General features: G+C 38.7%; 3 protein-coding genes and 1 long non-coding RNA gene across 5 annotated transcripts; 3 read left to right on the top strand and 1 right to left on the bottom strand.

Annotated features, from left to right (window-relative positions):
• Window positions 1–50,532: 50,532 nt before the first annotated feature.
• On the bottom strand, window positions 50,533–132,724 carry LOC123615867 (uncharacterized). Of its 2 annotated transcripts, none has more exons than XR_012503153.1 (4): window positions 132,552–132,724; window positions 132,110–132,201; window positions 124,958–125,058; window positions 50,533–50,783 (listed from the first exon to the last, which is right to left on the bottom strand). It is a non-coding gene; the product is annotated as an uncharacterized LOC123615867 (long non-coding RNA). The 2 variants fall into 2 exon arrangements; XR_006723667.2 differs by lacking the exon at window positions 50,533–50,783 and adding an exon at window positions 103,599–105,455.
• LOC105066427 (fatty acid-binding protein, adipocyte) lies at window positions 64,381–68,608 on the top strand. The gene is made up of 4 exons (XM_010951756.3): window positions 64,381–64,538; window positions 67,019–67,191; window positions 67,814–67,915; window positions 68,383–68,608. Exons 1-4 carry the CDS (start codon window positions 64,466–64,468, stop codon window positions 68,431–68,433), a joined length of 399 nt encoding a protein of 132 aa, XP_010950058.1. The 5' UTR covers window positions 64,381–64,465; the 3' UTR covers window positions 68,434–68,608.
• LOC105066418 (fatty acid-binding protein 9) lies at window positions 72,096–75,946 on the top strand. The gene is made up of 4 exons (XM_010951745.3): window positions 72,096–72,284; window positions 74,750–74,922; window positions 75,375–75,476; window positions 75,643–75,946. The coding sequence occupies exons 1-4, from the start codon at window positions 72,212–72,214 to the stop codon at window positions 75,691–75,693; spliced, it is 399 nt and encodes a 132-aa protein (XP_010950047.1). The 5' UTR covers window positions 72,096–72,211; the 3' UTR covers window positions 75,694–75,946.
• Window positions 80,341–106,084, top strand: PMP2 (peripheral myelin protein 2). Its single transcript, XM_045514204.2, has 6 exons — window positions 80,341–83,058; window positions 84,935–85,179; window positions 87,581–87,753; window positions 87,970–88,071; window positions 89,133–96,442; window positions 105,913–106,084. Exons 2-5 carry the CDS (start codon window positions 85,107–85,109, stop codon window positions 89,181–89,183), a joined length of 399 nt encoding a protein of 132 aa, XP_045370160.1. The 5' UTR covers window positions 80,341–83,058; window positions 84,935–85,106; the 3' UTR covers window positions 89,184–96,442; window positions 105,913–106,084.
• Window positions 132,725–134,292: the final 1,568 nt, after the last annotated feature.

Genomic DNA, 134,292 nt, shown 5'->3' with positions numbered 1-134,292 from the left:
CGTATAAAATATGCACACTTGTACACTCTTCCCCCGTTTTTAAGCAAAAAAATGAGCTCACTCTATTATATACTTATTTGTGAAGCATTCTTTGGCTTTGATTTGAGTTATTAGCTGTTCCCCAAAATGGTTTACAATGTCTAGCTCAGTAGTTTGCCTGTGAAATATATCATTTTGAGTCAATTGTCCTTAATTTCAAGATCTAATCTAGAGCTAAGATACCATAAAGAAAGAAAAAAAAAATCATTTCAAACTGTTTCCATTTGCTTCATTTCATAACCCTCTATCTTTACCCCGCCTCATTTAGAAAAATATTTTTATCTAATTAATATATGCACATAGTTCAAAATTTTAAATAATATACAGAGTTCAGAAAGAAAAGCAGCATTTTCCGATCCCATTCCCACCCTTTCCCTGAGGCCACCTCCCCAAACTCTTTAAATAGTTTCTTCTATTTACTTCCATCTTTAAAGAAAACATATTCTGTTACATCTTTATTAACTTTATTCATTACTGATCATGCTCCTATTACGGAAGATGAGGATTCTGTACTCTTGACTCACCCCATGACTTACTTTTACCTCCTCCTTTCCATCCATCGAGTACGGTGGCATCTATTTTTGTTGTTGTAAAATTTATGTTCAGTTTTTGACTTAGGACTTTTATTCACTGTTTAGCTAACTAGTAGTTGCTATGACTACATTTTCTTTCCTGTGCAATGTATCAGTACTTTTTTCTTTTCCCCCTGAAGACGCATCTTTGGGGGCCCTGTGCCCTTCCTTTCAGTCTGATCGGTTACTGGCTGGATATGCTGCATGGTCGTCCTGGGGCTTCTCTTTGCTTCTAGAAGATCATAGGGAAGAGTATCTTCCTGACCTTGGTAGACAAGGAATTGGTAAATAGGACACGCATAAAAAGAACTACACATAAAGGAAGACTGATCAATTGGGCCACATTAATATTAGGGACTTCTATCATCAAAATACAGCAGAGAGTCAGAGGGCAGCCCACAAAGTTTGTAATACATACGTCTGATAAATATATCCAGAGTAAGTAAATAAATCCTACGTGTCAGTTTCAGCAAACCCCTGATGATACCAAGGGTTCATAAGGATAGAGGTCTGGCCGCCTCTATCACTCCAAAGGTTCTGCCCTTTTTGAAGTCACCTGATGTCCTAATTTACAGAAGCCAGATCTTTTCTGCTGTTAAGTTACTTGACCTCTCTGCAGTTCTTTCCCCTTGCCTGTTCTCTGTGTTTTTAAGATCACACTTGTCAGATTCTCCCATCTGTGCGCTTCTTGTCAGTCTCCTTTGCCGACCTTTCTCCCTCTGGCGCTGATGCTGCGCTACAGAGTGCCGTCCTTGGTCCCCATTCTAGCAAGTCACTCAGGAAGCTCATTCCCGTCCATGACTTCAACTATTGCATCCATCTTACTGACTCCCAAATCTTGACTTAGGGGCCATGTTTCCTTGTGAGTTCTTACCCTGATTCGTCTCCATCTCCTTGCTGGACGGCCCCTCCTCAATGCCCTCTACTTTTGTCAGCTCAACGTGTCTCAAACCAAGCTAATGAATTTTCTGCTCAGAATATGCTGCTACTGCCCCATATGCATTCCCTCCCTACCCCACCCTCTCAAATTAGACTCTGTTCTGTTTACTGTTTCCTTCCCCCTAGTCTCCCACGTCTAATTTGTCAAAACCAAGTTTTTCATAATATGGCCTCACCTGAGATTCCCATCAAATACTTCAGTCAAATGCTCTTTTCTGGACTCCTCTGGGACTTTTTAGATGATATTCTTTCTGCTCAGTGTTATCAGAGTAATAATACTGATCACTTTCTGTGACTGTAAAGACACCTTGAATTTACAGGGCTTCTCCTTCCACTGGAAACTGCTCCCAACACCCCGGGCTGTGCCTACCACTGTAACTGTCTGTAGGTGACATGGTTCTGCCCCCTTGATTAGCTCATGAGATGACATCTGACCCAAGCAGAACAAATGAAAGTTCTAGGGAATTGGGCACTTTGAACCCAATTAGGAATGGGAATAGGACAGAAATGACTGAGAAAGTTTATGTCATGAAGTTATGAGATCAGCGTTGAACAAGAAGTCACGTGCTTCTCAGCGAGTGGCTGGCCCTCAGGCTGAGCTGGGTGTCTGCATGAAATCCCACAAGTCTTCCAGTTTAAGAGGAATAGAAATAGGCCACAGGTAACATGTTCTCATTTCTAGTATTCCATATGTTATATGTTCATATCCCTTAGGCTGTTTATTCCTGTAAATAACTCAACAAAATTTTTTCCTTATAAATATTATTAATATTTAGCATTTGTTGAGCACAATGTACCACCAGTTATGCTTTTCTTCTATTTTATTACCACTTTTCATTCATGATCATATTTAATTCTCAAAATAACCCCAGGAGAAATTATTACTCTCATCTTACTGAGGCACAGAGATGTCATTTAATTAGTCCAATTTCCCTGCTCAAGATGATACAACTGAATGGTAAAACTTACATAAAGATATGGCTGAGTCTGTTGTCTGAGCCCACCACCCAGTGGTCCTCACCCTGGCTGCACATCAGAATCACCTGAGACTTGAGTCTCACCTGAGCGAATCTGTTTTACTAGATCTGGAGAGTGGCCTGGCCATCTGTATTTAAAAAAATGTCCCAAGTGATTCTTGGGGTAGCCAGAATTGTGAGCCATTTGCTACACTGTACTGCTTCTCAGAAGTAACCCATTTCTTAGAAGTAACCGACTCACCCACCCACACGCTCCCTCAGCTCCACAAACCTCAGAGGGTTTCATGGTGTAATTTGATGTCTTAAAATTGAAATGTCACTTTGGGGGTTGGGGGGGGCATCCTTTTGCCACCAGGTGAATCTGATTTGAAAATTACTGTACCAGTCTTTTTTATTTCCACAAATTAACACTAGATGGCAAACTACACATAGGAAATGGAGAGTAACCTTCAGAAATCGTATAAAAATTTAAAAATTTTTTAAAAAGAATAATAATAATACTTAGTTAATAGGGTTATTATAAGGAGGAGGGAAGGGTACAGGGCATAACCATTAAAAGAATGACATAGCAATTGAGGATAGGATACAAACTGGGTTAAAATTTGACGACCCAAAATGGCAGAAAAGTCAACTCCTAGTAGACCTTGAGGCCCAAGATAGTGGGAGATTTGACTTCCAGTAGACCTTGATCTTCATTTTACACTCATTGTAATATATTAGCATGGACAGTGGCACTCCCACAGGCACCATGACAGTTCTGAGGGTGACCATAAAAGGTGAAAAAGTGGGCAGTGGCCCAGTTCCTGGGACTCTCCACCCCTTCCCCAAAGCAGTTGGAAGAATCCTCCCACTTATTAGCATATGGAATTACCAAGCCCCTAAAAATTAACAACCCCTCACCTCGTGGTCACATTCTCTTTCCTTCTGGGATGGTCCTCACTCTGCCTGTGGAGTGGGCATCTCTGAATGAATCTGCCTTCACTCTACTACTGCTCGCTCTTGAATTCTTTCCTGCATGAAGCCAGGGACCCTCACTTGACGGGGCACAACCCAGGATCTTGCCTGAGACCTCGGACAGGGCCCTGCTCATGCTCCCCATTTTCCTGCAACAGAAACACCCCCATGATTTTCATAAAGTTTGGATGACAGCCTAGGTCCCTTGATTTATGCTAGTCAGGATTCCCCTGTGTTCATTTTGTTGTTGTTGAATAACTGTCAGCCTGTAATCACCTCTCTTCATTTTTTTCCTTTTGGTCTGTTTCACTCTAACTTATATAATAGGAGCAGACGCTGGCAATTCTTCTTTAAAATACAAACAGAAAGGGGAGGCTAAGAGAGCTACCCTGCAATCTGCTTCTGCACCTACCCATTTTTCTTGCTGGCTCCAGCCCCGAAAGCACTCCAGCTTTGTTACTGAGTAATTACCTGGGCAGTGCTGCACCCCGAGCAAACGTGTATTCACGCCAGAAGCACTTCGAATGGCAGGAGTGTCCCTTCAATATTTACCATTCTGCCCTGGGCAGCTTGGGCCAGAAGGCTGCTAATGACTTTCAAACACACAAGGGTTAGTAGATTTGAATGACATCTAATCAGACTCTTAAGGCACTTGGTGAGTGGCCAATACTGGTATAGGGCGTATAATGATGGAAGAAATAACTAGCATAAATTAAAAAAAATAACACCATGTAAATCCACCCCTTTACACAGGCATCAGGTCCCACTCACACACAGCAGGTTCAGAGCACATGTCATCCTCTCTCCACTCCCAAAGCATTCACGGCTCTTTAAGGAAATCCATTCAGCCCAGCGTGAATGTTGCATTGGCTTATTCCTGTCTCCTCTAGGTGTAAAACTTCGGAGATGGTGGCAAGTGAGAATCTGTTTCAAGATTTTAACTCTTCTAAAGAATGGGATCTTGTTCATTTTTAGACTTGGTTTCCTTCGCTTGCTCTTTAAGAAAATGGAAAAGACAGATAACTCAAAATAATTCAACTGAGCCAACCAGTAAGGGGTTACTTCCCTTTTCTTTTTGGATGCTCGCGGGGGTTGGAGAGTATGTTGGTGAGAAATGCTTTGAAGTTGATTAGTCCTTGAGTCTATCTAATATTGGCTTGTTGATTTCATTATCATTAAGCATTTAACCAAGTTATTCTGGAGAACCAACTGCGGCAGGCTATAGGTGCTGGGTTGGGGCTGGGCAAACAGGCATAGCTCAGGGAGCAAGCACACATGTCAGTTGGAGAGGACAGGCAATTAAAAAAAAATGCCATGATGAAAAGCAAAACAGAGCCACGAGGTTCAGAGTTCCTGCATGGTCTGGTCAGGGACGCTCTCTGAGATGCGGAGTCCCTCTCTCTATCTGTGTGATCTTGGCAAACTTCTTAGCTCCTCAGTTTCCTCCTAGAGTTTTGGAGAGGATTCGGTTAAAGAATAATTGCAAAATCACTAAGTATGTAGTCTGGCACGTAGGAAAACACATCATCAATGAACATTATCTAATATTATTTTAAGCTCCTCAATGACAGAATTTTGAATCATTTTTTTCATTCACTACTCTATCCCCAGTACCTAGAGTTGCATTTGACACATATATATTGTTGGCTGAATGACTTTAATGATGAAGAGAATCATAATGGGGAAAAAATGACAACAGCGGAGATAAAATTAACTACAAAAAGGATCCATTGACTGCTTGATGGAGCCTTAATAAATTGAACATAACGAAACATTGCTTCTTAGGGAGAAGCTAAGCCAAAAAGCAGAGTTATTGCTCAGAAATTGGAATAGTAACTAATCCTCAAATGAAGAAATCAAATACTCTTCTTCTCTCTTTGTCCACTGGAGGGAGTAGATTACTTCCCGCAAGTCAGCCTTTCCCCAAGCACATCTGACCCTGACACCCTTTAAAATGATAAGTTAATGGAACAATTAGAGCTGATGCCACAGTCGGTTGTTTTAATTCAGGTAGATAGTCAAATCATTTGGTAGCTAAAAAGAAATGATCAAAATCAGACGAAAAAAATTAAAGGAAATCATTTTTTATTTCATTAAATGCAAAGAGAACAAAATATTTTATAACAGGATACATATCTGCCCATTTTTTAATCCTTAGGCACCCAAATTTTGATGCTCTAAAAATCATTATGGAAATGTCATTACTTGATGGTCTTATAAATCAAAGTTTGCCAATGTTCTCTCTTTTTCTTTCTTTTTTTTTTCTTGTACCTTCTCTTGCATGCTTGATGCAGATACTTTGTGAATCACAATATTTTGCTTTTTGTTAAAACTTCTCTCTCATATTCACGGATGGAGTCTGTAAACTAGGAAATAGTCACTGTGAAATCAGTGTTGAACATCTGTTGAGATGGTGAGACAAGAGGCATACATAGAGCAGTAATCCTCTGACGGAGCCTGGTAATCCTCCAACCCCGGGGGGCTCGTGGTGAGTGCTGCCTGCGCACAAGGTGCAGGTCAAAGTCCCAGGGTCCCTCCTCCGGTGACTGTGCTCTGACTTTCTGGAACTCTCAGATATGACACTGTTAAACAAAGATTATTGTATTATACTAAGATTATTTTATTGCAGAAGATTATTTTATTATACTAAGAACAATTTTAGAAATGCCTTTGGTATTTTATGATATATGTTTAAATAGAATGTTGCCTGGAATTTTTTGTGTTGTTTAAAATTTCAGTAACTCAAAGTTATAAACAAAAGTCATTCTATGATTCATCCCGAAATTCTAAGTAGAGAGACTTCATTGGAGTTGTCTCTCTCATCAAGGGGTTTGAGGACTGCAGAGAGAGCAGAAGGCAGCCTGTCTTACAAAGCTTGTAGTTTGAAGAGAGAATGGAATGTTTTGCTTCCCCAAACCCAAAGAGGTGGAGGTGCCAAGAGAATCCTCATAAGGCTTGGTGCTGCCTGAGAAATAGAGAATGGATGTGTTTCCCCTTAATTAGATGTCTGCTTAGGGGCTTATTGAGCTGTCCCAGTCTCCTTAAGCAGGAGAAATTTTATTGGAATGACCTGGCATCCCAGGGACTGCCTGGTAAGGTGGGGAGTCAGGGCTGTTTGGGGTTTCTGGGAGATAAGGATGGTGGATTCCATGTGTCCTTGCCTGGAGACTGCTGCAGAGGGGAGATGAGATTCGCAGCTATAGGGTTGCCTGGAAACCAAGCAAGGGAAGCAAAGAGGCACAGGCAAAGGAAGGCCACAGGAATGTGCTAGCTGGAGGCTATCAGCAGACATGACCCAACTTAAGAGCCAACTATCAATGTCAAGGAAAGCTTCAAAGTCTTGAGTCCAGGTTGCGCAAGGCAGAATGGAGCCATTGTTCATCCCAAATGACAACGATCCAAGTCAGCAGCTGTAACTGACCAGGGAGACACTGGCAACCTCTTCGTTAAGTAAGGAGATGTTTACTCTTCTCAAGACACTGGAGGAACTAGCAACTAGAAGAGTGAAAAGGGAAAGTTTCATAAAGAGCAAACCACGCCCCCTCTCCCAAAGGAAAACTTCAGAACTGTACAGTCAGATCTTGCCAACGCTGGGATCATGGGGGAAAACTTTGAATTAAATTTGTGATTTAATTTTTTTTAAATCGACAAGAATGAATCTTGGAAAAGAAACAAGACTTCTGTGATAACCAAAATTAACTGGAGGTTATAAAATGTGGCCAGTAATCACGAAGGGTCTCAATACCCACTAAGAAAGGAGAGTTTCAACAACGTCCAGAGGCAGTTACTAGAAAAAACCAGTATCACTTCACGTTCAAACTCTAGCAATTGTCTTCTTAAGAAATATCAGCCACGTATAGTCTAAACAAATTGTAGGGAAAAAAAAAAATAAAAGGAGATGGAGTTACTCCAGTGCAGTAGGACCCTGAGGCCGGCGAGCCGTGAAGACACATGGTGTCTCGTGCACCACTCGCAGGGTCACACTATTCTATTCTCAGCTATGGTTTATCTTTCTTTCTGAATCTTGAGTATGTATGTGGGGCTTTGTGTGTGTAGATAAATACATTTGTATTAGATAATAATCTGTACTAGTTTTCTGTGGCCATTGAAGCAAATTATCACCAACTGCGGGACTTAAAACATTAGGATTTGTTTTCTCACAGTTCTGGTGGCCAGAAGTCTGAATCCACGTCACTGGACCCAAAAAAATTTTTAAGAGGCATGTCATCCCTTGGGAGGCTCTTGGGGGGAACCTGTTCCTGGCCTCTTCCAGTTTCTAGGGGAATCCTGGTACTTCTGCTGGTGTTCCTCAGCTTGGGGCCACATCACTCTAATCTCTGCCTCTGTCTTCATGTCACCTTCTCCTCTGTGTGATGAAAATCTCCCTCTGCCTCTCTCTTACAAGGACACTTGTGATGACATTTAGCACCCACTCGGATAAGCCAGGAGAGTCTCCCCATCTCTACATCCTAAATCATGTCGGCAGAGACCTTTTTTCCTGAATCCTGAGTGTGTGTGTGTGTGTGTGTGTGTGTGTGTGTGTGTGTGTGTGTGTAGGTAAATGTTATCTACTCTTCAGTTAGTGTTCAGCTGACCGAGTCTTCTTGAGGATGGAGACCCCCATCTCAGAAGTGGAGAAGGATGGCCCTCCACTGTCACACTGTTGCTGATGACCTCTAACCGCCCATGTCCCTCTATGTCCATCGCCCTGTGGTGGTGCTGATACAGAAAAAATGGAGCATGAGAAGATGGCCATGTCCCAGGTCCCAGGCGAGTCCCTGGGATGTGCCCCATCGAGTGAGTGTCCTTGGCTTTGCAGAGGAAAGAATACAAGAGTGAGTCATAGTTGAGTGAAAGTCGACTTATTCAAAGAGAGGCATGCCCTATAGACCGAGTGCGGCCATCTCAGAAGGCGAGGGAGTGAGAGGCCACGAGGTGTGGGGTTGTCAGTTTTTGTGGGCTCTGTAACTTCATATGCTAACAAGTGGGAGGATTAATCCAATTATTTTGAGGAAGGGGTGGGGATTCCCAGGAATTGGGCCACCGCCCACTTTTTGACCTTTTATAGTCAGCCTCAGAACTGTCGTGGCGCCTGTGGGGGTGACATTTAGCATGCCAATTCATTACAATGAACGTATAATGAAGCTCAAGGTCTACTGGAAGGCAAATCCCCCCATCTTGGGCCTCAAGGTCTCCTGGGAGTTGAATTTTCCACCATCTTGCTGCTAATCATTGTGTCATTCCTTTAATGGCTGTGCCCTGCTCCCTTCCCTCCTGTCTCACTATCACTTGTGCGGTGACCTTGAAGTCACAACTCACTGCTTACTCTCGAATCAGCAACCAAGTTTCTTCAATTCTCAGTTGTGGGAACCCCAAAGTACACAGCAGCACAGAGCCCAGTCCCGCGGGTCCCTTAATGGTGTGAGTGCTGTCTCTGGGTGCTGGACCCTTGACCCCTGAGGCGTGCTGGTGCCAGAAAGTCTGCTGTGATGGGACTTCAGGAGCCCCCGCCCCTGAAGCTAACACGCTTCTCTGGTAAACAATCCTTCTTATCTCAGACACAGGGATGGTTGCTATCAGGCAGCTGGTTCACTGGCCCCAACCAGGAGAACAGCTGCTCATCTGTCAGGCCCTGGGAAAATGACTGAACTGGTTAAGACTGCAAAATCAATAGTCAGGCCCTCCGTAGCTTGCCCTTGGAATTATTACAGTGGCTGAAGACTCAGCCCCCCGTGGTAGGTAACTGTGGAGGGAGTTCAATCATAAACATTCTAGGCGTTAAGGAAGAAAAGGGCCGGCCCACACCAACACTTTTCTCTGGTGAGCTTGGGCACACCCTGCTTCTGAAGCTCCCGGGTGAGAGTGGATCTGACTAAAACTTTGACACTGAATTCACAGACTGCTGCTGAAGGTCTTCATTCCTTCACCCCCTTTCCTTGTGGGCTCACATTCCAGCAAAGTTTCACTATCCTTGTAGACATGAAATCTGTTACTGAACAGTTCCAGTCTGGCTGCTCACCGCTCAACACATCAACACTCCGGAGAGGTACGTGTTGGCAGAAGGGAAAGTTGCTTTTAAGCAGAACGCTGGCAGTCTGGGAAGCGGGTGGACTCAGATTCCCCCCAAAACCGTCTCCGAAGATTCTGCTCAGCCATGAAGGTTTTAAAGGGAAAAGGGGAAGTAATCTCAGAACAGGAAGTCAGAGCTGTTGCCAACCATCCTCCCCCTCCCCCCCGCTGCGTGCAATCTTGTCCTGCAGGTTTGTCAACTTGTGATTTTTACTTAGATACTATCTTGTTCACATAGTTAGTTCGTGAGAGTACTAAGGGGGAAGCTAAGGAAGAAATCTGGTCATCTGTTAATTACTTTTTTTTCACATTAATTATTAATTCTCCATTTCTACTTTGATCTAGGAAAGAACCAACCAGTTAGACATAGTATCATGTGATCTAAAGATCTGAAAGGTGTGCTTGGGCCAGAGATGCCTGAGTTAAGTGTAGTTACAATATAGTTTTGCTAAAGTGAGAAGACAAAAGGGGTTTCCTGCAAAGAGCTGCTTGCAACAGTATGATGTAATGTGCAATTGTGACAAAGATGAAGAAATATACATTTTATAATGAAAAAAACTACAAAGTGGCCATTTTGGATATGAGTAATCCTTGGGTGACGTATTTCTTAGGGAGGATTTGGGGCCAGTACACTGATGTTTTTGCTGACTTGTTTACACGGTTCCTAGTTTATTCCATTAGCCCAACCCAACCTCATTTACTTTGCGACTTGGTGTGGTTAGGGAGATGGGCCTTGCCTGGAAGTGAAGTTACATGCCCTGGTCCAACCTGCTGTAGACAGTAATCTCTAACTCTAGAAATGTCACCAACTCTTTTTTGTTTAGTCCCCCTGGGAATATATATGATACAGTGAATTGAAGACAAGGATCTCCTGAAAAGGGAAACAATCATGGCTACAGGAAGGGCTTAGAATCCCTTGAGAGAAAAGAGTAAAATGAATGTATGATTGCTTTAATTTTACATAGACGTCATAGTAATTGTAGGCATAAAGGTTGAGTAATGAAATTATTGTGAGACAAAACAGGAAACGATCGATGACATGGTGATGCATGGGTTGGTAAAAGAACTTACCAGAGATGAAGTATGGGAATAGAGAAAGAGTTTATTGGGGTACACTGTCACAGACAACAGTGGGACACACAGACCAGAGGTGCCTGTGTGAGCACCGAGGGCCGATTGTGGGGGTCTTTTATAAGACTGGGTCACAAGGTGTCTGATTGGCTTGTGCACAAGGCTCTGATTGGTTGCAGGTGAGGTAAGAGGTTTAGGGTCCATGGAGGGCGGTGGGGTTTATTACTCTGATAAGGTGGGCTGAAACAAGCCAGCCTGCGCTATTGTGAGATTAGGCACTACCTAGGGCTATTAGTTTGTTAGGGGAAATGCGCCCAGTAAAGAATGTACTTTATCCGGTGAGGGACCCCAGGCAGACATCTGAGAGCCTGGGAGTGGGGTCTGAAGCATGTCAGTTGGCTCCACAGAAATCATAATATGTATTTTTTTAAATATTAAAAATTAACATTAAAATATCAATTAATAAAATTAATATTAATTAATAAAATTAATATTAAAATGTTTATTATATTTTTAAAATAATAAAAACATTACACTTTCACTGCAAAGGTAAGAATAATATATATGAGGAAAAACACATGGAAAATTTTTGATGTCTCAAATTAATATTCAGAAACCCAGATGAATTGAGTCTCATTCTACTTACCTTATAAACAAATAATAAATGTATAATACTGTTAAGAGATTTTTTTTTTTTTTTAATATTCTACTCTGGAGACATCTGGTTGAAACCCCAGAGCAGCCGGAGCAGGTGAGGCAGGGCATGCGTGGTGACAATGGATTTGCTGCATAACACTTGGGTCTAAGAAATGCCACATTCTCTTATCTGTTCAAAATCAAATCAAATCTGGTTGTAAGCTTTATATCCCCAACTCAGTCAGATGTGGGGGAATTCCTTCCATTTTCTGAGGGTGAAGAAGGGAGTGTTTCCACAGCTAATGACGTTAGGGGATGGACACTTCTGACCACAGTTTCAGTCCTTGTCCGAGCCCTGCGGGGGCAGCCGTGGCCCCTCCACGCTGAGCGGAGGTGGAAGAGCCCGGCAGAGTCCGCTCTGCCTCCAAGCCTGCTCTCCTCTCCAGCCTTCGTGCCCTTGTGGGCACCCCCATGAGAGGTCAGCCTTTCTACTCAGCAGGAGGCTCTGGGCTTCCGCTACCCCTAAGAGCCAGTGCCTTCTCCATCTCTCTCCACCCATCAACCTCCTCCTGCCCTGCTTTTAGAGGTTCACTCTAGGGCATCTTCCAGGCCAGGCTGTTAAGCACAAGGTGCTCTTGCAAATATATTCTCCCTTCCAGTAGGTTGCCTTTTTGTCTTATTGATGGTTTCCTTCACTGCATTTGACTGCTGCATACCTGAAGCTAACACAATATTGTAAGTCAACTCTATTTCATTAAAATAAACAAAGACATCGGGGAGGATGTATCTCAAGTGGTAGAGTATATGCTTATCATGCACAAAGTCCTGGGTTCAATCTCCAGTACCCCTTCTAAAAATAAATCAATAAACCTAATTACCTCTCCCCCAGCAAAAGAAAGACATCTTATTTCTCCCCAACAACAGAAGCCTCCAAGATGAAACTGCTTGGATAAAATGTTAAAGAAGAGAGAGAGAGAAAAAAATCTCACTCTGTCCTGAGTCTTAACACAATAGGAAGAATAAGATAGAATTTGACATCTCTGTTAACTATTTTCTGATATATTTGACTAAAGCCCTTTGCCTCACTATATAGCTTTTCTTCAAGCCAGACTCAGAAATGTAGGCAGAAAGTCCTGTTTCGAGGAGCCAGATGGGCAGGATAAGCACCATGAGCTGGACTTGTGCCCAGGGTGCATCTGAATGGACTTGAGAGAACCTTGCTTTCTCGGGACAATGAAACCCTCCAGGGGTCTAGACTGGGACCGGGATCTGGATTCTCACTGGCAAAGTATGTGCCCCTATGGAATGTGCCCTAAAGCAACCAAGGAAGTTTCGATTCTGGTCCCTCCTACCTTTGTGGTGTTAAGTCTACATTTTAGCCAACATTACATGTATGTCTACTCTGTATAGAAAACAATGAGGGAGTCCTTGAGTAGACCACTGTCCTCTGAACTGGTTTATTTAACAGACTCATTTTGTTGATAACATTTTCAAAGCAAAGATTTTAAGTTTGAGTCAAAAGTCATCCATATTAGTTAATGCTCAGAAATCACTATGAATTTAAAAAGTAAGCTAGAGATAATCTAAGGATATGTAATTGTGTTAGTTTCCATTTCAAGCATTAATACATTGAACTAAACTGGTAGCACCAAATTCCGGTTCTTAAATTTTCCTTAAAAAATTAAACATATTTGTAATTAGAATTTGAAAATTTGCAAATATATTAATTCTGAGAATTAGGACTTAATTCTCAGACTAACTTGAGGATCACTGGGAATTTGGGCCAATAAAACTACGCTTGGGTATGTTTATTTAAAAAAATTGTTTTTTCAAGATATGAAAAAATTTCTTATTTTTTCTTTTCTTCCCTTTAAAAAATTAAGATATAATCGACATATAACATTGTAAGTTTAAGATGTACAACGAGTTGACTTGATACACTTATATATTGCAATATAATTGCCATTGTAGCATTAGCTAAGGCGTCTATCACATCAAATGATTATTTCCTTTTTGTGGTGAGAACATTAGAGATTCTAGTCTCCTAGCAACTCCCAAGTATGTAATACCGTATTGTTGACTATAATCATTACAGCGCATTAGATCTCCAGAACCTACTCATCTTATAACTGGGAGTTTGTAACCTTTGACCAACATCTCCCCAGTTCCCCCATCTCCCAGCCTGGTAACCACCCTTCTACTCTCTGTTTCTAGGAGTTTAGGTTTTGTAGATTTCACATATAAGTGAGATCATACAATATTTGTCTTTCTCTGTCTGATTTATCTCACTTAGCATAACACACACTGGGCACCAGTCCATGTTGTCACAAATGACAGGATTTCCTTCCTTCTCAAGGCTGCACAGGACAGCCCCCTCTGCTCCCCAACAAAGAGTTATCCAGTCCAAATGTCCATAGTTCTGCTGTCGACAACCCTTGGTGTTTACCAATCCAGACAAGATGATTTCCTTGACTTTAAGACAGCAGTTGCTGGGACAGAGCAGCTGTGTGGCTGTGGCGACTCCAGTAAGGGGTGAAGTCAGCAGGTGCCAAGAGAATCCTCTCTCTGGCCAGAAGGCTGACCTTTGTGCCATGATTTGAGGATATGGGAGGGACTGTGGTTAAAGGAATGAAAATTTGAGATGGTCATAGCCTTTTGAAGCACCTATAAAGCAAGCTGAGAAATTTCTGAATTAGATAATAGTAGGAGGCTTGTATTATTTTTTTTAAAATAGATTTTAAACCAGTTTGTTTTTGTCTCAGCCTTATCTCAGAAGAGCCCTCAGTTTTATTTTGTGAAATAACCTCCAGGAAACAACTGTTAGTTCAGGGTTTTTTCCCAGTGTATTAAAGAGAAGAGAATACATAGCAACCAAACAGACATTTCTATCTTTTTCTTGAATGGAAGCCCCTCTTCAGACTATTGTTGAAAAAATACATTCAGACCTCTTATTTCATACAAGCAAATAACATCTCAAGAAATTCCACTTCTAAACATTCATTTGTCAAAATCATTTTGTTTTTTAATCCTAATTCAATATAATTCAATCAAAATATATTTATGAACATGGTCATTAATAATATTAATGTGTTTAAAGACAAGTGGTAACATGCCAGCAACAGATCATTTTCCATCTTAAAGAAGCTTAATAGGTGCGAGACAAGGGATAATGAAGAGTTAACTGCATGTGCTCCTAAAGGGGTTCCAAGATTTTCTCGGGGCTTATTTGTCAGTCTAAACATTGTGTGACATGGCTGAGAAAATTAGGAACCAAACAAATTAAAAATGCATATTTTTGATTTGAAAATTCTTCCTAGAGTTTGTTTCTTTTTTCTTGTTTTGGAAATGAGTCTTCAGTCATATAAACTATAAGACATCTTCTCCTCAGTTACACACTTATTTTATTCACTGCTGGAAGAGGAATTTGGAAACAGTAAAATGAAAGTCATGGATCTACTGATTTAACATTTGTTTCCTTTCAACTGAAAGAAACAAATTAGAGTGGAGGAAAAGAGTTTTTCTCCTGTGCTAAGTGTTTTACTTTCTCACAAATGAAATGGAGATTTGGACCCCAAAAAGAACACTTAAACTGAATAAAAGTATCATACTGTACTGAGAAGGAAAAAGAAAATTTGTCTCAGGAAACTATTTACATTATATGTAAATTGAAAACATTTATTGTAGATATTGTGTAGTTTATTTCCCAAAAGCCTGCAGTCTTCTTAAAACAAAGACTTTAACCTACTTTTAGTAATTATAGACTGATGAACATAAGGCTTGCCTATAATTCATGCTGAATAATTACTTGTTGAATTGCACATTTAACATGATAAGCCAATATTTTCCTGAATATGTTCTGTTGAGAATTAGGCTCTCCAAATAGATGCTCATGAAATTTGAGCATCTATTTGGATGCTCCATGGTCCAAGAAATTTGCAAAACTACCTGGTATATTGTGTTGGAAATTTCGAATTTATTCACTCAAATTACACTGTGAAAAGTCACGTGGTTAGAATGTTAGCTTAGTTTAACCTGGTATATCTTAAGTTAATTTGAAAATAGAGTAATATTCTAATATAACACAAATTAATATTTCAAAGAACCAACAGAAAATCTGGTAAAAATAAGTTATTGGGAGAGTTCGTCTCCTAGTCCCAGCCCCGAGTGTAACTTTTAGGACTGTGATTCAGACTCAATTGAAAATGTGAGATAATTTATGAAGCCTGCCCCAGCGATCCCTCCACCCCAACTCCAGATCCTCCTGCTACAGCCCTGTTCCTGCTAAGGCAGAGGCCGCCACTGCCAACACGCCTGAGCACACATCAGCGAAGGAGCAGAGCCAGCTCAGAAGTAAGGTTCCAATTCCTCAGGCCCAGGCCATGCTCCCAACCAGGGCAGAGACAGCCTTAATGCTGGGGAGAAGCCCAGTTCCCTCAGGCCTCCTGCTCCAGCCCCCGGGGCCCCGGCTCCACCTCCAAAAGGGTGGCGCCTGCCATTGAGCCTAGGAGAAGACCTGGCTCACACCTGACCCCTTCCAACACCAGCCCTCCTGGCTGCCAGCAAATGCTAGGGGGAGATGCAGCCCACGCTCACTTCAGATCAAGCTCTCGCACCAAAGCGACCAGGCACAGGCAGACGGCACAGGGATGCTCCCACACAAGGACATGCCATCAAGACCAGGATAAGTAACTGTTTCATCTGATTTCATAGGGACAAATAGAGAAAGTCAAACAAAATGAGAAGCTAGGACTATGTTTCAAAGAACGCGAGAAAACCCCAGAAAACACCCTAATGAAACAGAGATAAATAATTTACCTGCTAAAGAGTTCAAAGCACTAGTAACAAAAATGCTAACCGAACACGGGAAAAGAATAGATGAACACAATGAGAACTTCCACAGAGAACTAGAAAACATAAAAAATGAACCAGTCAGAGCTGAAGAACACATAAAAAATGAACCAGTCAGAGCTGAAGAACACAATAACTGAGACGAAAAATACACGGGAGGGAATTAACAACAGATTAGGTGATGCAGAAGAACGGATAAGTGACTTGAAAGATAAAATAGTGGAATCACTCAATCAAAAAAGCATAACAATGAGGTATGATATCATTTCTATGTGGAATCTAAAACATGACACAAATGAATTTATAAAACACAGACATACAAAACAAATTTATGGTTACCAGGGGGAAATGGGCTGGGGAAGGATAAATTGGGAGTTTGGGATTCGCAAATACTAACTACTATATATAAAATAGATAAACAACAAGGTTCTACTGTATAGCACAGGGAACTATATTCAATGTCTTGTAATAGCCTATAGTGAAAAAGAATCTGAAAAAAATATATATATGTATAACTGAATTATTACGCTGTACACCAGAAACTAACACAACACTGTAAATTGACTATACTTCAATTTAAGCAAAAGATACAGTCTAAAAATAAAGTTAAATTGAACCCACTTGGCACTATCAAACCGAGCACTCAAGCACGTCTCAGCCCCTTAGGCAGAGGCTTACCTATTCATTTGGGGGGCAGGGGAGTATTCATTTAGAAAACAGAATGTGTCCCCTCCTGGTTTTTACCCACCTCTTAGTCTAAGGGCTGAATGCTTCACACCTAGGATTCTTCAGGTGTCTTCAATGAAGAAAACAACAAGCATGTTCAAAGGTCTTTCTAGGTAGAGCTTGGGTTTGGATCAGGCCAGGTATCTAGGTCTGTGGTTGCCTGTCCTGGGGCGGGCGGGGAGTGGGGGAGGTCCCCGGAAGAGCAGGGGCAGGTCTGAACTTGTGTGTGTTGAGAAGACAGTGACTGCAGTGGCGCCCCCTGCCTGCCGTGGCGAGAAGTTCATGCTCTTGATTCTCTCATTAAACAGTTCCCCGTGGATTCCGCTCCTTGTGGGTTGTGTGCAGATTTATGGGACAAGGTACAATTGGCCAGTGTGTCTATCATTTCTTATCAAATATTCCTCGCTCTGTTTCCTCTGTTTGACCTGGTTTTTTGTTTTTTTTTGTTTTTTTTTTTTTTCACCTCTTCTCAGACTATCTAGTACAGATAATTCTAAGATGTCGTTAGGGTCACCTAATGTTTCACAAATATTATCCTAAGCATCTTCAAGCTTAAAACATGGTACAATTTGAATTACTAGCAAAAAAGTAATTACTCATATCTGGAATTTGGGGCTTCCTACGTGGATTCTGGTGCCCTCATCTGGACACCTGAGCAAATCAGATCAGACATCAACCCAACACATTCCATGGCCCACCCCTCCCACTCCCAACCCCACACCACTCCCAGCCCAAGCAAAAATGGCCCTGGCCTTAAAAACCTGATGCTCTGGGTTAAGAGACAGCACATACACGGGTAAGTTTCGGCATTTTAAAAGACAATGTTAGAGTCGCATAGAATTTTTTGCAAAGCAGTAACCGTGAACAGATTTCTGGAAGTGTGTTATGAAGGTTCAATAATTGTTGGAGGACAACAAGAAATACACCTTCAAATTGGGTTTATCCTGTAAAATCTGGAATAAATGGCTTCTGAAAATTAACCATATTGTGTCTCGTTTGTTAGTCATTTCTCTGAACGCAAAGCCGTGGCTTTAAATGACCCCAGTATTTTGCTGATAAATTTTAAAAGGACTGGACTGTGCAAAAACATTTATGACATTTTGTAAAAGAAGGTCTGGGTTCAAGTTTGGCTTCTCCCAGTTACTGCCTAGGTGCCTTAGTCTCTCTGAAATTTAGTTTTGTTCATCTCTAAAAAAAATATATCCTTCTTCACATAAGAGGATATTTCGAAAGCACTTTGTGACAGTAAGAAAATGCTAGTTCGCGCCCACAGGGAATTTTTCAATGTCTAGGGCCGACTTTTACTTTTTAATCATGACTTAAAGAAACATATTTCATTCTAAAACTTCTTGAGTAAGTTGGGCTTTGTGAGTGAGCTGTCACGGCTTAGAACTGCTCACTCAGACTTGCAGTTAGCACTTCCCTGGGTCTGCCGTCTCTGGCATGGTCTCCTTAATCTGATGGAGACGTAGTTTAAAGAAGGCAGAATCTGTAAGAGGTACAAACGATCAGGTATAAAAATAAGCTACAAGGATGTACTGTACAACATGGGGAATGTAGCCAATATTTTATAATAACTATAAACAGAGTAGAACCTTCAAAGACGGTGAATACTATATTGTATACCTGTAACACAAAAGTGTACATCAACTATACTTCAATTAAAAATATGATAGTGTAAAATAAATACATAAATAAATTAAAATTGTTAAAAATTAAAAAAAAAGAAGGCAGAAGTCAAGGGGAGGGTGTAGCTCAGTGGTAGAGTGTGTGCTTAGCGTGCACAAGGTCCTGGGTTCAATCCCTAGTACCTCCCATAAAAATATATATATATGTAAACCTAATTACCTCCCCTCCAAAGAACAACAAAAAGCTAAGAAAAAAAAAAGAAAAAAGCTAAACAAAGAAGGAGGAACTCTAGCCTTTGTGCCCTTTTGGTGCTAAGTCCGTACTAGAGAAGAAATGGAGACAAAGCTGATGTCACCCGCTCCCTTCAGAACATCACCGAATCAGACTGCTTCTTGTTCTAGATGTCAGCTCCTGCGGCCCCAGGGTTTAACGCTGTGCGCCTCCCTTTGGCCTCGTCAATGTTTAATCTGGCCGCAGTCCAGAACCACACAACAAACCACGACGGCTAAAACCTGTCTGACAACCATCTTGGTTTCAACCCAAAGCCTCTTATGTTCAATCAAAATTTTAAACACCGGTAAGTTTTAGAATCTTAGCTACAATATTAGTAGAGGAAACAAATTACTTAATGCAATTCCATTTTTTTTACCAGTAAGTATATGGTAACTAACATATTGACCCAACTTTTGGAACTTAATTGTAGACCTGTATGTCATGTAGAATATTTTCCCATTTCTGAAGGACTTGCATATACACTATCATGGTTTGATTCTTTCAGGAAGTGTAGGAGATGATTACTCCATTTTAGAGATTTGCAACTGAGAACAATTGAGTTGCTTACGCTCTCACAGCCACTAAAGGTAGACTGACACTAAAACAAACCCAAATTCTGCCACATTGCCATCAAACTTCAAGGGGCGTCGAAATGAGAATAAAAGGTTCTCAGAGAAGACATATGATCCACTTATGAAGTGGGATTAAATGACTCGTGCTGGGGAGGGTGGCCAGGACACCCCCTTCCCCTGCCACTTGGATCTTCCGGGTCACAGTAAAACCCTAAATACATGCAGCCTAGTGTCAGTTTGCCAAGGAGGATTACTTTATTGCCTTTTTTGTTTTTTGGGGAGGGAGGTAATTATATCTATTTACTTATTTAAATGGAGGTACCGGGGATTGAACCCCGGACCCCATGTGCGCTAAGCACACGCTCTACCACTGAGCTATCCCCTCCCGTCTCCATCGAGGAGGATTAGCACTGCTTTCTTCAGGAAGAAGCACAACAGACGGTTAAGAGGATGGGCTTTAATGTCACGGTGCTCTTGTCCTGGCTCTGCCACCTGCTAGCTCGTGCGCTCGAGGAAAAGCCACCTAAACCCTCGAAGTCTGTGTTTCTGAAAAACACTAAGAAGATCAAATGGGATAATGATCTTAATTAAACCTGACCCAAGGTCGGCTGTAGAGCGCTTGAGGGACACGGGCGAACTGGAAGATGGGGTAGAAGAAATCTAGTCGGGCAGGGATCGCTGATGGTCTGGGTTTGCAATGTCGTATCCCTCCGTCTGAACACAAGCCTCGATGCGTTTTGTTTGGCTGATGGAGAGATGGCCCACCTAGTATCTACCAGGTAAACCAACTTTTCTGAGGCCAATAAAATAAAGCCAGGAATTCCTTGACTCTGATTGCAAGGTGATGTGCATTTAAATTTTTTTTTCAATTTGCTAGTTTAGGACTTCATTCCAGCATCTTCTCATAAGTTTGGAGGGATGGTGGGTCTCAGCACAGGTAAAGTATAAGAGAGAGAAAGAATAGGAGAAGACGGTGGGGTAATTATCGCCAAATTAGTTGCTTCTTCATTTCTTGCATTTGGTCTTCTTTGTTGGAAGTCTTCGTGTCATTGTACCAGGAGACATGGTTGTAGCCGCACATAAATACAGCTGAGGGCGTGGCAAGAAAAGATTTTGCTGGGAAAATATTTTTTATGATTTTTTTTTCTTTTCAAAATGAATTCATGGAAAAAGATTGTGACTTGGCTGGGAATGAGCATGGAGGGAAGGAAAGCATAAATATATAAACAGAGGGCATCATTTTTCCACATAGTGATGCCTGAAGCTTACATTCCTACAAAGAATTGTTTGTGCTACACAAGGAGTCCTTTCCACTTGGGAATGATGGTTCAGTAGTTCAGAAATTAAACTGCTTCCTCCTGGACCAGACTGTAGAGATATATCACCTCATGCCACAGACAAATTATAACCCTTTAAAAGACCCTGTGACCTGACCGTCTCCTCGGGGCAGGTATGGGTGGTGTTGCAATACTCACCCAGGCTTTTCTTTAATGCTCAGGAACAGAGCATCAGATGCTGGAGATTTTCTACAAAGAGTATGTCCTATATTATCAGGCAAGACTTATCTTTTGGGGGCCTGAGGAAAGGGTAGGTCAAAGACCCCCATCTTTCTTTTATTATAGTGTAGAAAGCAAGCTGGTTGGTAAGAGAGAGAAGCCACCTGGCAAAGTAGGTGAGGAAAGAGCTCCTTCTCATTCCATCACCGCTGGCCCGGTTGGAACCAGATCTCTTACCATCCTGGCCGAGGAGAAGGAAGTTGCGTCCTAGATCCACAGATGAGAAGGAGAGGACACGAGGTCTGCTCTGGCTCATCCCATAGCTGGGTCAGTGGAGTTCCCAAGACACCACTCTACAGGGGGCATAAAACATCACTGGGAACATTGTGGGATGGAGACCATTTCATCACTGGAATCCCTTCCAGGGAAAGAGTTGTTAAGGGTTGAGGGGGATACTTTGGTAAGCTGCTTGGAATGGGGGGTGGTGTGGGTGGGTGGGGGGAAAGACTCCAAGGGGAAATGCTCAAGGAACAAGATACGGTTGCCAACCTGCCTTCTATGGAGAAGTGACTCGCTGAGTAGGGCACACAAGTTTGGAGCTGGAGTAAAATTGTAAGGACATTAGAGATGGGTTAGGATTAGTGTTAGGGTTAGGGTTAGGGTTAGGAGGCTCCATATGACAGCAAAGGTCCTCTTCCTCTGTCTTCCCCAGTAAGCATTCACTTAGCCTCTATCCGCTTAAATGCCAAGGATCCCTTGGCCGTGTGACCCCTGGGGGCAAGTGAGTCTCGGGTGGCCATGGCTGCCATGGCTGGGACAGGCTCACAGCATCACAGTGAGCTGGGCAGCATGCTCAGTGTGCTGCAGGGAAGGTGAAGGAAGGGACCTCCAGCAACTGCGGACCTGGTCTTCCCAACATCCACTGTTACCCTTCTTAGAGCTGCAAGTAGCTCAAAACCCAAGCTTCAGGATAAATTGGCAGAACCCTTCTTCCAGCCACTGTTCACCCTCTCAGGTACGGGCGGGAAAGGCTCCCTCCCCTCTCCCCCTTACTCCATCCATCCCCATGTGTGAGGAGGGCTGAGAGGGGCGCACCCTCAGTGTCCTTACTGCTGGGCTGGCCGGTCCTTCTCTCTCTCCTCTCTGGGGGAGGAATCTAGCATCCCGCCCCCCCCCTTTCAGAACATGGGGTAGAGTAGCAGACGCAGGTCGCAGAAACCAGTTCTCTATCTGCCAATAGTGCTGGTCATGCAACGCTGCTGTCCATCTGGCCTAGAGGGAACTCGGGTAATCGTGTTCTGGGTGCTCCAGTGGCCTCTCACCCACCTGGCTTCTCAGACTCCCCCGGCTGAGTGGCCCGTGCTGACTCCCCAGGCCTCCTGCCAGGCAGATCCTCAGCTGTGGGTACCGGGGTGTGGCTTTCAGGGCTCAGGACTGCGAGCAGAGAACAAAGAATGTTTATCTGATTAGGCCAGGATGAGATTTAAAAACCAAATATAAAAGATGTTAGCATAAACCATTTTTCTTATAATAAATGTCTTTTTATCCTTTGGCTAATAAAAGCCTTGCTGTAGAAAACCAAATGGAAAATATAATCCTATTTTTGGGGGAAAAAAAAAAACCCAACTTAACGTTTTTAACCCAGAGGTCAGCTAAGACCTCCCTGTAGTTTGAGAAAACACAGATTTTAATTGATTCCAGACTAAAGTAAACTAACTGCTACTTCTATAGCTTTCTTTCAGACAGCTAATCTAATCTTACAATAATGTATAACGGGGCTCAGATCAATTTCCATCTATGCAGACATGTTGAATTCGGGACACCACACTTTAAGAAAATCTTTGAAAATTTGAGGCATATTCAGAGATGATAAAAATGTCACAGGATAGGAAACCATGTTAAAGAAGGTTCAGGAATGAGTTACCTTCTTCCTAAAAAAATAACAGACCTCAAGAAGTATTAGCCGTCTTAAAATATTTGGACGGCAACTAGATTTTTTTTGTCCATATTGGAAAATCATAATTCTTTTTTTAAAAATGGCTTTGGGCTTGTTTTGTTTTGTTTTTCAGGGGGGAGGTAACTAGGTTTATTTATTTATTACTGTTTTTTAATTCAACTGGAGGTACTGGGGATCGAACCCATGACCTCGTGTGTGCTAGGCATGCACTCTACCACTGAGCTGTACCCTCACCCCAGGAAAGCATAATTCTATCTAATAAACAGGGAGTTATAGAAAAATTAATTTGACTTAGTGTAAGGAAGACCATTCCAGCAATTGGTATCCTCTAGAAATGAAATGCAGTGACTAAATAAGGAGCGAATTCCCTTTCCTTAAAATCTTTCAATCAACCAACAAGTATTTTTTGAGTAACTAAGTTCCAAGCATTGTTTTAAATACTGAGATATAGCCATGAATAAATTCAAGAAAAGGCTGATAGCCACATTCTAGGATGTTATAGGAGTTTTTGTATCTGAAGAGGAAAATTAAATTATATTATTTCTGTGGAATTTTTTTCCCTACTCTAAAATTTTGTACTTTTATTCAAACAACAATAACAAAATCCTATTTATCATTTTCCCTTAGGATTAATCTTTTGACTAATGCTTATTGTCTTATTATTTTTCTTCAGTGCTGCACATTGTATAAAAATAGGTGCTTAATTAGTTCTGGATTCTGGTCCCAGCAAACCCAAGAGAAAGGTAGCGACAGTAATGAACTTTCTATCACAGTAGCCCGAAAGGTCTGCCTTTTACGATTGTTCCAGTCAATCAAAATGTTTTTAATCTAACCTTTCTTTTCAAACACATTAGCTTTTACCCCAAACTTTGTGCATTGGTGGTATTTTTGATCACATGCCTTCCATTTCTTCATTCAAATTGCTGATAGAAATGTCAAAGAAAACAGGAGTAGATACGAAGTGTTCCTACTAGCTTTTGCTCAAACCACTAATCTATGTTACTGTGCAACCAGGAATGAAACTAACTATGGTATTACATACACAATTTTTAAAAAATCCCATTAACACAAATATTGTGAAAGATTTTGAGAAATGACTTAAGAGTACCAAGGCACTGTGTTTTAGCATGTTTTATTCTGCTCGTTAAAAACTATGATTTGTTATTAAGATACCATGATCTCCTAAAGATCATCATCTCATTTCCTACACACTCACAAACTATATTCAAGAATCTGTTTTAGCAATTTTCCACAACCCAAATTTACTTTTTTTTTTTAATAGAACATCTAAAATCTTTGGTCACTCAGACTAACTTTCTATTCAAGTGTTTTCAGGGGTGAAACTATTTTCCTGAATACTTTTAATTTTGCTTCATGTCCTCTTATTAAAAGTTTCTATTAATACTGTATGTTAAAATTTAATCCAAGCTAGAATTTAACAGAATGGCTATATTTTAACTATAGTGTAGAATGTTGGTTTAATTGAATTGACACTAAATAATAAAGAATACTTAAAGACATAAAAATAAAATTTGATAAATCCCCTAAACATATGAAAGACTTTTAAAAAAATCCTTAAAAGATGGAGAACTAGCCTGTGCCGCTATATTCTTCCCATCATTCCCATGGAAGTTTTTTGTCACTGAATAAATTTTCACTTTAAAACCAGATTTCCATTTTCAAGTATTTTACTGTTAATTAAAAAAAAAGAAAGGCAAAGGAAAGTTGGAATCACTTGTCTGGCATTAGAACTTTGCATTTTAAAAACTTTCCAAAATTGTTAAAACTAGGGTTTCCAAATTCTGCGATGATTGTCCAACTTTTGTGTTTACTGCCTCGTTCCCCACCCAATAGAATGTCAGCTTTCTGAGGGGATGAGGCTGTGTCTGACTTCTCCTGTGCAGCCAGGGTCTAGGACAATATCTCACACAGCATAGGAAACAAATAAATATATTTTGACTCCCAAGGAACATGTGACTCCCTCTTTAGCCCACAATATTCCCTTGGTCAGAATTGAGCCTGAAGCCCAAGTTTTTCCTCATTACTTTTTCTTTTTTCCTCTTTTTCTTCTAATGGAGGTACTGAAGATTGAACCCAGGACCTTGTGCTTGCTAAGCATGTGCTCTACCACTGAGCTAAACCCACCTCTCCCTCCACTACTTTTTTTAATATTTTGAGAGTGGAAATTGTCATTGAAGAAGTCATTCATAGAAAGAAGAATACAAATGTGTTTGCCATGACCTCATTCCTCCTCAGACTCTGGGAGGAAATTCAGGCTGTTGTCCAGGACCACCTGTTCTGAGATGGTGGCTCCAGACCAGTTCTTCCTCTCAGCCCCAGGGACTTGGGCTGGCTTCGTGCTGGAGGACAATAAACGGTGAAGGAGGCAGGGCATGTTGGTTACTTTACCAGCCCCTGAATGAGGAAAAAGTGGCCCCCTGGAAAAAATTTGACGGAGGACACGATTCAGTCCATAACATCACCCCAATTCCAAATGTAATTTTTCCTTTCATAAGGAAAAAAGAACTTCACAGCGAATTCCTTGTGAAGCCCTTTACTTTTAATATGTACCACACAATTTCAAATTTCCCAATGCATTGCCTCAAAATTGCTTTCCAAATGTGTTATATTCATATGCACTTCTGTCTAACTTCCGTGCAGCGTAAGTCTTTTGAGGGTGGTGGCTTTGTATTCAGCATAGTCTAACAAATGAAAAGATTCTCTCTCTCGGAGGTATTTTAGAATCACTTGATGAAATTTAAAAATTCCTTAAGCTCAGGCTTCACTGCCAGAGATTCTGACTTAATTACCAGGAGCAGAAATCGACACTGATGTGTTTTAGAACTCTACAGGTGATTCCAGCGTGTTCTCTAACAGGGCTAAGGGCTACTGTTACAGTGGAAAGACATGTATGATGGTGTATCCCAGGGCAATGCCAGATGCTTGGTAAGTAGTAAATAAATATTTGATGGAAGAAACCTATCTGGTTTTCACCATTTTTTAACTGTCTAAACTCTGTAGAAGCTCTTTCATTTCTAAATCTGTTTCCCATCTTTATGAAGTGGGATTAACAATAATGATATGAAGGAGTAGTTTTGGAGAATAAATTAGATGACAATGTAAGTTATGTGGCCCAGAGTAGATGTTTTTCAACTATTAACTTCCTTCCCTTCAAAAGTGTGTGTTCTCACCTTCTGACAGTGGCAGAAATGCCGTAAGCGCAAGAAGAAAGTGCATGTGAAATGCGTATGGGGTGAATGACTGACCTCTGAAAAACTAAATAATAGATACAAAATTAAGTGATGTAAACTGGGACTAGAAAGTCACAATGTCCCATTTCAATTGTTGGCTTCCTGGATTTCACTGCTCCGCTTTGGGGGAGAGATCAGACAGTAAGTGTTAATCTCAGGATGTGTTGCAACTATTTACACTGTAATATTTCTGCTCGTACCTGCTGAATGAAAAAGTAGAGCAGTTAGTTATAATTTATGTGCATTCTTGCTTATTAAAATTAATGCATAGTAATTAAGAAACTAGACTGTGATCAGATGAACTCATCTGGCCACAAACCTTTCTTGCAATAACACGTTTGATTTTTGTTGAATCCCAGCAACCTTCAAGGTAATCGTGTAGTGTGAAGACTGATGGGGGAGGGGAGAAAGGAGCTAAGGGAGAGAGAAACACAATTTTTTTCCCTAATGATATGGATTCTTTTTACTTGAGTTATGCCTGACTTACACATTTATGTAAGTTTCAGGTATACAACACAGTGATTCACGATTTTTTTTATTTTAGCATAGTTGATGTACAATCTTGTGCTAGTTTCTGGTGTAAGCATAGTGATTCAGATATACATATATATTTGTTTTCATATTCTTTTTCAATATAGGTTATTACAAGCTATTGCATGTAGTTCCCTATGCTATACAGTAGGACCTTATTGTTTATCTATTTTGTATACAATAATTTGATTTGCAATTTTTAAAGGTTATACTCCATTTATAGTTATTACAAAATATTGGCTACATTTCCCGGTGCTGCACAATATATCCTTGTAGCTTATTTATTTTATACATAGTAGTTTGCACTTTTAAAAAAATATGTATTTTTATTGAAGTATAGTCAGTTTATACAATGTGTAAATTTCTGGTGCACATCACAATACTTCAGTCATATAGGAACATACATATATTCGTTTTCATATTCTTTTTAACCATAAGTTACTACAAGATATTGAATATAGTTCCCTGTGTTATACAGTATAAACTTGTTGTTTATCTATTTTATATATAGTAGTTAGTATTTGCAAATCTCAAACTCCCAATTTATCCCTTCCCTCCCCCTTCCCCACCTCCAAATCACCATAAGTTTGTTTTCTATGTCTGTGAGTCTGTTTCTGTTTTGTAATTAAGTTTGTTTGTCATTTTGTTTTTTCGGATTCCACATATGAGTAATATCATATGGTATTTTTCTTTCTCTTTCTGGCTTACTTCTCTTCGAATGACATTCTCCAGGTCCATCCATGTTGCTGCAAATGGCATTACTTTATTATTTTTTATGGCTGAGTAGTATTCCATTGTATAAATATACCACAACTTCTTTATGCAGTCATCTGCTGATGGACATAGTTTGCACTTCTTAAGTTGTCCCTTCAGTTGTCTATGGTATGTGTGTGTGTGTACATGTGTGTGTATGTGTGTACATGCTTTTCCGTATTTACCAAGTTAAATTCAACCTGGTCCAGGTGTCAGGACTCTGTGAGCCGGCAAAGGCAACTTGTAGTTCTAAATTGTTGCTCACTGTTCAACTTCCACTTTTCTTCTCTCTAAAGCCTGGGAATGCTGACTTTTTTTCTTTCCTCCTCACATTTCTCAGAAAATAAATGTAAAGGGAACAAGTGCGTTTTTACAAATAACTCTTGTCAATCTGTTTGACCAAGTTAAAATAGCCTCCAGAAAACTGCTGTATTTCGAGGGCCTGGCTTCAAAAGAAACCCAAGTGTTCTGAGTCAAGGAGGGCGTGTGAAGACAGGCAGCTGTTCGTGTTAGACTCATCTGGTTCAGTGATAGTTTTGAAGTGGAAACGTAAAACACAGATAACGAAATATGTGGCATGGACTTGTTAACTTTTCATCTGTATGTGGTGCCACTATACACATTAGACGTTAAATTTTTGCCCGACTGTGCAATTTGTTTCAATATGATAAAGATAATTAAGAACACTTCTACGGGGAGGATTGTTTTTTCCTGGCTTATTCTCACATTTTATTTAAAATTCCCACTACAGAGAAATCATCACAGTTTGCTGGAAAATGTTTTTTTCCCCCAACACCTGTAGTCTGTGGATGCCTTCTCTCGACAGGAGAGTGAATTGATTTGGACCTCCTCAAATGCAGCTTCCACACTGGACTCATTATAGGTGCAAAATTGCTTATCCAGGACCCTAGGTCTTGAAATCAGAAATATCTGGTTCAGATGTTTATTGGGTCCATGAAAGGTAACATGGGGCAAGTACCGTATATTGTGGGTGCAACCCCCCATAATCAAAGACAGTAGTTCTTCACCAAACTGTGCTTTTTCATCCTAAAGCAGGTATGTGGAGATTACAAACGGCCTCCTGTTAACTCAGGTCAGGCTCACCACCAAGTAAGCTGCCCCAAACTTATATTTTTTAATGTTAGCTTTTCAGGGCTGTTGAGATGTGGCATCTTGGATAAGGGGCTGTGAACTCTGTTTCCCCATGTCCCTTCTCAGCCATCACCTCCTCTCAGCTGTGTCCCTCTTGGTCCGTTTTCCCCAGCTGACAAGCCCAGAGATCATCTTGGCTTCTTGCCTCTGCGGGAGCCCCCTTCCTGTATCCCACGTGGTGTTCATTCCCACGGCTACCCTGCTCTTAACGACTTCCCCCGTGACTTACTGCAACAGCATCCTTCCAATGCCTCCGCCTGTTCTAGCCTCCACCTGTGGCAAAGTAGGCTTCCTTCCCATATCACTGGAGAGCCTGTGTTCACAGTTTATCAGCCTAAACCCACAGAGCCCCAATGACTCCTTAAATTCTATGGTAACTGGCAATCTTCTTTCTTTCCCCATATATGGACTCCCTTTAATGTTCCAGATCTTGATTTGAATGGAATATGATAAAGTAAAGATAAAGATCTTCTGCACACAGCCCCAAGCTGTTACTGCAACCTCTTGTTCACTTCTGCCCTAAATCTTACCCTCCGGAGTCACCCAACCCCTCCCCTTGTCCCTGAACACTCCATAAGCACTTCTTGGCCTCTAAACCACTGATCATGAAAACTCTTTCCTGGCATTCATCCCCCTCTCCACTTTTTGTGTGTGTGTGTGGCTTGTTTCCACTTAGTAGACTCTTCTTTGATTCTGCAGAAAATTCCCTTTCATTGGGCCTCCAACATACTTTGAACATTTTTCTATTGTGGCAGGTACACAGTACATTGCAATTATTTTGATTAGATGCTTCTCTCCCACTGGACTTCACAAAGGCTGGGACCTAATTGTATTTACATTAGGAGAAGAGCGTGCCAAATGCATTCAGTGAAAGATACGTTACACAAAACTAAGCAGGTCTTTTTTTTTTTTTTTTAATTGTAGGCTTTCTCATTGCCTAACCCATACAGAGAGACCCTTTTCCATAGTTCCTGACCTTATCTCTATAGTGGGTTGAATGGTGGCATCCCCCAAAATATGTCCACATCTTAATCCCTGGAACCTAGGAATGTGGTATTATGTGGAAAAAGGGTTTTTGCAGATGTAGTTAGGGATTTTGAGACCAGATCATCCTAGATGGTCAAAGTGGGCTGTAAATTGAATAACAAATTTCTTTTTTTGTTTTAATTGAAATGTAGTCAGTTACAATGTGTCAATTTCTGGTGTACAGCACAATGTCCCAGCCATGCATGTATATACATATATTCATTTTCATTAAAGATTATTACAAGATATTGAATATATTTATAAGATATGGAAGAAGAAAAGACAGACAGACAGAGAAAAAGGCCATGTGAAAACCAAGGCAAAGATTGGAGTGACGCAGCCACAAGCCCAGGAACGCACAGAGACACCGGAAGTTTGGGGAAGCGAGAAAGGGTGCTCTGCTAGAGCCTTTGTAGGGAGCACGTTCCAGCTGATACCCTGATTTCAGATTCCAGGGCTCCAGACGGTGAGGGAACACATTTCTGCTGTTACAAGCTGCCCAGCGTCTGATGATTTGTTACAGGGCCCCTGGGAAACGAACATACCCCCTCTTTCTCAGTCACCCCACTGGTGGTTTTCACATGTTTGTTTTTGTACAGCTCTGCACCTGCTGCTCTTATTTTCCGCTCCCATCTACAGTGACCACATCCACTACAGATCACTATGTCTCTGTTTTTTTTTCTGATCCAGATCTTTATTTCTTGGGCCCCAGATCTGCATATCCAACTTCCTGTTGCACACGTTAGACTGGCTGTCCTACAGACCCTGCCTGTTTAAGTGGAACACCTATCTCCTGTCTTTCTACAAAACTGCTTCCCTCCCTGTATGTCCCGTTTCCTGCACAGTACCAGCATTCGGAGGGCACTGAAGACTAATTTCTGACCTCATCTCCCACATCTTGTCAGTGACACAAGTCCTTGTTGAATATACTTTATTTTAAAATGCTTATATATTTATTATTGTGCTTTTACATATCGTCCTGTAGCGTATGGTTATTTACACCTGACATTAAATCGACCATCGTGACCATTGTTAAGTGCACAGGTCAGTGATGTTCAGTCTACTCACATTGTTGTGCATGGACCTCTAAATCTTTCCATATTTTCATCTTGTGACACTGGAACTTCCTCCCCTCCCCCCAGCCCTGGGCAGCCACCTTTCTACTCCCTGTTTCTATGCTCTGACTGCTTCAGATACTTCATGTAAGTAGCATCGTGTAGTATTTGCTCTTCTGTGCTTCATTTTTTTAAACAGAATTTATTCTTTCAATTAGAGAACAATTCCAGGTAAACCGAAATTATTGAGAAGTGGGGAAAAAAGAAAACTTTTACTTGCCCATTGTCCTATCTGATGCACTCGCTGTTAATTAGTGCATTTAATTCTAGTCACTGCATTATGCGTTTTTCCATTTTTTTGATCAGAATGGAAATAATTTTCTCCACCCATAGATGAATGAAAAATCTCTTGGCTTTGCAAAATTATTGGTGTTTGTTTTTAGATGTCCCTGAAACATAATTCCTCATCCATTACCACTAATCCCCTCAATTCATTTCAAAAGAGTATTTGCTTTTTTTTTCTTCACTATGACTTCAAACACAGCCCAGACACTAAACTCGTTTTTGCCCTTGTGTTCCTCCCCAGTGGAGCTATCATCATTAAAACAGCTTGAGATGTTGTGTTGCCTTGTGACAGCTCCTCCACATTGCCCGAACCTGCTGAAGAACGATCATATGCAATTGTTCCTGGAATGTCGTCATTCACTTTAGATTTCACAGTTGATATGAATATGAGAAGAATAAATGACTCACGTACCGCCTAGCCTACAGCTAATTAGTTCCCTCACGTACACTTAGAATCACAAAGTGTCAATGCTTTTAAACAGAATTTAAAGGCCCAAGATGTCAATGCTTTGCCTTCCACGACAAAGTTGTATTTTATGGATGGATATTTCATTGCAATTTTTAGACTCTAAAGTGTCAAAAATTTTAAACTTGAATATCTTATTTGGAGATAATGTTGATTATTCCATAAGCCTTGGATAAGAGAGTGGACTTTCTTCCTAGCATTGACACCGAAGTCCACCCTGTTCACCTTAGGGTGAATTTCCACCTAGGGTTAGCTTCTCCACCACAGCAAAGGGTCGCTGCCCCAGGCAGCCCTCCCTTCCCCCCATTTCTACAATTTGTGCAATTGCTGTAGTCACCGATGTTGTGAAAGATGGTCATCTCCTGTCCAGCTTGATCAAAACGTGTGACGATCTCTTCTCCTCTTTATTCTTCAGCAATAAGATTAGGGTTTTTCAAAAGTGGAAACTAAAAGAAATAATACAAAAAGGTTAGGAATTGGTGCGTTTGTGGAGTGTGGTGTGTTGGCGCAAATACGGGTTTCCGGGTTACTGCAGCTTGAGCACGCTCAGCACCCCCAGCGAGTTGCATGTTGGTTATCCATGCCCTGCCTCCCACCTGCAGACCTGTGGACACATTCAGCCCCACCCAGAGCTCTTCCGAGGCTCAGAGAGGTGTGGAATCCCATCGGCTTCTCCCCACGCCCCGCTCATCAGGTTGGTTCTCACCTTCAGGTCATTGCAGGGTTGCCCCAGCTGCTCTTGAATCGTTTGGGTGCTGTTGCTCCCCTTCCCTAAAAAACCCACCATGCGATGGTCCAATTCACAGTGTCTCCCAAGAATGAGCCTTGCCAAGACGCCCCAAGGTGTGCGCCCAGTGTTTCCCTACAAAAACAAGAAGCCTGCTCCCCTAATGGCAGCCTGGGCCAGGCATGCTTCCAAGAGTAATTTCTCTTGACTTTTAACCTCCAGCAATTCACTGCCATCCTTTCCCCCAAGAGAAGACCATTAATGCCAACACGTCCAGGGTGAGGGTCCATGCTCACCTCTCCAACTGGATTTTATAACACCCTCATCAGCAGACTGTCTTTATGGAATCATCTGGTTCCTGCTTCTGAGACATCAATGCCCCAAAAGTAAAAAGTTTGGGCAAAAAGGAAATTGTTGACCTCTCTAGTGTTATCCCTAGGCCTCTAGTGGCCCTAGCCACTACCTCCAGTCCCAGATCCTGCTGAACTCCACCTTTTTGGGGGTAAACAGTGGGGCCTCTGGAAGCCCTGCTCTTTTTGTTGAGGGCTTTGGGGAAGCACATTTTCTACAGGCCATCCTATTTCTAGGTATTTTCAGGCATGGTTAAGTGTGGCAAACAGAGTCCAACATCTGAGTTTCTAGTTACAGTCAGTGGAAATCCCAGCACTGATCAGCATGGGAAGTGCATGGGACAGTGGGACAGGAGGCTTCCAGGAGGCAGCACTTAAAATTCCAGGCAAGGGGCCTGTGGCAGGTAGCAGGTCCCAGGCAGACTTAGGGATCAAAGGTAAGACTCTTGTCTTCAAAGGAAAAAAATGTCTTACAAACAAAAGATAGGGTCTGAGCTTTTGAGGGAGTGTTAACATGTAAGGACTGAGCCCCAAGGAGTGGCTTAGGAGCTTAGCCACATCAATTAGCTTGAAAAGCGAGCTCGGGTCTTAAAAAGTAGGCAGCAACTCAATAATCAAAACTGGTGCATGTTTCAGGCCTGCACAAGGTTGAGCTGATGCTAAATCCCAGGCTTACAGTAAAGAGCACGGCTTTTCAAATGTTGTTGTACATTAAATGATCAACCTGAGGATCTTTGGGGGGAAAAAGTGCAGATTCTGATTCTGTAGATCTGGAATGGGCTCTGAGCATCCTCATTACTAATGAGCTCTCAGGTGATGCACCGATTGTGGCTCTGTGGATCACACTTTTTTTTTGGTCTAATTTTTCATTTTCGTGGATGTTTTAAAATCTAGGGTGTGTTTTTAGGTTTACAGAGAATTTGCGAAGATAGGACGGAGTGTCCGCATATCCTGTTCACCATCCCTCTTCCCTAAAGTCCGCGTCCTGCATTGTGGTGTGTGTGTGTCAAAACCAAGAAATCAGCGCTGGTGCCACACTGCTAACTCTGCTAGCGACTTTATCCAGCTCTCTCCAGTTTTTCCCTTAATGTCCTTTTCTGTTCCAGGATCCAGTTCAGGGTCCCACACTGCATTCTGTTGTCACATCCCCTTAGTTTCTTCCAGCCTGTGACAGTTTCTCAGTTTTTCTTTGCTATTCAAGTCTTGATAGTCTTTTTTTTTTTCCTCTTTTACTTATTTTTTTAGTTACATCAGTTTGGATTCATGGATTCATATTCAATAGGTTAAAATCCTTTATTTATCATTCTTTATTTGTCCAATAATTTTTTTTTAATTGAAGTATAGTCAGCTTACAATGTTGTGTCAATTTCTGGTGTACAGCATAATGTCTCAGCTATCCATACACATACATATATTCCTTTTCATATTCTTTTTCATTATAGGTCACTACAAGATACTGAATATGGTTCCCTATGCTATACAGAAGAAACTTGTTTACCTGTTTTATATATAATAGTATCTGCAAATCTCAAACTCCCAATTTAACACTTCCTATCCCTTTTCCCCGCTGGTAACCATAAGTTTGTTTTCAATGTCTGTGAGTCTGTTTCTGTTTTGTAAATAAGTTCATTGTATCCTTTTTTTTTTTTTTAAGATTCCACATATGAGTGATATCATATGGTATTTTTCTTTCTCTTTCTTGCTTACTCCACTTAGTATGATGATCTCCAGGTTCATCCATGGTGTTGCAAATGGCATTTTTTTCTTTTTTATGGCTGAGTGGTATTCCTTTGTATAAATATATCACAACTTCTTTACCCAGAAGACCTTGACAGTCTTGGAGATTATTTTGTTGAATGTCCCTCGGTTTTCCTTCATGCCTGGTGCTTTCTCATGATGAGATTTGGGTTATGGGTGTCTAGGAAGAAGACAGACCACAGAGGTGAAGTGCATCATATCAGGGGACATGTGACATCTGCAATATTTAACACAGAGGATGTTAAACTTGATCGCATGTTTAAAGTGATGCTCACCAGGTTTCTAAAGTTACTATGTTCCCCTTTCCAGACTCTGTTCATTGGAAGTGAGTCTAAGTGTGGGCAGTGGTTCTCAAACTTGAGCACGCTTAAGAATCACCTGGAGAACTTGTTAAAACACAGATGACCGGGCCCCTTCCCCAGAGTCTCTGATTCAGCAAGCCTGGGGTGGGGCCCAAGAATTTGCATTTCTAACACGTTCCCAGTTGTTGGCGATGCTACTGATCCAGGGACCCCACATGGAGAACCACTGGTTTAGCACATTTGTCCTTGAGTGCAGAGCCTTATACTTGAGTAGAATCACCTGGGAGAAATTCTAAAAACTCATATTACCAGGTCTGGTCCCTGGCAACTTAGATTAAGAAAATCTAGGGTGGCACACACAGGTCGGAGTTTTTCACAAAAGCAAGTCAAGCTTGGGAACCACGGGGATTAATGCTGCTTTACAATAATCTGGTGGATGAGTAACTATTACCTCAGGACAAGGCAGCAGGTGGGGTTCAAACAGCTCCATCTCTGGGAAGCCAAGGGCAGGAGAGCCTGGGAACGCAGCAGGGTCTGAATCATAGGCCTTGAGCCTGCCTGGCCCTGACCTTCTGGTCTCTATTCATCCCCCTAGGAAGCCTTTCTGTTATTTTGATTTGTCCAGATCACATGATTGCTGGGAAGACCAGCCTAAAGTTAGCAATCTGCTGAAGTTCTGAAACGGAATAAAGCACATCATACAGTTTACCAGCATCAAGTAATTTATTTGTCTCAATCTTAAATCCTTGAATATTCACCCCAAAGAAATTGCATGAGTCTGAATACTTCAAAAGGAAACAAGGGGTGAGGGGTATAGCTCAGTGGAAGAGCACGTGTTTAGCACGCATGAGGTCCTGGGTTCAGTCCCCAGTACCTCCATTTAACAACAACAACAACAACAACAATTAAACAAGAAAAACTGGCAGGAGATCAGGGAAGGATAAAAAAGCAAAAGACAAAAACAAAACAAAACTACAGAAATAAAGAAGATGTTTTTCTTATACAAGCTTCAGAAAAAAATGTTAATTTATGTAATTTTATTGTGTAATCATGCTATCATTTACTCTGAGTATTTAGTCTTTTATTCTATTATCATAATTATTTACTATTGTTATTATCTATATAAAGTTACCTCTGTCTCTAGTACACATGATAACTTTTAATGGACAAAAAAATCCAATAAAATAAAGACAATTCCTAATAAGTTTAAACGTCATTTTATATAATTAAACTCCTTATTTTAAACACAAAGTGACCTAAGATTTTGAAAAATTAATTTCTCTCCTTATTAGTTTTCTAGGGCTGCCATGACAAATTGGCACAAACGGATGACTTAAAATGACTGAAATTTATTGTCTTACAGTTTTGAAGGCCAGAAGCATGAAACTAAGGTGTTGACCTGCTGGGGACTCTGTGGAAGAATCCACACTGGCTTCCTTCCCGGCTCTCAGGGCTGCTGGTGGTACTTGATATTTCTTGATTTATGGCCACCCTCTAATTACTGCCTTCACGTGGTGTTTTCCTCTGTCTCTGGGTCTCAAGTCTCTCTCTCGTCTTATAAGGACATGTGTATTGGATTTAGGGCACACCCTAAATCCAGGATGATCTCATCCTGAAGTCCTTAGTTGAATTACATTCTGCTTTTGAACTGGAACCAGTTCTCCATGTTTGTACTATACAGATATGTCTCTATATGGAAACATTCGGGAACTGAGCATAATTTCAAATTCTCTTTTATAACGTTGGAAACATTTTAGATCTCTCTTTCATTCACCATTATACGTCCAGCTCCAATGCACTTCAAATCGCGTGGTTGAACTAACTCAAGTTCAGTATGCCAAAATGCTGGAAACTCTTGTATGGTGGGGCTCTCCTCTCTCCTTCTCTGCAGGAAAATGATCAGATCTGTACATCTGTTATGAATCAATATAGTTACAACACCTCTCTGTATAAAGAGAACCTATATGTACAGCTTTATCTGTATCTGTATTAAATCTGTCAGTCAACCAGTTGACTCATTGATATTGGGATGATGAGACTCTGAAGCAATAGGACCAGTTGGCAGAAGCCAGCGTTGGGGGTGGGGGTTGCAGCTAAAAGGGCTTGACCTGGGGGGAGCTGTGATGATGGTTCACAGAACATGGCGCCCATAGAGGCAGAACAGATGAATAGCCCATGAGGGCTTAACATAATCAAAAGAAAGCAAGAATGATAGAGGAGCAGACTGAGGGTGATCACTCCAAGAGAAATTCTTGATCCTTTGCCCAGATCCTAGACCACAGGTAGTTTTCAGACCCAGAAACCACTGGCTGAAGAGGTAGACAAGTCCATAGAAGGAAAAAAATCTTGAAGTACTGTGATAAAAATACAGTATGTTACCTTTCCCCATTTTCCTGAAAAATGACCTATGGTAGGTTAGTTGAGAAGATATACACTGGGGAAAGAGGAATATCCAGAAATTTGAGGGTACTGGATAGAATTAACATTGATTCATGGAGTTCTAAAGCATCACATTAGAGAGGAGGCACAGAGGGGTCGGGTACTAAACAAGATCTGATCAGAGTCTGGCTCTCCGTGGGTCCAGTAGGTCTGTGGACCCATCCAGTGGTCACCTCCCCAACCCCTGAATGTATAATTGGGTTGACGTACCTGGCTGTGGAGTAACGCCCATCTCGAATTCTTCTCATTCAAACCAGATGAGGGCTATCATCATGAGAAAAGTGAAGCAGAAACTTCTGAAATTGCACCTCTCCACTCGCATTCTCTCTACCTCCACCCCCTTGTCAGTCCTGGCTAAGATAGTGACTCAAGAAATATTGCATTTGGAGGTGGTGATGGAGAGGAATGGCTGAAATTAATGCTACTCTAAAGGATATTAAGAATACAGAGGGTCGTGGTCCATATCATAGCTCCGTTTAGTTCTCCAGTCTGACCACGGCAGAACAAATCAACCTTGGAGCATAACTGTAGGCCACCGTTGTGGCTAGTTGTGGCTACCGTGCTACATGTGTTATCTTGGCTAAAGCAGATTAATGTGGCCTCAGGTACATCGTATTGCACACAGTGATTTGGCATTTTTTTTTCTATCCTTATCAGTAAAGATCAGAAACTGTTTGCAGTTACAGGGAACAGATAACAGCACACATTGGCAGGTTTGTCTGGGGCTACATTACTTTCTCCTCCCTGTCGTGATCTAATCAGATGGAATCTGGGCTGTCTGGACATCCGACACAGTATCGTGTCGATCAGGAGGGTGAACAAGAAGTGGCTAGCATACTGGGAACGTTGGTGAGACACAGGCATTACACAGTAAGGCGTTGAAGTTGACAATTGAGGGAACGTCTGCTGTTGTAAGTGTTTAGAGATCCAGCTGGGTCAAAGGCAAGTGAAGACATCGCTTTCAAAAGACAAATGGCTGCAACTTGTCTTTCTACCAGAAAGAAGGAAAAATCCCTGCTAGGATTATTCGGCTTATGGCAGCAACATCTTCTACATCTAGGAATGTGTTCCAGCCCATGTACTGGGGGACACGAAAGCTCCCTGCTTTGAGAGGGGCCTGGAGCATGAATTCTGTGGTCCCTGAGAGAAGGGAAACAAATAAGATGGACTCATTCATTGCCTCTGTCCCTTCAGATACGAACACCAGCACGGCAACAGATCCTCTAACAGAAGTCCACATCCCGGCTCCACGAGATGCCTCCTCCAAGCTTTTAAACTGTAAAGCCCCACCCCTCTTCCTTTGCTCCTGCAGCCCTTAGGGTGGTAGCTGTGTCCTGATGTTTACTATCCCCATGTGACTTTTTAGTTCACTAATTCCTGCTTCAACCATCCCTAATGTTAAAATCTCTCTGCTGTGTGGTTTCTATTTGTTCTGACTGGTATGGTGTGCCTACTATGTGTCAAGCAGTGTATCGGGTCATTTATACTTAAACCTCAGAGAAGTTAAATAATTTCCCCCAAGGTTTTGGAGATGCTAATGGCACATCTAGGATCCAAGTCTATCTCATTATAAAGGCTCTGCTCTCAATCACCGAGTGACACTGCAGATGGATAAAAGGCTTTGAAAGAAAACTAAGGCTTTTAGCATTACTTCTGAGATTATGGCTAAAGCCAGGATTATTTCTATTTCTGTGTTACTTTTTCCTTTAAAAGGTATTGAAGATTATAGAGGGGATGGTAGAATAATTTAATCTCATGTATTTTATAACTGTTATTTCCATGCATGTAACAAAGTGTTGGGACTTTCTGCTTGGTTTTTTTTTTTTTGTTTTTTTTTTTTTTTTTGGTGGTGGTGACTTTTGAATACCAAACATGAGTTTATCAAATGTGGAATGTAGGAGCTCTTACATGCAATATGTAAGGTCTTGTGCTTGGCAATCTTTATAGTGTTTATTCCCTCGAGGAGAGTCTAAAATGTGTTTCAAAACAGTAACATCTTCCTAGACCCCCAACATGCAAACACTTGTTGACTGAAAACAGCTCAGGTTGGCATAATTTTCAGACTCGATCTCAGCTCCTTTCTTCCCGTGCAGTACTACCCTCCATCTTTTGTTTGTTTTTTAGTGTCCTAGAGAGTCGCCATTTCCTATACAAATGTTGGAGCACAGAGAGGCAGCACGATGCACTGATGGTTATCAACGTCTCTTCTCAAGTCTCTATTCCCAGCACCCACCTCCATTCCCACTACTTAAGGACTGGCAAAGAGAAAAAGCTATGCACTTCCTTACGTTAGCACCTCAAATACATGTTTTTAAAGAACAATGTCATAAAAATGGAGATACGCATTACTGAATTGGGCTTATATTCACACTATACCATGTGTACAGATGAGCTAAAAATAAACTTTGAGAGTTTTTTACAGCCGTGATGCAGTGACAAGGATTTGGACTTGCCCTTGCTCCATAAATGGCTAGAACCTTGGATGAAGTACATGGAGCAGCTATTTTCAGATACTGAATTTACAGGAAATACAGGGCCATGGTGTTTTAGAAAAGGGAAACACATGAGGAAAAACCTCGCCATTGTCCCATTTTTCTCCCTGGGGACACTCCTCCAACAGGAGTGCGTGACGGGAGGGTCCCAAAAAGAGTTCAGTGGCCTCGCTGAGTTGAGAAGACAAAGATTGGAAGGTGGGGAGTTTGAGCTAGCTGGAACACGTTGGGCAGGGTTCTGGAGAGGAAAGATATACCGAAAAAAGAGCTCTTAAATCTGTATTTAAAATATTCTTCATTCTTGACAAAATCCTTAGTTGCTTGCATGGAGTGAAATTCAGAGGCCAGACAAGGAATAAGCAGAGGGCTGTAAACTGAACAATTCACAAAGCTCACCCAAAGGGTAGAGAGTTGGTTAAGCCAGTCAGAGTGGAGACTTCTCGTATTCAATTACGGCATTCAGAGAGACCCCAGAAGGGTCTTCCTAAAATAAAGGTGAGGTTAGATCCACCTTAACAAAGGTTAAAAAAAAAAAAAAAAAAAAAAAAAAAGCCCTGGAAGGATTAAGATGATCTCCAGTAACTAAAATGACAAAATTCAGATACTCAGCCATGTTACATTCACTACGTTTATGCATCCAACCCAAAATGATTAAACATGACAAGAAAAAGGGATGGAAAATAAGATCTATAGTGGGAAAAAAAAGCTGCCACTAGTAACACACCTAGAAATGAGAGAGATGCTAGAACTAGCAGACACAGGCTTCAATATTGCTTTAAAATATATAAATACAGGCATACCTTGGATATAATGTGGGTTTGGTTCCAGATCACCACAATTAAGTAAATACCACAATAAAGCACGTCACACAATGTTTGCAATAGCATTATGTAAAAAAAATTAAAAATTAAATTAAAATATAATATGATGGTAATTAAAAAATAATATCATTTGAAAAAAGGCTCTGATAGACTTGCTCAATGAATGCCATAAAACTTCAATTTTTAAAAAAATGCACTGTCTGCAAAGTGCAATAAAGCACAATAAAGTGAGGTATGCCTGTATGCTGAAATGCTCATGAAATTTAATGAAAACCTGAGCATAATGAGGAGATAAGTGGAAAATGAAACATCTGGAAATTAAAAGTACAATATCTAAAATTAACATTTTCTGGATGTTAGAAATTTCAATTTCAATCTTTTCTTCTTCAGTTTCAAATTAGAAACTGAAGAAGAAAAGATTAGTGAACCTGAAGACACAGCAATGGAATCTATTCAGATGGAAGCACAGAGAGGAATGAAGACTGTTTGATATAAGGGTACAATCATTCCAGGATGGGGTCATAGCTGTGAGTCTTCAGAAGCCTATACCCCTGCAGCTGGGGTGAAAGTGTGCCCCAGTCCTAAAAAAGGTATAAGGCATACCTTTTATTTTAAATGACTTTAGAATTGACTATGGAGTGGTACACCCTCCCCCCACCCTCCCAAAGTCTACTGATTTACACAAAGCCCGTCTGTGAAAAATCACTTAAAAAGAAAAATACACAATTTAGGTTTATTTTCCACTCAAAATCTTCCTCTTAATTCTTAAAATATTTTTTTAAAGTTTGTAAAATGAATTTACATATGACCATAAATTATTTAAAAACAAAGTTGCTTTTCTTGATAAATAAGATCTAAGAGGGTAGAGATTTTTTGTTGTTGTTGTTGTTATTTTTATTTTTGGTTTATTGCTGAACCCAAGGTATCTGGAATGGTGGTGGGTATACTCTGAAGTGATAAATAAATGCTGAATGAAGGCTGAATAAACCAGTGAATGAATTGGGCTCTATTACACATGAAATAGCATTTCCCATGGCTTTCCTGAAGGTGGTGCTGTGTACAGTATAAAATCTCACTTGAGCAATAGCATTTTTTTTCTAATATTACCTTGTTATCCGATCAATTTCCTTTAAAATATATGTTCTTTCCTTTTTTAAATTTCCCATCTTTCCAAATTCCCAATCTTTTATTTTTTCCTTTCCTTTTTTTTTTTTACATTTTTTATTGAGTTAGTCATTTTACAATGTTATGTCAAATTCTAGTGTACAGCACAATTTTTCAATTATACATGACCATACATATATTCATTGTCATTTTTTTTTCACTGTGAGCTACCACAAGATCTTCCAAATTCCCAATCTTTTAGATTTATTTTCTTTAGTGGAAGAGGCTTTATAAGATTGTCAGGACTGTTGGCTTTCTTGTCCTTTCCATCCACCATTTATCTCTATCTACTGTACAAGCAAAGCTCCCTTTGAACATTTCTTGAAAGATATTACATATACTGCTTTATTTCTACCAACTGTATCTATCATTTATCATAGAGAGATTCATCTGAAAGACTTTGATACATTCAAAGTTTTCCATTTCTGTCTCTTGTTTTTTCTAGCTGTTTATTGTTCGGTATTTTTTCTTGTTCAATTTTAAACTATATTCTTTTTTAAAGTAATAGTTTTTCGAGATATAACTGACTGAGAATAACTGCACATATTAAATTATATAATTTGATGTGTTTTAAAATATGCACCCCCCCGTGAAACCGTCACCACAATCAAGATAATGCTACATATCTTACTGTCAAGTTTCCTTGTTTCCTTTAGTAATCCCGCCCCACTCCTCCCTCCCACCCATCCTACCATCAGAAGGCCACCACTGATCTGCTTTCTGTCACTATAGGTTAGATTTTGTTCCCTAGAATTTTAAGTAAATGGAATTATACACTATTTACCTTTTTATTCTGGTTTCTTTCACTCATCATAAATATCTGTATCAATCATTCATTTCTTTTTATTACTGTGTAGTATTTCATTATATACAGATATGCCACGGTTTGTTTATTCATTCATTTTTGATGCACTCTGGGGTTCTTTTGAGTTTTGGTTATCACAAATAGCCTTTGACTTTTGCATGAATGCTTTCATTTCTCTTGAGTGAATATCGAAGAGTGGAATCACTGGCTCATATGTTAAACAAATGTTTAACTTTTAAAGAAACTGTCCAACTATATTCCAATGTGGATGTACTATTTAATATTCTTACTAGCAGTGCAGGAGAGCTTCAGTGACTTCACATCCTTGTCAACACTTGGTATAGTCAGTTCTTAAAATTTAGCTATTCTACTATGTGTACAATGGTGACTGATCACTTTTTAACATCAATTTCTTATGTTTAGATAGATTTTCAGTTTTTTTTATAGATTCCATAAAATATTATATATACTGACATTAATCATTAGACATAACGGAGAAAATGCATGAATGAAGAAAAATATGTCTTTTGAGACATGGAAGGAGTATGGTTAGTTATTCTTAAAAAGATTGACTCTAGACATGATAGGAACCATGGGTCATTAGCTTGAAGATAGAAGGGACTCGGATAGGTCTAGGAAGAATAACTTGAGAGATATCATGAAACCCTTTCTTCATTCTCCCTCTGCTGCTTTGATATTTCCTTCTATCAGGAGTCCTCAGATGATACCATTTATTCCCTTGGCTCTTCAAAGTTCTTCTGTCTTCAAGAGCCCCCTTTTAAAACAAAGTACAATGAATTCCTTCAACACAGATCTTTGTTAATCAAGACGCAGATAGACTAGAACTCTGGTAAAATGGAAACATTAATAAATCTTCTATTATCTAGATCAATGTTTCTCAACTCCAGGGTGTCTATTAGAAATCAGAACCTCTGCATTGGGTGGGGGCATAGATGGGGACCCAGAAGCTGCATTTTCAAAAGACTTTGCAGTATAGAGATATGTGTCAGCACAGTGTTGAACGAAATAATTTTTACTCTTTAGGATTGTGAAGTTTTGTGGCTTTCACAGAATTTAAGCATTGGAAGAGGCCCTGGGGATTCGCTAGTACTTCCCTCTCTCTCTCTCTCTTTAATCTAGAGAAGGCGTCTGAATTTCCCCAATTCTCATAGTGTAAAGGACAAAGGGAGGCTGGGGCTTCTTGATTTCCAGCTCTCTGTGCAATATGTCGTGCTTCCCACGCCACTTGCTTTCCCAGCTCCCTTTTTGTGTCTTAGTCCCCACCCTTTCCTGCTTCCCTTTCTGATAGAGCACACTCTAGAACACTCAAACAAGATCAGGGAGAGAGTTAATTAAACCTATTATGGGATCAAATGATAATAACTTGAAGTTGCAGATTTCATTAATAGTCAACCATTCAGGCAATTATAGAAAAAGGTAAAGTTAAGTTAGCGGTACTCCTCTTGAAAAAGGAACATAGCCGCGTGCTGTGAACTGCTGGAGAGACACCAGGACTCTTTCTGAAAACGCTGGTGCTCAAATACTGGCTCCCTGATGACATCACTCATCTCCCATGGATTCCTCTGTGCAATTGCATATTCAGGAGATTAAGTTTCTCTTTCTAACTTCAAATCTGAATGTCACAAAATTCAAAAGTTTGAGTTCAAAATAAAAATGTTCTTATTCTTATTCTTATTTTAAACAGATAATTTAAAAAAATCCAGAAACCTTAAAGCTGACAATTAGATAATAAGTAAGTATTATCTTGTACCAATGTTAAGACTAGGGGCTAATTGTTTTCTACAATCCTGTGTTAAGAGAACTTCTGAGTAGGGGCTTTGGGTATCATTTAGCAGACAGCCCTGGGTTTAAAACAGGTGCTATTTTGTGGGGAAGTTGATTACCGACCATTTCAGTGTCAAAAATACAGCTTACTGTGTTCCCATCCATTTAGGGGGCACCCTGGGAGGAGCTGACTTGCTGATTACAGCCCTCTTTACATGCTTCACATAATCTTTTTAGCATACTTATTTCCCTCATAAGCCATAAACTGGTTATTTCAACTTAACATTTTTTTTTGTAGTTTAATTAAAATGTCTTTGTTTTTAAGAAATACTTTATGCTCTTTCTGAGTTGAAGAGTCTAGAGAACTAGGCACTGGAGAATTAATGACATTTAGCTAACAAAAGCCAAACTCCTATGAGTTCAAATCTATTAGAGACTCAGCTTGAAGTCTGCGCATAGCTGATTTTTCAGAGGACCTATTTCATGATGATTGAACACGCATATTAAAGAGATTATAAAACTGTTTCATGTTTTCAGTTCATTACAAACTGAAATGATAGCTAAATAGTGTCAGGTCAACATCATGGACATTAACAAAGATAGTTCTTACCCTCAAGGTCAAAGTCATAGCACAGACTTAAGGAAGGTTGTCACCACAGGGCAATGGCTTTCAGAGGCCAAATCAGTTCTGGGACCACAAATGCTTTAAGAGTTCAGAGAAGAGAGGGGAGTCAGCTCAGGGTGGGAGCATTTGGGAAGAGTTTCACTAACAGGATGGATTGTACATGAGGGGACGGCTTGGAAAGGGAATCTGGGGACAGGCAGTGGTGTAAGCAAGAATGAATCATCAGTAATTATTGCTGAGGAAAATACATAATTGAATGGCAAGTTTTACAAATAGGAGGGGCAGGAAGAAATAATCAGACCTGGCCTCCTAGTTTTAGGGAGGTAAGGTCTAATTATCCCATTTTGCAGATCAAACAACTGAGGCCAAAATATCTGGAGAGGTTAAATGTTATGACTAAGTCTTTAATCCAGTGATTTTTTTCTTCAAACTTTCAAAAGGGATGTTTAAACATGTAGATTTTGGGGCTCAAATCTTAGAGGGTCTGCCTCAGTAGATAGGGGTGGGACCTGAGAGCTTCATTTTTGCAAGATCTTCAGATGGTCCCCAAATGTAGAAACCTCATTTGGGAAATGGTGCTTTGATATAATAGGTAACCAGGCCACATCCTGTGCTATACTCTTGACTTAAGACTAGTCAGCACTGGGTAGATGGATTTGGTTAGTTCATCACTACAGTTCTTTTCCCATTTTCCCTGTTTCCAAAAATTCCTTCACAGGCAGAAAGTAGAAATGTGTCATCACTGCCCCAAATTTGAAACTGTCTCCATATATCTGGTTCCAGGCTCCTCAATACAACTCTCATAATAAGAATCCCGTGGAAGACCTAGGGATGTTGGAGAGAGGGTACTGAGTCTCAAACCCTGAGTTTGTGTGCAGGCTTGCCACTTACTGCCTATTGGTACTTGGCTGAGTTATTTTAACCCACATTTTAAATGGTATCTATATAATGGAACTAGTGAGGCTTCCACTGATTATGTTACAAGGTGATGGAAAAGACATGAGGAGATGGTGTGGAAATTCTCTGAAACTATGAAGACCAGCACAAATTAAAAAAAAAAATTAATGAGGATTCAATTCAACACACTTTAATTACTATTAAATACCCATGAGAAGTAAGCCACTGTAGCAGTTACAGTATCGTAGGGGCCTCAGCCCTGCTCTAAAAAGACGAAAATCCCATCCTCACTCCTGTCATTATTTGGTCCCTGACATTGCTCAGAGAATGAGGCCACCAAAACCCAGTGACCTGACTGTCCCCTCCACCAAGTCTAAAGCATGAAACAATTAATGGGAGGGTTGAAAGGAACTGTAAAGGTTTTATTCCTTTTGCTAGCTCTTTTTTCCTCTTCCTCTGTAGGCTGAAGAAGTTTGGGCCTTCTTGGGAAGTACTACATTCTAGGAAAGTTTAAAAAAGTCCACAATGGGGGCCTGAGGAAGGAAATACGGAGTTGCCAGCATATCTCATTTGGGATCAGGCTCTTCTAGAAAAGTAAAGGGTCTTTTCGAAGTTTCTTCATTTCATAGTCAATCTCATTAGGACAGAAGTCATGGTGATGGTGGTGAATGGGAAGAATGTCTGTTTGGCTCCACTTACATACTTGTTTGGATCCCAACAGACTCTTAGCAGCTACATTCAAAGCTAGATTGAAAGCAGAGGGGAAAATCCTATTTCAAACAAGTTTACAAATGATGCAAGTCAGGAAATGATGAGCGCAACATTTTTTTCAGGGAAGGGAGACTGATCAGCCACATGGGAGGAGGAGATAAGAGGACATAGTTTGGAAAAAACAAATGACAGCAAATGGTGATATCACAGGGATGAGAGTGGAGTATGAGCAGCCACAGGACCACAGATCGAAAAAGCCTCTCGGTGTGACCCTAGTCAAATGGCTTTAACTTCTGGTGCCCCGCTACTTCCCATCCTAATGACCCTTCTTTTTTTTTTTTTTTTTTTTTTGAAGATCACCCACTTGTTAGCTGAGTCCCACTTAGGGAATTTTACTTACCGCCCTGTGTCTCTATTTCCTCACCAAAATGTAAAGTAGGTGTTAATGCAGAACATAGGTCAGAGGGCTGGCGTGACCACACGATGTGCTTTTCACGTTAATTGTTGATCACGATGGCTGGAAAAAGTTTGTTCTAATATAGCTTTAGTAGAAGTAGCAGTTGTAGTAAAGACGATTGTAAATATTTGTTTTGATTATCCGTCACCACCAGGGATGTGAGGGAAGGATATTAACATGTAAAACGGGAAGGATAGATCAGGTATATTTCACCAGGGAGGAGATTTTTCTTTTAGACTCTTGCCTGAGCCTTCTAATTGGTCTTTAGTCACAATTGCCAGTCACTCCTTAAACTAAGCCGCTCCGCACCTGGAATTGCCTCGTGAAGACTTGGATCTGATTGCCCAGCTAACTCCCCAAGCGGGAAGACTTGATGACTCTCCTGCTGCTGACAAATGCCTTCGCCTGACCTGCAGCCCTAGATCCACCCCCTTATGTGGCTGGTCCCCAGACAGACACCCTATGCTCTTATCTTCCCCTCCCACACAACTTTTGGCACTAAGACATGTCCTTTTTTTTTTTCTTTTAACTGCCACATTTCTATGTCTGTTCACACTTCTAGAATGCCCTTCCCTCCCTCTCTCTCTGGCAGACTTGTATTATCTGCAATTCTCAGCTCAAGTGACACTTTTTCAGTGACATTTTTCTTGTCTCTCCTGATGAATTGGTTCCTTACCTAATAATAATGAACGATTATTTCTAGATTGCTGGCGAGATTTTTCTTTTGAAGACTTTTCTGGAATTTCCAGGCCAAATCAGTGAGTGGCCCTATGATTGGTAAGACTCAGCTTCAAAATAAACTACCTTCTTGGTCTCCGTGGTGGTAGAGAGGATCGTCCATGTGTGTGCCTGGGTTATTCTTTTTATGTGAATGTTTAAACAACAGAAATCATGAGAAGGCTCACGTTTTACCTTAGGCAAAAGCTCACCCTCTTTTAATACCTTGCAAGTTATGAAAAGGTCTCTTGCCAGAAGTCTGCCTAAATAGACTTTAATTCAACCATGGTAAATTCAAGCAAAAATTTTGAGCTGTGACCATTACTCCCTTGAAAAATCTTCCAAGAGCATCTTTTCCTCATTTGGAAACTGTTAAAATCTCCCTCCATGTATTCACAGAGTTTGTCCTGGAGCTTCAGTACTCAGTCCCACGCAGAATTCATGAAGCCAAGAAGAAAACTAAGTAATGGAGCTGGGTCCACTTTGAGTGGTAACTAATGGCCAAATGTTCTGTTTCTGTAGGACCTCCTCTCCCCTTCGACTCTTTAATCTTACTTTAAGTTACATGAACTCCTGCCGTCATTGGACTTGGGTTCTGATATGGTGACCAAGACCCAGGAAGGTGGGGTTTTTTTTTCCATTGCTGTCTTTTTATTTACAGCTGTGAATGACCACTTAGCCCATCCAAAGTTCTTATGCTGCCCTAATTCTTCTCCTACCCCCAAAAGGCCCATTATTGGATTAGATCATTTTCAGATCCTAAAATCCTCACACACCGTGGCAGGTGAGCAAGTGGAAAACTGATGACCCTTGCTTTCTGAACTGGAAACACAGGTATTACCCAGTTAAAGGGAGTTGCCCCAAGATTTCTGAGACAAATGAGGGAGGAGCCAGAGAAGGGCTCTGATACAAGAGATAAGATCAAAGGCAACTCTTTGTCCCATGTCAGGTGGTTTTCTGCCTAATGTGCACCTTGTAAGGCCTAAATTAAGAAGTGCTGTGGTCACCAGGAGCCATGCCTTCTCAAGGCCCTCTCTTAGCAGCAGTAAGCTGTGAGAAGGATGCTCCTCTTTCATCTCAGCCTCTTTGTTTTTTAAGATCTTCCTCTGGCAATTTCAATTCAACGAAATGGCAACTCAGCCATCCCTTTGTAATCACACAAGGGAAGGTTTGTGACTAATCGGTTCGTTTATTCAAGCAGGAGAAAGATCGTCTACCAGGAAAGCAATAGTAGGCGATGGTTCTTAAACCTGATACGCCTCCAGCTTCCAGGAGGGCTCCTGCTAAGTCAGGATTCCCCACTCAACCCGAAGCCTTCAGATTTCTGGACAGATGGGGCCTCCAAGGCTACTTTTATGAAGTTCCCCAAGCCAGTGAGATGGTTAGCCAAGTTTAAGAAGCACTTATCTGGTGGTCTCTTGCAGGGCTTCTCAAAGTCATTCTCCCCAGGGGAGACTGTGAAAAGTACAGATTTGATGTTCAACTGTAAGAGGATTCTGATTGCCAGGAAGAGTCTAGAAATAGGCATTTATAATAAGCCTTCAAGGTGACCAGTGTTCCTTACCTTAAGAAACAGTTCTCCATTCAAGGTTTAGCAAAAAGGAAACAGAAAGACAAAGATGTGAGAGGCTTCATGGCTGCTGTCCAGGGTCAGTTCCAAAGATGTTTCAAAGGCCATATCACCAGTGTCAGAGAGAGAGTGAGGCTGGAGAGGAGGACTGTTGGGCACAGGGTGGGGATTCTTGTGTATCTTGCTCAGGATTAAGATGGGAGAATCCCAGTTAAAAAACACAGGTTAAATAGATGCACATCCCCTCCCTGCCGATCTGTTGTAACAACCCTTCACTAGCCTTCTCGTCTTTGGGGTCCCCTTGGCTTTCCTGTCTTCCTTTTGCCAGTGTGAGTCCAGTCCCAGCTCCCACAGTGCTGCTAGAATGAATTTTATAAAAGGTAAATTGTCTTCCTCCATGGATTAAAAATCTTCACATCTCTGCAGCTTAAAAATCTTCTCAATGGTTTATCCACACAAATCCAGACTCTTCTGCAAAGGAGCCAGTGCTCTTGGTCACGTACCCCTCTGTACCTTTCCACCCTCACCTTCCACCTTGACTCATACGGGATGAAGAAACACCTCTGCCTGCAATATCTTCTATGACTGTCTGTTGGACTCTTCAGCTTTTAACCTTAAGCTAAAATGTGACTCGACCTGTCAAGGCTTCTGTGACCACTCCAAGGAGAATTATTATTCCCTCTGAAGCTTGTGCATGCCTGTACTAAAGCACTTCTTACTCTATATTACCTTTATTTATTTTAAAGTCCGGTCTCCCCAATAGACTTAACCATGTTTCAATGTTATTATCACTAATATTAATAAAAAGAAAAGTAATCATCATAGCTGGCAGAAGACAGACATTAAAATAAAATACATTACACAGGAAAAAATGACCTTAAAAGCCCAGTCAGGGGAGGGAGGGTGGGAACTGGGCATGGTTATTTTGACCTGTTTAGGCCCTGGTCGCTCATTTGTCTCCCTGAGGTTGAGATCACTTCTTCCTTTCCTGGAATCTCAGCTTTGCTGTTCGCAGGAAGCACAAGCTACATCTGGGTCCTCACTTGGAGACAGCGTTGTCACACCCTCCGATCACCCAGCCCAGCCTCCAGAACATCCATGTCTGGATTCTGGTACTTGGGTTTCCTTCTTGTTTCGGGGACCCCGAGTCTACTTGGTAGACAACTTTGATGAACTTGCTGCCTTACTCCAGTGGCTGGGCCTTATTACGGTTAATCAGCCTCCCGGTCGAGTCCCAAGTAGTGCCTTCGTGATCCTGCTACCTTTGGGGAGCCCCACCTGACAGCACCTGCTCACCTAGATCTCTGGATGTGCTTGTCTGATGCAGTTAAAACGCCACAGCTAGTATGTCAGCTCTGGTTGGGATAACAAACATCTGGTTAAACTTATGGTAGACGTCATCAACGTCTATGATCCATCTAGTTTTTACAGGGGGATAGACAGTTAGGTAAGCTGAATAGAGACATGATGGGGACTCCAGTCCTTCATCCTTAAAGTCTTTGATGCCAGCACTAATGTCTGAAATCTTTCTAGGAACACAGTGCTGTTTATGATATACTGTCTTAGAGGCTGGGGCAGAGGATCCAAGAGACAACACTCCACCAAGAAAACGTAAGATGCTTGAATGTTTTCAATATTATAACTTTTAGCAAGATGAGCTTTGCACTCTAATTTAGGGGAAATAGAATAATACTGGGAAGACAAAATTTCAATATGGAAGAGAGCATACCTATAAAGCCAAAAGAACTCTGTTTTGATGTTCGTCGAGCAGATATCTGCATGAATTCGGACAAGCCATATGACATACTGGGGATCGATTTTCTTATCTGTAAAACAGAGAAAATTCACTAGAGTTCAGTGACGGCAGCATAACTCTTTCTTTTCTAATTATTTCCTTAGTGTTGTTGTCAAATTGCAGTAATGAGAGGAATCTAGTTGGAAAATTAAGAACAGTAAAAATTTTAAGAATAGTATTTCCTACATTCCATAAAGGATAAAGGCACATTGTTAGTAAAAATTAACTTAAAATCAGCAAAGATTAGAGCCCACATATTACATGTAAAGTTATCTTATGCCTTCTTTTATATTTTTAGGTTTTTTTCATTTGTAGTTCCAAATTATGCTATTAGGCATATATCCAACAGTTAGAAGGAATAATGTACTTTTAGAAGATCTGTTCCCTAAGGTTTTATGTTCCAGATATTTTTGCAGCTATGAGATGGTTGGGCTCCACTTTGGACTACTTTTCTGTGATTTTTAAAAATAGAATGTTATTTTTTAATAAAGACAATACATGTACCAGACTTTTAAAGAAAAACATGACTATGGAAACTGAGAATGTGTCATTGACTTGATTTAAAATAGGCCATGTTCTGTAGCCCTGAGGAACTCAGAAGTATGTCAAAGGGCAAGGGGAAAAAAGCCATCCAGAAAAAAGTGAGGACAATGTCCCTGGGTGTGATTTGGGAGGAAGCAAGAATGACATTTGCAGAATTTGGCAAGATAACCAGGGGAAAGAGCGGAAGCTGGAATAGCTGCTCCCAAGTTTTAGGGGAGTCAGGAATCAAAACCCTGAAGAAATCTGGATGAAAGGAAATTCCACTTTGGCATCCCTGGGAACGCTTAAGTGTGTAGTCTTGCCTGTTAACATTATTGAAAGGACACTGATCCCTTCCTTTGGCTAAACCAGGAAAGAGAAGGAAACACATTTTATGAAACTCAGATGCATTATGCAAAGCAAATTTTTTTAAACAGTACTTTACATTAGATGTTTTCCCTAAGCCAGAACTCCTTTCTTTGGGGACTTAAGAAATAATTAGAAACATTCTAAGGAACATAAGTATATTCCAGGGCATCTCTTGGAGCAACAACACACACTTTAAAAATATAAGCTTCGAAGGTTGTTTGAAAAAGCACAGGATTCAACGCGTATGTGAAATTAACAACCTCCCCAAACGTTTTACCAAAACATTAAGTGATTTCTCCAGGGCAGGGAAAGGAGGTAAGAGAAATCCTTCGGAAAAAAGAAAATCAACTCGTGTCAGAGTAATTCACGATTCTTCACACATGTACATGATGGTTAATCCACTCAGAAATAATCCAGGGACTGACTTTATTTGCATTAGAAACTGTTGCTACTTAGTTTTTCATTTACCAATATCTGACAGTAGTAGCAATTTTTAATAGGGTTGTTCAAAGTTTTTCTGCATTTGTATTCATTGATGTGTCTTTGAAGAATGACTGGTGCCTTTATGTAGGCAAACAATTACTCTTGGTAGAATGCTTGCTCTGTGCAGTACTAATGATCAGGAGGCAGTTTCGTGCTGTGCAATCATGGGAGGGTAAAGAAAGGGCACATGGTCCCAGCGGTGCACCCTGAGGTGTGGGGATCACAATGTTAGGGAACACAATCTACAGTTTCCTGAATTTTAAATCAGATTTTATGCTAGACTTTTCTCTCTGTCTATTTCCACCTTAAAAGAACTCCTACACTATTTAAAAACATCTTTGATTATTCTTATATCTTTATTGCAATTTTGCACTTTGTTTGAGGTAACTAGTTCCCTGACTGATAAACCCACTTATGCAACATGGTCTTTAATCTGTGAATGGCAATCTTTAATATTTTTACACTAAAGGGAATAAGCATTTCAAAAGAATTAAATTCACTGTAAGTCCTTTTTATTCCAGAAAAATATGACATTTCAAACCTGCTTCCTATACTTACTAATAAAGAAAATTACCTCCACTGGGAACTGTAAGGGCAAATTCTCAATCACCGGAAGGCACAAAGGGGAAAACCATACTTTGTAAGGTCTTGATTGGTCTTGAGAGAATAGGTATGACCAAAGTATAGTCATTGTAATTTTCCTGCCTCATTATTTGAAAAGCTGATGAAAATACACGATAAAAGGATGGGTATTTCATGTCTTTCTTACTGGAGCTTGAAAAGATCAAACCATCAAGAGAAGTTTCTTCAACGTCTCACACTTTTTTAAAGTAGGAGACCATGAATATTATTGTTTGTGCATAGTGTTACTTATTTCTTATTTCTTCATCCAATTCATTTGCCTTCCCTAAGCCAGGACCTTGACGATCATGGTTAGACAGCCAGATACTCAGCCCATCAGCAAATACGTGTCGAGTGACTACTGAGCACCATGAGCTAGACCTGGCTTTTGGCTCTTGTATTCTGTTGTCTACTCACCTTGTGCCCATGTTGACTATCTCAGATGACAAGTCCCACCGGAAGAAAGCCCTATCTTAAGCTAGTTCCATCGAGAAGACTAGGTAATATCATTCACTAGTGGTGGGAGTTTAAAGAGCATAACCTCTTTGTGGGTCAGTTCAATAATTAAAAAGTGTATATCCATTGGCCGTTCAGCTCTATCTCTAGGCATTGATTCTACAGAAATATTAACACAAATAGACAAAGATATATATGTACAAGAATGGTTAGTAAAATTTTTTTTACAATGAAAAGTGAAAGTATTAGTTAAAATGTGGCACACATGTAGGTGGAATACTTGGCAGCAATTTAAAAAAACGAGATGTATTTATATTCATCGCCATGAAGAGGTGTCCATGATCTATTACTAAGTAAGACGAAAGTTGTGGAGGACCATGTGTGTACAAAGTCTTGACATATCACCCAATGTCTTTGGTATATATTCATATTCATATTCTATGTGTTTGCAGATGCCTCTACTGAAACGACATTCACTGAATTATTAAAAGTAATGATCTGGAGAGTGGAAAGATTACATTCTCCTCTATATCTCTATTGTTTGAATTTTTATGTTAAACACATATTAATTAAAAAAAAAACATTAAAATATTTACATTTAGGGAGGAAAATTTTCTCCAGTGAGAGGAAAAGAGTATTAACGTGGTGTCATGTTAATGATATCATGTTCTCAAGAAAAAAAAATTCTTATTTTGAATCATGGAGATCAAGAAAACTTACTTTGAATTTCATGGATTCCTATGATCTCACAATGAATGTTTACTCTAGAATCATTGCTTGCAGAAAACTCAACCTTCTGAGAGATCTAAACCAAATATGACTGAAAGTAAGACTAGTGTGCATAAGAGAAGGTTCTCTGATTCTTCCCACTCCGGGTCTGTCTTCTGGTACCTGACGATTATTATTACTGCTCCTACTATTACTCCTCCTCCGGCTCCTCCTGTCAGTGCTAGCTGTCACATGTCAAGTTAAGTGTCTGCTAGGCAGCACGTGCAAATATATGCTGGGCAACATATAAACTATCTGACATTTAAGATTACTAATTTAAACAATACTATCAAATACAGCTTTGGAATTTTACATATGAGAAAGCTGAGTTGAAATTAATTAGCTTGCCAACGATCACAAGCTAGTGAATAGTGGAAACAGAATTTCCACGTCTTAACCCCACAACTTAGGCATCTTTCTTTCACATAACTCTGTGTATTAAGGCAACCACAAAAATGTCTCAAGGATGTTAGTTAAAATTGAATAAAAAATTTTAAATAACGACAAAATTTTAAAGAATGATTGTATCTTTACAGCATAAAAATCATCAAGAATCTTGCAGCAGGGGAAATAACATTTAGATCTGGAGAATCTTGGCAAACCACCGAATAAGTGTAGGGATGCACATTTCACCCAGTGAGAGAGGACTTTTGCCAGGAGGGAAGTTAACTCCCAGACGGCAAATGTAGTTGCCAGATGCCTGATGTTTGTGCTTTCTTACTCGATCAGAGTTCACTGGAGGAACGTCCCACAGCAAAGTGCCTCCCAGAAAGAATACTCAATGTTTCCTTGTAGTCAGAATCGATCTTGGATGGGCTGCCCCTGTTCTAGCTCTTTATCAGCATCAAGTCACAGTTAGTGCCTCTTGCGGCACCTGCGTTATCTGGTGTTTTCACTCCAGTGCGTGGTTCTCCTTTTATCTCCATCTCAGGCTACCCACACGTTCATCCTAATTGTGAGCATTCCACCTAAGCACTCTCTCTCTCCCTTCCTCCCTTCACCCTCTTTTCTTTATTCTTTTCTCTTTTTTTCTATTCCTCCCCCCGACCTCTTTTTCCTTCTTCTCTCTCCTAAATATTATTTTCCAAATGCCAATTATGAACCAAAAATGATGCCTACTGCTGGCACATCCATCCTCTTCTGGAAGCTCACAGTCCCCACGTGCCTTCCCTATTTGTTTTACTCATTCTTGTGCCAAAGCATCAAACACAGAGACTAGTACTCACTAGACATTTAATGAACACATAGCTGCATATCTTCTTTGCATTTAGCTCCATTTATGCCATTTAAATCATGCAATATGTGTACAATTTAAAAAGCATATAGAATGCAACTAGGTTGAGATTGGTAAAAGCGAGGATGTGAACGGAAGTTTGGAAGAGACAGGGCGTGTTCATCCCTTGTGGATTGAAAAGGTTTCTTGCATAGCAGTTGACATACTACTGCAACTTCAGGGGGCTAGACTGGTTCTTCTGTCCCATGGTATCCAATACCTGAACATTTTCCCTTGGCTCGATTACAGTTTGGGGAAGTTAATAAAGATCTTTTGAAAAGTTGTAAATACTTCTAGTAAAATTATGACATCGCCTGTCATTTGTGCTGTAATGTGATCTAAATCAATCTGATTGATTTCCTCCTAATTCAGCAATGAACTAGACAGAACTACCAAGTCATACAGAACTCTAAGCCTGGGTATCCAAGGATGAATAAGATACAAACCCTACCCGCAAAGAGCTCACAGCCAGAAGAGAACAAACTCGGGTGTGTTTATGTGTGATTCTGTCTGCCTCCCTGGACGTTTCCTGGGTGATGTCTCTTCTGATATCACAACTGGTTTATCTGTTCATTCCTTTCTGGTGTTCTTAGTCAATATGTTCACTTTTGCCTACAGTCAGTTCTTCATAATGATGCTTGCTTTACTGGGTTAAAAAAAAAGTAGGACACACTCTACATTCAGAAAGTGCTTTGCCAGTTCTTTAATTGGTTCCTAGTTGAACCTACTTACTACACGATGGATGAAGCATCTCTTCTATGAGTAAGAGAGCAAGTGAAGAAGTTACACAACACACTTGGAGCCACAAGTCTGTAATTAGCCACCACATTTTTAACTGATCCTTAGCCTACTGGCTTACTTAGTCTTTCCCATCACCATTTTGAAGTCAAAGAGCCAATGCTCAGTCACGGTGAACATGTGTTCGGTGAGCGGTACACAAACTAACATAGGATTACCTTTATGTTGTCTCTCTCTCTTTTTTTAATTGAAGTCTAGTCAGTTACAATGTGTCAATTTCTGGTGTGCAGCACAGTGTCCCAGTCATGCATATACATACATATATTCCTTTCCATAATCTTTTTCATTATAGGTTGTCTCGTAAACCTGGGAAGTAGAAAACAACACTCGTATGAAATGTTCCCGGGAGTCTGTGGAGGGAGAGAATCAAGTAAAACATGCCTAAATTTCCTACCAGAATTTCATCTTAACACACTAATAAACTCCAAAACATTGGGACTGATGATGGAATTTTGCTTCAGTTAAAGGAGAGCCTTGGCTTGAACTCTCCCTTGACCTATCACACACATGCAGTGAAAACACTCCCTCATCGTGGCTTTGTCTCTGCTGCTTATTATCCAGCAATTGGTCATGTTTCCTCTTCAACTTAAAAACTGTAGAAAAAAATACTCCTATTTCCTCCAAAAGAAATAAACTCATACAAAGGTCAGAGGCATGCGTTCCATGGAAGCTGCTCGCTGTAGAGCAAAGGGCAAGGCAACTGGCTTGAACCAGAGAGCGCCTGGCCCCCGAGTCAGCACTGAGAGTCCGGGGCCATGTCCCCCATCTCCACGTTTTCAAAGCAAGGCAAGACCCTTGTCATTGAAGACCCCTTCCCACAGCTTTGGTGAAAGAGGGTTTGTATGTGCATTTAAATGCTGTATTTGAGTATTTGTGAACAAAAGCTTAGTCCCCTCTGTGGGAATTCTTTTCCAGAACAAAGGCAGGTTTTCTCCCTTGTTTATGGAGACCAGGCTGCTTCAGAAGAAAGGAGCTTCCTACACCCTTCCTATATAACTTCCAGTTCCGTTCATTGCTTTTCCATCATCTCGTCACCATCCTTTCGCCCAGCCCCTCGCTATCTCTTATCTCTTGCCTTGTAAGTGAATTTACATCTGGTTACTCTACCCTTTATAATCACCCTTCTGTTGTAAAACAGATTTGAGCCCCTGGCTTTGTTGTTTAAAACTATACACACACACACAAATACATTAAGCATGATTATGTACCCTAAATCTCCATACCTCATTCTTCATATTAATTAATGCATGAATCCAGCAAATACTTGGTGAATGAGTAAGGTACTCGGAACTTTAAGTCATGGATGGTATAGAGTTCAGGATGCAGAAGGGAGGTTAGGAGTGAGGGGGAATTGAGGATGGGATGAAGGTATCGCTTATCTTTTGCACATTATATGCTAATGAAAGATGCTAAAAGTGAAAAAAAATTAGGAGAGCTGCAAATGTCTTTTGTGCAAAAAAATTCCCATTACTAAGATGATTGTCAAAACACAGCATTTTAAAAGGCTTTATATTGTATTTTACTTTGGTTCCATGCTAGTAGTTAGAATAGGAAGTTAGATTGTTAAGGAGAGGTGGAAATCATGTGTTATTTATTATTATATTCCTCACCACACTTAGCACAGTGCCTTGGACGTAGTAGGTTTGCGAGAAAAAAAAAAAGAAGATTTTGTGAAAATTATTTGCCAATGTGAGCTGAATACAATGAAACTGGGTTTGAAAATGTAAATAGTATAATTTCCACTAGTTTTCAAGAAAGGATGATCACTAAAGTTTTGGTTAAATCTGAGTTCTTATCATTTAAACAAAGAGAAAATATTTCTCAAAGGGTGTTGAACTCAAGATTATACAACACAGAATTGTTTTTAGTGTGAGTCTCCATATCACATACACATTATTCACATGGCAGTCCACACCGATGCGGTGGTGAAAGAGGATGGTTATTTGAGGAGGGGACAATTCTGCCTTATTTATGCAGCAGGAGTAAGTCTTTGGAACTGGGATGAGGATAAATTATGGAGGGACTAGGCAGTTGCCCGTGTTCCCAATTAGAAAGCAGAGCAGACGCATAGAATATGACATGTGGGCTTCTGCTTTAAATTTCTGGACAGCTTGTTGTCGAGAAAGATTTCCCTACCTCACACGATACATGCATAACTTAGCAAGCTCATGCACAGAAAGAATATCAGCATTCCGCAGGCTGGCCCACCTGTTGGGAACATAAATTTAGCTGCTTTTGAAGACAATGTCTCTTCAAGTAAGGAATCCTGTCGAGCTTATTCTGTTAACATGAAATTCCTTCCTGTAGATTCGACTACCCTTTCACCTCTTAATCCTTTCATTGTCAAGATCCTTTACTATAAGTTACCACTATTCTTGTTTATATGAAGTCAATAAAGGAGCTAGTGGCTGTTTCCAGAAAATCTCAGCTCTGCCATTCCTCCAGCAATAATCAGGTGCTCAATACGTTGACAGAGGAATGTGAAACTACTGGTCCACAGAAATATCCTTGAAGTGTTTCTACAGCAGTGTTGCTGGACTCTCACCAACCTACCTAACTAGGATTTCCTTCATGCACTTTGTTGAATACTTGATTACAGGATAGCCATCAGGGACAAATCCAGATGAAAGCTCTTCCCTCAATGGAGCTTAGACTCTGATTTCCAGGAACATACATCTGTACTTTTGTTGTGGTTTATAGGAACATATATCTACACCTTTGTCATGGTTTACTGTTGGTGGTCATGTTTGGGTAAACTTGTCATGAAAGGGTATGGTATGGAACCAGCAACTCCTGCTGCTCCTTGTGTCTGGAACATCCTTTCCTCTGGTCTTTTCCACGCTGTCTTCTCATCACTCAAGTGTCAGTTCAACTGTCCACCTCCTTTGACTGATCTTCTTGGATTGCCCCATCTAGAGCTGCCAACCCTCATAGCTGTCATTACATCAGATTACCCTGTTCTGTTTTCTCTGAAAGACATGCCTGTAATTGGTTTCTGTATTCATCACTTTGTATGTAATACAAAATCCATAAGAGCAAACAAGTGCTTGGTGTGGGTTGCTCATGACTGAATCCCCAGTGACAAGTAAATTGCCTAACACACATGCTGAATCAACAAGTGAAACTTGATGTCATGGTACTCCAAAACAGCACCACCCAACAGAAGCAGAACATGAGCCACATATGTAATCTAAATTTATCTTGTCGCCACATTAAGAAAGCAAAAAAAAAAAAAAAAAAAAGGTTAAATTAATTTTAGTAATATATTTTAACTCAATGTATCTAAAATGTTGTCATTCTGACATATATTATCAATGTAAAAATTTTAATGAAATATTGTACTTTTTTCATACTGTTCTCAAAATTCTCAAAATTTCATTTTTCAATTTTATTACATAGAATTGTTTTAATTTGACTGTACATATACAATATATTGCATGTAAATACATATATACAATACACTGCATATTAAAAAATTTACATATATGTACTGTTCATTGTTTCTAAGAACGTTTAGAGCTTTAGCTTTTAAACTTACATAGTTATTAAAGGAATAAAGCCAACCACAAAATAAGAATTAATTCAAAAATATACATGGATAAAGTTGAATGGATAAAGAAGATGCAGCATGTATATGCAATGGAATACAACTCACCCACAAAAAAGGAGGATAGCTTGCCATTTGTGGCCTTTCATTAATTTTTTTTTCACTGAAAAACCAGAATTTTATGACTGGCATAAACATTTCCATTGTGTCAAAAACAGAAAAAAACCTAGAAATAAACTTAGCCAAGGAGGTTACCTATATTCTGAAAACTGTAAAACATTGATGAAGGAAATTGAAGCTGATACAAAGAAATGGAAAGATATCTTGTGCCCTTGCATTGGAAGAATCAACATTATCAAAATGGCCATGCCACCCAAAGCCATCTACAGGTCTAATGCAATCCCTGTCAAAATACTCACAATGTTTTTCACAGAACTAGAGCAAACAATCCAAAATTTATATGGAACCATAAAAGACCCTGAACTGCCTTATACTGTCTATCTGTCTATTTGTATTTTCAGTTGGGTTAGTTACATTTCTCAACCTTGGAGAGGTAGCCTTCTGTGGCAGACGTCTCATGTGTCCCAGAAGTACCTCCTCTCTTGTTACCCAAGGGCCAGGGTCCAGCTGGTTCCAGTATAGCATCTGGCCTGTGTTTGTGGATTCCTTCCACAGGCTTTGGGGTTGTTGTTTTCTTATTTCTGGTATCTGCCCCCTGGTGGATGAGGCTGGACTAGAGGCTTGTGCAGGTTTCCCAGCAGGAGGGGCAGGTGCCTGCTCACTGCTGAGTGAAGCTTGGTCCTGGACCTCTGGTGGGTAGAACTGTGTCTAGAGGCAGTTTGTGGCTCAGGAAGTCTGCTGATGGGTGGGGCTGTGTTCCCACCCTGCATGTTATTTGGCCAGGGGCTTCCCTACAGGCTGTTGGGTGGGGCTAGGTCTTGGTGCTAATGATCCAATCAAGATACCAGCCACGAGGAAAGCTCACATAGATGAACACTCCTGGAATGTCCACCACCAGCCTTTATGTCCCATGGGTGAGCCGCAGCCATCCTCTACCTCCCCAGGAGACCCTGCAAAACTAGGAGGCAGGCCTGGCCCAGGTTCCTATGAAATCACTGCCTCTGCCCTAGGACCTGGGGCACAGGAGATTCTATTTATGCTTCCTAAGAGAATGAAGTCTCTGTTTCTCCCAGTCCCATGGGGTTCCTGGAGCTAAGCCCCACTGGCCTTCAAAACCAGATGTCCTGGGATCTCCTCCTCCTCCCAATTCTGGAACCCTGAGCTGGGGAGCCTGACGTGGGGCTCAGAGCTCTCATTCCTGTGGGAGGGCCTATTAACTATTCTTCAGCTTGTGGGTGGCCCACCCTATTATATCGTGAGAACGGCCCTCCTACCGTTCTCTCTTTATGTTTCCAGTTGAAGAAGTTTTTTTTTTTGTTAGGTTCCAGTCTTTTTTTTTTTTTTTTTTTTTTTTTTTGATGGTTGTTTAGCAGTCAGTTGTGGTTTTGTTGTAATCATGAGGAGAGGCATGGTCCTATCATTCTTCCATCTTGACCAGAAATCCTCAAACTTCAGTTTACATTTTATCCTAACAGGGCACCTCCATTCAGACTCTAAATCTTCTTTTGTAATGTTGGATAGGCATTTAGATTTCATAAAATTCATAGCTGAAAAAATAGATCCACATATTCAAATTCCTCCACATATATGTAAAAGTTTTTCAATTACTGAATCAGGATCATTCCTTGAATTTTAATTAAAACTACGTAAAACAAAAAAATTTAGTACCTCAGGCATACTAGCATATTTCAAGTATTCAGGAGCCACATTTGACTGGAGACCATGGTATTGGACAGTCCGTCTCTAAAAAAACATATCTAAATTGAAGTGTCACAGTGCACATCTGTTCAAATGTGACAATCATTTGAAAATCTGTCTGAAGCAATTTGTTACTAAAAGTAAACCATCAACATATATTTCGAAAAGTAAGCCATTTTTTTCACAGACTGGGAAAAATATTTGCAAAAAACCACATTTGATAAAGGCTGGTTGTCCAAAATGTACAAAGAGCTCTTAAAATTAAACAGTAAGAAACCAACGACATGATTTTAAAAAATGGGTCGAGGGCCTTAATAGAGACTTCGCCAAAGAATATATACAGATGGCAAAAAAGCTTACGAAAAGATGTTCCACACCATATGTCATCAGGAAAGTGGAAGCGAAAACAATGAGATACCACTACACACCTATTAAAATGGCCCAAATCAGAGCACTGACAACACCGAACGCCGCTGAGGCTGTGGAGCAACAGAAACTCTCATTCAGTGCTGATGGGAAAGCAAAATGGTACAGCCCGTTTGGAAGACAGTGTGATGGTTCTTTACAGAACTTACCATACTCTTGCCATATTATGCTCCTTGGCATTTACCCAAAGGAGCTGAAAACTTATGTCCACACAAAAGCCTGCGTGTGGACACTTATAGCAGCTTTATTCATAATTGCCAAATCTTGGAAACAATGAAGATGTCCTTCAGTAGGTGAACGTATTAATAAACTGTAGTACTTCCAGACAATGGAACATTCTTTAGTGCTAAAAAGAAAGGTGTTATCAAGCCATGAAGACACACGGAGGAAACGTAAATACATATTACTAAGTGAAAGAAGGCAATCTGACAAGGCTGCACACTGTATGGTTCCAACCTTATGACCTTCTGGAAAAGGCAAAACCATGGAGACAGTAATCATGGCAGTGGTTGCCGGGTCAGGGGGAAGGCAGTGGCAGCATGGGAGGGAGCTGAACAGGCAAGGCCCAGAGGATTTTTAGGGCAGTAAAAATGCTCTGTATGACATTATAAGGATGAATACATGTCATTACATTTTTGTCCAAATCCATAAAGGGTACAACACCAAGAGTGAACCCTAAGGTAAAATACAGACTTTCGGCAATTATGATGTGTCAAAGTAGATTCATCCTTAGTAAAATATGTACCACTCTGGTGAGTGACGCTGAGAAGGGGGGAGGCTACGTGTGTGTGGGAGCAGGGAGCACATGAGAAATCTCTGTACCTTCCTCTCAATTTTGTTGTAAGCCTAAAACTTCTCTTAAAAAAAAAAAAAATCTAAAAACAAAACAAACTAGAAACAAAACAAAAAAGCAAAAACCATGATTAATTTAGAACATTTTTATCCTTGTATGAAGATTGTTCATTTTTTATTTTCTTGTCCAAAGAATTTATAATAGTAAGCCTACCCAGAGTGGTACACCACCCACAGTCTGGGAATCTGTGCAACAGCCCAGGGAGAAGGAACATTAACATATGCAACAATTAAAAATGACTATTTTTTAATTGAAATGTAGTCAGTTATAATGTGTCAATTTCCAGTGCACAGCACACTGTCCCAGTCATGCATATACATACATATATTCATTTTCATTAAAACTACTATTGGAACGTGACTTTATCGGAATTTTACAACAACTTGTTTGCCTACAGAAAATCCTGTCTTTTCCAGAATACTCTGCCTCAAACATTTCTGGGAAGCCCTCAGGACGCTTATAAATCAATCATGTGCTCAGCAGACACTGTCCAGTGGTATACTCAGTGCGCTGATGCATCAGCCCTCAATACTTTAATTTCTTTTTTCATTTCTAAAATCTGGGTATGCTCACGGGAGCTTGTTGCCCACGTGTGTATCTTCCATCATTCTGGTATGGGGCAGGGAGAGGATGGGGACACTGAAATACAAGATTACTTTAGAAAAGCATTCTCATGAATTATTCACCAGGTAAAAGAAGGAAATTAGATTTTGATAGCTTGTGACCACCCCACTTCCAACTGTATTTTTAATTAAGGCAACACTGTTTACAGCTGGATAAATTTTTTAAAAATCTTTCTTTTCTTTTTCTCTTCAATTTTTATTTATTTTGTGGGGGGAGACAATTAGGTCTATCTATTTATTTATTTTAGAGGATGTACCAGGGATTGAATCCAGGACCTCATGCATGCTAAGCATGCACTCTACCACTTGAGGTATACCCTCTCCCTAGAGCTGGTAAATTTAGAGCGTATAATATAGTTTGGGAACTGGGTGAATTTTCTCAGTATGGGGAGTATATTTTGGATTGGAGCCTATTTTTTTAATGGGTTTTTGGAAATCAGCCCTATACTCTCATTTAGGGGATGAAAGAGTGAGGTTAAATTATCATTTATTAATTAAATTTACTGTCCAGATTCCTGATGGGTAATTGAATTGATTTCTTTCTTTTTCATTCATATAAAATGGTTGAAATGAGAAGCCTGGGGTACTTTAGAATGCCATTACTTCTTTTGTTATAATTACCAGGCAATCCTGAGACAGGGTTGCCCCCAAAACCTTTGCAATTACTTAAGAGTATCTAAGGTAATTCTTATGTTTTCTCAATTCAAAAGAAGCACACAATTGTAATTTTAATAGTAACTCCAGAAAAGGGAGTCAAAATTCATCCCAAGATAATTACCTTACTCGCTTCTACACTGGGGTAAACACATATGAAAATAATAGGAGGAAATTCAATGCACTGAACATGAAACTGTCAGAACAAGAATGTTTAAAATATTCTGTTAATGGCTAAAAATAAATTGTATTCTAAGTCCAATGACCATTTGCCAGGGAGAACCAAAGTTGAGAAATTTCTATTAAAAACATGACTCAGGAAAAACTGCAGAGGCTGGTAATGAAGGAAATGATCTGATATCATTTTCAATTGGTTATTCCTAAGGTCACATGTTCTGGGCATCTTTAAAAGGAAATTATCTGACTCCAGAGGGTCATAGCACCTTCCTGAAAGCTATAGCTTCCTTCTCACCTTGAAGAATAAGCCCAGAAAGCTCACAAAATGTGCGATGCGTTTGTGGGCACCTGGAAACTTGTCTCCAGTGAAAACTTTGATGATTACATGAAAGAAGTGGGTAAGGAAATTGGTTGGGTGTGTAATTTTTGCTCTGGGCAAGAATGGTTTATGGCTGTTTTTCACTCCGGAAGTACTGGCCAGACATGAAATGCTGCTTCAATAGAGAGGCCGTGAAAGTAGAAAGTGAGAATCGTTTGTTTCTAGAAACATTCTAGACGGGAGTCACAACTAACGCTTCCTAAAGTTAAACTGATACTGAAAAAGGGTGTAAGTGGAATTGTTACGGTGTACAGAAGTGACAAGATTTTATTTCATTGCAAACTTGCATATCTTTGGTCTTCTTAGCTCTTGACCTGTTTTTCCCTTTGTTCTCCTTTGCATATAAAATAAGCAATAACTTGGAAATAAAATTATATGTAGTTCCTAGCATGCATTAATTTCCATTTGAAATCAGAAGCACTGTATTTCTCATTTTAATGTAATTTTTTGAGTAATGTATATTAACCAGTTATTTTACTGTCTCAAGGTCAACTTCTTAAAATGTGTGATTATTTTATGGGAGAAAGATAAATCTTAATTTCAGAAAATATGTTCCTTAAAGGGCTTAAATATTTGTCTGACCAGAAATTGCATGGAATGCCATAGAATTATTGATAATGGAGGCTTTTGGGTTTTTAGATTCTGCTAACATTGCCTGTGTGCTGAGCAAATGTTCCCCAGATAATTACGGAGATAAAGCAGAGGAACAGAGAGGCAAGATTTCACTCAGGCAGCTTCTGTCTTGAAAATCCATCTTTCAAGGGGAGGCCCCCCTCCCCCATCTCCCGTGCATGATCAAGTTTACCCAGGAGTTGCAAACTGGGGAAATATTTTTTTCACAATATCTTTATTAGGGGTTATGATTTACTCCCTAAATCTTAAGAGTTAACTTTCTACTAAATCATATAGTTTATATTTTGCTTGTCTCTAATTACTGTTTTCCTTGTTTATAGGCAAGAGGGGAATCAGGGACTTCAGCATGAGCGATACCTAGCTTTCAAGAATATCCACTATTTGTGATTCGATTAAGCTAATTAACACACATTGACATAGGCACGCTGGGATTTGAGACTATTTAGCTAGTGATTTTTAGAAACATTTATACTTTTAATATTTTTTATATAAATTCTCATGTGTTTTAAAATTATAAAGTGCTGATGAAAATGAAAGATAGCAAGATGCCTCCTGAACTTAGCTGTGCTAATTGATGGTCAGGAAGGACAGAATCAAGCTAGTGGAAAGGATGATTTTTCTTAAGCTCAGCAAGTCTGGAGTCCTACCCGACATTGCATCCATTCAGCAGGCTGACTCACTCCATATATTTGATGTTATATTTTGTAACAGAAACAAGACTTGGTGAATCAACATATTGTCTTCCCTCTTGTCTCCACTTTCAGACAGGGAGCTAAAGCATTGCATGTTTTCTATAATATTTCTCTCCCTGATCTTCACTATGTCTAAAAACTGTGGTACCTGTAAGAAGCTTTTAGTCAAAGAAGTAGCTTAGATTTGTGTACACATCTTTTAAAAAATCCAACACATCTATGACTGTCACAAATTCTGTATAACATATGCAGTGACAGGAAGTTACTGCTGTCTATGTTAGGTCGTAAACTGTTCACCCAATCCCTGTCACAAGAAAAATACATTTCTCTCTTTTTTTTAAAGAGGAGTTTGCCACTTAAGTGATTGGGAACCAAAAGATTAATTTCTAAACCTCCCAAAATAGTGATTTCTTATCCTTTGAAGTTTTCACAGTTGATGCCTAGTTCTTTAACATTTCCCATGATTTATTGGGAACAGCATCCCCATCCTAAAATGGTGTGAATGTAGGAAGCATTTTGCCTTTCGGAATAAGTAATCAAAATCTTCATTTCATAGTAGCGTCATGTGGAAGAGCCAAGAAAACTAGACTGGCAGCTAATGCCATGGAATGTGATTTATGTACACCCAAACAGATTACTTTTTAACTGAGTAACTCTATACTGGCCACCAAAATCCTACTGAGAGTTCTGTCTTTGACCGTGGATTAGATCGCTGTTGTTATCTAAGAAGGAAATGTCGAGGTGCCCCAATTGTTCCATGAATTGAGCAAAATGACTGGCTGCCTTCATGGTAGAGATGACCAGGTAATTTAAGAATACAATGACTTTTAAAATTTGTATGTTCCTGGAGACTTGATCTTTATATATATTCTTGTTGAAAATTAACAGTGGGTCTTCTAAGGAGTTGTATCTGAAACCCAGAAGGGGAGATTTCAAGAGTAGACTTGTACCTCAGTTTTTCCTAAAATATTAGCCTCTTTACTTATCTGCAGGAGATAGTTACATAAGTCTTTTAAGAAACTCACTCGTCTCACTGGTGCCTTTCTCCTTTCAGGCACACGTGCACACTCCCCTCCTTCCACCACCCCCCGCCCCACCCCACTATAGCTCTTTCTTAGATAAAAAAAAATGAGAGGAAATTATAAATTTGACATTTTTCTTTTCCCAACTCTAGGAGTGGGCTTTGCCACCAGGAAAGTGGCCGGCATGGCCAAACCCAATGTGACCATCAGTGTGAATGGGGACGTGATCAACATTAAATCTGAAAGTACCTTTAAAAATACCGAGATTTCCTTCCAACTGGGCCAGGAATTTGATGAAGTCACGGCAGATGACAGGAAAGTCAAGGTGAGGAATAAGGGATCGAAGCAGAATAAGTGCCTGGTTTCTAAATGACCACAAAAAGAAGCCAATTTGCAAAAGGAGGAAATCTGTTCCATCGCAGGCCAACGATGCCTGACTCCCAGATCTGAACCATGTTGCCTTCGGTATTTAGTTGGTGAATTTGGCCTTTTTTTTTTTTTTATAAAGTTGTCTTATTATTTTAAAAAACAATTAACATAACTTATTTCTTATACCATATATATATAGCATTTGACATCAACTAAAGTAACAACAATGTTAGAGAACGTTTATAAAAGAATGGAAGGAAAAAAGGAAAAAAATCTCCTATGGTACCACCATCTCAACATACGTTTATTATCTATATATTTTCACTGTATTTTTTCAAATGCATGTTTGTATAATATTCTGCTCATAATATATATATATATATAAATATATATATATTTATATATATACACACATATAAATAAAATTTTGTATGCTATTATTTTGGGTACTCCTTTTTTTTAATATTTTCTTGTAATATAGGATTACTAGTGACCTCAAAATGTTCCTTCAAATAAAGGCGCTCTATTTTTTATTTTATTTTTTTCCATCACTTTCATCAATTTCTATTATGCCTCAGAGCATCGTAACTTTAGAAGGAGGTGCCCTGGTCCAAGTGCAGAAGTGGGACGGAAAATCAACCACCATAAAGAGAAAACTAGTGGATGACAAACTGGTGGTGGTGAGTATCTTCTAGCTACTTAATTCCAGAGTCTACTGCTAGGGTATCTCACTGTCGTTACTCTACCCAGAGAAGTAGATAACTGCCCTTGTTGAACAAAGAGGTTATTCTATTGGGATTCTGGTTTCACCCTGGCAATTACCCTTTATGCTTTTTAGCTCAGCCCAGGCACACTGTGCCCCAGGAAGCATCCCCGAACCCTCTCAACATGAACCATATTGTACTGTGTATTTCTAATTATGTTTCCCACTTACCATATAGATTGTAAGGTTCCTTGAGGGCAAAGCTTGTGTCCTCTTGATCTTTCAATCTCCCTAACTTATTGCAGTATCAGGGATCTATAGGAACTCAGAACTAATATCTCCTGATGAATATTGCTTCTTTCCCAACACTGAAGGAGACAATGAATAAACAAAACATAAGTGATCTAGTCTCAGGGATTTACCAACAATTTTTTTTGTGCCTAGGAATGTATCATGAAAGATGTGATTTCCACCAGAGTTTATGAGAAAGCATAAGCCAAGGGACATTGAGCTGGACTGAAGTTTGCATCCAACTCTACGACATTCTGTCGGATGTGTTGTTCAAACATACGTTGTTATTTTCCACTAACTAGCAAGTGACGAATTTCCCCCCAAATTGATTTTATTCAATATGGTTGTGTTGGTTAAATAAAACTTTTTAGATTTATAAGGTGATGTAATGATTTATTCATTGTGTTGGACAATTTCTCTCTTTTTTTTTTTTTTTGACAATTTGTTACTCATGATTCAGTAATGGAAATAAAAAGTGTATTAGTGCTTTGTTTCCAGGATAAGTAGTGTGACTTTTCATAATAATCCAAGGTGAAAAAATTAGTATTTATGAATTTTCCATTGTCTTAGGTGGAAGATGATAAATATGTGCTATTACTAAATATGAAGTCTTTCTTTAGCATAGCTATAGTCAAGTAACTATCTCTTAACTACTAAGGTAGTTTTAAATGTAATGAAATTGTGTACAGTCCACAGCTGGCCCAGGTACTGTCATTTCACACCCTCTGTCCTGGAGCCTTAGGAGAGAGAAGTAGAGTAGCAATGAGTAATGTGGGAAAAGATTTCTAGGCTATACATTTTAATCTGAAAAAATATTGGTAAACCAAACTATCCCTGGCTCTCCCAAGAATTAAGTCCAAATAATCCCATAATATTTATTCCAGGAAAGAGGTGACAGCCTTGTAATGAATAATGATGCAAATGTTCTTGTAGTGTTTTCCAAATTTTCCTTTTTTTCTTACCAATGGCACTTTTTATTCAAATAAGCTGTTGAATATGTTCTAGAACTTTTTATTCAAGTAAAATCTCCATGGTACCCCGATATACAAAGCAGACAATAACGATAATAAGGCTTCCTAGCTAGGTAGGAGTATGTGTTCATTTGTGTGTGTGTGTGTGTGTGTGTATTGTTTCTTCTGCACATTGTGGGGCTTTGAAGCATCACTACAGATCATTGGAGTTCCATGTACAACAAAAAACAACTTGACTTAAAAACAGGCAAAGAACTTGAATAGACATTTCTCCAAAGAAGATATAGAAATGGCCAATAAGCACATGGAATGATGTTCAACATCACTAATCATTCATGATTATGCAAATCAAAATTTCAATGCGATACCACCTCATACTCATTAAGATGAAGACACTATTTTAAAAAATAACTTATTAGTGAGGATGTGGAGAAATTGGAGCTTTTGTGCCATGTTAGTGGGAATATAAAGTGGTACAGCTACTGTGGGAAACAATAGGGTATTTCCTAAAAAAATTAAAAATAGAATTACCATATGATCCAGCAATTCTGCTTCTGAGTATATACCTGAAAGAATTAAAAGCAGGGTCTCAAAGAGGTATTTGTACACCCATGTTTATAGGAGGATTGTTCACAGTTGCTGAAATGTAGAAGCAATCCAAATGTCCATCAACAGATGGATAAGCAAACTGGTATTTACATACAATAGAATATTATTGTGTTAAAAAGAAAGAAAATTCTGAGATACGCTACAACATGGATGAGCCTTGAGGACATTATGCTAAGTGAACTAGGCCAGTCTCTCCATTACACACACACACACACACACACAAAGAAATATTGCATGATTCCACTTACATGGAGTACTAAAAGTCATGGAGGCAGAAAGTAGAATGGTGGTCACCAGGGAATGGGGAAAGGGGAGAGTGGGAGGCTATTGCTTAATGGGCATAGAGTTTCAGTTTTGCAAGATGAAAAGAGTTCTGGAAATAGATGGTTGTGACAGTTGCAAAACAATATGAATGTATTTAATGCCGCTGAAGTGTGCACTTAGAAATGGTTAACACAATTAATTTTATGATAAATATATTCCATCACAATAAAACATTAGGAAAAAAATCTAATGTGGCTCCAGTTAAAATATTCAATGTACAGCGATAAGTTAGCAGACATATTTCCAAATACTTTTGTAGCTTCTAGTACATATTTAATTTCATCAGTATGCCTCAGCAATGGAGAATGTAGCATCTCAAAATTAAAGTTTTATTCAAAACTACTTAACATCTAAAATGTCACAGGACAGAAAGCTGATGTAGAAAACGAGATACTGAAGAAGCATAGAAAAATAAGATCATGGAGAAATACGCATTGAAACTGTCATGGAAACAAGACTCGTAACTGTTCTATAACAAGGTACTATATTCTAGTTCTTTTACTAGGATTAACAATTATTCTTCACAGAGTATTCTTCTGTGAAATTTTTTAAATTGAGAAAATGGTGCTTTTTAAAAATAATCGAAGGAGCCAAAGGCTAGTGATGGTAGTGGCAGGACTGGGGAGAACTTTCTCAAAGCAGAAGGGAGATTTGTATGGTAGCAATGAGACACTGAGCAAAGGTGAAGGAAGCCTGAGAGCCCCTCCACCATCACATAACCACAGGGAGAGAGCTGTCCTATGAGCAGGTCAGGAGAGACAATGTATTAAAACCTTATCTTTAGTTGCCATTAGAGAGGTTGAGATTAGTGATGAGGAAAGCCATCAGTTCAGATGAAATAAACCCTGTTTATTCCTTTTATCATTCATTCACAAAACATGTATTGAGCACCTATAATATACCAGGCACTACCTCAGAGATACAGAAGTGAGTAAGTTATATTGTCTTTGCTTAATGCACTCATAAAGTGGCTCAGGGGACAGCTGGAGGATAACTCGTTGCAATAGCATGAGAAAAGGCTTCTAAAATACTCCTATTAAAGTATAATTGTATCCCATAATAGGGATCAGCCAGCTCTGAACCGGTCTCCCCAAGGAGGAGCTGTTTGAGTTGGATCTGGAAAGCTGGGAGATGCTGTGTGTAAGGCCAGCACCACATGATACCTGGAGTTGGTTGTTTTGAGTCCAAATTAATTTAGGCGGCGCTATTTACAAAGGCATGTCAATCATGAAGGCTTAAGCTGTAACAAAAATCAGGATACAAAGTTATTTAAATAATAATGGAATTTATTAATTCTAATAAAGATTCCAGAAATAAAGTGGTCTTGAGCACCCCCCCCCCCTTTGGCTCTGTCATTCTCAGTTTTGGCCTCATCTTTGAGTTGGTAACACAATGGATGCAGTAGTTCTAAATATCACAAAACACCATCAGTGATAATTGTTACTTTTCTTCCCAGTCCACAATTGCTCTTGATGAGCAACACTGATAATATTAATAATACCCTATACCTCACTCCAACCAACTGTAGGCATTTCAGTTACATTAACTAATATCAATTCATCAACCCTGCAAGGAAGGGAGGGGAAGATATTATTTTAATGAAGAGGGTACTCTGGCACTGTGACTTGTCCAAATGAAAAACAGCTGAGGTAGACCAAGCAAGGATGTCCTTGGATCAGATGGGAAGACACCTCAGTCAGGTGTTCATTAGACATTTGCTGGGATATGCCTTCAGAGCTGACTCAGCATTCATAGTGCAAAATGCTGATGTCTGTTGAAAACTGTCTCCATTCCACAAGTAGTATTTATCAGGTGACTCTTGGGTTGTAAATCTCTTTGCTAGAAGTGATAGTTGACTTCAATTCAGCTTAATATGTTAATTTTGTTTATTTATTTGGAGGTAAATCAAGTGAGTCAATGCTGGTGCCTAGAACCTTTGGTCTTGCTGCTGCCCATTGGCCATTTCAGAAGAGTCACGTGATGAAGATGACGTTTAAATGAAGATACTGGTAGCAGTGTCTTGCCTAACTTTCTTTGGCTTTTGGTTGTGAGTGCCTCTTCTCAACAAGCTTTCCATCATGATTGAGCACTTCTTGGGAACCTGGAAGCTGGTCTCCAGTGAAAACTTTGAGGAATACCTGAAACAACTGGGTGAGAAATGCCACCACAAGATTTGGAAATTGGCAATGCATTTTGTGATGTGCTTGGGTTTGCACTTTGCAGTGAATTTTCCTACAACTGTCTCTTTCGTTTATGATCCTAGAGTATATTCTTATGATGTTAACAAAGCTTATGCATCTACTTTCACTTTTTTTCTTACTAGTAATAATTATCTCTTTTTGTAATACTAGGCTGACAGTTATTTCCTTCTAATTTTTTAATCCATATATTTAAACCCATTTATTCTTTTTGAAAATACTTCATCCTACCCCCATGATAGAGATTCTTTTTAGCTTGGTCATTTCATTAAATAGCTTTTCCCAGCTTCACATTTATGGGCAGTAATACCTATCTATAATTAAATTTATCAGCTAAATCTGTTTCAAGGTTTGCTTTAAGTTATAACTTCAAAAGAGCAATAGCAACAAACAAAATTTCTGGCTGGTTAATTTTTAGAGTTCTGGTGCACATGGGAGATATCTTAAAACACTATTTTGCAAAATTTCAAAGGCTTTATTGGAGCAATGGAACATTTTCTCATGGAATTTTTCACCATTGGGTATTTCTCAGAAGTATAAACTCTGTTCATACTTTCATTCTTACTCAAGTTCAGTAAACATCATTTATAGTGGCTCAGGTCTATAATAACAACTATTCTTTGCTAATGATAGAAAAACAGTAATTATTTAATATTCAAATAATTATATAAATATTATATTTATATATTTAATTGTAAATATTTCATTTTATATATAGATATAAAGTCAAGGATTTTTTTAATCTTACTTTTTTAAAAAAAACTTGGTTGAAATGATCAATACATAACGAGAAGTCAATGTGCTCATAATGTAATATTTGTTACTTTTTCTTTAGTATGAACTCTCTCAGGAAGTAATAAAACCATGTTTCCCTATCTCTTCCTGGATTCATAGACTCCTCTGTTTTGAGTTTAAAATTTTTTTTTCGATAATAAATAATTAAATAAGTTTGGGGGCATCTGAGAAACCTGAGGCTTATGCTAAACGTTGCCATGTTTTGACTGGGGACTGGACTTAAGCAAAGTGCAAGAGGGAGTAACAGCTGAGCACCTACTAGGTGTCGATTGCATGCCAAGAACCATCATTTAACCTCCTAGCAACTATGAGGTGAGAACTACAGATATCTGCCTGGACCACTGAGAAAGCTCTTGGTTACAGAAGGGAGATAACGTGGCCAGGCTAACAAGTGGCAAAGCTGGAGCCTGCTCTTTAACCACCCAGCTCCTCACTCTTCCGTGATCCACACCTAACACTGCTTTTCTGTCATCAGAGGCGTCCCATCAGTCGATGATCTGCATGTGAGCTCGAGTTCTACGCGGACACTGAGAGAGGGGGGAGTCAGCTCTTCTGCCCACCTATAGCGGGAGCCAAGTTCAACAATGGACAATCCCCAACCTGAACAGTAGGGCTAGGCTCTCAGCCGGATGGTCCAGCCTGCATACCTCGCCTTTACTTGGCCAGACCTGAATTTTATCTGCTAACAAGGGAGAAGCTTGGACTTTATAAATCATACTCTTTCAGAGTAGATTAGACACTCTGAAAATTTCATTTCTTGGGGTTTTTTTTCTTTTTTATCAAAGTAGAGTTAGTTTGCAAAGTTGTGTCAATTTCTTGTGTACAGCATAATATTTCAGTCATATATATATACATATATTTCTTTTCATATTCTTTTTCATTGTAGGTGACTAGAAGATATTGAATATAGTTCCCTGTGCTATACAGTAGAAACTTGTTGTTTCTTTTATATATGGCAGTTAGTATCTGCAAATCTTGGAACTCCCAACTTATCCCTTTCCAACCCCTTCCCCCACTGGTAACCATAAGTTTGTTTTCTGTGACTGTGAGTCTGTTTCTGTTTTGTAAATAAGTTCATTTGTGTCTTTTTCTCAGTTTTTCTTTAAGAAAAAAAGTGTGCTAAAATTCTTGGAGAGTTAGAAAACCTGTATTTAAATTTCAGCTCTGCTTATTACCAGACACATCACCTAGAACAAGCCTCTCTACCTCTCTGAGACTCGGTGTACTCATCTCTAAAATGAGGATAATAACACCCCTGCACTGTTGTTGCAACACTTCATGACAAAGCATGAGTGTCTGATCACCTAGAAGTCACCCTACAAATAGACATTTTAGATGGAGTCCAAGAGTCTCCAAGATTTTAGGTGAGGCACACTAGTCTCAAAAAGTGAATTTAGCTTTTCAAAATGTCAAGTATAATAGTGTAATTACTAGACATATCTTCTGATTAGGGTGGTCTGTCTTCATCCAGCCAGCACAGAGATCACTGAAGACATTTATGACATATTATTCAAAACTTCATCCTGGGAAGTGTGCGTTCTTTTAAAATTGCTTTCCAAAAGTGATTACTAGCACTTCTTCCTAAACTTCTTAAGAAGATAAGTTGTTTTCTCTGCCTTGTAGGAATGAGTGTTACAGACCAGAACCTTGCAGGGTTAGCAAAGCCGAGAATCACCATTAGTGCTGACAAGGAGAAGGTTAACATCAAGACAGAAAGTTCTTTCAAGAACTTTGAGATCTCCTTCAAGCTGGGGGAAGAATTTGATGAAACCACAGCAGACAACCGCAAAGTGAAGGTAAGAATCCTCCTGGTCCACAATCAGGTAAAAGCTAGAAGATGGTTAGGCATGGTTTATTCCAATTTGATTAATTATCCAGTCACTTTGGGCTTGTTTTATTAATTAACATTGCACATCTCTAAAGTCAGTTCTTTGGCAAATGATTCAGAGCTAAAAAATTCAACACATTTTCACTGTTTTTCTGATCTCTCTTTGTCATTGTATAAAAGAGCACGCAGAAGGATTATTCACAAATAGTTTAGGTATTGCTTACCTGGGGGAGAAAAGCATTAATTGAATAATCTCTTGAAACTTTCCAAGTCTGATGGCATTAAATTATGACAAAAACTGATGTGAGAATTTTGGAGCAAAGAATTTCAAAACTGAGATGAAAAAGTAAATGTCTAGTCTTGTGTAGATTAGAATGTAGTAAAGTGCTATTTCTAACAGATTCCTTTCTGCTTTTATAGAGTATCGTAAAATTAGATGGTGGCTCAATGATTCATGTCCAAAAATGGCTTGACAAAGAGACCACAATCAAAAGACGAATTGTAGATGGCAAAATGGTAGTGGTGAGTTTTCTCTAAATTCAATTTTTTTTTTACATGTTCTTATTTGAGGCATGCCTTTCAAGTTACTCAGTTGTTTTGCATCCTGAATAGAGGGTCTGGGGAAAGAGGAACAGAGCAAGTTCAACCTGTCATCTGCCAACTGTAATAGATTCCTCTTTGCTTTTAGGAATATACCATGAATAATATTGTCAGCACTCGAATCTACGAAAAAGTGTGAAGAAAGTATCTACAGCAGTGAAAACTTGCTCACTAACAGGAAACTGGGACTTGAAGAAGATATGCCTCAGGGCCAGAGATTTAAAAAAAAAACACTCAGCATAAATTTGCTCAATAAAACCATCAAATTAAGTGCAGTTTGGGAGCCGTGTAATAGTGAGGGTTAGGGACAATCTCCTCAGCGGGTGAGACAAGACGTTACTTTAGCCCGTGGTGTGACTGGAAGATCACTAAAGTGCCCTTTATCCTTTGTACACCTGACTTCTGAGTTCGTTGATTTTCCTCCAGTGGCCCCATTCCATACAGGTTAAGGCATTCTGGCAAAGGGTGCTCTGTTGAAATTCATGTGACCTGGAAGCAGGATGTATTATAATCATCAGAACCCACTTTGGGCAGCACAGATGTTGAAAACCAACACTGCTGTTCTATTTTTGCAGAAGTTTGTCCCTGCTTAGTAGATAAGATAGATGATAGATAGACGGATAGATAGATAGACAGACAGACAGATAAATGATAGATAAGGGGGGAGAGAGAGACACTACAAAATAGTCTGGACATTATACACTGTGCTTTAACTATTATAGAAGAACACTTAAAACAATCATTATCTTACTTTTCCATAAACTCACTTAAAATAATCAGACTACTTCATTCTGTCATCATTGCTTACAACTTAGTTTTTGCAGCATATTTTATTAAGTGACAGTCCCGAATTTCCAAGTGCTCAGTAAGAATATAATTGTTAGAGCTACACAAAGTCCCTCAATAGTTCCACCAAGTACTGTTGCTAGGAAGTATTCTCAGGGCAAGTATTCTTAGAGCAAAACAGGGTAATACATGTAAAATTAAAGGGTAAAGCCTAAGAAACTTAGAGTATTTGTAGCAGTGGGAGGAGGAAACGGAAAAATGAAGAATTATGTAAATATCATGTTGCAACTCAAACATAAAAGCAGATAGTAGTTGATCAAAGATAACTCTTAAGGGTAGGGTTTAATATGTGCTGATGTGTCATCTAAACTGGGTGAGAAGTGAAAAGTGGAAAGGGACGCTATCAATAATTACACCTGGACAACAAGCATAAACTGAGGCTGTCCTAGGCAAACTGGACGGTACAGTCACCCTAGTAGGGATGAAACCGATGCGTAATGTACAAAAGAACCAGTCATGTGACTGGGACAATAATTGAATTCTTATTCAAGGAAAGGAACTAGGAAAGGAACATGTTAAACCCTGAAGTATACAGCTGTGCATGTGAAGTGATGGGCTTGGTGGTGGCCACACAGCTGCCAGGTGTGGGCAGTGACAGTCATCCCCAGTGACTTGTCTCTGTCCCTCCTAAAGGACTCAAGTGTGTGCAAAAGGTAACCATGCTTATTCTCCAGGAGTCAAAGAGGCTTTCAACACCCAAAATAACATCTTGTGAGCAAAGGCGACCACAGGCCGATGTCTCCTTCATCAGAAGATGTTCTCTGCCACGGGGCTGCAGATGACAGCACTTTACCAACACCTCGGACTGGGGGTTGAGGAGTATTCCACAACCATCCAGGAGAGGGTATTTTTCTATAAAGCACTAGGCACTGACTCATTTAAATCTTTGGCTTTGCAAAGGCAAAATTTTAAAAAGAATAATATAGTTTGGAATTTTCAATACCTATTTCTCTTCTTTTAAGTGTCACACCTCAAAGAACAAACAGCCTAAATAAGAAATAAAATCCTAATGCGGAGTCTTTAGTAGGTAGAAATAAACATGCTACTCCTGAGAAGATCACTTGTTCAGCAAGTTCCTACTCAGTGACCACTGTCTGTTCAATACTTTCTGTATTAAGTGATGGCAAACAGCAGAGAGTTAGACATGACGTTCACAACTGCCTTCTGATGTTACAATTAGCAGAGGCATCTTGAAAGCCTATTACTTTTATTTTTATTCTCAGTCAAATCATATCAAAATTTCTTTAAGAAAAAAAATTCATTAAAGTTTATACTTAGAATAATTAGTCTTTACTAAGGACATTCATATGATCAATCTCTTGGTATATCTGACTTGCGTTCAAATTCATTACCTATCTCTAAGTAAATAACATCATATTTGTCAAGTTGTACTGGATTCATAGAAAAAGGGTAATAATGATGTTGTTCATGGCTGAGCAATAAAAAGCCATTATTTATTCACTTTCCAAAAGGGCTGGAAAAAGAGGAAGTGAGAGTAGATTTTATAAACCACAAAGGAAAATATATTTTATTTTTGAATATTTTTAGACTGAATAACTAATAGTAAACCATTAGATTTTAAATCCACACTGAAATTTATAGAAAAGTATTAATTATACAAAGATGAATCCTACTAAAACCATGATTAATACTCTTATCAAAGATTAATACTATTATCACCAGATTTCTTTTTTTGCTACCCAGTATTATTTAAAAAATCACTGACAAAAATAATTTGTTTTGAACATTTTTAGTGTATTCAATTTTCATCATTTGGTGCAAAAATGCAATAAACATAACAGGAAATGCTTTTCTTTGATGGTTATAAAAAGATAACTGACTAGTCTGAAGATAGTAACAAAAAATAGATGGAAAATTAAGATGAAATATCGGGACATTATCTAACCCTCAAGTTACAAATTCTTAAGATTTCTATTTTAAACATTGAGGGGAAAATACATTCTGTCCACTTTGAAGTTTGATATCTAGATCCTGTGTAACGTTTGAAGGGGGACAATGTGAGGGGGGACCACCTAACCACCAGCCCCTTGGTAAAACAGGACATGCCTGCTACCCCCAGACACACACCACAGGGAAGTGGAATGAATAGGGGGTGAGACCCATGCAGAACAGGGCTTGAATCCTGCTTTGGCCATTGACTGCCAGGTGAGCTTCCATGGGGCATGCACCCACTTTAGTTTTCTCCTTTGCAAAACTGAGACTATCCACTTCACAGGGCTGTGGTGAGGGTAAATGAGACAATATGCGAGGGACCAGCACAGGGACTCCCTCACATCTTCTCATTTTGCCCACATCCCCCTCCCAGATGATCAGGCAATTAGAATACAAAGAATAAGAACAATGGAACTGAAGGCATGTGCACTAACCCAGAGGGCAGAACAAGTCAGATCAGAACAATGTCTACCCAAACCTTTACACTGTCTTAATTATTGAAAAATATTTGTAAGATACAATCAAGGAAGTAATCCAAGTAAATTTACAAACATAATCAAGAAACTAAGTAACTTGGATAATAGATGATTAGAAAACCATCTGAATTTTTATGAATTTATTTTTGTTCCTTATGAAGTAAAGCTACACACACACACACACACACTTTTCACTCTGCTTCAAGTGATTTATTTTTAAGGGGTTCCTTTCTCTTCATAGGCTATAATGAGCGAATGACCAAGTCCTAAAGAGTGTTTCCTATGAGTCTTGCGCTAATGCCTGAAAAGTACAGCCTACTTTGATGCTGTTAATATTACTTTCTAAGAGGAAATGCAAATGAAGTAGAAAAAAAAATGGTGTCCAGCTCAGAAAGACACTGAAATGCAGAAATTCTGTCTTCAGTTCCCTCCCCAGTGGATGAGTAACCTCAGTTCTCAGGTGTTCTATTAGGAATAATGATGTGAAATCTCAGACTGGTCTTTGGAAAAGACGCTGTTCAAGTCTAGTAATAACAGAGTTAATTTCATTATTTAAAGGAATCACTAACTACTTCTTCTTTCTATGTATTGCCATTCAACGAAAGAAAAGCTATTAACTTCCTTTGGGCAGCATAAACAAAACTGTCACTATTGTAACCAAAAGATCAAATATCCGTTGGTGGCTGAGAAATTCCAAGACATGGTTACATTAAGAAGACAACTTTAAAGTCAGAAAGAGAAAGACAAATACCATACAATGTCACTTACATGTGGAATCTAACATATGACACAAATGAACTTATTTACGAAACAGAAACAGACTCACAGACATAGAAAACAAACATATGGTTACCAAAGGGGACAGAGAGTGAGGAGGGATAAATTAGGAGATAGGGACTAGCAGATACAAATTACTATGTATAAAATGGATAAACAACCAAGATCCTACTGTACAGCACTGAGAAATATATTCAATATCCTATAATAAACCATAATGGAAAAGAATATGAAAAAGAATAGGTATGTATAACTGAATCACTTTGCTGTACACCAGAAAATAACACAACATTATAAACCAACTATACTTCAATTTAAAAAAATAAAAATAAAAATGAAAGCAATTGATCTCAGCATTTTTAAGATGAGAGTAAAACACTGACTTGAAACATGAGAGAGGAAGTTATCAAACCCAAATTGCCACTGTCACCTTCTGTCAAATAGCTGTCTGGGCATCAGATACCCTAGTGACTGAGTGCTGAAGGTAAATAAGAAACTCCATAAGGCATCTTCCTACATGGAAATGGTTCGTTGGCTCTATTATGTCATTCTCATTGTCTTCGTCCGCAAATGATAAAAAATAATAATTGGTTATTCTGAAGTGTCTGTTTAATGTATGTCTTCCTAACTGGAGTATGAGGCCTATGAGGCCAGGAATTGTTGCTTTTTCACTTACCATGGTATCTCCAGTGTTATCGCTCTCAATAAATTTATGTTGAGTAATTATCTGCATGCATGCAGGTAAGAATATGTACAGTGAATCTTAGGATTATTTTACATGCGCTTTCCTGGTCTTGTAATAAGATTATGTCATCCTGAATATGGAAGGAACTACCTGCTTTTACCACTGACCAAAGGAATGACCAAATGAAGACATAGGGGCGGCGACTAAGTTTCACATGTAGGTGTGGCCCACAGCCTTGCTCTTTCCATGACTCCAGGCTATATAAAAATAAAAGGAAGAGAAGGCAGGGGAGAGGAGAGAGGAAGTTTAGGAGAATCATATTATTGATTATAAGCACTAATTTTAGATGCTTCCACATTTGTTATATGATTACATGCAAAGAAAAACTCTCATAAATAGAAAATTTCCATTTTCTTCATTCATTCATTCATTCATTCAGTTAACAAATGATTGCCTTCTGTATGTGCCTGGTTTTAAGAACTTGGAATATCACATGAGTAATATCATATGTTGTCCCCACGTACATGGAATCAAGACTTCAATGGATGACATACATAGTAATGAAATAATGTCTAAAATTAATAAAATTTAACTTATTAATTAATCACAGTAACCGTTCAGTGATACAAAAGATGATTAAATTGAAATCTAAAGGATGTCACCCCAAAGGTAGGACATATGATTGAGCTGAGAGTTAAGGTTGAACCATATGGGAGTAGTTGAACGTTCCAGGAAAAGAGAACGCTATGTGCAAAGACCTTGCTAGAAACAGAGTGGAAATCAGTACCTCCTTTTCTATTCTTTGGAATATTTTGTGTAAGGTTGGTGTTCTTTTTTCCTTAACTACTGTAAGAATTCATTGGTGAAGCTTAGAGTCCTGGAGCATCTCTGTGAAAGAAATCTGACTTACAGATTCAATGTTAATAGATTTGGGAGTATTTGCACTTTTACTTCTTGTATCATTTTTGGTAAATTGTCTTTTCCCAGAAATTTAAAAATTTCTTTTAAGTTTTCAAATTTATTGGCATGAAGTAGTCCATAATATTTTCTTATGATGTTTTTAATAACTATAGGGTATAGAAATATACCCATTTTTATACCTGCAATCAATAAATTTTGCCTTCTCTGTTTTAAAATCCATCTTGATAAAGGTTTGTCAATTTTATTATACTTTAAAAATCTTTTGCTTCTGATGATATTTTCTGTAATATACCTGTTTTTATTTTATTATTTTCTGCTTTGTTGATCATCTATTTCTGTTGTTTGCTGTTTCTTTTGCTTTTTGAGCATATTTACCTGCCTCTTTTGTTCTATTTATAAAATTAGCACTGTGTATGAAAATTAATAGAAATAAATTTAGATCTAGGGTGACGTTATCTTCTTTTGCAGAGTGTTTATGTTTGTATCTGACTGGTAGCTAGGTTCACTAGCTGTCCCACATCACACTAAACTAATTTTAAGAATTGAATTGGTATTATCCAGGTCTATTTCAAGTTCGTCTTTTCTCCTATGTTGCAGCCTTTCAAAGTCCCAAACTAAAATATGATGATTAACCAGGACTCTCCTTCATTGTTCCCCTAAACGTGTAACAGTGTCATAAGTGTCCCTCAGATTTTGCCTCTCATCTGTCTCTTGCAGAATTCATAGATCCCTAGAAGGGCAGTGGCCCTAAATATTAAGCCTGTTTCATCTGGCTCCTCTTTTCTCCCCAAACCCTAAACCCTTCATTTTTTTTTTATTTATTTATTTATTTATTTATTTATTTATTTATTTATTTATTTATTTATTTATTTATTTTGTTTGATGGAGGTGCTGGGGATTGAACCCAGGACCTCAAGCATGCTAAGTATATACTCTACCACTGAGCTATACCCTCCCTCCTTTTCCTTCTTTATCTCTCTGATATCTTGAAGAATTTTTTTTTTTAATTTTGTCCATTTTTTCTACATGTCACAGTTGGAAAGGTAGCTTACCCTCCTCATCTATCATGAGGAAGCGAAAATTCTAAAGTTTATTTCATATTTTATTGGTTATTTTTCCTAGTCTTATATTATGTGATTTTCCTGCCTCCAATTATTATCACAATATTTCTGTTTTGCAAATAATTTCAGACTCCCTGGAATTAAAATTTCTTGCTTCAAGCCTTTATCAAGTCACAAATAGAATGGAAGTTCCCTGAGGGCACGGAATTTTGTTTAATGATGTGTAACCAGCACCTTGAAGCCCTAAGCAGGCACTGAATACTTTTGCAGTTGAACGAATGAAAGGATTGGAGTCAGATCTTTGGCATTCAAGTAGGAGATCATGAATTCTTTGTTCTTATGCTGCAGTATTATTGCTTTTCCAAATATACAATTGGATATAGCTTGAAGACAGATGTAAGGGATATTTACACGACATGTTACATAGAGCAAGCATTCCTTATCCATTTTGTTTCGACTTCTGGATGTTCTTTTCAATGTATGATTGAGGTAGCTTCCTTGATCTTAACAATTTATAAGGGCAAAAAAATCAGTGAAAGGTGAACTTATAGCTTAGAGTGCCTAGAACCACTTTATGAGCATTTAGTTTACATGTAAGTATATGTGTCTTATTACAATGTTGTTCTGATATTTATTTCCCATCCTTTCTCACTAGGATATTGATGAATTCCTTATCTGGGAGTGACTTAATGTCTCCAGCCAGGATCTTCTCTCACTGCTTTGATCCATGCCTGTGACTCACACATGGGTCTCAGAGTTTCATCTTGGCCAATTCCAGAAGTCAGGTACATTGCTGACGAGCCTAAAATATAAAATTCCTTTCTTTGTCTAAAATTGCTTCAAAGTTATAAAACTTGCCAATATATAGATCACTGTGTATATTTTAATATCTATTTCTCTGTGCAAAACAAGGACCGCTGAAAATCCATGCAGCTCTCCTGGGTGAGCTCCTCCAGGTATGAGGGTTCAGCTCAGGTGGGAAGGTTTGAGGGCTCTTTGTAGATTTAGGAAGAACACCTAAACTTTTGAAGACACAAGTCATAGCATTGTTCATTTTAAAAGTGTTTTGGATAAGGAAATAGCACATCCACTCATCAAAAGCCCCCTCTTTCAAGCTGTTCCTTCTGTCCCAGTACAGAGTACTCCCTCCAGTTACATGCTCTTGGGTCCAAGATTGGGTTAGCTGGTTAGGAATTTCTCTCCTCACCGTTTCATTTCTACCTTGAGTTATCCAGGCACGAGCAACGTAAGATGACACTTGGGCCACTGTGTATGATTCTACGTTTTTGACCCCACGTGGACCCTAACCACATAATTGCAATGGTTACGGTACAGCTATGGCAGTAGTAACCTGAGCCCCGAAGGTCAGTGATTCTACCTGTTATGAGTAAATTGATCATGAGTTGATTTCATTACTGCTAAGAGTGCCCACCTGTGTACTAATTATATACAACCTGGTAATATCAGTTGTCTCCTGGCCAGTATTAATGTCATTGTGGAAACCCTGCTAGGAAAGTATATGGCGGCTACTTGATATACCCAAGAGTAACACTTATATTTGAAGTGGTTTTATATTTGCTCCCCTTGGTCCAAGACTGGGGTTCTGATGTATCCTAATAGCCTGGGTGCCTCATCTCTTGACTTTTCACCTCTCTTGCTTTTTAAGCAAAGAATGAGTGCCTCCATTCAGTCACGGTGACATCAGTATTGTCTGACCTTTGGCCAGAGCCTCCAGCGCAGAAGGTGTAGCAGGTGCAGTACGAGATGATGGTCTAACATTCATGTACTGACAAACAGTACCAGGCTGAAATACTACCTCTCCTTATTCAAGTTTTGGGAGCAAGTTACCCAGCCTCCCTAGCTCCAGTTTTCTCATTGGTAAAATGCATATAATAAGAGTGCCTTATTCCTGGAGTTGTTGAGAGGATTAACTGAAATAATCCATAGTAAGCACTTAGCACAGTGACTGGTCCATAATGGGCTCCCAGTATACATTTGTATTATTTTTATAGAAAATCCTTTCTCTTTATAAAACTGGAGATTTCTTGAAAGGACTTAAAAAGTCGTTGTATTAGCCAAGAACCTGCTTAATTCGAACCTAAGGTTTTTTTTAGATGAAAATCTTTGCTGTGGTCAAAGAGCGTGTAATAGGGCTGCTTCTTGTTCAGCCATGAATGCGATTTCTGTGCTCTGCTGTGAGAGACCGACCGTATTGTCTGCCCACTCTGCCGGCCTCGGATATGCGAACTATGCTGAGCCTCCCTCACCTATGAATACGTCCTCACACTGCTCCCCTGCATTTCTCTCCCACAACATATTTGAGGCGGTTAGCACCATTCTCGTGGACATTTTCCTCCTCTTTCTTCTCTTTCAATAAGAATTCTTAATTGTGCAGACTCAGGATTGAGAGTGAGCGAGATGCCTAAACACACACACACACACACACACACACACACACACACTCATTCATTCATGGTCATATAATTTAGTGTGTTAGAAGACTCAATTCATAGACTTTTTCCTAAAGAATTAAGGACCTAAACGCTTCTTAAAAATGTAGGGTCAGAAAAATTTGAAGGTTCAAGTAGTACTGTCGTTGATTTTGTATAAATATTTTTGGAGACTGAAGGAGACATTATGTGGGGTTTTCTTTTGTCCTAGTGGATGATTGAAGAGCCATTCATTGCCCAGTCCTGACACTGCTTTTCCCCATTGGGTCTCTGTGAGAGTCACGTGCTCTGGACATCTTTGAAAAGAATCTTCTGAGGCTTCAGCGTTTCACTGAAGTCTCCTGAATCTCATCTGCCACTGTGTTGAATCCTCACCCATCACAATGACCAACAAATTCCTTGGCACCTGGAAACTTGTCTCCAGTGAGCACTTTGATGATTACATGAAAGCTCTGGGTAAGAAATGTTCTTTGCTGTTCTAAGTGAGAGGATCCTTTCTGAGAAAGATGTGTGACTATTTCCTTCTAACTCCTTTTCCAGGAGTCTGCGAAAGTTTGCACAGGCTGAAGTATAATCCTCTTCTGGAATTAATCTCCTGTTGTGTCAATCAGCTAATTTATTTGCATTTTGTTTGTGGCAATTTTAATAGATTTCAACTCAAAATAAGAGCTGCTTAAATGTGTGGAACTCCCACTAATTTCGAAGGCAGTTTCATGTCAATAGGGCTTTGGTTTCAAACGTAGAAGAAAGAAATCTTAGAAGCTTAGTCAATCCATTCTTGGCTTTCCTGAAAGTCAGTTGTATAAGAACTAATGTGCTCATGAAATAAAGAGTTGCATATACTAACGTTAATAGAAAACCTCAATTTAAAATTTGGATGCTTATCTAAACCTGAGATTTTCTCTCTTTACCTCTAGGTTGTCTGTTATTGCATAATTATGTAGATACAGTTTGTAAAAAGTAAATTCTTTAAAGAGCAGGATGTTCACAGTCTAAGAAAGTCACTGAGAGAAAAAGAATTGGGTTGTGTCAGTGAATTCAAACTCAGCCACATTAACATCAGTCTTGTCCGGAGTTGCGACAGTGGATGGAGATGGAAAGTCTAGTCATTAGTACGTCAACTGTATTTGATATTATTTCTAGGGAATGTTCCACAGATATGAGCACAACAGGTCTGAAGAGTCTTTAGACATTTCCAGAGCTGTATAAATAAGTAGAGAGTGGAGCCCATGACCTCAGTTTGCCATGCTCGTCAAAGTGTCTGCAGCTTCATCTGTTCAGAAAGCTTACGAGAAGGATTCTATTTTTGTATAAAATAAGCAAGATCATGTCGTGTTTGCCTGAAAAACCACAGGAATTAGTAGGAATATATCTATCTATACTATAAGATTGGCTAAACTTATGAATTTCACTTTACAGCTTAGGAAGAAGCAAAATATAACAAAGTCCATAAGGAAGTCTAGGGAAGACTCCCTAATTATGTCATTTTCAAAGTTTAGAGTGCATAGGACACCTGGGGATTTGGCGAAATGTAGATTCTTAGGCTCTTTTGAAGAAATTTAGTTGAAAAACGTTGTCTTAAAACATATCAAATAACGAAAGATCAATCAAAATTAGAAGAAAGAGTACAGTTCACAATTACTTATTAGCTCTAACTCTCCACACATCTTTATGTATATATAACTATAATTATATGTATTTATATATAAGTAGTTTTTTCTTCACATATCTCTCTCATTTGACACTTTTATTTTTCTGCATATGTATTTCTATAATCTTAAGTCATATAGTATTACTGCTTGAGTCTAATTTTGTTTTGTTTCCAAATGGAGAAAAAAATTTTAATTATTTTATTTATTCATCCATAAAGAATAAAATAATGCCATTTGCAGCAAAATGGATGGACTTAGAGATGGCCATACTAAGTGAAGCAAGTCAGACAGAGAAAGACAAATATCATATGATATCATTTTTATGTGGAATCTAAAAAAATGATGCAAATGAACTTATTTACAAAACAGAAATAAGCTCATAAACATGAAAAACAAGCTTATGGTTACCAAAGGGGAAAGCGAGAGGCAGGAGGAGGGATAAATTAGGAGTTTGAGATAAGCAGATACACACTACTATATATAAAGTAGATCAACAACAAAGATCTTCTGTATAGCACAGGGAACTATATTCAATATTTATAACAAGCTGTAATGGAAAAGAATCTGAAAAAATATATATATATAACTAAATCACTTTGCTATACACTTGAAACTAACACAACATTGTAAATCAACTATACTTCAATTAAAAGATTATTTTATTTCTCTACGATCATTTGTAAATGGTGCAGATAGATTTAGGGGCCACAGCAAAATTTCAGCAATGAGATTCTATCAAGGATATGGAGGGGAGATTTTTCCTATATCCATAACATGTTATTGAGGGAAAAAAATCATAGAACAGCATGTATAGGTCTCATTTGAAAAATATGTCTCCAACATTTATATATACAAACTAAACATGTCTGGAGTGGTCCATACAAAGCTATAGTTAGTGGTTTTTAATGGAGCATGAGAATGGACGTGGTAAAAGTAGATGACTTGTATTTGCATATTGAGGCTAAACACTTTTATCTTTAAAATCTGCAGACATTACTTTTGTAATAACAAAACTTGAAATATTCAAGTCCATGGACATGTGTTTCCATTAGGTGGTGAAGCATGAGAAGAGGTCCTTAGCAGTAAGTGATACTACGAGCCATCTCCACACCTGGGGCACAGTGGACTGTAACATGTGGCCACCCATAGTCTCTCCACATATGTTCTCTTGATCAGTATAATTCTAACACTGTCTTGATTTCCAGGCGTCGGATTAGCCACCAGAAAACTGGGAAATTTGGCCAAACCCAGAGTGATCATCAGCAAGAAAGGGGATATTATAACCATAAGAACAGAAAGTACCTTTAAAAATACAGAGATCTCCTTCAAGCTGGGCCAGGAATTCGAAGAAACCACAGCTGACAATAGGAAAGCAAAGGTAAACTTTATTGTTTCTCTTCGAAGTTGGTTCTATCCACTGCTTTGAGAGAGAGGATTACCCTCGCAGGTATTTGAAAGGATAGACCACTCCATTCTGTTGAAAATGAATGTGCCTCATGAGACATCTATCATGAAAATGATTCAGTACTGAATCAACTGCTTCTTTAATCAACTAAAGTCCAAGCAAGTCAATTGTGTGAACCTGTCTTTGCAGAGCATTTTAACCTTGTCGAGAGGCTCGTTGAATCAAGTACAGAGATGGGATGACAATGAGACAACAATAAAGAGAAAGTTGGTGGATGGAAAAATGGTAGTGGTAAGAATATTTTTACTCTAAATACAGAAATAATTATATTTAAAAAAATTGGTTATATTATTTTTAAAATATTCTTTTTTTTTTTCTTGGATAAGAATGGCTGAGAATAAAGTCAGAATTAATGTTTGGATGATATTTAAACTATCAAGACTCAGCCATAGTTACTTCAATTTCAGATTCAAGAGTTCAGAAATGGCAAAGCCTATTTGTTGTTTTAGAAATAACAACACCTAAAAATGATAGCAAAGATAAAAAAATGTATGGATAAGCCTCATCAGTTTGGACTCACAAAGAGAAAAGCAAGTCTAAATTTTAAAAGCAAAGCACATTTCCAAAGGGTCCATTGTTGAATACTTGTAGATATCTACAGTTTTTTGTTTTGTTTTCAAGAATCCATAGTAACTTGGACTAAACCACGCCAATAATTCAAGCTGAGCTCATTGGAGACCTCTTGTAATTGGCAGATAAAAAATGATGGCAAAGGTTATATGAGATGACCTGTAACTATGTTTTTAAGTCTCAGGTCCTATTCTTACTATTTAACATAGACATTGATAATAAATAGATTCATGTAGTGTTTTGAATATTTCTTCCTTCAGTACAGAGAATCTTATCCTTGGCTGCACAACAGACTTATATGGGGAGTAAATACCAATATGGGGGCCCCAACACAGATCAACTGAATGCAAATCTCTTAGGGGAGGAGGAGCCATCGGTATTTTTAAGTGTTCCCCCAGATAATGCAAATGTGCAGATAGTTTTGAAAATAACTATTTTAATAGATTTAAATCTGTACAACTTATGCATAAAAACTTGCCACTTAAAAAAATACCTGTGCCATAACGTAGATCAACTTTAAAACCATTTCTCCTATTTCAATGGTCGTGATTCTGAATTACCGGAAACTGACACACTGATATTTGGGTTCTTTCTGAGTTTAATCCTATGAGTTTGCTGACATGTCTGTTATAAATTGTCTGTTACAATGTCTGTTATAAATTACAAATTTGTTGTGCCCGAGTTTGAGTTTTAGCTATTTAGTTAATCTCTCTTTTTTTAAGGAATGTAAAATGAAGGACGTGGTCTGCACCAGAATTTATGAGAAGGTCTGAGAAAATCATTTCCTCACTGAAGTGACATTTCATCATTTGAAGTTGGAAATCAACTGTTTCATTGGCGAAGCCTGTCTACACTGCAGTTTGTTGGTTTCTTTTTGCTTTTGTCTTAATAGATCAGATAGGCAAATGCCTAAACTGAGGATTAATCTAAAATTCAGTGTTACTTAAACATTTTCAATGGGTATGCAAGTCTCTACTCAATTAAAGTATGTATATTGGGCAGACCTAAAGGGTTGATAATGTCATTTAATTATCTGTGAAATTCTAACCTATGTTGTACTTTGTATGTTTGAAATGGTCATAAAAGGAAAGAGTAGGATGGTAAAAGGAAGTAAGTATATTGATTGGGGTAGCAAACTCAAATCCCTTCAGGGGCCAGGAGAATGATGGGGGAGGAGGACCAGAAGTGAGGCAAGCTAGAATAAGGAGCTGTTTTAAAATAAGGAGTTCTAGCTTTACTCTGCTCCAGCCAACTTAAAAATTGAGGGTTAATTTATGGACAGAGAAATGCAGATATTAAAGATAAAGTTTGATCCATTATGACAAATGAATGCAGTCATATAATTCACATTCTGATCCAGACAAAGTACATTTCCCTAATCCCAGGATGTTTTCTTATGCTCCTTTCCAGTCAATGTCCTGCTCTATCCTTGTTACAAGAAAAGCAAGTAGTGATGTAGTTTCTATCACTGTAGATTAGTTTTGCCTGTTCTCAAACTTCATACAAATGGAAGCATACATTATGTATTCTTTTCTGTTGCTTTTTTAAAGACAGCATACTGTTTGTGAAATTCATCCATATTGTTGCATGCTGCAGTAATTTGTTCCTTTTTATTGCTGAGTAGTGTTCCATTGCATGAATAGATCACAATTTATCCATTCTCCTCTTAAGACAACTGAGCTATTTCCAGTTTTCAGCTTCTATGAATAAAGCTGCTATAAAACATTCTTGTACAAGGCTGTTTGTGGAAATATGAAATCTTTTTCTTTTAAATAAAGAACTAGGCATGGAATCACTGGGTCCAGTAGATTTTTTGACAGGCAGGAATAGGGGACCACTGCGCCCAAGGAATAAAACTATTTCAGGTATATTACGTGATTGAGCAAATGAGAAGATGTACTGATGTTGTTAGGAGCTGGAATTTTCCCTCCGGAAACATACAATACAGAAGAGGGAAGGTGAGAAGGAACAAAATGTGAATGGATGGGAATATATGTAAATTCATATGTATGTGTATGTGGATACACATATATATATATTTTTAGTTCTGTCTGCCTACAGAGCTGAGAAGCAAAGACACCTCAGTATGAATGGGTACACCCAGTGCCCAGAGCTTGGTGTCTAATATGTTCCCCACCAAAAAAGAACGATGGTTCCTTGGAAAAATGGCTGATTCTGATGTGAGATAAGAGTATAGCTATAACATAAGCCCAAAATATCTTGTTATGCCAGAAAGTAAGGAAGTGTCCCTCCTTATATTAGAGACAGAGTCACCTTGAAGGTGCTCTCAATGGGCCAAACCTGGGACAATTTGAGAAACAAAATAATACAGAAAATATAAGTTATAAAACACTGAGAGAAAAATAAGAATCCTTTGGTAAAAGTATAGCTCAGTGGTAGAGTACATGCTTAGAATGCATGAGGTCATGGATTCAATCCCCAGTACCGCCATTAAAAATTTTTTAAAAATAAATAAAAAAGTAGTTAATTTAAAAAATAAAAAAATAAAATAAATAAGTAAATAAATAAATCTAATTATCTTCCCTCAAAACAAAAAAAAAATAAAATACCTTAGAAGGGAGGGTATAGCTCAGTGGTAGAGTGCATGCCTAACATGCACAAGGTCCTGTGTTCAATCTTCCCTCCCCACCCAGAAAAAAAGGAAAGAATCCATGAATACATACTGGGAATGAGAGAGAAAGAGGGAGAGGAAAGAGAGGGAAATGTCTTCCTTACAGTAGAATGCCATAGACTGAAATTTAAATGTGGAAAAAGTACTGGAATTGGAAAAATCATCATTTTTCAAACATCATGGTAAACACTGGCTCAGGCAAGAACTGTCAATGGATGCCAAAGCTAGAGTTAAATTTTGATTAGGAGCAGGATATTAATTTGGTCTTAAAATATCTCTATACAAATTGCTTATTAATCATAAGGGAAAAAATAATAACCACGCAGTGGAAAAAGTGGACAAGCTCGTGACTGACTAATCAAAACCCACCTCACCAATGAGGGTATGTGAAAACCACGCATCTTCAAAAGTGATACCCAGAGAAGGAGACAACATGGCTTATGCAGCATCCTGGCCTGGAATCCTTATTTGGCTCTAATCATAAGGAAACAGCAGGCAAATTCCAAATGAGGAATGTTCTAGTAAAAAAGGGAAGGGGGTGTTGATTGAATTCTCCAAAAATGTCAGTGTCACAGCAAACAAAGGCTCTGTGGAAATGCTCCAGATTAAATTATATTAAAAACACCCAATGACTAAATGCAGTAAGTCTTCCCAGACCGGACGCTGTACCAGAGATAAAATGAATGCTCCAAAGGACAACATTAGGTTAATCCGTAAGTTGGATCTTAGGTGGTAAATTAAATAGAAATGTGTTATGATTATGTAAGAGAATCTCTGTATTTTGGGGAAATATACACTGAACAATTTGGGGGGTAATAAGCCAGAATGTATATAATTTACTCTCAAAAATTTTAGAAAAACGTAGTGTGTGTGTGTGTGTGTGTGTGATACACATTATGCACTTAAATAGAGAGAGTAATTGATAAAGGAAATGGGATAAAATTTAAGGACAGATCTAAGTAAAAGTTCTATGTGTTTTCTTTGAATTAGTCTGATTCTTGAAATTTTATGCAAGTTTGAAGTTATTTCCAAGCAAATGCTTTCAGGCTACACTTGATAAGTCCCTCTCCGCCTCTGGGCATTTTGTCAACATGTGTCTGGGAGGCATCATAACCAAGGGGTATGTGTGTGTGTGTGTTTGTGTGTGTGTGTGTTTGTGTGTGTGTGTGTGTGTGTTTGGCTCCAGCCGGATAAAGCCATAAAAAGGAGCACTTAAAAACTATGGCGCTATTTTTAGAGGTTTGTGGTAATATGACTCACTATAAAATGCATTCCTCATTAAATATAGTGGCAGTATTATACAAAAATCATGGGTACTTTTGCTTTCATAACAGGAAAAGTGGAACCACACTGATAATGAGGAAGACAAGATAATTATTTCAGCAGGTGATACATATTGCTAGATTTGAAAAAGATTTTCAAACAACCAGAAGAGAGGAGGGGGGAAAAAAAAAAAACGAGTTCTGCAGTATATAAAAATAGTCTCAGAAAATAATTTGGATTCTCTAATTATTTTTGATATAAGCTGGGTAGAAGTAGTCAGACTGCCTAGTTCAAATTCCAGTTTGCTACTTGCTAGCTGTGTGCCATTGGGCAAGTTACTTAACCTCTCAGATCCTCAGGGTCTTTAGCTGAAAAAATGGAGATAATAATTGAACATGCCTCAAAGAGTTGGGAGTAAGAAATAGGTGAATACATGTAAGAAATAAGTTAATACAAGTGCTTAGAACAGTGCTTGGCACAGGAAAAGCAGGATAGAATTGTCTTTTGTTATTATTATTTATCTAGTGATGCACATGATATTCAAATAGATCATTTGATTATAACTCAAAATAAAAAGAACTTCACAGGATCTCAGAGCTGTTGATGTTGATTTGCACACCAAGTGACTAACTTTATTAAGAATATTATTTTCATAAAAATAAAAACAATCAAGAAGCCTATTAAGATGAATCCACCGATACACTAGAAATTGACACAACATTGTAAACTGACTACACTTCAAAATACATATATATATATATATATATATATATGGAAAAAGACAAATCCACAGAAAAGCCATCAAACATTGCTACATAACTCTGCTAATCTCAGCAACTTTTTAAAAAGGCAATTGATGATTATCTACTCTAACCAAAACAAATCCTAAATAAATGCATTTAATCCCCAAAGGACGAGCACCTTACGTGATGTTAATTCTCCTAGAAGTCACCCTCCAGTGTGCTGGAGTTGGCTCCAATTGTCTCGTAAGACCTGATAGCTGGATTTTCAGGAATTCGGCAAGCTGTTTGTTAAACCCTTGGTAATGTGAAATCAGCTGTGGTGAGAATATTTACACCAGGGGAAAAAGCAAAACACAACCAATGAGAGATTTGTTCCTTGAGGAGATGGTTTTAAACACTCACTAGCAAAAGCACTGCCTAGAAGTAATATAGCACATGGATTTTATTAGTAAGTCTTAGTTTCATGTTGACTGGTATATTTCCAATTCTTGGCTAAAGATTTACCTGGTGATTTCTTTAAAAGACACTGGCTTAGCTTTTGGATAATTTCTTCTAAACATGGTGGTACATTCCCTAAATACGGCTGCACATTAGAATCATCTGGAAGTTTTTAAACATCCCAGTATCAAGACTGCACCACAGACCCACTGAGCCCTAATCAATGGGTGATGGGTGAGACCCAGGCATCAGCAGTTTTCTTAAAACACCCCAGGAAATTCCAGGGTGTGTCCAGGTTGCCACTGTGCCAAAGTTTTTCAAAATTAGACATTTAATGTAGTCTCTTATGTGGCTTTCAACTAAAGTGGAGTGAAAGGTCATCAAAGTCAGGAGTACCAAATGTCCCTAGGGTAACCCTCAGTAACAAAAAGTAGTGGAAATACTACCATAAAATCAACTCAGATGTAATCAAGTCCTTTGTTAGGGAAGCAAGTGTTTACCTCTTATCTTTGTTATTTCCATGGGAGGCAACATACTTGGCCGTTATCCATGACATATGGAAAAGTGGAGTTTTAAAAATAGCAAAATGTGGGTCAATAGGGAAAACAAAACAATAAAATAAGGATAAACTTTCACAAAATGTAAATCATCTTTCAGCAGAATTTAGAAAGTAAGGTCAAATTACTCAAATTTGGGACTAAATTTTGGAAAAGCGTTTTTCCTATTTTTCTATCGATTAAAAAAAAAAAAGATGAGTGATGGAATGGATAATTCTCAGGTCCCAGTTATGCTGATTGGAATTTGGGCACTACCAACTGAAGCATAAAATCCTCCCCTAAGTAACTGACTGTTGAGCAACAGCTTTAATTGGTCTACCAGTGCCAGGTGAATAACCCAGCAGGACAAAAGGATTGATGCTTCTGCAGTTAAAAGGCTTTGAAAACTGGATCTGTGACAAGTCTAAGTTTCACATTCATTAAAAAGACTGAATAATATCACTCCCTTGTTGAAAGTTGAGATGGACGTGAATTTTTGCACAATCTGGCCTTTGGTTTAGGGTACTCATTCTTGGTCTTCTACAATTGCATTTTTCAGATTATTAATGATGCATTAATTATACAGTATACATTATACAGTAATTATACACTGCATTAAGTTAAAGAGTGTACAGTAAGTCGATGATAGCATTCAACTTTAGGATTCACAGAGTAAATCACCAGCGGGCTTGTATTTCCCTGATGTAATTTGGAATCTGAAGAATATTTACTACCCTTAAAGCTGGTAAAAATTTAGATTTTTATTAATTTATTTCAGTCCCATCTTCCTCAGCTAGATCATATGCTGTTGAACGTAATATCACATAAGTTGCTTTGTGTCCATGAAAGCTTCCAGAAAATTGCTAGGTCACCGTGACTCTTAATGAAATACCTGACTGATATGGGAAGGCGCAGGCATATTTGCATATGTGCATATTTCCTGTGTTAGAGAAACAATGGGAATGTAATAGAAAGGATCCTGCAAGTACAGAGGAAAAGCAGATTGGAGCCTTGACTTTGCTGCTTAGAACCTGTGTAGCATTATGTCACAAAGTCTAACTTGCAATTCCCTCATTTGTACAATGGGGGTGATAATGGCCACCCTACACATTTGATGTGGGAGGACAAAATATGTGATGCCTATGAAAGCGCTTTGTAAAATGTAAAGCATTACTCATACGTAAACTGTTATTAGCATGTCTGTCCCTATGTCATACATAAACATGAATACTTACATGCAGGTATTTTTGTTTTTTGTTCTTGTATAACAGTGTTCCAAATAATGGCTGTGTATAAAACTGTATGTATGTATCAGGTTTGTAAATGATGAGTTGTAAAAAAAAATAAAGTGAATGATGTCAAATATACTGTCTTGATAGATTCCACTAATAAAGGGAATCAGAATAGATAAGATACCTGAGCATCTGAAGTCATGGGCTTGGATCCTGGTTCTACTGCCCCACAGCTGGGTGACCTCGTGAAACTCCTTTACCATTGCATGGTCCCCATTTCTCCATATTTTGTCTGATTTTTTCTTTTTTTTGAGAGGGAGGTGATTAAGTTTTTATTTATTTATTTACTTTAATGGAGGTACTGGGGATTGAACACAGGACCTTGTGCATGCCAAGCACACACTCTACCACTGAGCTATAACTTCCCCCCTCATTTCTTCATCTTTAAAAGGGGCTCTGATCTGGATGATCTAAGATCTGAATTATTTCTAAATTTTGGATCATGATATAGCCTATAATTGGCCATTTAATATTAAAATAACCTTACAATGTATGCAAACTTTTCTATTTTTGATAGCTGCCTGCTTTCCAAACTTCAAGAAATTCCATGTAGACAGAGATAATAATTTTATCCCCCACCACCCCACCCTATTTCCCGTCCAGTGGATTCCTTATCATCTTTCAGGAGACATCAGTCCCCTGCTGAATTCTCTGACCTGTCTCGGAGGAGGAGAATTTAATAACTCCCTTCACTGTGTTACACAGCAATGTAGCACTTTATCGACAGCTACAATTCCAGTCTGAGAGCTCCATTGAAGACAATTTTAATTTAAAATATTTTGATTTAAAAAATTTCCAGCTCAGTGTTCAACTCGTAAAGAGGCTTTGGAAATGTTTGCTGAAGAAGTAAATGCATGAATGAGTTCCACTTTGCCAGCTCTGACCACAGTCCCCTGCACACAGAGCGGCCCCATCTATGCTGAGTTTGAAAATAAACAGATGGTTAGATTCTCACACAGCCTAGTCAAGGCAAATCCGTTTCTTAGGAATTCTACAGACAATGAAAAACAACGAGATGCCATTTTAACAGGCTGCCACATCTAACTTTCCCTTCTTTCCTCTTCACGTGGCTGGGTCTGGAATTTTCAACTATAAACAGGAAACCTGTCCTGCTTCTCTGTTTCTCTGGTAAGTCACATGCATAACCCAGAGATAGTGAAATACCTGATTTAACAGATTTCCTGTTAAATTCCTGATCCCACAAGAAAGCCAAGGGATTTTTCTTGTTTAGAAATCATAAAAGACAGGCGAGTCCATGAATTGGTAATATGATTAAGATTTATTTCCACGTGTAACATGGAGTAGAGATTCGAACTACCATTTCCAATTGCACACTCAGTATCTAATATGTACAGAGTTCATGTTGATTTTATTTTTAATTTGTTATTTTTTTTGTTTTTGATTGAAGTATAGACAGTTACAATGTGTCAGTCCCTGGTGTACAGCACAATGTCCCAGTCACGCATATATATGCATATATTTGTTTTTCTATTCTTTTTCATTAAATGTTATTACAAGATATTGAATAAAGTTCCCTGTGCTATACTGAAGACATTTCGTGTTGATTGTAGATTTTTGAATTGTTGATGCAAGTGCAAAAACATTTGAGTGGGAAGGACACAGGAAATAGTCAGAAAAGCACAGAAGAAAACTCCTTTCAGTTTTCTGTGTATTGGGGAACTGTGTCTAGAATTCCTGCAGGACACATCAGAAATCCACTCAGTCTTCCTGCTGACTTATGTCTATTTTATTGGGTCAGCTGGTAGATGTGTGAGGTCACTTTTGGTCAGACTTTTCTACAACCAGCGAATGTTTAAACTGAAGCATCTTTGCCTCCTTTCAGTCATCAGTAGGTAGTGGGTGAGAAATGGAGAGAAGGTATTTGAAATAAGTCCCACGGAAACACTGAAATAACTCACAGGTGAACAGAAAGGAAAAATAAATCTACCTGGGGAAAATAGAAAGAAGGCAACATCGTCAAATATTCCACTGAGTCTATCACTATTTGTAGTATTTACTCAGAAAGTAAAAGTACGATCCATAAGCTAGAAGAACATGAAGTAATTTCCCCTCCTCAGGTTTCTTGACCCCAAAAAATACAGTGATAAAATTATAGAAAAATTCTATACAGTAATTGTTAACAACACCACCTTGAACAAGCAAATCGCACTCTAAATTCAAGGGGCGGAGACATTCATTCAGCAAACATTCTTACTGAAGAAAGATGAACGGGAAAAAGGTCCAGCCTTCAAGTAACTCCTCAGTGAGTGCAAGGCGCGGTGAGATGCGGAGGCAGATAACTGTTGAGGGAGGTCAGTTGAGAACAAAACTAAAACGTTAATGAGTTTCATGTTGTTCTTTGAGGATAGGTTTAAGGAAGGTAGTTGATAGGATCTGCTTAAGCACGAACGTGGAGTGGTGCTCCGCTCTACCATTCACTCTTCTTTATTAAGAATGATACCAGAAGGGCAAAGACGCCACCTTAGACGTTGCCTCACTGCATTTCTATAGTGTGGGCATTCATAACACAACATAACATAACGTAACACAACAGTTCTCTGACGACAGCTGTGTGACAACTGCTGTGCGGCTCAGCAGGGCCCGCTGTGCAGGGTGAGCTACCTGCCTGCCTTGTGATCACTGAACGGGATGCCCTGGGGTCTCAACGCTCATGATAGTCTCCTACCTGCTTGGCTGGCTGTCTCATCACCAGTCATGACCAAGCAGATCTGGCAAGATCAGGGCTAAGTACAAGGGAACTCATTCTGGGATAAAAGGGACATCAGGCAGGGTCCCCCCCCCCCCTTTTTTTTTTTTTTTTTTTTTGATAAAGTGGAAACCCTTATGACACTCAGTGTGGGTCTTTCCTGCTTTTACCAAATTATGTTGGTCTGGGAAGCCACTTAAGTACAAAGTTCAAATTCTGCTTTTTTAAATAGTCAACATGATTAGACATTAACTGAAGGAGTCAGTTAATGAGGAGGAGGCTGAACCAATATCAAATTATATTTTCAGTTTTTAAAAAAATAATTTAATTAAACTTACCCCTGCCACCTTACCTATGTACATTAATAGGATAGTTCTGGAAATGAGAAAAATCCTTTTTATATAACAATGCAGACTAAGTTGTTTTAGCTTGCACTTTTCAGTGTTTTAAAAATATTCTTTTTTTTTTTTTTTTTAATGTCTATTGCCAAGCATCAGATGGAGCACAGGAAAGATTTCTTTCTGCCCATATTGAGAGTTTAAAGTAGGGTGCAGAGGGGAGAGTGTAGCTCAAACGGTAGAGTGTACTCTCAGCATGCCCGAGGTCCTGGGTTCAGTCCCCAGTACCTTCATTAAAAAAATCAATCAATCAATCAATCTAATGACCCCCACAAATTTTAAAAAATAAAAAAAAATTAATAAGCAGAGTGCAAATAACTTGACAGAACCCACAACACTTTGTGAAGAGCAGGTCCCAAGCAATTTAGTTCAGATAATTTGGTCCCTTACTGGCCAAAAAATCAAAGCACTTCCTGCAGGGATGCTATACCAACAGTGCTGAAAGATAAACTGAGGCATATTACAATTTTTAAGATTTTATTGGAGAAAAGTAGATTCTAATTGGGTAGCACCAAACTGGAAGTGGTGGGGAGCCCTCCACCAATAGGAGCTTAGAGAGAAGATGTGGAAGCAAAGTGAAGAAAGCACTTGATTGGCTGTAACTTAACCACTTGCCTTCTTTGGAGAAGCCCAGTTGGCTGTTCGTGATGGGGTGTCCTTAGGTTCCGATTTCTTAACCTTGAGATGTTTACAGGTTTAGCCTGTTTTGTTTACATGGGCTGCTAAGACATTAGAACCCCCTCAGTCGAATGGTCCCTTTGTTTAATTAATTTAACCACATATATGGAATGAAGGAGAGGGAAAAATTAATTTAAAACGGTTTAGGATGTTTTTAAATAGTTTTGGGAGGAAAGTTGTGGAAATTTCTATCACTTCTCCTGAGTAACATAAAGAGCAATTTTAGTAGGCAATTTCCCCTTTTCTATTTTACTCTGCCTAGGTAAAGAAAGTTAAATAATAATTTATTGAGTTTGTACTATGAACTAGGCACTCTGCTTGGTGTATTGTATACATAATCCTACTCTATTCTTACAATAACCTATCAGGTACGTCCTTGTAAAGAATTCCTGCTTTATAATAGGGCCACTGGGGCATAGAGTGGTTAAGACCTTGTTCAAGGTCATGCAACTGTCAAGTAGGAATTTGAATCAGGTAAGCTTCCTCAAAGCCAGTGCTCATAACCACCACACATACAGCCACATACTAGGTTTCTCTCATTTGCCTATCAAATATGATTACTAACTTGCATTTTTTAGTCAGTTTAAGCTAAGCTGAACTATAAAATAGCTTAAATAGCTTAAGCTGAGCTATTAAAAACACTTTCAAAAATTTTGTACTGTTTGATTCTTTTCTACTTCTAGAACTAAGTTTAAGAAAATTTTCAAAATGTGTCAGTGAGAGAAATAAAGGAAAAAACAGATTTTTAGAACATTTGTATAAGAGTATATTATGCAGCAATTTCAAATAATGACATAGGTCTATAATTACTGACATGGAAAGTTGACCTCCACATATGTAGTTGAGATTCACTTACAAACTGAATTCTTTTCTGATTTCCTTTTTTAACATAAAACAACAAGCCAAAGAACCCTATCAGTTATTGGTGTAAAATAGATATTTCACTGAATGTTCCCCTGTAGGGAATTTTAACCAAAATTCTGGTGATCCAAGTGGAGTGACTAGGTAAGCAGCAAATCTTAGACAATGGTGCCTATGCAAACTTTATGCCTTTTTAGCTATATTACAAATCATAACAGCACATTTTTAGGAGTGGTTATTTTGGTAGCCAACAAAGAGCCAAGATGTGAAGGAAAAGCTGGGCTGGGCTAACAAGATAACTCACAAGTCTAAGTATTGGAATACTGATCTGAGTTCTGCTGGACTAACTTGTAAATCTAAGTTAATTAGTGTTGGTTTGCTGTTCATGTTTTTTTGCTAGCCAGCTGGATTTTCAAAGACACATATCTGGCTTTGGAATGTTGTTTTGCTGCCTCCCCACCTCCACTTTTGTGATGATAATGCTGCTAAAGCTGTTCCATGCCTATTGGCCGAATACCCCAAGCTTGTACTTTACCCTATAAAACCTCATGCGCACGTCTTGGAGGTGCTCAGAGCTTCGGAGCAGAAGCCCCTTTGAGCCCGCCGGCGTAATACATCTGAGTACTCCAACCCTCCGAGTGGTGCTTGTTTCTTTGCTGGCCTGTCGTTTCCGTAACAAAGACAGCACTTTATCTCAAAAAAAAGGGCAATGGTTGCATATTTGAACTGGCTCAAGAACACATATATACCATAAACCTAAGCCTTTACAGAATTATTGCAGTATTTCAAGAATTTCATCATCGGCCCTTTGTTTGGAGTCATTTGTCATAAAGTTATTTCCTTCTTGACTTTTCCACCCCTTTTGAGGGCCAGCTTTTACAAATAGCTATAAATCAGAGGCGTCAACTCAGAAACACGGAAAATTATTCTCACTCATGGCAGGCCACCAAATCACTGTGCAAATGCCAGAAGGAAGTCATTTGGTTCTAAATGTGAATGACAAGGATTTTAGTTCACAATGTCCAATCAAGACATGTTATCCATTATCCTAGAGTCCCAAGAGTATACTCTTTAAATATGGCTAAGTTCACAGAGGTTAATGATCTTATCTTCACTGGATCAGCTCCCAGTTGGCAGAACACAGACTGCTTCTTCTACAAACTGAATTTCCCGTTTGCTCCCATGTAGGTAGAAGATCACAAGCAGGGCTGGCATGTTCCTAATTGTGCCACAGTTTCTTCTATGTATCTCTTGTGCTAAATTAACTCCCTGAGAAATACGCTTAGTTAAGAACAGCAAACCATGCTCAGATACTTAACAGTATTAGCAGAAAGATTTCTTAAGCTACTATTACATTAACTCATTTCACCAATATGATACCAAGAGGCAAGGATGGAGGACACAAAGGTTCTGCCTTCATCACTCCCCTCCCTTGTGTTACCTCCTCCCATTTCCTCATTCGTTTTGATCCCTTGAAACTCAATGTGCAGTCAGTCTATGGAAAAGCAGTTTGAGCTCCCCTAGGAGCTTGCAGAAATGCAGGCTCTCAGACCCCACCCAGATCTACCAGATCAGAACCTGTACTTAACAAGACCTTCCAGGTGATTCTTGTGCCCTCCTAAAGTATATTTCATACTGCTGACAGAGAAATTTAGAACATTAATCTTTTTTGATATTTTCATCGCTAAATCTCCACAACATCTGAGAAATTAACAATCTAGAATCAACCCTCTTCCCTGAAGCCAATGTAAGACAAATAAATAACAATCGACATTTAAGCTTTTACAACCCACAAAAGACTTTCATAATAATATCCATTTGATGCTTGCAAGTATCTTTGATACACAGGTAGGTGTTACAATTCTCATTTTATAAGATTAGGAGATTACGGCTGTTGAAAGTTAAGTGATATGTTCCCAAATCACACACAACCAGTTTTCTGACTCCAAGTTTAGTGCTCCTTTTGCTACTATGCCACTATGATCGGACATAAGATCTAAAAACAGAAAGGCAGGTGAGGAGAGGAAATCTAGGACACAAAATAGATGTAGAAGTCACTGGGAAAAAGTTGATGGAAAATTGATTACATAATTTGTGGCCACCTTATCTAAGATTTCATCCCCCGAGGAAAGGGATGTATAAATAAATCTATTAGATTTTCTTGAAGATATTCAGCCTCTTCCTGATCAGAAGCTAAACATAATCATGAGCAAGGGACGACAGGAAGACAAATTGTGCTCCTCTAAGTGCTTTCCCTGCCGGCAGTTCTCACAAGCACATCAGTAGGAACCAGCTGGGGGGCAGGCAGTCAAGCTGCACAGCCCCGCCCTTAAGTCTTCTAGGAAATTTTCAGCACCCCTTTCTACCTAGTCCACCTCAGTTTCACTTCAGACAATCAGATAGGCTATGATCACTGTCTTTTCTGAAGATATTTCTTTCTGGGTAAAAGCCACCTTTGCTTTATTTATATTTCTGCATTTGTCCAAGTTTTTCCAAACATAGATTATCCTTCCCACATAGGAAACTTGCAACTTCACTTTTTGGAAGTTCCTCATTGGGAAAAGACAAGCAACTATTTCCAAGAGAAGTTTCTCTTCCAGAGCCATTGCCAGGCCTGGTCACTGACCTGCCTGAGCTGACAGCTCATGTCCCACCAGGTATGAGAGCCACACGGCTCCGGCGAAATGTCAAATCCTTCCCTGGAAACCGTAGCCTCTGTGCCTAGGGGTTCTGTTTCAAACTGTACTCACTCCTTGGGCAGATCATCCATTAAAGGACAAAAGAATCAGAACATCTTTAAAATGACACATTTCATTATGAAATCTCTTTCGTCTCCCCCCTCTTCCCCCCTGAGAGTTTCAAGGTGAAAGGTGATTTGACCATTTAGGAAGTTACTGAGTGAGTTTGGGAATGCAAACCTTCTTGATAAAAATGTTTTCCTCAATATCTGAAGAAAGGGTCAGCACACAAAAGCGGTGGTCAAGGTTCCAAACCATATCTTAAGCCTCTGTAAGTGAGGGGATGCCCTGAAAGCACGGAAGGGCTGACGCACAGCAATGTGCTTGCTAGACGTGATTTCCCGACGTAGCCGGGCAGGACTCCCTGGGGGTTCAGGCTGTGAGAGCGCCAGACACTCAAGATGGAGAAAACAATCCTGCTGTAAATCCAGCGGAACTAGGAATGGGTAATTCCTCCAATTAGGAATTAAACACATTCCCCGTTCAATATGGGAGAGACAGCATTTCCATTAAATTAAAGCGAGATCTGTTTTAGGAACACTCAGTTAAAAACTGGAAACAGCTAGGATTACTTAGATAAGCTTAAAAATGAATCATGTCCTAGGATTTTTACTCTTTACATTTCAGTAATTTGTTCTATACGCTATTGAAATACGTTGTTCTAGCAGCTTCTATATATTTGATCGCAGTCATCAAAGCTTTGGTACCTGGTGTTGGTCTGCTTTTTAATGATGTTATTTAACTAATTCAAAAAATAATGGAAGCTACACTGAACATGAGGCAGCTTGGGTCACCATTCTAAACTAGGGAGACTTTTCAGAGGACCGTGCCACAAACATGGTGGTTCTTATTGTTAACCTTACCATGTATGTTGAACATGTCAACATATTTTCTGCCCCAGATCTTTGTTTCCATGTCTGCAATTACCTTCTCCCTCTTCTTTCCCAGTCTGGTGTCTTCTCCTCAAGTCTCTGCCTTAATGATGTCCTTTAGAGACACCTTCCTGGAACACGTTATTTGAAGTCGAGACCCCTTGTTATTCTTATTAGCCTCTGATTTAATTATTTTAGGGCTTTTACTATTTGTTATTCTGTGTTTTGTTTACTGGTTTATTTCCTGTCTCCCCAGCAGCATGCAGAGTCTTAAGGGAAGGAATCTTGTCTGCCTTTATTATCTTTGCATATCCAGCTTCCGGTCCAGAACAAAGTAGATGCTCAGTAAATACATGTTGAATGAATGGCTGGACGTTGGACTTTTTCTAATCTGTTTAAAGCTTTAATCATTTTCTGGCTCCATTTTCTTCATCATTCTAGGTATCAGAAAAGCAATCATTTAAACCAACATAAGAGGAGTGGTCATTTTTATTTCATCAAGACTCCTTCCCTTAAATCACACTACTCAGGTCCCACCACTTTTAAGAACGTCCTTAACTAGAGAAGTAACCTTCAGTAAGGCATCAGATCAGCCTCCATTCCCCTAAGTGTCTGAAACTGTGCAAATTACATCAACATGTAGTTCTGCACACAATTCAGGAGCCAAGTGACCGTGCATATTGCAGTATGACTCAAACTAATCACGATTGTATGTTGGAGTGTCAGTTTTATGCGGTGTTGCACTAGAAGACATTATCAAACTGTGTTCATTACAAATTCTTCCTTTACAGTCCTTTCCCTTAGAGCAGAGTCACTCACCCAAAGCTTTAAATCTTCTATGATAGTTCTTAAACTTTCCTGGGTCAGCGCTCCATTGAGAAGCTGATGAAAAATATAAACTCTTTCCCACAGAAAGGGATGTACATATGTTTACACTCATAAAACTCTCCACACCATTTCAGTGCATTCGTGGACCTCGCCTGTGCAATGGGCTCCAGCAGATTACATCCACCCAAAGGGTTTTCATGCCTTGGCTCCATTTTAGAGACATAATTAAAGGCTGGTGAGAAGGCAAGTAAATGTTTCTGCTCCTGCTCTTTGTAGTCTTTCCCAGTAACTGAACCACTGGAACAGAACAGCAGGGTGGAGTCCATACCTGATAACCCAGCGCAGGAAAAAAGCTGTCATTTCTGGAATTTTTCCACAACCTGGGAGAACTAGTGTAGAACCAATGAATTGGCTGTTGGCCAATTTTTATCTGAACAGAACCTCAGGCTCAGGCATGCTTTTTCAGGAGATAAAATAATGCTGTATCATTTCTCTACTAGCTCACCATGATAATTTCCAGATTTGATTTCCCAGAAACAAAAGTGTGTGAGATATTTCTCCCGCTAAGGCTGGATTAATACAGAATTCCAAAATTTACGTTCCCTAGAGGGTAATGGAGAAGCAGGAACTATTCAAAAATAATTTTTGTAGCGTTTAAATATCCCACCCACTTCCGTCTGGAACCGCTGTTCTCTTCGAGCATGTGTTGTGATTCACCCTTTGACCCAGAGTCTACCCCCTGCCACAGGGCTTGATTGTGCCTGGCTTTCTCCTACAAAGTATCCTTTTGTGATTAACCAATAAGAGAGGGTCAAAGGGCCATAAAGAGACTATGGATCCATCTAATTCACTATTAACACTCATACTGAGGACTGGCCTTTGGTGGTGGAGGGGTTTGGGGGAAGGTGAGGTTTCTGGAGATTTAAAATTCACTTCGAAGCCCCCACATTGGAGGTGAGCTCTTGCTCCTGCCAACTGTATCTGGAGTGTCTCAGTTCATAAACAGAAGAGGTTCTATCTGTTGATTGGATGATTTCCATGCCACTGCTGAGAAGAAGTCTAGAAAACACAGAAAAAATTTGGCACGCTTTTTCTTTTCCTACCATTTTGAGAAAATATATCAATGTTGCCTTCCCAAATGCCAAAAAAGTGTCGAGCGCCTACATCTTACTGTTTTAAAGATTTCCTTTGTCTGTCTCATTTTATAGTCACATCAGAAAGTATTTCCATTTCATTTTTTTGTTTTGTTTTGTTTGTTTAGGACTTCGTTGCTTACCTATTTTATCTATAGTAGTTTGCCATTTGTTTTGTCTAATAACACCACCACAAGTCAATTTCTCTGTTTCCCTCTGACGACTACCCCATCTCTACCCTGTGTCTTCTGATCAAGCAGCCCTATTAGCTCTTTCAATACACAATCATCCTCCGAGCTCTAGTCACTCTGCATCTGTAAGGACTGTAGGCCATCTCTCAAAAGGTGAGATAATAAAACCTTGACTCTCTTCCTTTGGTTCAGGAAAACATGCCCGGAGTTACGCAAAACCCCAGAGGACTCTTTAAAGCTGTCTGCCAGAAGTCATCATCATCTGCCCGGTTGAATTCTCAGCATCCCTCATCGCATCAGGCAGGCGGGAACAATACCCCCGCAGCTGCAGAATCAAAACACACTCCTACTGTTTTTTGTTATTGTTCAAAAATAGTAAAATGAAAACAAAACAAAACAAAAGGCTGTGCACAATGTAATTTGTCAAGGGAGAAGGGAAGTTTGAGAAGAAACTTGTATTATAATCGTGCAGGGGGCCTCATACAGTCCTTCAAACACTCAGTCTTTTTTGTGTGTTTAAATAAACTTCAGAAAGGATCATCAGTTCATAAAACTTGCATCTTTAGGCTCACACTTACCATGTCCCCTCTTTTTTTCTGACCATATTCATTCATTCTCCCATTCACTCTTCCCCATTTTTTAACCTCAGCATCTAATCTAGCACTGAAACCTGTGAGTTCTTTTAATTACTTTGTTTGACCAGGAAAACATAAGTGCTACTCGGAGAATATCCCCTAAGTGCCTCTATCTTATATTCCCTGTCCCCCAAAAACAAATTCTCAAGAAAACTAAGTGAAAAGGGAGTTTAAAACATTTTAAAATGGGAATCTGTGTTTAAGGTATTCCATATACTAGCATGTGATAAAAAGTGTGACATTGGTTTTGTTAATTTAAGATCAATTGAGAAATAGTTTTGTTTTAATTTAACAGAGTTTAATTAATAAAATCAGCTTTTATTTTATTTCAATAGCTTCAAAAATTAGGTTTCCGGAAAGTAAGGCATCGCCTTTCACATTCTCAGTTATGTTCCTGGAAGTTTGACAGCCTGGGTCTTATGAATTAGATAAATGACATGATTTTTCAAAATATTCATTGCCTGATTTTATTTGGGCTTCTCTGGATTTATTATAGGACCTACTAATGAAATGAATTTATTTTTCATGTTTGGTTTACATTTTCCCCATCACTTCAGTTCCTAATTTGTGATAGAATTTCTAGCAACACAGTATCAGAGACATAGGTGTTTCTTGAGTGAGTTTCTACCAGCAGCACCGTGTGACACGCTAAAACCTCACCGACAGGCCATTTATGCTTTGGACATGAGCTATTTGTGAATAGCACCACTTCTTCGTGTTTTCAGCATCAAATGAAGGAATTCATGAGAAGTTGTCCTTTTCCAGAGCATATTTCATCGCCTGGCTAATTCAAGCTTTCCTTACAGACTTCCCTTGGAGAGCCACGATGCCCATGTTACAAGGACTGTCGTGGGTGTGCTAAGTACAGATGCTGGAGATTCAGTGAGTCAGTCAGCTAATCTACCCAGCAGAGCCAGTCTGAATCCTCAGCTGGAAAAAGAAGAATCTATGTGAACCCAATGTGCTAAAAGGATCTCTATTTCTAATATCTGGAGTAATTTGTTTCAACATTGTAGAGAGCTGGTTACACAATTTTCTTTTTTCTTTCTCCCCTCTCCCCATCCCCATGCTTGAAACCCACAGAGGGGGGTTTTCTCAGAATCACAATGTGCACTGGGTTCTTTTCTTTGTTGTTTACTCTGCCCTCTGTATCCTGAAAGAGTTCCCTGAAAACTGAGAGGCTAAGACTAAGTAAATTGAAAAAAAAAGAAAAAGAAAAAGGCTCTAAGGAGCTGGCAAGGAGGATACGTGGCACCTGTATCAGCTTCAGAATGAAACTGAGGAAACACCAGCTGCCTAGTGGCTTCAGCATCACGAACTCTTCTAGTCCACAAATTTAGTCCCATACAATCGGGCTGCTCCCCTAGGAAGTGGGTGGAGGATAAGTGAAGGGAGATTTACAACCTTGTGACAAATGATTTGGATGAGAGTGAGAGAACAGGGAAGGACAGGGAGAAAGACACTACATCACCTCCTCCTCGGGGCACAGGATTGAAGCGCCCTGGAGAAGCTGATGTGTGAAGACCAGCAACAACATTTCTCAACACATTTCTTCATTTATAGTGTTGAGGCACACACATTATTCACAAAAATGAATCCAGTGCCAAATTTAACCTTTGAAGAGAAACAATTGAGTTTTTTACATTTTTTTTTTAATTTGAGAAGGAAATTTTTCAATCAAATATTATTCTGTTTGCTACAGATCATTTTTACTGTCGAAAGAAATGGGTAACAGCTGCATTTACTTACTGCAGGGAATGAACCAAGCTGAGAACCATAAACAGATGCCTAAATTTAGGGAGGTAGAGGAAGTAACTTGGTGTTCATTAAAAAAAAGATCAAACAAGATTGCTCACAGACTGGGTGTGTGGAAATGTAACAAACAACTAATTTTCTAATATAGTTTGTAAAAATTTTCTGGAAAAGTTTCAGGTGGCTTTCTCTAAAGTAGGCAACTGAAAAATGTAACCAATGAAAATGATTCTGCAAACATGGGACTTAGAACTTGTTTTTAAATTATGCTGCGATAAAGAAGCTGCTATTCTGATCATCAGTGCGCTCAGAAGGGTAAGTGGTTGCCTCCTATAAACTTGATTTGCTTTCTTAGCAACTGTTTAATTATTTTAATCTCCTTCCATGATACCATTAAAAATAATTCTTACATATATAAGTCATATAGATTTATAAGTATAATATTTTAAAGAATTAAAAAAAAGTCATGTCCCCACCATACAGGTTAGATACCCCTTGAACATATTACCCTCTTACCCTAAACTTACCCCAGAAATAACCACCATCCTGCATCATTAAATTAATCAGCCCTGGCCTTTCTCTATAGTTTTATCACCTCTGTCCATGTCCCTAACCTTCTCTTCTTCACCCTTTATGTTTTATGTATTCTGCGGTCACTCACTTCTTTCACTCCTGGTGTATTTTTGAGATTTCCCATGTTGACGCATGTAATTGAAGTTAAGTCAGTTTCATCACTGTGTTTCTTCCATGATACAAATATAATTTAAGTTACTCAGGTTATCAGAGATAAGCATTTGGCTTATTTCCAGGTTTTTAGTTAACAAACCCTGCTACTGTGAAGATTCTTTCCACCCCTCCTGGTGTCCATGTGCAAGGGTCCTTCTAAGGAATATATGTAGGAGCTGAATTGCTAGATGCAAGAGTGCAAGTTTCTAGGCAATGACAAACTTTTCTAAGATAATCCTATCAGTTCCTATTTTCACCAACAAAAGGTGAACATCTCTGTTGTTTCGTATCTGTGTAAACACCTGATATTATTTGGCTTTTAATTTTGCCAACTTGGTAGATATGAAATGATTTTACTTTGCATTTATATGACTATTGAGGTAGGGCATCTTCATACTTATAGAGGCCAGAATAGACAGCCCAGGAAACAGACCTACACGTAGGAGGAAACATGACTTATGATGGAATAAGCAATGCAGTGATGTGACCGACAAGGGATTAATTTCCAAAATATGCAAGCAACTCACTATCAAATATCAAAGAAACAAATAACCCAATCAAAAATGGGCAGAAGATCTAAGTAGACATTTCTCAAAGAACACATCCAGATAGCCAACAGACTCGTGAAAAATGCTCAACATCGCTAATTATTTGAGAAATGAAAATCAAAACAACAATGAGGTATCACCTCACACCAGTCAGAATGGCCTTCATTAAAAAGTCTACAAATAATAAATGCTGGAGAGGGTGTGGAGAAAAGGGAACCTTCCTACACTGCTGGTAGGAATGTGAATTGGTGCAGCCACTATGGAGGACAGTATGGAGCTTTCTTAAAAAAACTAAAAATAGAGTTATTGTATGATCCAGCAATCCCACTCCTGGGCATAGATCCAGAGGGAACTCTAATTCAAAATGATACATGTTCATAGCAACAGTTTTCACAATAGCTAAGACATGGAAGCAACCTACATGTCCACCAAAAGATGATTGGATAAAGAAGCTGTGGAATATATACACAATGGAATACTACTCAGCCCTAAAAAGAAAAGAAATCATGTCATTGGCAGCAACATGGACGGACCTAGAGATTATTATACTAAGTGAAGTAAGTCAGTCAGAGAAAGATCATATGCTATCACTTATATGTGGAATCTAAAAAAATGACACAAATGAACATATTTACAAAACAGAAAGAGACTCACAGACATAGAAAACAAATGTCTGGTTATAAGGGGGAGGAAAAAACTTGGAGTTTGGGATTAGCAGATACAAACTACTAGGTACAGAATAGATAAACAACAAGGTCCTACTGTACAGCACAGTGAACTATATTCAATATCTTGTATTAACCAAAAATGTAATAAGAATATGAAAAAGGACATATATATATATAAAAACTGAATCACTATGCTGTACACAAGAAACTAATACAACATTTTAAATGTTATATTCACTTTCAGAAAAGAAATGGGGAAAAAAAAGAATGGACATTGCAAATTAGTGAGGCAAAGAAAGGCTGCAACAATTGATTCTCTTTGTGGGATAAACAAACAAACAAACAAATAAAAGTGGATTTCTACCTCACATGCACAAAATCTCAGTTTCAAGTGGATTAAAGAGATAAATATAAGGAAAAACATAAAACTTTTAAAGATAATTTAGGAGAGTACCTTTTTTTATTATAGCCAAAGGATTTCTTTAACAAGACACCAAGCATCCATACTATCAGAAAAATCTTGATAAATTCAACTACATTAAAAATCAAGTACATCCTTGACTCACCATTCTACACCGGCCACTGCATCATAAATCCACTTTCCACATATGTGTAAGTTTGTTTCTAGCCTCTCTCCTCAGTTCTGTTTGTCTACTTGTCTTTCCTGCACCAACATCAAACAGTTTTAATTGCAATAGATTTATCGTGGTTCTGATAAGGAAGGTCCCACAGCTTTTTCTTCTTTAAGAGTGGTGATTCACTGCCCTTTGTCTTTCATTTAAATGTTAAAATCAACTTGTCATATTTCCACAAAAAGAACCCTATTGGAACTTTTATTGGAATTGCTTTGAATCTGAAGATCAGTTTGGAGAAAGATGAAATCTTTATCATATGGAATTTCCATCCAAGAACACAATATATTTATCCATTTATTTCAGCCTTCTCTTATGCCTCTTAACAATAGTTTACAGTTTTTACCTTAAAAATCCTAAGTCCTTTAAATTTGTTATCACTTTTATAAAGATATGTATTTTTTTGAATTATATTTTGTAGCTGACTGGGATGTTGTAGAGAAATTCAAGTAAATTTCTATATTGATTTTATTTTAAGCAACTTTTCTAAACTCTTATTCATTCTAAGACTAGAATCTTATGGATTTTATTTATTTATTTAATGAATATTAAATGTCTTCTCTGTTCCAGGAACCATTCAAGACCCCAGGGGAATAAGTAATGAATAATTAAAAAAAACAGCTGAAATGAAGTTTATACTCTCCTAGGGACAGAAAGACAATAAACAAATAAAATGTACAGCTGTTAGATGGCAAGAAATGCTTTGGAGAAAGTGAAGAAAGGGAGGTGGGGAATGATAAACGAAAATGGAAGGGAAAAGGGTGTAATTTTTAAATTGGATAGTCAGAGAAGGCCCCCCTGAGGGACATTTTTGCAAGGATCTGAAGGAGTCACACAGAGAATCTTAGGCAGGGGGAACCGCAAGTGCAAAGGCCCTGGGGTCTGAGTGTGACTGGTTTATTTGAGGGACACCAAGAGGGCAGTGAAGCTGAACAGAACACAAAGTGATGAGGTCAGAGGCAAGACCCAGGACCAGACAGTGCAGGGCCTCATAGACTGTCGGACTCACTTCACCCTTTATAATTTGGGTATTTGCTAATATCTTTTTCTTATCATTCTGCTTAGTCTGAGATAACCAGTGGAATGTTAAAGAACAGTGATAGAAAAAGAAACAGAAAAAGCACACCCTTGCTTTATTCTAGATCTAAAAGGGAATGTTTTCAGTATGTCACCACTAATTATGGTATTGCCTGCAGGCTATTCTGGAGACCCTTTATTTGTATAAGAAAATTTTCTTCCCATTCCTGGCTTACTAAGAAATTTTTTTTCATGACTGGGTATTGAACTGTGGGTTTTTTTGCATATGATAATATGATTGTCTACTAAAATGTAAATTAATTTTCTAATATTAAACCAACTTGGATGAACCCCACTTGCCAGTGATGCTTAAGAAATGCACACATATACTCACCCACACACACTGCTAGATTTAAGTGGTTTGGGATCATGCATTTAAATGCACGATTGAGATTGATCTGTAATACATATGTATGACTGTTAGCATGACTGACACCATCTTGGGCTCATACATTTCCTCCTGTTTTTCTACTGACCCTACCCAGGACTGTACTCTGCGGTAAATCGCTTCTCTGTCGTCAAGGGCTTTGTAGTTAATACATGTTGTTTAATAATCATTAGGACCAGGTGGCCTCTGTGCTCTATTAGTCCTCACACAGTGATGAAGACCTTCAGTAATGTATTACCAGTGCCCATGAGGCTAGTTGCTCACTCATAAATCTTAACCAAGAAGTGCATTCCTATCTCCAAGCACGTAGCCCAATACCCTAGGTTAACTATAAAATTGTTCCAATGGCCCCTCGGCGATGCAGAGTGCAGCTGTAAATGCTTCCAGATCCTTGCCCGCCCCATCCCAGCCTGTGAATGTTACCCTATAATAAACTGATCCATTGATGACATGGAGTTGCTTGCCTCGGTTTTCAGTCTCAAGATGCCTTCTTAGTTTGGTGAGCACTTTTCTTTCCCTTGGTCCTCCAACAACATGTTTCCTGTACTGTTTGGAGATTTTGTGTAAAGGATGTGATAATCTCACTGACTGGGGAATGTTCCTTTCTCCTCATCCTCTACCAGTGTTTTTGTTAGACATCTAGTGGACTTCTTGAATGGTTGGTAGAACTTGCCAATGGAACTACTTGAGATTGGAATTTTTCTTCATGAAAAAGTTTATGGAAGACTTGTAAATATTATTTCCATTTTTAAATTATACTGTTTAGATCTTTCCTTGTCAGGTTGTAAGAATTATGCTGATGTTATAAGAAGATTTTGGAAGTTTTCCACCTCTTTCATATTCCAAAACAATTTCCATGTCTTTGGGGGATATCTGTTTCCTAAATTTCCAGACTAAGTAACATTTTGTGTATGAAAAGGGGTATGAGTAGGGTTTAATTTTTTGGACAATCTTCTCTATCTTATGTAACTGATTTTAGATTTTCTATTTTTATGGGGTCCATTTTTAGTAGTTTCTATTTTACTTATTTACCCATTTAATTCAGTTTTTAGAATGTGTTTTCATAACATTAAGCCTAATATATCTAATGATGTTTGTTTCTTTTGTGTATGTGGTTATACCACCATTTTTATTTCTTACTTTATGCATTTTTTAATTTAGCTTTTGAACATGTTAACTGATAGCCTATCTTACTTTTGTAAGTCACCAGAGCTTTGACTTGTTAATTTTTTAATTTTTTCAAGTATTTTATTAATTTCTCATTTATTTACTAATTTCTTTCTGTTGTTTTAAGTTTATTTTATTCTTTTTTTTTTAATTTTTTGAATTGGCTCTATCATTCATTTGCTCATTTTCATTTATTCTTGTTTGTCAAAATAATTTTTTAGGACTATGAACTTTTCCTTAACCACTTTAGAATTATCTCATTATCCCGTATCTTCAGATGTGTATAGTTCTGATGTGGGTTTGATTTCCTTTTTTATCTGAGTTTTATATTAACTTTCAGACCATAGGGATTATTGTATTAGTATTTTTCTTTGTTGTTTGTATTTTTTGTTGTTTTGTTTTATTGCAATCTAATTGAAGAATGTTCTCTGTGCTCTCTCCATCTTTGGGAATCAATTATGATTTTCTTTGTAGCAAAATTAATGGTCAAGTTCTGCAATGGTTTCATAGCTAGGCTTTTAGTATCTTTTTTTTTGTTTGTTTTTGATGAGTTGATTGGTCATGAGCTGCAGGAGACTGTTGCATTTCCATCTATTTTTCCTTGTAGTTCTGGTGGTTTTCAACTTACACTTTATGTGATGCTATGTTAATTGGCACATACATATTCTTCATTGTGGATCACAATGTTTGTCACCATAAAATTCCCTCTATTGACTCATTTAATTCATTTGCTCTGAATTCAGATTTGACTAATATAAATGTGACAATCCTTGCTTTCTTTCTGTCTGTGTTTGCTGGGGTTGCCTTCGTTCTTCCTTTTATTGTCAGCCTTTCTGAATGCTGTGTCACTCTTTTCTTAAAGCGATGGACTTGCTTAATATACGTAACAGATATTAGAGATGAAATAAACCACAAGTATGTTTTAGCTATTAAAAGAGCAGGCTGAATTCTTGAGAAAATGTTCTAGTTCCAATTTCCTCCTTGTAAGGAATAAAGTAAAATGGCTCAGAGCCACCAAAAGATACTTCCAATGCCCAAGAGGGACAGAGAAGCAAGAGGTTACATGGTTTTCCCACAAAGAGATATGGAGGAAACTCACTTCATGATTGTGTATTTTTTTTTTTTTTGAGAAAAATTAATTATCCTATTTCTTTAAATTACTGCAGAGTAGAAAATGAATTGTCAAGACCAATTTTAACTAGTGGGATTATACCAGCACTCTGAGTTAAGTTAGTCTGCTTATGGTCTCTCCTTGCTTAAAAATATTTTGAAGATGACAAACCAAACTCTTAGAGAATCTGTTGAAATTATGTTATTTAACTTCTATTCTCTACCTGTTTCCATCCTTGAGCCAGTATTTTTCTTTAAAAAAAAATCATCATCACCATCATCATAATTATATTCTATGAAGGCCCTTCATTTATTCATTTAAAAATATATATTGAGCTGTGAGCTATCAGATGCTGTATACAAACTCATGATCTCATTGAACCTGCACACATTTGTGGGACGTTAGCAAACCAACTTATGAGTGAGGCTACTGAGGCTCAGAGATCTGAAAAATGTTACAGACCATGAGTTCATGCAGTTTATAAACATTAGAGCCATGACTTGAACACAAGTCCATCCAGCTCCAAATCCTTTCCTTTTTTAACACACCTGATGTCCTCCCTGTACACACAGAAATACATAAAAAATATCAACACTCTACACTGTAATTTGAGATTTTATAAACTTCTGTTGATATAAAAAAGACCTATATGAATAAAATGGTACTAAATGGTACTTAGAGAGACCATGAGTATCCATTTTTCTGACATCACATCAGTACTACCCTTAATAGTACCCTAAACATTGCATGAACTCTGACCCATCAGATCTTACAAAATAAGTAAATTAACTTACATATTACTAAATAATTAAACTATGTAATAGACTATTGATGATTTTGTTGCCTAAAAAAAGCATGTTTCACTATATGCTGCTCAATGGTATAAAATGTGTATTGATGGCTCTTTTCCAACAGGACTAGGGCGTGTCATTGTCTACATTTCCTATGACCTACTTCAGATGGTACTTACATATTGCAGACTATGTAATATTGGTCATGGTTCACAGCTGGAGACCACTGATACGATTAGCTTGGGCTACCATAACAAAACAGCACAGACTGAGTGGCTTAGAACAACAGAAATACACTTTCTCACAGCTGGGGAGGCTGAAGTCCAAGATCAGGGTGCCAGCATGGTTGGGTTCTGGTGAGAGTTCTCCTCTCGGCTTGCAGATGACCATCTTCTCACTATGTTCTCACATGACAGAGACACAGAGAGAGAGAGAAAAAGAAGGGGGCTCTGGTGTCTCATTTTACAAGGGTGCTAATCACATTATGAGGGTCCCACCCTCCAAAACTTGTCTAAACTTAATTATCTCTTGAAGGTCCCATCTCCAAATACCATCACATTGAGCAGTTAGAATTTCAACATATGGGTGAAGGGGGACACAACTAGGTCCATAGCTACTGATTAACAAGAATTAGCACTCTTTTCCTTCCTTTGTCTGGTGCAATTCCTCAAAACTGGGTAATAGTCCTCCTTTTTTAAGGTCATCATATTTGACATCCATATTTGCTGTGTACTTTGTTATTAAACAGTCTCTTGCTTCCCTGTAGCTTTTATCTTTCTATTACCTATTATCTTTTTTTCTGTAAATAGCAACCTGATTCTCCCTTGGAAAATCAATTTCTTCATTCACAGAGAATGTGGTGTGGATTGGCCTGACCTTACTTTGGCTCCAGAGTTTGATACTTGACCCAGGTATAAACCAGTCAGTATATTCTATCCCTTTCCTCATACTGATTATATTAGAGTTTGGCATGGACTAAATTCAGGTCAATGAATTCATGCCCATTTGTGCAGAGGGGATGTCCGTGAGAGATGAACAATTAATTTCTTATATTCCTTAAGTCTGCCTGAATTGGGTGACTGCAAACTGAAACTGAAGGGCTCCAATTAAAACTGTCCACCACTTAGCTATACATTCCCCAAGGTCAAGAATGCCATCATTGTTCCCTTCCTTAAATCAATTCTTAACATAGAAAGTACACAGCAAAACTTACATGGCTGATTTTTAAAAGCACACTTTTTCCATTAAATTCCAGCTTTTTTTTTTTTTAAAGAAGCAAGAAAATGCCACATAAGCAGAGCTATGCTTTACCAAAAATATAAACAATTTCCCTTTGGGCCCTCAAAATTTGTGAGAAAGGGCAAAATGTTCACTCAAAAAAGCTAATACCATGAATTTGTTCACAAAAGCATCTGTACAAGTTTGTCTTGGTGTCAGGACACAATCTGTCCAACCTGCTACTACATCTGCAACTAAAACTGCATTGATTTCAGCAAAAAGTCATTTATCTGCCAAAGGGATACCTTGGATCTCAAATGAGTCTCTTCTAAACAGTATATAATTGAATCATCACTTTATAAACAATCCATTTTGCCAATCTCTATTTTTAAATCAGAGAGCTTAATTCACTTACAAGTAAAGCTATTATGGATAAGAAGGAACTTACTTCTGTGATTTTCCCATTTTTTTTTCTATATACCTTATATTTTTTTGCCCCTCATATCCTACATTACTGTCTTCTTTTGTGTTAAGTGATTCTTTTTGGTACTGAAACATTTTTAATTCCCTTTTCATTTCCTTTTGTGAATATTTTATAGCTATTTTCTTTGTGGTTACCATGGGGACTACATTTAACATCCTAAAGATACAACACTTTATTTGAATTTCCACTACCTTAAGTTCAGTAACACACAAAAAGTCTGCTCCTTTTAGTTCCATCCCTAACTCTTCAGTTGTTGATGTCACAAAACTACATCTTTATATACTGTGTCTAAAACCATAAACTAATTGTTTCTTAATGAATCAGCCTGTTAAATTATGTAAGAAACAAAATGTGAAGTTACAAAACAAAGTTACAATAATATTAGCTTTTATAATTGCCCAAGTATTTACCTTTACTGCACTCTTTATTTCTTTATACAAACCCAAGTTAGTCTAGTATCCTTTCATTTCACCATGTAGGACTCCTTTGAGCATTTCTGGCACCAGGTCTGGTGGTAACAAACTCCTTCAGCTTATGCTTATCCAGGAAGGTGTTGATTTCTCCCTCACTTTTGAAGCACAGTTTTGCCCAGATACATGATTCTTGCTGGAGAGTTGTTTTTTTCTTTTAGCCCTATAAATATATCAGCTCATTGCTTTTTGGCCTCCAGAGTTTCTGAGGAGAAATCTGCCCATTGTCTTACTGAGGATTTCTTTTATGTGAAGAATCATTTCTCTCTTGTTGCTTTTAAGAATCTCTATTTGGCTTTGGCTTTGACAGTTTGATTATCATTTGTTTTTCTGTGGGTCTCTGAGCTCATCTTAGTTGGAGTTTGTTGAGATTCTCAGATGCTCATATTCATGTATTTTATGAAATTTAAGAAATTTTCAGCCATTATTTCTTCAAATATTCTCTCTGCCTCTTTCCTTTCTAGGACTCCCAAGATGCATATGTTGGTTATGGGTCCACTTGCTGGTGTCCCATAGGTTCTGTTCACTTTTCTTTGATCATTTTTCTTTCTGTTCTTCAGACTTGATAATTTCCATTGTTTTGTCTTCAAGTTCTCTGATTCTTCAGCCAGTTCAAATCTGCCTATGAATTTCTTTAATGAATTTTTAAATTTTCAGTTATTGTATTCCAGCTCCAGAATTTCTTTTTGGATTCTTCTTAGGTTTTTATCCCTTTATTGATATTTCCATTTTATTCATACATTGTTTTTCTTTACTTTCTCCATGCCTTCCTAGTCTGTGCCTTTACCTGTGCATGGATAGTGACTTTCTTATTTTCTCTATATGTACAAGTGTTTTTGAAAGTCTTCAACATCTGTCTGGACTCCAATAGGGTGAAAAGAGAAAAATGAAAGGTGGGAAGGGAATGTGTTGGCCCCTTCAATCCCCTGAAAGTCATTTCAGCCTGAGGGAAAGGGGCTTGCAACAATGGGGGGAGATGCAACAATGGCCGCCCACCTTTGTGACCACACCTCTAAGATCAGAAACAGCAATCAGTGATCAGAGCACAGGTCTTTGATATTTGGAGGATGGGGTCTTATTTTCCACTCTGGCTTCCCAAAATGACATGCAAGCTGTTCCAGGAGCACATGTACAGCTGCCTGCCACAGCTTGGCTGTTGGAAAATGGGTAACTGCTGCCAAGCTAAGCCTTCAATAGACTCTAGAGTTCCCAGATGGTTACATCAGACATACTCTGCCAGTGCTGTTGTTGTCTGGGTGGGGACAAAGTTTCCTGATGCCTCCTACTCCATCATCTTCCCAGAATCTTACCCCCAGAGGGTATCTTTTAATGCAAGATAATAGACAGATATAATTAGGACTAACAGTGGACATAGAATGTAAAATTTAAACATAAGTTTATCTTATTTTAAACATTCATTCCGAAGCATGCACAAACTCCCAGTCAGCAGTCTTCGCCAGTGAGTCAGAAGTGGTCATGGGTCCGTTCAACTTAGACACAATTGAGTCGCTTTGTTTAGTAGATTTTTTTTTTTAAATAATTGGAGGTCAGCAGTAAACTGAGTTATATAACTTTACTGTTAAACATTAGGGTAATCCAATAGAAGCTGCAGCCGTGGAGATTTTAATAAAATAAACATTCACTGCAGTTGTGGCCTCTTCAGTACTGTGGTTTATCAAGTAAGCCTGGCATGTGTACTTATGCCAATATTCAGCATGCAGGCTCTAACCTGGGGGAAGGCATGTCTTGCTCAATGTCCTAAGGGACCGCTTTCTATGGAAAAACAGTTGAAAACCTTACAGATGGAGCTCCCTTCTCTGTACAAGAAATGAGAGTAAGGGCAGGAGGCTAACACATGAATCTATGTAATCAGAGACCAGCCCAGGTGCTGATCTTAGCCCCCTGTCCTACAGTCAAGGACAGTACAGAGACATTGCCTTCTCTTCTGAATGCTCCCAGAATGTGTTCTCACATCTGATCACACAGCTTTTTGTACAATTGGCCCTCATTAGAAAGACAGCCTCCCACAGGCCACTAAGTTATTTTGTGGCTCTTAATTAGTAGAAATCAAGAATACCTAAGTTTGAGGTACTAGTACAGGGATTCTCAATTTATGATCCAACTGGGTTCCCAGTACTTAAAAGAAATAGTCGGTTGTTGAAATTGCTTTTCCTATAGGTACAAAGTGATACATGCAGGTGAGATTACGGACAGCCTAAAAGGGCTTATTAACCAATATGTTACTCTCCCAACTGTAGAATTCAACGCAGTCCCCTAACACTATTTCCTTGAGAAAATATGACAAGATGGCCAAATGTCAGATAATGCAGGACCAGCTTCCAATGCACAAGGCTCCCTGAGACCCACCTTCTATGACCTGGTGTAGGAAGCTGGGGGCGGTTGGGAGCTTTGGGGAAGGTGAGAATTAGGGTGAAAGAAGAGTAGGGGCTGGTATTTGGATAGAGAAAAAGAACTAAAGGGGCTTGGGGACCCAAGTCGTATGACAATCCCAGGTAACTACTTAATTCTCAGGCCTATTCCCTAATTTTCCCTTTTCTTTTACTCCACAATTTTCACTTCTTGGGACTTGGCAGAAAGCCTTACTGTTACCCACAACACAGACACTGTGAGACCAGAAGGAAGAAAGGAAGTCCTTCAGGCAAGAGCTAAGTGGACATCTTTGTGCCACTCACATTTTCAAAAAGAGACAAAAATTGGTACAAACAAACTTTAGAAAAATGGCCAAAGCTGAACTTACACTTTATTATGACTTAGTCTTTCCATTCTTAGGTATATACCCAACCGAAACACATCTATGTATTCATCAAAAGAATGTAGTGGAATGCTCACGAAAGCACTGTTATAAATAAAGATTAGAAACTTCCCGAATGCTCCTACAGAGTAGAATGGATATACAAACTGTGCTCTGGTCATATGATGGAATACTCTGTGGCAGAAAGAATAAACAACACTCAACATAATGGATGAATCCCACAAAAATAATGTTGAGTGAAAGAAACCAAGCACAAAGGATTATATACTGTGTGAGCCCATTTACATTAAATGCCAAAGCAATGAAAACTGATGGATATGATTAGAGGCGGGGAGTTGTGATAACTGGAAAGGGGTCCAAGGGATGTCCTGTTAATGTTGTTTCTTGTTCTGGATACTGATTACATGAGTGGCTCAGTTTGGAAATATTCCTCTCACTGTATCCTTATTAAATGCGCACTTTTCTCTGTATATTTCAATCAAAGTATGTGTGTCTTGTCTTGTTTTGTTTTTACAGCGTACAAACCACAAGCATTGTTTTACACATCTGGTTGGTCTAACTCATTTCCAGGGAAACCAGACTCCTCTTGCCTCTGAGTGACTAATCATTTGTCCCTTGATCACTTAAGTTGGCCTGATTTTCAACCTGATCATTCAGTTAAACACCCAGAATCAGTAGCTTTGACACTTGCCTCCTGTACAATTCCCAGAGCAGCTCTTTCCTTCCCAAACATGGTGTCATCTTCACCATACCTCCCCCACCGTGTGGATTTCTTGCCGCTGGGGAGGTAGGAACACCTGTCACCTCGAGAACAGGTTAACCCACAAAGGAACATGCTTCCTGCATCCCCCACCCTCTGCTCTGAACGTACACACTGAGCGCCAACACCTGCCTGCCCAACCTCTCCATGTGGGTCTGCTGTGTCTACCCCAGGACGGGTCCACCCCTACCTGTTGTGCTGCTGCCCCAGGCCCTTACAGATGAGACCAGAGCCTCAAAACCTCTCCCTGTCCTCCCTGTCTCCGTGGCCGACACAATAAAGCAAAAATAATGACAAATTCTGTATCCAATCACATGTTGCCCCACAGCTCAGCATTCAGCATTTATAAATGTGCTGATCTATTATCAGATACTAATCTGGTTCTTTTCCACATAAAGAGAAATATCACAATAAATTCAATGAGCTCCCATGAGAACTGCCCACATCCAAAAGCTTTTTGTTTCTGTGTAGACTGCACAATGCCCTGTTTGACAAACTAGCTGTGCTAAGCAGTGGCTGAGCAACCGAACTGAGACTCAGGGAAGCCTGGATTTGGCTTATGATGAATATGAAATAGGATATAACTTAATTCCTAGAGAGTTCTGAGCCTTTCCCCAACTCAAGAGGTAATATTTTCCAGGGGAAAAAAAAAAAACAAAGCGCCTTGTACATTATATACCACTCCTTTGCTGCCTGTCATGTATGTGAAGAACCAGGACTATATCCTGGCTGAAAAAAAGGGGTGCTCAGGATTTTGAAATAATTACAAATGAACAAGGGCAGTCACTTTATGCAAATAGAGGTGGGTCTATAAATGTCTTCATCGCGCATCTAGTTCCGGAAGTTCCTTTTAGCACTTAGATCTTGCCCAGAAACTGGTTTAGAAGCTGGGTAGTGGAAGCCCAGAGTTAGAAGATAGGAGATCAATAATGTTTTACTTAAATGTAGACTTCACTTTATTTTTACTATCCTTCTTTAAAGGTTGAATCACATGAGGAATTTTCCTTCAACACAGTTCATATAAATATACTCACATAAAGAGAGCAAGGGATTCATTTTAAAAATGGGAGCTTTGTTTAGACATCAGTTAGTGCTGACACAGCGAGGCACCCATTAGTGAAGCAGCTACAGACAATCAGATCCACGCCCAAACCCGCCAGCTCCAATGCTTCTCCTCCCATCCTTCTATTCCTTCACTGAGGACTTCTTAGTCTGCCCTCCTCTTGATTTAAATAACCTTTGCTTAAAGCCAGCAAAGCAAATGCTTTAGTTTTCTACAGAAAGAGGACACACCATGTGTTCCTTGGGGGACGGAGCAGAGGGTAGCTGGAGAGGGACCCCAGGTGAAGGGGAGGATGCTGATGACACATTTTGCTACCTGTGCACTTTTTCCCCTGAGGATTAGCTGACAGGACCTACCTGGTCCTCAACCTCTTCACCCCTCAATGAAGTGCTTTTTAAAGATAATTAATTAATTAATTAATATTGATGTATAGTTGATTTCCAATGTTGTATTAGTTTCAAGTGTACAGCAAAGTGATTCAGTTATATATATATATATTTATATATATGTTCAGTTATATTTTTTATATATATATATATATATATTTCAGATTCCTTTCCATAATAGGTTATTACAAGGTATTGAATATAGTTCCCTGTGCTATACAAGAGGTCCGTGTTGTTTATTTTTATATATAGTAGTGTGTACCTGTTAATCCCAAACTCCTAATTTATCCCTCCCCAATCCCTTTCCTCTTTGGTAACCATTTGTTTTCTACGTCTGTGAGTCTATTTCTGTTCTGTAAATAAGTTCATTTGTGTCATTTTTTTTTTAGATTCCACATGTAAGTGATATCTTACTGGTTTTTCTCTGTCTGACTGACTTCCCTGGATGGTCTCTAGGTCCATCCATGTTGCTGCAAATGGCATTATTTCATTTTTTCTTATGGCTGACAGAAGTGCTTTTAATCAATGGATCCCAGTAGGTTCAGCCTGGCCTTGATCTTGAACAATTCTGATCTTGGAGAAGCAAGATTTCAGCACCTCTAGTCCAATTCCACAAAGTCCTGTGTGATCTGCCTGCATGCGGGCCCTCCCCTCGCCTCTCTGATCTCATCTCCTACTACTTACCCACCTGATGGCTCCCACAAGCCACACAAGCCTCCCTGCTTTCCTCTCCAGCCTCAGGGCCTTTGCACCTGCTGTTCCCTCTGCTTCCTTCCTCTGGGCTGCTCCTCCTCCAGGGTATTTGTGACTTGTTTTCATCTGTCTTCTCCTCTTTGTCTTTCTCCAGTTGTCACCGTAGTGATGTCTTCCCTGACCACCCCATCTAAGATCACAACCTCTTCCAAAGTTTACTGTTCCCCTTCTTGCTTCATTTTTCTTTAAATTATCATGTTTATAAATATATATCATGTTTATATATATATCATGTTTATATATTTTCCTTACCTTTTTGCCCTCTATTTCTTATTTTCCTGCTACATGAGAATAGGAATCTTTGTCTTTTTTTGTTTGTTCTTGGCACTTAGTAGTGTGCCTGTCATTCAATAACCAGTTGTTGAATGAATGCACGATTTAGTTAAACAGGCCTGATAAACTGGCTTTTGCCTTATTGGTTAGGCCTGCATTTTGCTTTGGCAACTTTCCTTCAATATCAGCACCTTTAGGTCTAGTCCTGTTCCCTTGAGATTTGGATCCTGACCCTGAACTCCTACCTAGGTTTGTCTTCCATTGTCTCCAAACAGAATTTTCCCTAATTCCAACATCCTGATCTTCTGAGCATCTCTATTCCTAAACATTCCCATCATTGCAGTGTACTTGCACATAGGATCCTTGATCCCCTGATTCTCATTTAGTCAGAAAATCATTTTTCACTGTCTTGTATATGGACTGAGAATTTTGTAGTATCATAGGGACAAGAAGACGAAGAGGACAGACTCCTCAGATATCTGGGTGTTCTTACTGCCTTAACATCCTCTTCTGTCTCTCAGCTTGGATGTTTAGTTCTTCCTCAACAAGTCTCTTCATCTTTATAGATGAGGATCTAGTTCAAGATTTGCAAATATTAACTACCATATATAAAAACAGATAAAATCCAAATTTCTTCTTTATAGCACAGGGAACTATATTCAGTATCTTGTAATAACCTTTAATGAAAAAGAATATGAAAATAAATATTTGCATATGTATGACTGGGACATTACACTGTATATCAGAAATTGAAACATTGTAACTGACTTTAAAATTAAAAAAATAAAGATGAGGGTCTATTTTCAGGCCCAAAGTCTTTGCGTGTGCCCCACCCCACTGTTAACTAATAAACCATGCCTCAGAGATTCTGAAGCTCGAGGCCAGCCTTGTATATCGTATCCTGCAAAAAGATACAAGAACACCCAAGCATTGATTTTCTAGTTACTGACATTTTTCCTTGGATTTTTTTTCAGAAATATTGACCACTTCGGAAAAAAAAAAAAAAAGCAAATTAAAAATATTTTACTTAGCAAACCACTCTTTCCTTTTTCTTCTCCTTAAAGGACTTTCTTCATTTAGCAACTTAGGCAATATCAAGCTTATTCAAGCAGCCAAGGGCTTAGTTCTTACAGATCTGAAACTCCCCTCTCTGGCTTAGACATGGGAAAATGTGGCCCTTCTTAGGCTCCCCTGTTTTGTTTGTGCAAGTTACTGTCCTGATGGTTTTGATATTCATCAGATATTTTAATTACTGAAAGTCATTACTTTCTACAAAGAGCTCCACTCAGAAAAGCATCATGAGATACACTCTGCCTCGTGAGAAATCAGCAGCTGCTCTGAAAAACAAAGCCTAATCCAATGTTAAGGTCATGTAACAGCCCATCTGATAGCTGGCGAAACCCATTCTTTATCTGGTTATTGCTAACTCCATTAGTGTCTCCAGTTCACAAGCCCTCTACAGCCAAGCACATTAATTGAATGCAAAAGTCAGCAACTTCTCTTTGCTTAATTTTCCTAGCAAGAATGTTGAAAGGGGAAAATACCTTGTGCTTCAACATTACCTGTAAGCTATCCAAGCGCATCTATCGGTCCAATGGTTAATTTTTCAATCATAGTTTTCATTCATGCTCCAGTATCACCATTCCAAGTTCAGTTCACAGACCTAGAAGAAATGTATCCAAGACTTTTTCATCTCTCCTCTCACAATCTGCCCACTACACATGAGCACAATTTTTTTTAACAACCACATTATAACCAGACTTTCAGATTCTCTTCACATTATTCCCTGCGTCTTTTCCATGGCTCCTCATTTGTGCTCCCACAGCTCTTTTTTTTTTTTTTTTTTTTAATAAAGATACTGGGGATTGAACCCAGGACCTCATGCTTGCTAGGCATGCGCTCTACCACTGAGTTATACCCTCCCCCACTCATCGCTCTTCATAGACTGTGAAGTCTTTAGTGTTGAGGCATCATCTTATTCGGGACCTAACTCAGTGCTTGATGCATCGCAGGTGCTCCATGGAATCACTCACTCTCTAAATATTTATTGAGTCCTTGCCTGAGAGTGGGCACTATTCTAAGTGTTGACAATGCAGTGATGGAAAAAGTAGACATAATATCCACTTTCACAGGGATTTATAGCTTAGGGAGAATTAAAATGACAACCATTCTAAGGCTAGGGAACTGTATTGAATATACGCATTATGAAAAAGAATATGAAACCAAATGTATGTATGTATAGGTATGACTGAAATATTATGCTGTACACCAGAAACTGACACATTGTAAACTGACTATACTTCCATTAAAAAAAATAAAGAAACAAGGATTTCTTTAGCTTCATTGTATTTCCTGTGCCTTGTATGATCTTTACTAACCCCACAGAGTAACTTATTTTATATGAAGTTGTTAATTTCCTAAACTATTAATTAATGCATAATTATACAGTAATAAGTTAAATATCAAGAAAGAAAATTATCATAGTGGTCTGATGCCTAAAGCTTATCTTCCTTTTTTTTTTTTTAAGCAAAGGAGGAGGACTGAAGCAGGGATAGAGAAATATAGTCAATGTGCAAGTATTAAGGTGCATGTGTGGGTGGGTAAGTGTGTTTCTCTGAGGCACTTGGAGGGATGCAAGAGAAAGAGCAAAGAGGAATAAATCAGAGGCCAAGAGACACAATGTTAAAAAAGACAGGGTGCTGAGTAGTGGTTTAGGTCGCAATCTGCTGTTACATTTTTGGACGGTTTTCCTGACAGTTCCAGAAATCACAGGTTTTGTGTCCAATATCCTGCAACATTACTGAGTTTTCTAGCAGCTGGCTGGATTCTTCCAGGAACTGTTTAGGTCTGCAATTGCTTTGTTGAGCAAGCTGAACAAAAGGCAGTCACTCAGTTCTACTGAAAATGAGGACAGCATCAATGGATGTAGAAAAAGAGAGGAATGAGACAATTCTTGGTGGTACTTCGGATTCATTGCAGTTGACTGTAAAAATGTCTGTGGGATTGTCCCTTAGGAACGAGGTACATTATAAACTGCTTGGCATTGTTAATCTTCATAGCATATGTTCTTTAATTCAAAGGAGCAATTTACTTTTACCATTTATCTCATCTAAAAACATCCCAGTGTCATTATTAAAATCACACTGTTATAAAGGTTGGGATAAAGCATGTGGGCAGATGGCAGTTTATAAATGCCAAACTATAATCAGGCTTAGAGGCGTACGAACCAAGCAACCTGCTGACATTTGCAGGCACGGTGGGGAGGCTTGAGCCCCAGTTCCTCAGAAAAGCTTTCTCTTGCACAAATTGGAAGTCTCTCAGAATACAGCCAGCTCCTCTGCTCCTGGTGACTGTTAATGAGAACTCTGAATTAAGAAGCAGCCAGAACCTCTTTGCTCTCCTTTCATGAACCCTACAGTCCTTCCCCTTTGGTCAGATCTCCTCCCAGCATTGGTAGCAATTCCTGACCGACGTCCCAGTTTAGACTCCTCCAAGAAATCCAAACACTAGGTCCTCTGTCATCCTTCCAAGTCTGTTTCATCCCACAGTTGAGATTTCTTTGCTGTAGACACAATTTCTTTGACCACAAGGGATCAGAAAATGCAAGTGTGGTATGGAGAGGGATAACCATAGATATAAAAATAGGAATATTTCAAAATGAAATAAATAGGAGACCAAAGAAGTGATGTCAAATGAGAAAAAAATGAGTGTTATGACTGTTTGAGTCCTTAAGGGGTGACAAGTTCTGTACTAAACATTTTACATCTATGGTCGCATTTGATCCTCAAACCCACTACCTATGAGGTAGGTTTTATTATTATTTCCACTGTGCAACTATGAAAAGACATCCAGAGAAGTCAAACAACTTCAGGATTTATACTTAGTAAGTGAAGGACTGGGGACATGAATCCAGCTCTAAATGAAACCAAAGATTTGACTTTTAACATTTTTGAGTATTACTCTCATTAATTCTAGAATCAGTGATATTTCAATAATTATAAAAATAGAGGCAAGAATGTCTTAGGTGCTCGTATGGTACTTATTAACCCCAGAATGGTGCCCTAATAAGAAAGATTGTTATTTTCAAAAGCTTTATTGAAAAGGGACCACTGACTTCAGTCTACTCCACATTTCCACTTTGAAGACTTCGGCGGGTCCGTAGCAGAGGGGCCACACCACATGCCTGCTGCGCTCTGCACCTCTCTCCTGGGCTCACCTGAATCTGGAGGAGACAAGCCTGCCCAAAGGAACTCAGTGTCTCCAGCTAAGTAACTCTTTTAAAGATGCGTCGTCTAGAAAGTGGTGTCATTACACACCTCTGTGTCAAGATCCATCAGGAGGCTGTGTTAGAAGGGATTTATCACTAAAATAGAGTTCAGATCCCCAAATGAGAAATATCTAAATAAATGAGAACAAAACAATTTAAAATCGACCATTCACTGAATATGTATTATGTGACAAAAGTGCTAAGAACTTTATACACAGCTGATTCTGTTCTCATTAAATCGCTAAGATCTGTTTTATCGTCCCCGTTTGACAGATAAGAAAATTGGGTCTCGAAGAGGTTAAACAATTTGCCCCAGATTCTTATAGTCACAGAGGTCAGAGCCTAGACTGAAACCCAGACCTATGTAGCTAAAAAGTCTGACTCTTAACCTTGATCCTACACCACCTCTCACTCACAAGCCTGCTCCGACAGACTTTTGTGAGCGGTAGGAAAGGAGATTCGATAGAGAACCACCAGCTGGACACATCATGAATATGCATGTGGGGATATGTAGAACATGTGAGAATTGTTTATTGTATGTGTCAAAGCAATACACAAAAATAAAGGACTAAAATCTGTTCTCCAGGCAAAACAGAGGACCAGGAAATAACTTAGCATTGGCTGCGTCATCTAACTCCTGGATAACTTTGGAAAGTAATTCATCTGTTTCTTTAATTTACAATTAGGGAGAATATTTGACATCAACTGTCCTCATAGAAATGTCTTAAGAAAAGCTAAGCTTTACAAAAAAAAAAAAACCTGCTCTTTATTTTATTGATTTTTCTATTTTTTTTTTCGGTCTTTATTTTATTTATTTCCTCCCTGATCTTTATTTCCTTCCTTCTGCTGACTTTGGGCTTTTTTCCTGTATTTCTAATTCCTTCAGCTGGTAAACTTATTTGAGATTGTTGTTTTTCTGAGGTAAGCCTGTATTGCTATAAACTTCTCTCTTAAAACTGCTTTTGCTGCAACTCATAAATTTTGGAAGGTTATGTTTCTGTTTTTATTTGTCTTGAGGTATTTTCTGATTTCCAGTTTGATTTCTTCATTGACTTACTGGCTCTATAGTAGCCAGATGCTTAGTTTCCACGTGTTTTTGCTTTTCCTGCTTTTCTTCCTATAATTTATTTCTAGTTTCACATCATCAGGAAAAAAATGCTTGATATAATTTTTTTCCTCTTAAATTTGTTGAGACTTTGTGGCACAGCATGTTATCCATCCTGGAGAACTTCTATGTGCCTTTGAAATGAATGTGTCTTCTGCTGTTTTCTGGTGCAATGTCTTGTAGTTATCTTTAAGTCCAATTGATCTAATGTGTCATTTAAGACCACTGTTTCTTTATTGATTTTGATCTTGATCTCCTCTCAGGAATTACTGAGTTTTATTTGCTAATATTTTATTTTGGATTTTGAAGTTTCTTAATAAATGAGATTGTTCTATAGATTTCCTTGTTTGTGACCTTTGTCATTCCTTTGGTATAAATGTTTTACTTGCTTAATGAAATTCACTTAGGGGCTTTCTTTTTTTTTTTTTTTTCTGTAATCTGAAACAATTTAAATAACACTGGAATTATATTGTCTCTTAAGATTTTATAGAATTCCCCTGGGAAAACATCTGAAGAAATGATAGCAATCTTTGGACTACTTTGTTCTGTTTCTTCTTTGGAAATCTATCTGCCCAGTTTTTAAAAATGTTTTGGTTGAGTTTTAGTAAGTTCTATTTTTCAAGATATATTCTTATGTTATCCAGATTTCCAAAGGTATTTGTATAGAGTTAAACAAACAAAGAAGAAAAAAAAACCCTCATGATTCTTTTTATTTTCTCTTTTTCTGTGAATGTACCTTAACATTTATGGTTTGAAAATTTTATAAGCTCATTTCTATGAACTGAAACATAAAATTATTTCTATTTTTATATTGACTTTTTGCAAGAAAAATTTCCAGTAAAATATTAAGCTCCTGGGCTTTATTTAATTCTTGCCACAACACTCTGCATGATAGATTTATTCAGATAGAAATTCTATCCTCTTATGAATATTAAAGTCTACTTTAACTGGATTTAAATGAAATTCTTTCCTGGAAGGACATGTTATTGATTATGTACTGAGTATTTTAACTGTTCAAATAAGGTCATAAGCTCTTTACAATCCCTCCAGAGAGTGCATACTTTAACAGTATGAAAATTGCCCTTCTGTGTCAAAGAATTAGTTCAATTAATACCAGTCTTCAATTAAATAAGAAATTTTACTTTGAGAACCAGCTAGTGGTCATTTTTGGTTGTTTATCCCATATTATTTGCTTTTTGCTTAGTATTTGTTTTTTCAAATGAATCCAGCAAGCTGCCAGCCTGTTCCTCATGTTAATCTTTTCAAGCATTTGAGATGTTGCCAGAGCATTTCCTGCCATTACAAAATCATTCTGTAACCAGGAAGGAAGGAAGAAGGGAAGGAGGAAAAAGAAAGAGGGGTGGGGAGAGAGAGAGAAGAATGAAAAAACCAACTACAGCTCCTACAAAATCCCTTCTGTTCATATTTTTTGTTACTGTTTCTTTCCTTATTTTTCCATCCCAGTAATATTTGTTAAGAATGTGATAATACATTTTAAAGACTATTATATCTTTTTCTTTTTAATATTTTGTTTCTTTTGTTTTGTTTTCTATTTTCTTTTTTAATTGAAGTATAGTCAGTTTATAATGTGTCAATTTCTGGTGTACAGCATAGTGTTTCAGTCATATGTATGCATACATACATTTGTTTTCATATTCTTTTTCATTATAGATTACTACAAGATATTGAATATAGTTCCTTGTGCTATACAGAAGAAATATTATATCTTATATCACCTTATAATAATAATAACTTTTCATAAAGTCTTCAATTTTAATTTAGGAATCTTAAAAGCAAAAAATGATAGATGTCTACAGCAGCAAAAGTGACAGAGGTGCCCTTTGAAATAACCAGGAATACCAATATCTTTCGTGCACTGGCCTGAGTCACGTCAGCTGTTTCCTGAACACACTGATCAGGGATACAAAGCAATGACAGGAATTGTTATTGACTTTCTCAGTGAACTTTTCAAGCTGAAGGTCATTTTGTGGAAGATGCAGAAATCATGAAAGGTCAGCAATTATTTTAGCTTCATGGTTAGATTATCTGTGATCTTGTTTAAGTTGATCATGGCGATTGTTTTCTTTATTATCCAATCAAAGCAAGAAAGAAAATGCCCCATAACCAATAGAAGCAGATGAACTATTTTCCAAACCCTCTTTTGGAGGAACAGATTGAAAAGAAACTAATGGAGAAATAAATGAGACTAAATACAACCTGTAATTTGTAGCTAATAGATGCCCTGGCTTCAGCCCTGATGGCGAAACTAGTGAGTTTCCTCATTAGATTTAACCCCCAAATTTTATATCTTGCCCACCAAACCATGAAGAGTTGAGAGTGTAGGAAATAAATAATGAAAAAAAAAAAAAGATTTGTTTTTAGAGTTTTTTTCTTTTTTGCTTTTAAATATCAGTAGTTAGATAACCATACTTAAATATTGACCACTCTTTGGCATGCATAAAAGGAAAATATTATATTTAAATATCCATTTCACCCTCTGAACTATGTCTTTTTTATGGATAATCCTTTCCCTTCATTTTTAGGAGTTTGGGGATTTGCTCCAAAATTTACATTAATATAGGTTTTAAATTAATAAATAATTCACAGTATTTTTAATCATTTGTATCTCTTTGTGAGAATCTGATAAAAATCTTTTGTTTACAGATGACCATTATTCAATAATGGCAAAAATAGAAGTTATTTTCCCAAGAGGTTTATGATTAATTTCATGAGTGTTTGCAGCCTCCTTCCTTTTGTCTCAGTAACCTCATCCATAAAATAGAAACATTTGGATGAATAAATTTTGGAGATAATTCTGTTTCTAAAATATCTTTCATACATTGAAATAGTTTAAATAGACTATTTTTTTCTTCTTTAACTTGGTAGCCTACTTTAATTGAAGCAAGCTTTCCTTTCAACATTTATGATATTTCACTACCAACTTTTTCTGTAGTTATATTCCCACATTCTATTTTATTTTTAATTGAGATGTAATTGACATATAACTTTATATTAGTTGCAAGTGTACAGCATAATGATTTGATAGATGTGTATACTGCAAAATGATCACCACAGTAAGTTTAGCTGTGATCCATCACCACATATAGTTACAATTTTTTTCCTTGTGATAAGAATTTTTAAGCGTGACTCTCTTAGCAACTTTCAAATGTACAATACCTATTATTATCCATAGTCCCTCATTTTAAATGATATTATATACTCTGATCTCTTTGGCCACAGAGGATAATTCCTTTTGATAATCCATAAATTGGCCAAACCATTGATAAATTTTGATTACCCAAAGTGTCTCTCTCTTTATCCACTGAGGCCAAGTTTACTCACTCAGTTCTGACATTTATCAGAGAAGAGACATCTGTGCTTCAGACAGTCCGGAGAGCATTGGAAGTGATAACAAAGATGTGGAAATGGCTGCCCTGTAAACAGACAACAGCATTTAGGAATCAGTCTGGAAAGATGATTTACTGAATAGTTAAATTTGATCATTTATTATAAGTTAAAAAATCTAAAGTTGACATTCACAGGAAGATGACACAAGAGGTGAGCACAACGATTCAGTAATAATAGTGTGATACCGAGAGGAAACCTCATTGCACTGGGTTAACTGCATGGAGCGCACCCCTATCTAGTTCCCTTTTCCACAGCCAAAGCCCTCAAGGATCAAGCCAGTTACATTAGAAGCAGGTCCAAGAAGAAAGTCAAAAAAAGAAAGTGTAGGGAAACTGAAAAGAAGAAATACATTACCCAACTGAGATGAACACTTTACCTGCAAAATGTGGCAAAACACTGTAGTCTGTCCCCCTATATTTGCTCTCCCTCTATTTCATAGTAATTGAAATAAATTACCAACAGGGAAACCTTTTTTTTTCCCCTGGGCAAATGGTTTTGGAAGTTGAAACTAGGTTTCAAAGCCTTCCTTGCTGTTTGGCGTAGTCATGTGACTACATTCTGAGATGAGATGTGAATGGAAGTTTTCTCTGGCAGCTTCTCTACTCCTCCCTGTGAACAAGTTCAGGCACACCAGCTGCCCCTTGTCTCCTCCTCCTTTCTACTGCCTGGAACACAGATGTGATGGCTGTATCATGAGGATATGGGTACACACAAGGCAGGGAGCCTGGTGAGCTGGGAAAGGATGGATCACCGTGGATTAGTGCCGCCACATCAACCCCACATCGTGCACTTCTGGGCTTTACGTGAAAGAAATAAAATTTTACCTTGTTTAAGCCATTGGTATTCCGGGACTCTGTAACATGGTGAAACCCAATTCTAACAAATTTGGATGGCAAGCCAAAATATAATAGAATTTTGTAAAAGGTTTTGTGTAGGACAGATCCAAAAATGGGCTCTGACAGTGATGGGAAAGTTCTAATATGTTCCTGTTTGCAGGGCTGAAAGCCAGATCTCAGTTGTCATCCTGCAAAACCATCCCTGTGGTCTTAATTGAGGACATAATATTGTTCTGGATGATCATAGATCTGACTTATACATTAATTCCTATCAACTTCTGGGTACTTTATGCAAAACATCCTAATAATTAAGACTAAAGCCCCAGAACTATGAAAATATCTGTAAGTAATTATAATCAAGCCTTCCCCGCACTTAACTCAGAAAAATGTCTCTTTTCCAGTTGATCCTATTTATGAATACAACACCTGTGAAAGTCTGCTTCTGGAAAAGGACGGGGCTAAAAATTTGACTAACGTGTTTCTATTGATTAAACCATTTTAACTCAGCATCACGCTGACCGAATGTTATCAGTAGAAGTTCTGCTGTAGTCTCAGGGGTAAATATGCAGAAGGTAATGGAATTTTCCACCACTTCTGTGTCAGTTTGGATCTGTCCAGCTCTTACTGCTGTCATTGTTTGTCATTTCCTAAATATATCAGAGATCTCCATCTTTTATATTGATTTCCTCTGTTCACCTGAGGAATTTTGACAAAAACAAAAACAGTCTATATAAACACTTAAAGGTGCTCTTCCTCGAGCCCCCTATTTTTATCTCTCAGGTTGACAGAAAAAGGAAGCTTCCTTGAATATATCAGGATATCCTTTCCTCTCCTAGTTTCTTGTTCTTGCATGTGGAAGGCAGCTTCCTAGCTTAGTGCTTGTTGCGTGTATACATCCCACTTCGTTCACTGACATCCTTTTAAGCAACACCAACTCGCATCTTGCTTTGCAGTCACTAACTACAGTATTTCTTTTCACTTTTTTCTCACACACTAATGACATTGTCCATTTCTAGTTTCAGTAATTTACTTGCCCTACTTGGCACTAATTTGTTATTTTGCTTCACTATGTCCTGTTGCTAGTGGGAAAGTAAAATGGGGCAGCCACTGGGGCAAACAATTTGGCAGTTTCTCAGGAAGTTGAAGATAAAGCACCATATGACCCAACAATTCGACTCCAGGGTATTACCCAAGAGAAATGAAAATATATGTCCACACAAACCCGTAGAAACAAGTGAAATTTCCATCAACTGACGAATGGATAAACAAATGTGGTATATT

Source organism: Camelus bactrianus, chromosome 29, assembly GCF_048773025.1.
Source record: "Camelus bactrianus isolate YW-2024 breed Bactrian camel chromosome 29, ASM4877302v1, whole genome shotgun sequence".
NCBI classification, from domain to species: Eukaryota; Metazoa; Chordata; class Mammalia; order Artiodactyla; family Camelidae; genus Camelus; species Camelus bactrianus.
Note: the sequence above shows the minus strand (reverse complement) of the source record. Positions and strands in the feature narration are given on the sequence as shown.

Coding starts and splice junctions, on each gene's coding strand:
- LOC105066418 (XM_010951745.3), top strand. CDS start 72,212: ATGATTGAGCACTTCTTGGGAACCTGGAAGCTGGTCTCCAGTGAAAAC. Junction 72,285..74,749: donor GGAATACCTGAAACAACTGG/GTGAGAAATGCC, acceptor TCTGCCTTGTAG/GAATGAGTGTTACAGACCAG. Junction 74,923..75,374: donor CAGACAACCGCAAAGTGAAG/GTAAGAATCCTC, acceptor CTGCTTTTATAG/AGTATCGTAAAATTAGATGG.
- LOC105066427 (XM_010951756.3), top strand. CDS start 64,466: ATGTGCGATGCGTTTGTGGGCACCTGGAAACTTGTCTCCAGTGAAAAC. Junction 64,539..67,018: donor TGATTACATGAAAGAAGTGG/GTAAGGAAATTG, acceptor TCCCAACTCTAG/GAGTGGGCTTTGCCACCAGG. Junction 67,192..67,813: donor CAGATGACAGGAAAGTCAAG/GTGAGGAATAAG, acceptor ATTATGCCTCAG/AGCATCGTAACTTTAGAAGG.
- PMP2 (XM_045514204.2), top strand. CDS start 85,107: ATGACCAACAAATTCCTTGGCACCTGGAAACTTGTCTCCAGTGAGCAC. Junction 85,180..87,580: donor TGATTACATGAAAGCTCTGG/GTAAGAAATGTT, acceptor CTTGATTTCCAG/GCGTCGGATTAGCCACCAGA. Junction 88,072..89,132: donor TGGATGGAAAAATGGTAGTG/GTAAGAATATTT, acceptor TCTTTTTTTAAG/GAATGTAAAATGAAGGACGT.